General features: G+C 42.6%; 1 protein-coding gene across 1 annotated transcript; it reads left to right on the forward strand.

The window, feature by feature from the left end:
- Positions 1-31,968: 31,968 nt before the first annotated feature.
- On the forward strand, positions 31,969-115,586 carry LOC148013072 (ER lumen protein-retaining receptor-like). Its single transcript, XM_087668587.1, has 6 exons — positions 31,969-32,249; positions 60,206-60,471; positions 95,936-96,051; positions 114,750-114,823; positions 114,994-115,057; positions 115,142-115,586. Exons 1-6 carry the CDS (start codon positions 32,159-32,161, stop codon positions 115,176-115,178), a joined length of 648 nt encoding a protein of 215 aa, XP_087524713.1. The 5' UTR covers positions 31,969-32,158; the 3' UTR covers positions 115,179-115,586.
- The last annotated feature ends 28,593 nt before the right edge of the window (positions 115,587-144,179 follow it).

The raw sequence follows: 144,179 nt of genomic DNA on the forward strand, positions 1-144,179 counted from the left end.
AAACAAAGCCCCCTTGGAATCTAAGCGTCCTCCTACGATCAAACTAATCCACCCGAAAGACCTCTCGTGACGGGTTCGGTCCACATTCTTATCACAGTTATTTAAAACCCCTTGGTTAGGGTTGGCGGCCAAGTTGGGGGTGGCTTGGCGTGCCCCTCCAGGATTTCAACCTAATTCATTATACCAGATTCTTATGAGAGTTTTGGTCAATAAACAATCCTTTCATATACAATGCTCCTAAAATTACAAGCACATACAATAATGTGGGCAAGTGCTCAAAATACATGCTAAGGTGGAGTTCCCTTTTTGAACGCTTAGCATTCAACCTTTGCATTTTTCTTGCCTTAATGTCAATTGTAATGCCCCACTATGGGGGTAGGGAATACCCTTGTTTCATCCCTCATTCTTATCCAATAAGAACAAGAATTTACACAATTAGTCTTACATCCAATTAGCATTACCCATTAATTTTCGGATGGTAAATTTTTCCCAAGTTCTATAGCTCTTGGGTTGGGTTTTTGGTAAGATCTAGATAATCCAATCTCAAATCCACAAGGAACGTTTGAGGGTGGCTCCACTCTCTTGAGAATCCATTACGAATTCCAGTTCCCCTCCAGCTTCCACTATAACACTTTTTGATGTATCTTGTGGTTGAATTCTTAGTTTGTTACCATTGAAAGGATGGCCTAACGAATTTTCCTCTTACAAGCTAGCTTTAGTACAAATTACAATGAAGACCGCATCCTTTGCGCATTACAATCAAAATTATGTCTATGATATCAAGAGAATCAGGATGCAAGATTTAACACCCTTGAGAGAAAATGCTTTCCATGTAATGTGTGTTCCTTCATGCTTAATATGGAGATGCAAGCTATCTCTTCTAAACATGCCTTGAGATGCCATCCCTTACAATAAGTCAATTCTAGAATTTTTCTAAAGATGCATCTTACAACCAAAAGGTATTGGCACATACACCTAAGAGTGCAACTTTATGAGTCAAAGACAAAGATTTTTACCTCTTCCTATGAGTTACTTAACACATATATCTACTCTTTGTGTGCAAATTTATGCAAGCTTTGCTAGTTGTGTGATTTTATGAGTGTGAATGACCTATGAATTACATGTGGCAATTTTGTGGAAATATCATGCACTAATTTATTCAATTCCATACAATAAAACATGATAATTTCAATGTAAGATCATTTCAATGCAAGGAAGTATGATCTTTCGTAAATCGAATAATTCTTCTTTATCTACTATTTGCTATTCAAGGATGTATTATCTACACTCAAAGCTGAGTTGTTATTTGTCGTACTGCCTTGACCGGTAACTCCGTTGATGTTTGTGGGATTTCCATCGGCGCGAGGCAATCTTCGCTTGTTGGGGGCCATCCTAGGATACCTTTCCTTGCGCGTGCATCCTTGGTAGATGGCTTGTTGATTATATGCCTCATAAAATTAGTGCGTGGGAACCCCTCCCAAGGAGGGGGTTTGGAAACTTCCAAAATCTCTCTCTCTCTCTCTCAGTTTCTCTCTCTCTATGCCCAATTCGATTTGGGGGGGGGGGAAGGGGGAGAGGAAGGGTATCATCTTTTTCTATAAGGGGGTATTTATAGGGAGGAGGAGGAGTGGTATGGGTGGCCCTCTCTTCACCCTCCACCTAACGGTTGCATGGCGGCAACCAGTTTCGGGCTGCCCAGGTGGAGGAATTGGAGGAGGGATAGTGGGGGAGGGGAAGGGAGGTAGCACACGTGTGCCCCTCCTCCCTCATCATCTTCATTGTCTTTTTTTGCTTCCCCTCCCTCCCACAAATTGGCGGTGTTGATAGGGGGGAGTAAAAAAATTAAAATAAAGTTAGTGAAAAATTATATTGGGGGGGTTCATATGTGTAATATTCTCGCCATAAAACTTCAAACCAAAAAACAAATTCGGGCTTGAAATTTTTTAAAAATTACTCATTGAGTTATCACATAAATGACCGCATGTAATATCGAGTCTTGCATTAAATCAATTCTCTAATCCGACACGAGAAGACACCTCAATGTTCCCAGCCAACAAGAAGCAAAGACACCTCGTAAATAATATTACGATAGCTTGATCGTAATATTTTCTGTATTATATTTGATTTAGCATTTCCGATTCTATTTAATGCATAAACAATCGCATTGATTTTGTAACAGCAAGACATATCGCAAAAGCCTTAATCGGTAGACAAAGAACGCACAAGAACGAGCATGATATTGAGTAAGTTAAGTATCAAAGATTATGGCATGACTTTATAAACTAGATAAATCATGAGGTAACTTGGCAAAAAACAACCAGATGAAGTCGTTTTGAAGAAAAAAAGACGTTTTTTAAACAATAGGCTAAAAATCGTGACTTTTTGACTCCTGGACGGAGAGAAATCATTTTAAAATCATCTCCATGCCACCATCCAATAGGTAGGCAATCAAAAAGCATTTTTTATAAAGCTTACTTAGCTCTTGACAAGTAGCCAAAAGAATGAGTCGACTGCATGCTCCCCCTCATGGCTATAAATACACCCTCTCTCTTTCACAAAGAAAGCAAGAAGGAAGACCTCCTGATGATGGAAAATTTTCTCTACATCTCTTTTTCATTCTAGCTTGGGCCTTGAAGGAGGAAAATACCCCTCTTCTATCTCATTTCCATTTTCTCTACCCCCTATTACGCCTTTCTTCCATATAGCCATATCGTTAAGCAAAAATCATGGCAAAATTTTTCTGGATGACCACAAAATCTCCTCAACTACCACATTAATTTCGCCTGACATCCATGGCTCCACGAGGTCGCAAAAATTCAAGAAGCCCATTTGAAGCAAAAGAAGCAAGAAACGCGGCTAATGGAGAAAATGATGCGGTAGGAATTGGCAAAACCCCCGTTACTACAAACTTGATAGAGGTAACATCTCGTCGATTTGAAAAAAGTTAATGTTTTATAAGCTTATCGCTATATTTGACTTTAAATGATTATAACACATTTTAAAGAAAATGCATATGAACTTCCACTTAGAAAAATAGCTTAGGTAATATAATAATTAACTATTCAATGAAAAGAATCTTTCACTTGAAAAAGGAATATATGCTTATCATTAAAAAAATATCATAAATATGATTTACTTTGTGATATTTAATGTTATTTTGTTAATAACATATGTGATCATAATAACTCAAAAAAGGTAGACGGTGTTAGGGAAAAGAATATTTTATAATTTTCTCCTAAAAGTGACTATCTCTATTTCATTTTGCTAATGATAACAAATGCATATGTGATTTGTAATAATTTATGGAAAATCATTTAGATAATATCATGAAATAATCAATGCATTAAATCAATAGAAAATTGTATAGGAAAATATATACTAGACACGCATAAATTAGGTGCGTAGTAATATAATTTGATGTCTGAAAGATGAAAAAAAAATTGCACTTATGATTTTTACATTTCTTAGAATAAAGTTTTCAAAAAAACAATCAGCATTGCATTTAGGACATAGCTAAATGAAAATTGATATTTCTAGATAACGTTAAAAGTTGACAAATGGTAGAATAAAATAAAAATTATTTCTTACTGAATATGAGTAGAATAAAATAAAAATTATTTTCTTGCTGAACACAATGTTAATATTAATTGTTATATTAGCGAGAGCGTCAATATCATGAGTTGACCCACGTATGAGTCAGCAAAAAAACTCAATCTAAAATATCGAGAATGTTGAAGCAAAAACAACTATGAAATACTCTACTACCTTGAAACTATCAGTATATCAGGAAATTAAATAAATATTAGAAGTCTATAAAACTTATTGGACATTGATAAGAATTTGTCGATACAAATTCTAAAGTCTAAATAGACTTGGAAAAGCATTTGAAATCTTGCTAAGCGCGGGTTAGGGCAGGGCAGTGCATAAACTACCTACCATAGGTATAAATGCCTATATTATCTTTTAGTACAGAAATACCAAATTTTTCATAAGGATAAAATACACTTCAGATTCACGAAATAACTTATGGATCCCAAAAAAGAGTTGCAAATAGGAAGAAAAACCCTAAGATTAAGGTGAAACCTTAAAAGAGAAACCCTAGATTTGGGTGGGGCTGCTTCCCATGCTAAAAACACTTGCTGCTATTTTTTTTTTTAATTTGTGCATGCTTTGATGGTTGCACATGAAAGATTAATTGTGCTTGTAGTAGTTAGATCTAATTGTAAATATATAATTAGGATAATAAGAGGAAAGATCACTCTATGCCTCCCCCACGGCTAGATGCGGAACCCTATTCCAAGGGGGATTGTTTTGTACCGCCACGAGGAGCTTTCGACTGGGGCCTTGATGGCGAGAGGTCGCTTAGTGAGGAATCCATTAGACATGAGGAGGTAAGAGTGCTAGGGGGGCTCTGGCTGTAAACCTCTCGATCACTCCTAGGAATTGCCTGACCCTCATGCAAATCAAGATGGGATCATGGAGTCCTCGGTAGTGAAGGGACAGAAATGTTGGAGGGTTTGGTTTCTTTTGCACAAACAGAAGGGATTTTCTGATGAACGGAGGTTTATCTTCTACGTAGACAGAAGGAAAAATCATTGTAAATAACTTTGCGAACTAATAAATAAATACGTTTTGCCAAAAGATTGTTTTTCTCTGTCTTTGTGTTGTGTCGTAAAATTATGCGAAGGAACCTATGATAACATGTTAATTAACGAAGTTGCTTTCATATGTCATAACTTAATGTGATAGGTAATTAGAAAACTAAAGAAAACCATTTGTGGGAAGTGGGTGGGCGAGATCCCTGACGGATCCATCCTACGAATGGGTGGTCTCGGTAAGCTGGAAGCTTCTCTCAAAAGATTGAACGAAGCGTTAATTAGGAAAAATTAGGTAAAGCCAAGCGTTGAATTACATAGGGTCAAGTCTTAAAACCTTAATCAGTAATTATCTTAGGGGAAAGGTGTGGCGGATGTACCAGAACTCCGTTAAGGTTCCCTGAATCCTAACTAGTTGCTGGAAAAAAGAGTTGCACTCCATGCACCAAGGGTAACTACGATCGCTCCAGTCAGAAAAGAAGCCCTTGTGGACACCTCTGATGGAGCTAGCTGATGCATGAAGACCTCAGTTGTCAAATTAGGACCCCGAGCTTGTAGGTTGATCCTTGTGGGGACAACTGGTACCTTCCGTTATGGGGTGGACTCTGGGAAACCTAGACGATAGACCATGTGCATTCTTGCGAGTGCCGGGCGAAGCCGGCTAGGATGGACCACTAAAACATGTTGCCACAGAATTGTTAGGTAAGCATGTGACACGTAGTATTAGAGCATAATTGAAATTAAAAATATCTATGGTTTTTAAGACTAAATGTTCTAAGTAATAATCAATCTATTGATTGTTAATGGATAAACTTTGGCAGGATAATGAAGCCTGGAACCAGTTCCTCGTTTTTCGAGCAATGTACACATCTGCACTGAACTCCACAGATGATGAGTGGAGAAGAGAAATGATGAGGATACTTGATCACCTATATGATCCATCCCCCGTGAATCATGAAAGAAGATGGTTCTGGGATGAGCATTATTGTTACATCGAGGCTGATCGATTCTTCAACATGTAGACTAATCTAAAACACCTTGAATAGATGGAAAATTTAAAAGTAGTTAAGGCCTTTATCTTTTGTCCATCCAAAACAAATCCACTCATGATTACCAGTGGTTGACAGATACGTCTAGACCGTTATGTCTATGACAAGGTACTAAAGGTAATCCTAGCCAACCACATGTCGAACATGCATGGTAGCACTTGGGATTTCCATCTATAAACTCGACTCCTGCTATGGGTAAGTGTTAGAAAGATAAAAAAATGATATTTGCATGTATTATCCCACTTGACTTCACGTAGCATCATGTCCCCAATCGCTCATTTTCACTCACCAATGTCATTCATCAAGGAGTTAGCTCTACCTAGTTTATCTGTTAGCTCTATCCAATTTGTCTATACTCAATAGAATAGAATTAAAAGTGCTTCAGTCCCCTGGAGGACTCTCTTGCCAACATTTCTTCTATTTTTCTTCTTTTCAATGTCTTTGAATTTAGCTTTCATCCCACTATAGAGGAAAAGGTATTTAGTTCTAAACGTATCAAAATTCATTCTTCTGAGGATTGCCATAGTGTCATTGTCTTGATAATACCAACTTTGGAGGGTTTCAATAGCATAAGTTGTGAAGAACATTGTCTACTAGCTTCTAGTGAGTTGCCAATTGGACAAACAAGTGATTGTCAATGCACCAAGCATCCCACGTATCTTGTTGTTAAGCATCCATGAACAAATTCCAACTCTTTTTCTTCTTATTCTTGTGAACTTCTACTAACCAGGACTCCATAAGTGATTGTCAATGCATCAAGCATCCCACGTATCTTGTTGTTAAGCATCCATGAACAAATTCCAACTCTTTTCCTTCTTATTCTTGTGAACTTCTACTGACCAAGACTCCTGAAGCTTCTTCACAATCTCCCATTTGATAATGTCTAGAAATTCTTCAATGAAGGCCAAATCTCCCATGGATGGTTATTCTCTCTATTTCTACTTTGCTCTTCAGTTTTGTGGGAAATAATTGGCTATAGTGATGCCACTTTCTGTAGCTTCAGAAGACACTGGGATCGATCTGTCACATTAGAGTGCACATCAAATAATGACATGCTTCTGTCATTGAGAAATGCACTTCTTGTACAAAGTGGCTTTGGCAATGAAGATCTCCAATTCTTCAACAATAGCAGGAATTCAACAATCTTTCATTACTTGTCTTCCTCTTCAGCAGTGCCACTTCTTCCATTTTCAACCTCCATTGGTGCTTGTCAATGGCAATTTTCTCTGACTGTGCACCAAAAGTATGGATTCCCAAGAGGAATACCAAGAAAAATGAAAAATCTACTACAAGAAAATCTATGTTGTTACATCAACATTATATTCTTCATATTTTAATCAACCATAAGAAGAAAAACAACACCAATCTTCACAAATCTTCATGCAGTATCATATCGCAATTCTTCCACGGATTTATCACAACAAATCTTCAACACATTCTTTGTATTCTTCATAGAAACCATCAAATAAATGGAATTCATCTCATAGTATTCATCTTTCATCATCTTCATAGCCTTCATAGTATTTCTCATGTAGATACAATGTTTCTCATAGAATTTGGCTTTCTCTCATACTTTATCTCTCTCACATATGCTCTCGCTCAATAATACATTAGAATAACAATGAATCACTCTCGATAATCCTCTCTTGGTTATGGATACCCCTCCCAAGAGGTATGCTTGATATGAAAAGTCACCGGAGCCACTACAGTGTCCCTTGAGAGCTCACTACTGTCATTGTCACTGTAGTCTTCACTTCAAGTCTTCTTCTACTTCTTCAAGCTATTTCAAACTTGTATTCTTCCTCTTTCAAGATTTCAAAACATTCCCCAAGCTAAACATCCATCCGTAAAAATAGATACAAAAGCAAATAGAGGCTTATAGAGTAGAGATAGAACATCTACAGAAGAACACTTCAGAAGGTCTATAGAAGGCATATAAACCACATAGCTCAAAACCACTTCAAACCATCAAAAACCATTCAACACACTCTCAATCATTTCTCAAAAGACTTACTGACAATCCCAATGTCATAAACAGAAATAAATCAAATCAAAATAGAGGTAAAGCATTAGTGTTAATGAGTTGGCTCATTTAGAGGCATTAGTTATGTCCTACTTTTTTGGTAAGACCAATACCTAGGTAGCCACATGCGACCAATGTAGTTGCAAAGTCAACCATCAAACAAAATATAACGAGTAAATATGTCAAATTTTTTGTCCTAATAGAGTGTCTTTTAGTGATTTGTACTAAAGCCTCAAAGATTTCATCCTTGTTTCTATCCTCTTCTGGTTGTATAGCTTCTTCCATTTTGTTTTCATTATCTACATCTTGAACTTTATCATCGTCCTCTTTAGACTTTGGCTCTGTCTCTGTAAAGACTCCGTAGGAGAAAAATAGACTCTTTGTTGTGTCTTCTGTGTCTACCTCTATCTTTGCTTCTATCTTTGGCTCTGTTGTGGCCATGTAATAGGGAGAATGGTACATCCATGCCTCTATCTCACTGTCAGATGTAATTTCAGAATTCATTTATAGTTTAGGCATAGTGCTAGCAGATAGTTTGAAGCATTATCATAAGCAGACCTCTTGGTGTAGAGGACATGCTTGACATCTACCTTTGGAGGATGTTGCTTTGGAGCCTCGTCGTCTCGGGTCAGTAATTTTGAGTTTCCACTTCCTACAAGATCACTCAAACTGAAGTGGACTTGCCATTGCACTTGGTTCAAAGAGAATGGGAGACGAAGGGGAGTGCGGTACGTCAACTCTCCTGCCCATAAGGCAAAATCCCATTCTGGCCCCCTAAAACAATGCAAGTCAGTTCTACATAGCGACTAGTTGGTCAATTTATTGTCCTGCAGGAACCTTGCAAACTCATTTGAGAGGTACTCTCCCCCTCCATCTGACCTTAGGCATTTTATTTGTAGGCTTGTTTCTTTTTCAACCATAGCTTTAAGAGTTTTGAAATGCCCAAACACTTCACTTTTCTTTTTCATAAAATACACCCAAACTTTTCTGCTATAGTCATCAATAAAAGTGACAAAATAATTACAGCCTCCAATAGATGCAACTTTAGTAGTCCACACATCAGAGTGGATTAATTCCAATGGCTTCTTACTCTCTTGAACATGTCTAGGAAATGGTTTCCTTGCCTGTTTTCCAATCAAAACCAAACAGACACATTACATAACCTATCAAAACATCATATCTCAACCAAAAACCATCATGAGCTTCTCAAACATAATCAACCCATCCCATAACATTCCAAAACACTTCCAATACATCCAAAATCAACCAATCCATCACAAAATCAACCAATCATCTCACAAAAATAACAATTCAGATAATGAGAACAAGAATTACTATTCCTCAAATGAAAGTAGTGAAGAAGAGGTCAAGACAATAGAGTACGACATTGATAGTCGAGTCATTAGAAAAATAAAGAGAGACTCCAAGTAGTAGAGAGCCAACACATTCAAAATTGAAAGAAAAATCTTCAAAACTAAATGCAATCGTACTTGGCTGGATCACTTAGGTGTGATGGACTATGAGTAGTAAGGCTAGTCTAGCCAAGTATTGGGCCTCTCTTTAGAACACTATATTAGGGAATTTGGGAATTTCCATGCACTTTGGAAACCCCCAATACCTTTATTATTTGACCACATGGTCAAATCTTGTTGTCTTACTTAAAGCTAGAGTCTACCATAAATGCTATATAATCTACCTTTCCAAATCCCACTTTCAAATATGGATCAAGATTTATCCATGTGATCAAATATTTATCACTTATTTGAAATTGGGACTTGAAATTTTTCCAAATTCTCTAATATGGTGTTTTAGGACAGAGTCAACCTTAGAGCTTCGATCATCAGAGGAAACTCTATCCTCTAGTGAGGGTTGTGAGTTCAACTCCAAATCAAAGGTAAACTCTGAGAGAGATCTAGAGATACCCCGACCACCTAAAACCAGATGCACCAAAGGGGACTTTCTGATCCACCTAAGGTGCAGACAATCGAAGGAGGAGAAGAGAGGACAACTAAAAGGATTAGAAGTCAAACAACGAAAAAAACCCCAAGACCTACCAAAGCGCTTTACTAAATTCAAGAAATGGGATAGGGTAGTGATCTTATTGGGCACAAAGAGACAAGGCCAGACAAGTGAGCCGATAGAAGGACCTACCAAAGTCAAGGAAGTCGACTTAGTAGGGGAAGGGGAGAAGCCTCGATCTGTGTCTACAGCTGATGACTTGACTAAGCAAGAAGAGGCCAATCATATTGCTCTCTTGCCAAAGTGTATAGATGTGTTCGTCTAGTCCTTAAACAAACTCAAAGGAGTCAATCCAAGGGTCGTAACACATAACATCCCAATGACTCCTGATGCAATGCCAGTAAAGCAGCAACCTTACCTGATGAATCCAAAGCATGCTCATGCCATGAAGGAAGAGATTGGTAAGCTATTGAAGGTAAGATTCATCTACAAGATTGAGCACACTGACTAGGTGTCACCTATTGTGATCATCTTGAAGAAGAATGAAAAAATTCGAGTGTGCATGAACTACAAGAAAGTCAACACTGTGACTAAGAGAGATAATTATATGTTGTCTTACATGGAGCACATGCTTGAACGAGTAGCAAGAAAAGAGGCCTACAGTTTCTTGGATGGCTTCTCAGGTTACATCCAGACTCAAGTACACCCTAATGATGATATGCATAAGATAATGTTCGCCATGGAATGGGGTGTGTTTGCATACATAGTCATACCATTTGGGCTAATAAATGCGCTTGTTTTATTTCAGTGTTTAATGTGTGGAGCTAGATTTTAGGATCCGATTTGGACCCGCTCTTGGAGCGCTAGAGCCCTTTTTGGAGCCGGAAAGTGCCCGAGAGGTGTTAAAGAGCCAATTTTCATGAAAAATCAAATGGTGGCGGATGGTCGAGCTAGAGTTTTCCTAGATGCATTTTCAACATCAGGAACCCAACACAAGTCTCGGTTCATCAATTAGAAGTCGTTTGACCCCCCATTTAATCCCTATAAGGTTCGAGGTTATAAAGCACCTACTAGATCGGGACGCCATAAAGTGCATGGGAGAGACCAAGTTAATGGAGTTCGATGCCATGAAACCGCATGTCTAGTTGGATTGCAAATCGGAGTTCGTTTGGGCCTTCAAAATCGAAAAATCCATTTGTCGGGCAGTGTAAACAGGAAAGACTGAACTAGTTATTTTAATATTTAAACCTTAATGAAGGATTAAAAAGGGAAAAAATCATGAAACTATTGAGACAGAAAGGGGTGCATTTTTTCATGATGCTCCGATGATTGGTGCCTCTCCGTTGGTCGGGTGAGAGAGATGAAGATGGATTATTGATCCACGTAGAGCGCTCTCCATTTTGGCTGTAAGTACACGTCATATGATTGAGAAATGGGAAATCTAACTTTTTAGTCTTTCTCTCTCCTCCTTCTCTCTCTTGCAAGGGGCAATTGCTGCGTGTGAAGGGAGACGAAGCCCGGGTGGTGAATGCTTATCATCCGGTGTGGTATACTGGATCACTTCCGAGTCGACTTCGAGCTGGAGGTGGATGATTGGAGATGGGCTGAGCATTAATGGTGGAATGTTCTGCTATCCCAAATCTAGTTTTAGAAATTCGCAACCATAAAAAACCAGTAGTTCTATTTTATAAAGGAAAAAATGCTTCTTTTTTAGGTTTGGTTAGCCAAATGATGTTCATATTGAATGAAAATTGGTAGGAATGTTGTTTGCTGTATGTTTGATGATTCTATGTCGGAAAAATCAGAATACATAATGCCATAATATTGAAAATAAATTGTTAAAACTCGAAAACCGCAATTTACAAACGAAAAATGGGATTTTGCGTATTTCGGGTGGGAAAAAATGTGCACATGGACTGAAAATTTGTTTGAACCTTACTTGCATCATGTTTGAGGGCTGCACATGAAAAAATGTAGAACCCGTAATAATCTATGGTCATATCTAATTACTTAAAACCCGAAAACCACGCATTTTACAAAGAAAATGGGGTTTTTTGTAATTTTGGGTTAGATAAAAATGATGCATGAGGGATGAAATGTGAAAAATGAGTGATTCCTACTTGTCATAATCAAAAAAACTAGTAAATGCTCTATTTTCTTGATAAATAAATAGAAAAAATGGGAAAAAATAAGTTTTTATGCTTTGAAAACTAAGACAAAATATCATTAATGTTCGTGAATGTTTAGCAAAGGTAAGGCACTCACCCTTGTGTTGATGTTTTAGTGTGTTTTTATTACTTTATACATTGAAAATGGCAAAAAAATAAAACCCTACACTTATGCAACAATACAACATATAAGTGGTAGGGGAAAAAGAAGGGTTGTGGATATGTTTAAGTGTAGAAAATGAAGTAAAGTCTAATCTTTTGTTTGTGCACATCATATAGGATGATATTTTTTTAAAGTTAAAGGGTCTAGTAGCACGATTAAGTTTAGTGCTAGTCTCCAGCAATGCAACAACAATACATAGATTGGAAATCATCAAAGGGCTCATTTTTACACTCCACTTTGCTGATTTTTAATGATAAATATTTGTGCACAATAAGCATCCACTTTTGCATTTTGCATGCCACATGGTATAATCTCCTAGATACATAACACTTATGCCGAACATTGACCAATGCTGAGAGTGTGAGGAGGTCCTTTGCTATAGGTTAGACAAGCAGTTCCTTGGGATAAGTTCAGTGAGGAAACATCAACTCCTAGATCGTTCGATAAATCAAAGAGTGGATCTTGTACACTTTTTCTTTATCTTGAGCAGCACATCTTGGGGCCAATCCCCTTGATGTAGGAGAGCTATAGTGAGACCGCGATGTTTCAGGCGAGGGGTTGCCTCCTGTGTATGTGATACGCGGTGTTATAGCTATATGTTATGGGATCTCCCTCTGGGGAGGAAGGGAAGATAAATGTTGGACTATGTCCTACTACAAACACAAAATCAATATTAGAGTTTAGTGTAGTGTGAGCCTTAGACCCTCCTAGCCACGAGGCCGTGCAGGGTATCTTGTGTGTCTTAGAGGTCCAGCTAGTGCTAGAGAGCCAGTGTCCAGCCCATTTTAGGTCCTGACAATGTGCACCATCTTCAAGGAGATGCTTAAGCGAAAGTATTCATTGAAGATCTATGCATGCACTCTAACTAGAAAGAACTTTTAGATAAGCTTTATGCAGTCTTTGAATGATGTAGGCTCTATAGTCTCTCTTTGAACCCCCTAAAGTGCCAATTCTGGGTGAAACATAGATGTATCTTAGGGCATACAATGTCCAAGAATGGCATTGCCACCGACTTCTAGAAGATCAAGGTTAGCTACTCTAAAAGCAAACAACCTTGTAACCAATCCTTTGGACATTAATTTTAGCCTTTACACTTTTACATATCCAATACGTTTGTGCCATATTTCAATGTCTATATAACTACTTATTTACCTTTAGCATATATGACAGCATTCATAGTAGGAATTCCAGCATCTAAGATGAACATGCAGCTAACTCTACTTTCTTTTAGGACTAACTTACACTTATCATTAAAATCTTGTACAACCTTTTGCATTAAATCAAACTTATAATCCTTGCTCTAGCATTTGGCAAATGAATACTAAATTCTTTGTGATTGATGGCACATATAATACATCTAATAGACTCTTTGTTTGGCCATCACGCAAGGATAAAGGAACCTTTCTAATGTGTGAAATTGGGTGATATGAATCATCATGTGTCTACACATAACCTGGATTTTGTAAATCCTGCACTATTCCAAACCATTCAACATGATTGGTCATATAATTAGATACACTTAAATCCGTATACTATACATCATCATATGTCTTTTTTCCTATAATAGTATTCATCATATGTTGCATAACAAACTAACACTCACTTTTTTCTTCATTCTATATGAAGATGATACATAGTTTCCTTGTTGTGAGTTATCGCTGCAAGTATCATCCTTCTTAGCATAATAATGAGCTACAATATGATTTTTTTTCCCCACAATAATGATAAACAATACTAGAATTGCCAAAATCTCTATTCTACCATCCACCTCTTTCACTAGAGCTTCCCTTGCCTCTAAAGTTTCCACACCCTCCTGAAACTTGCATTTCATAGAATTGCTAATTTAACATGTTTTGTTGGTTATCATTAGTATGTTCCATACCATGGCCTCTTGAAGAGGATCCACCATGTCCCCTTCCTGAACTTGAGTAAAATGTCTAGACCTATTCACCACTTTTTTCAAATACGTCACCTTGCATATTGATCTCTTTAGTAATCATGAGAGAGACCAACTCATCAAAAACTAGAAATGGCTTTTGCACATATACAAAAGTGACAAATGATTTTCAGGCCTTCTCATTATCGAGGCCACCTAAAGTAGATGAAACCACATCATCATCATCAGGCATTGCATCAATCACTGACAAAGTATCTGTAATGCTCTTCACCTTCAAAACATACTTATTGACAAATATTTTTTGTTTCTTCAAAGCATTCAGCTCTTGCTTGAGTTGAATCTTTCATGCCTTTGTATTTACTAAAAACATATTCTCGAAAATATCCAAGCTGCATGTAAAGTTTATGCATTTCTGATATGTCCCAGCATAGTATTATCAATGACTGCAGTCACATGGTTACTCAGCTCTTGTTCTTTTTCTTTACCTAAAATGAACTCATGAAGGCCTTTTCCAATAAAGAAGTCCATCACATGAAACTTCAATGATGGGTAGTTGTTCTTGTCCATCTTCTCAATGATGGGGTTTCCATTGTTCTCTACCATTACAAAGTTGATACAAAATAGCAAGCAAGTCCTTTGCAACCTTTTACAACAAGTGCATAATAATACACCAATCAACCTTTTTTATTGACTGCTCAATAGTATATGCAATCTGCAATCTATTTGTAGATAAAACGTATGTTAACTTCCTGGCAAACACCTCAAGACTTACAAATTTGAAATATGTAACCTATGCACCCACTTTTATTCTACACAATCAAAATCGTAGTATATCCTAAAATTGCTATCAACAATCTTGCGGCTCTAAAATGAGACATGAAACAGCCTCAGATGACCAAGAAAGCTATGGATAATCCCAAAAGGATTGACTTGTAGAATATACAATGCTTTGCTCGCATACCAAATCTCATAGCAATCTAAGATTTTTGCTCTACCCTACCTCTAGTGCCTCCACAAGTACTATCCAAAAGAAAGAGTGGAAGAATAAATGGGAGAGTTAAGACTTAGTTGTGGACTATCAAAATAGGTAGATGTAGCTATTGTGCAAAAGATTGTTGATTCAAGAAATAGTGGCTTCCTTAGGAATCATGGATAGGTAGTTATAGTTATATGTTAATTGTGATGAATTCTAGCCAATTTCTCAATTGTCGGTAGCCTCTCTAGCATTTATTGGGAATGATAATGGGTAGCTAAACACTTTTGTGATTTCATGTCTCCATTGTGGGCAGCTTATCAGAATCATGGTGGCCAATAAGGTAGATTGTTGTTGGGGGTTAAAGGCCGCATGTGCTTAGCCGCCTACATTTACTTTGTACATAGTGACAATATACATGTACACTACAAGTGGTGGTCACCCATCACTATCACTTTATTCTATATTATTTCTATGACAATAGAATAAGGGAAGGTAGGACACACATTGTGACTATTGGGATTCCCACATACTATCTTGTTCTCTCTTTTGCTTGAACCTCCATAGCTCTTTCATCCTCTTGCTTCCACTTGTTCTCTCACTCTTGCGCCACTTTTTGAGGGTATCAAAGTGCACATTAGAGAAGCTTCACTAACATTCACTTTAGCCTAGTGTTGAGACACTGTGTGTCTAAAGTGCGAAACAAACATGTTACATGATTTCAGTATGTGCCTATGAGATGAGTTATTCAGTGACTTATGTAGCTCGTCAAGAGTAAGTCAATGATTAACATAGTGTAAAATACCAATTCATATGTCGGATACATAATGATCAAAATTAAATTATTAGGGACTAGTACCAATGTGCAAGGACTTATTTCAAGCGGTACAAGTCTTTCAAGCCAAAAAAAGTCAAAAAGTGATGTGTTTCCAAAAAACGACATTTCTAGCTATGGTATAGGGATTTTCAAAGTTCTACCCATGTTAGTTTGTCAACCAAGTTTGTTCGCTTCAATTTGATTACTGTCATGGTTCTATTCTGAGTTCATATGTGAAAGTTTTGGTTGAAACACGTTGCAACCAAACATAGAAAAAATGAATACATGAAAAGCAAACAACGAGAGTTGGAAGGCAAAAAGCATGAAATGTAATAATGAAAAGCATGCCTAAACTATTGTAAATAGTTATAAATAGATATCTAAGCCATTGTTACAAGCATGGGCAAATAAACAAGTAATCTATTATTGTAATTAACAAGGTTGAAGTAAAAGAAAAGTGATTTTACCGCTTTATGAGTGCCTTTAGCCTAGAAAATATTGCATGTAAGAGGTTATTTTTGGGACAAACTCGAAGATTTCTTCACCTATTACTATAGGTGAGGACTGAAAGTTTCCCTTAGTACTTGCTAGCGTAATTCCTTTCAGGCTAGAAGAGTGGTGTTGAGCTATTGTCTCAAACATAATTTGCTTAAGCTATCGTCGTAGATGCATTGTATTCATCTTGAAGGGATTTATTGTAATTGTGTATAAGAGTAATACAATTATTTGTTGGGTCTATTTGCTTCTTGTGTTCTACAAGGTGAATCCAAACACCAAACAAAGCACACCTATGATTCATTTCATATTCTAGTATTTCGTTTTTCCATTTGTCTTCTCTTTTCTTTAATCCCTAGCAGATTTAGGCATAGACCTTTCCAACCCTTGTGAACACATGAAAGGCCTACCTCAAAGTCTACAAGATAAGGGAACTAGTTGAATATGAATTTATTGTCAGGATAATAGATACTAGAGATTTCATGGAGGACTTATGAATTGATTAAACATGAAGAGGCCATTACCAAGGCTCCACAAGAAGTGATTACAAAGATGATTAAGCTTTACAACAAAAATATTTTCAACTTTCTTTGCTTCTATGCAAAGAAGCTAGAGCTAGCCAATGTACTAGTATGATATGCTCATGATATGCCAATATATTTTACAATGGTTATTTCTTATCAAATCTAGACCCACATAGAGTCCATCTAGATAGATTATGAAAGGATGCAAATAGATTAACCAAGCAGACTTTTTTAGAGTGGGTTCATAAACCTGCAAAGGGCCTCTCCACTCTAGAGCTTCAAAGAGAGTTTGACATGAAGTTTGATCAATTTGATAGTATAGAGAAATTATGTTTGCTTATAAATAAAGTTCTTTTGTTTTTACAAGATGCAGACCCTTCGCTCTACAATTAGAGCTAGAGAAGCTATTAGAGGATGATACTACAAAGCAAGGCATAAAGACCGAATGGAAATATGTGTAGGATGCTAAATCAAAACTAGTGAAGAGATAGAGAATAAGAGAGTTTTTGGCCATGTCTATGCCCAGTCAATCAACATGGGTGTTAGAGCCAGTGATTAGGTAGTTGCCTCCCATGCCTTCTATAGATTCTTCAAAAGATAGTGCCATGGATGAAGTTATAAAATTTATATTGGATTTACATATCAAGCTTGCTAAGCTTAAAGAATTAAGGAAAGATCCTACTTGGAAGACCTGAACTAGGAAAGATTTTATCTACCATTGTATATGGTGTGATAGTACATAGCATAAGCTGAGAAAGGCTGTGAGTCATGCATATATGATTTAAGAAAGAATTTGATTTTTGGAAGGATGAACAAGTTCATACAAATAAAATTGATATGCTCATTTCTACAAACTTCAAAAAGGAAGATATGCAGAAGATTCTTGAAGATCTTGTAGTGTGGAATGCATATGCTGCCATAAATGCTGCTATATCTATGGGATGCAAACTTCAAAAAGGAAGATATGCAGAAGATTCTTGAAGATCTTGTAGTGTGGAATGCATATGCAGCCATAAATGCTGCTATATCTATGGGATGCAAATAGAAATATCTCCAATTTCTAGTGCAAGTAAGAAAATAGAGTAATGGATCCATGCCATACAAACTGTAGGTAAGGGTGAAGTGCCAAAGACAACTAAATGATGTAGGCTGGAGTATTACAAAGAAGATTAGGTGGGACTCACCTGTGAATTCCTATTCTATCTATGCTTATTTTGTAAAGCAATAGATCACATATGTAATAGAAGATAAAATAAAAAGAGATGATGGAAACCCATGCACCTCAAAGAGGGTTAGTAGAGGGGGTGCCAAGATAGAGCCTCATCAATTTACGCTTCTTGTTAGACCAAGTCCCCAAGCAAAACATGGAAGATGTACACAAGAAGAAATAATAGAAATAAAAGAAATTGGAAAAGCCAAAGGAAAAGCAACCATGATATAAGCTAATATTTGACATAAAGATGGCTATAGATCTTAATAAGGTTTTGGAAGAGAGGATTCTAAATGGAAAATTCAAGTTTCATTGGGTGAAATACTTTTAATAGCAAAAAAGAATTCCATGAAGAAATTATAGATATTATAAGAAGAAAAAGATTGTTTCTAGGTGAATCAACTTAGGCTATGATACAAAGTGAAGAAAAAACAATTTTACAAGGCATACAGTTGGTTTCTAAAGATGGGTGCAAATGTAAAGCTACATGTTCTAGGTGAATCAACTTAGGCTATGATATAAAGTGAAGAAAAAACAATTTTACAAGGCATACGGTTGGTTTCTAAAGATGGTGCAAATGTAAAGCTACCTGGGAAGAAGTAAGAGAGCTTATTGTAAACAGTGCTAAAGTGAATAGTATTGTAGAGAAGATGGTGATATGCAATAAAAACACAAGAGATGTATGACCTATGCACTATACAAAGGATGAAGTGGCTTTAGGGGTGAAACCTAGGAGTCATTATTCTAGGAACCATTAGATTCGTGCTACCATAGAGACTATAGTGAAGATTGGAGAGCTAGAAAATCCTTGTATTGCATTCATTGGCCATGGCTCTGAGATAAACACCATAGTGAGGAGTATTTATGAGAATGGAAGATGTCCTATAGATGTTGACCACGAGTGGAGAATGTGGGCAGCCAAGAACTCCGTAGAAGACCCATATACTACCTATCCAAACATGAAGGTTGTCATAAGAGATATATAGGATGATCACCATTTCTTTGTGTAGGATTCCTCAACGTACCTAATGATCTTAGTGCATCCATTTATTACTATAGCACAGATGAGGACTAAAGTTGTGGATGATGGTTCTACCTATGCAAGAATCAAGAGCAAAGATAACAAAAAAGTGGTCCAATTTATGACAATTTGTGTCAATCATGTAAGAAACAAGGGTACATTGAGGGATTATCCAATGCCAAAAAGTTTTGGGAGTCGGGTTTTTAGTAAGTGATTCTCTAATGCAGGACTATGGTAGTACTGAGAGGATAAAGATCTTGCCTATTGCTACAGGTGAAGATGCTTTTATTTTGAGCTTCATAGGATTCTCAACAATAGGTTCCATGAAATTCTAGAGAATTGAAGAAGTGAACAAAGCTTCCAAATAATATATTTGTAGGGTAGAAAAGAATATGAAAGAGCAAGGTTTATTGCAAGATGATTAGAGAATTAAAGGATTATATGGCGGGGTATCTCTCGCAGACAGAGTTGTTGAGATTTCAGTTATGCTAAAAATTGAGTAGAGTATAAAGTTTACCATCATACATGTAAATTATTTGGATATATTTCAAGTCATTGCTAAAGTTATCGTGCATAAAGAGTCATATGGAAAAATAGGGTTGAAGCCAGAGTTGAGATAAAGTACAAAATAGTAGATAAAATGGTGAAGCAAGTTGCATATAAAATAATCAAGATATTCAAGAGAAGAGGTGTTAACCCGAAGTCAAGATGGCGAAGCCAAGATGGTGAAAAATGGAGAAAAATGGAGAAAAAGCAACGGAAGATGAAGAAAAAGAGTGAAGACACACAAGCGGCCCTAAAGATGGACCGGGGCAAAAAGAGCAACCATAAAAGAAAAGGCGCTTCAAAAAACTCGAAAAATCTTTGTAAAAGAGTGCCAGGCTCCCTCCTGTGCCCATTGTAAAATATTAGACGGGTGTAGGCTAGAGGCATGGGGCTAAAAGAGGAAAATGGAAAAAGGACCTTGCCACAATGGCCGGTCATGTAAAAAAGGGATGGGTGCCCATGGGATTTTAGGGTTTGTATATATAAAGTTCAAAAAGTGAATAAGAGATCATTCTTTGGTGTGTGGAAAAAGGAGTCTTCTTCTTCTTCTCTCCTTCTCACCTTCTTGCTTGTGTGTGCTCTTGAGAGAGGGAGTGTGAGAGTGTGAGAGAGTGAGTGTGCGTGAGAGTGAGGGATCAAGTGGGTGAAGCTCTTCACCATCTCCTCTTCTTCTTCTTCTTCTCTTCCCTTCTCTCTTCTTGCGCGTGCAGCTATGGAGGATGGAGCTTGGAGGTGGAGGAGGCTTGAGGATGCTTGAGCTAGCATCTAGGATCGTGGAGCTACTGGTGTGTAGAAGAGAGGAGGCAACTCGTATCGGCACTAAGGTAAGCTCACTACACTCATAGGATCGACGGTGTGTCGGCTAGGTGAGAGATAGCCATTAGAGCTCGCTTGGAACGCTTGAAACAATAAGCGGTCCGTGGGTCTTGGCAGTTGAGCGAGAGCTCCCACAAGAGGATTGAAGAAATATGAAGAATCAGAGCTTGAAGATGTAGAGGCAAAGTAGGATATTGAAAAAGAATAAGATTCAGAGCTTATGGAAGTTGATGAAGACCCTAAATCTATAGAAGAGTAAGTGGCACATACCAGAGGATGTGCAAGTCTAGAGGGGGTGGATGTTGAGATACCGCATGCGTAAAATGTGAAAACAAATAAGTTCTTCAATGTTATAGGATTTCAATGTGTGATTGGGATGGACATCCATGATTAAAGGTCGAATAGCTCTACCATTGGAGGGTTCTTTGTTGTTATACTCTATGGACAACAAGCTTACATATTGAAGGCTTAGGTATTGAATGCATGTAAGCACTTTGGGGATGCTACATAGGTGTCTTGATGCTTGGCATTGATTATTATACTTGGATATGCTTATGTTGAGCTTTAAGCTTTGAATTTAAGCTCCATTGGATACATTTGTAATGTCTACTTACTTTGGAGCTTTATCAATAATGTGCTTAGTCACTTATGTTACACTATATGCTCCTAGGTGTATTGATTCATGTCTTTGGGCACTTGGATGTTATGAGACACATGTATTGAGCTTTGCTTTGCTCTTTGAAATTCCAAATTTTCTTCCATGGGAGAACTTTGATATTTTTCAGTGTAGAGCTTGTTTTATTCAAGATAGTGGGAGTATCTTGCCCATGTATATATATTCAGTTGGTTTTGGTATGCACTATCCTAATTTACATTCATGATTGTGGGTTGATTTCCTCCTATTAAATCAGTTTGTCAGCTTTGGATACATTATTGGTTATGTACTTGAGCTTCACTATTCATATGTTGTGAGTTAGTTGTAGCTTGGTCAATCTTTATTGCTTTTGGAGATCTCTTATGTGTGCATAGTTGGCTTATGTACATGCTACTTTTTTGCTTTTATGTATTTGACTTCTTTGGGTCTATGATAGCATTTGGTACCTTGGTGGTTTATGCTCTATCTTGCACTGCTAGTTGCATTATATCTCGGTTGCTACCTAGATATCATTGGTAGTGGGAGCTTTGTATTTTGATCTTTTTGCCTACACTTATTTAATGTAGTTTTATGGATAGCCATGCTGAAATTCAATTTTAAGCAATTTCTTTGAGAGTACGCACATGTATTCATCATGTGCCATGCTTCCTACTTGTGGAAAATAGTGTACTGGCTCAGTCTTCCTCTAGTTGTATGCTTTTCAGCTTAGTTTTGGGGCTGATTTACTAATATTATAGTAGTCCATGCTCTCCTTGGTTGTTGATAGACATAATAGCAGACGTTTCAAATGCTAATAGTGCTATCTTTAACATAGAGAAGTTGGATGGCAATAACTTCCAATATTGGAAGACCCAAAATTAGCAAGTATTGGTGCAAAAGAAACAAGTTAAGCCACTAAAAACCAAGGGAATGAAGCTTGAAGACTGGAAAAGAGATTATTGGGATGAGCTTCATGAGCTATGCAAGTCCACTAGTATCTTGTCTTTGTCTAAGCATGTTTATTTGAATATTATTGTGATTGAAGGTGGTGCTTATGATTTATGAAAAAAGATATGCGATCTTTATGACAAACAAAGTCTTGATTCACAATTGCATGGTTGAAAATACTTGTGGACCTTTATATGAAGGAGAGCACTCCTATGTCCACTCATTTGAATCAGTTCCACTCCATTTTTAGCTAGCTTATCTCACAAGGCATTCAATCTAAGGATAACATTAAGTCTTTATTTTTGCTTGTTATACTACCCGAGTCTTGGGATACATTCTCTATTTCGATGAGTGCTAATCCCCTAAAGATGGGCTTAAATACTCCTATGTAGAGGGAGCCTTGCTTATAGAAGAAGTGAATAAGACAAATATTGATGCAGTCTCAATTCACTTACAGTTAGAGGCAAACATGATGGTAAAGGAAATAATGATTATTACCCTAATGATGGGCTTAAATGCTCTTATAGAGAGGGAGCCTTGCTTATAGAAGAAGTGAACAAGAAGAATATTGATGCAATTCGTACTTCACTTACAATTAGAGGCAAACATGATGGTAAAGGAAATAATGATTGTCATGGTAGAGACACACATCCAATAGGGGCAAGTCTAAGTCTCATGGATGGTCATGCAGTAAATCACATGGTCCTAAGTTCTCTCTTACTTCTCATTATTGCGAGCAATAGGGTCACATAATCCCACAATGCCATAAAATGCATAATGATTAGGCATGAAAAAGACAAAGGGAAAGTCCAAGTTCTTGAGGGGGTCACCTAAAAAAATGTTAGTATATTGCATGTGATCAAGAGAGGGGTTATTTTATTTAGTAAAACTTATAGGATTATATTTACAGAATGGGTTTTTAAATAATAATTTGGAAAAAAGTGTTAGATATGATCAATGCCCCACCCTCATTAGGTACTACCAATGATCCATGGTGCTCAAAGTTGTAAGGCCCCCATTATGAGGAGAAGCCAAATGTGAGCCCGGACATTGGTGGAGTCCTGACTTGTATATCAGATGAGGTCTATGTGACCGGATGGCAAAAAGGTGACCATTGTGGGTCTAATCTTTGGGTTAGACAGAGTGGTTAAGCTGGTAGCAACTCGAGGCACATTGCATTGAGTTGCGTAGTAAGGGAGTTAGCCCCTGGCTGGGGGGTCCCAGGGGGGCCAGCGGCCCCCCTGGCGGGGGTCCGGGGGCAGCGCCCCCGGCCCGATGGTAAAGGGAATATTCCCTGGAATATTCCCTGGCCGACTAGTGGAGGCTCATATGGTAGGTCGGTCAGCAGGCCGACCTAACGACCTTCGCGGGCTATAAAAGCTAAACCCCTTCGCAGCCATCTCACACTAATCTTTCACCCAGTCAGAGTTGTTGTTCCAGCTAGCCTTAAACTCTTCACCTATCTTCTGTCTAGATCGCCATCTAAGCTTCACTCAGTGGAAGCGCACGGGTGGACAGAGCCATCTTTGTATCACTTGTTTGAAGTTAAAGAATTTACTGATTCTCCTCTTATCTGTTGTGTACTCTCTATCTCTTTCTCAGATTCTGTTCGCTGCGCCGTGTAATATTTTACATGGTATCAGAGCCCAAGGGGCTCTAGAGATCGGAGAGCGTGCAAGAGGCAAAGGCTTCAACAGCAAAGAGAAACGATGTCGACTCCGGGAAGCAGTTCTGGCGCATCAGGAAGCGGTGCAGGAGGTGGTGCTGCTGTACCAGCTATTCAAACACTGAGGATTCGTCCACCAACCTTCAGCGAAGGCAAGTTAGATGGTACAAACTACACCTTGTGGAAGTTCAAAATTACAACTATCCTTGATTCTTATGAGCTTCTGGAGACTGTGCTGGGGACTGACGCAGAACCACAGCCTATCCCCGACCCATCAAATCCTAGTGTGATGATTCCTCCGAATGCAGATCTTCTATGAGCTTGGAAACGAAGGAATGCAGATGCATTGTGTGCCTTAGTTACAAGCTGTTCTGACAGTGTTTTGACTCTGATTCAGCATACAACCAAAGCGTCAGAGGCTTGGAATGTACTAAGGAGTCAGTATGAAACACGAAACCAAACAAGGATTCAAAACTTGGAGAATCAACTAGCAGCGGAGAAGTTTGCTGAAGGAGAGACGGTTGAAGCATTCATCACTCGGATTAAGAATCTGCGCGACCAGATGGCTGGCGCTGGGATACAAAAGACTAGCGAAGAGCTAGCTCGGAGGTGTCTTCGGATTTGTCCACAAAAGTTTGATGGACTAGTAACTGCCCTTAATACTCAGGTGAGACCTCAAGCTTTGACTTTTGAGGAGTTTTGTGCATTATTAATGGAGGAGGAGTTGAGGCTGAAAGCCCGAGAAGGAAGCAACAATGGAGATGCTGCATTCTCTGCCAATGCAAAAGGTAAAGGTGTTTCCTCCACCAAAAATGATGGTGACAAAAAGAAAAAGGGCGGCAAGAAGAAGTTTCAAGGAGAGTGCTTCTACTGTAAGAAGAAAGGACATGCAATTGCAGATTGTCGTGTCAAGAAGGCAGATGAAAAGAATGGTACCCTTAAAACTAAAGGGAAAGAGACAGCCAATACGGCTGAAGCAGAGTTGGAATTATTCATGGCGACCATTGAGGAAGTGTGCTCCTCGGCGCAAGAAGAATCTACCACTGACTCTTGGGTGTTGGATAGTGGGGCCTCCCGTCACATGACCAACAAGAAAGGTCTATACAGTTCTATGCAGCCTCTACAAGAATCCATCACTGTGACGGTTGGAAATGATGTTAAATGCCCTGCTGCGGGCACAGGTACTATTTCTTTTGTTGCAGCAAATGGTGAAGTCAAAAAGGTTTCAAATGTGTTGCATGTTCCCGAAATCAAGAGAAATCTCTTATCAGTTGCTGCCATAACTGATCTTGGTCATGAAGTGAGGTTCAAGAAGACAGGTGCAGAAATTATTGATAGTGCTGGCACAATTGTTGGCAAAGGAGAAAGAAGGAACAACCTGTATGAGCTAAGTGCTCTTACAGCCACCGCTGGAGTGGGCACAAGTAAGCTTTGGCATGAAAGGTTTGGACACATCGGATTTGCAGTATTGAAGGAGATGCAAAAGCAAGGTATGGTTGCTCACCTACCTACAATAACTGAATTGAAGGAACCATGTGAAGCTTGTATGATGGGCAAGCAACAGAGAAAGGCATTTCCACAAGAAAGCAAGAATAGAGCACATGCTCCTCTAGAGTTGGTGCATGCTGACTTGTGTGGTAAGATGCCTACACAGGCCTTGGGGGGATCTTCTTATTTTATGTTGATTGTCGACGACTACAGTAGGAAGATGTGGGTGTACTTCCTTCGTGATAAGGCTCAAGCTTTTGGTAAGTTTAAAGAATTGCTAATACTTGTTGAGAATGAAACAGGGAAAAGTGTGAAGAAATTTAGAACAGATGGTGGTGGTGAGTTCAACTCAAAGGAGTTTGAAGGCTTTTGCAAGAGCAAAGGGATCAAGCGTCAATTGACGACGCCTCACACACCTCAGCAGAATGGTGTTGTGGAACGCAGGAATCGTACCATTGTGGAGATGGCAAGATGCATGCTAAAGGGCAAGGGATTGCCTAACCATTTTTGGGCTGAAGCTGTTAATACTGCAGTCTACATTCTAAATCGGAGCTACACAAAGGCTCTCAAGGGAAAAACACCTCATGAGGCTTACACTGGTAAGAAACCATCTGTTTCACATTTCAGAATTTTTGGATGTGAATGTTATGCACATGTTCCAGATGAGAAGAGAAACAAGTTACAACCAAAAAGCAGAAAATGTATCTTCTTGGGTTATAGTGATGAGCAGAAGGCTTACAAGTTATATGACCAAGAGGCAAAGATGATCATCGCGAGCCGTGATGTGGTGTTCAAGGAGGAGCCGCATACAGTGGAGGAGGAGAAGGCAAGGTCTTCCACTTTATCATCAAGCGAAGAAGTAGTCCACTATGAACCTGTCCCGAGAGCTATCCCTATCCTTAAGGAGGAGGAAGCATCATCTTCAGATGATGAGGAAAAAGTTCACCAACTTGACATCACCCCACCGGAAAAGCCATTGCCGTGCTGGGTGAAGCAGCTCTATGACCACAATAATCCTATGCCTGCATCTGTTGAGGAGAAGGCAGACGGACCAAGGAGGTCTCAGAGAATAGAGGAGCAAAGGAGAGCTTCTGCTCACATAGTCAACATGGCCTTGATGGTTGAGATTTTGAGAGAAGTAAAGGAGCCAACTGACTTAGAAGAAGCACTTGCAAATCCATCATGGAAGGCTGCTATGCAGGCGAAGTATGACAGCATAATGAAGAATGACACTTGGGAGCTAGTGGATCGGCCAGCAAAGCGGAAGATTATTGGCACCAAGTGGATCTGGAAGGTAAAGTACAAGGCTGATGGTACCTTAGAAAAGTACAAAGCTAGACTGGTTGCCCAAGGATTTTCACAAGTTGAAGGGTTTGATTTTCAAGAGTCATTTGCCCCAACTGCCAGAATGACCACTATTCGCACGGTACTTGCAGTGGCTGCCCACAAGAAGTGGCCAGTGTACCAAATGGATGTTAAGTCAGCGTTCTTAAATGGTGACCTCAAGGAGGAGGTGTACGTGGCTCAGCCACCAGGGTTTGAGGCCCCCCATTCTGAGAACAAAGTGTGTAAACTGAAGAAGGCATTGTATGGGCTGAAACAAGCCCCCAGAGCATGGTACCAGCGGATAGATAGGTTCTTTTTAAACCTAAACTTCAAAAGATGTGCCTCAGATGCTAACTTGTATGTTTACAGGGATGGTAAAAAGTCTGTAGTGATTGTCCTATATGTGGACGACCTTCTTATTACAGGTGACTATGAAGATATGATCAACCAAACTCGAAAGGCTTTGAGTTCTGAGTTTGAAATGACAGACTTGGGCTTGCTGCACTATTGTTTGGGGATTGAAGTCTGGCAAGAGCCAGGAAAGATCTTCATCTCTCAGAAGAAGTATGCATGGGAGATCTTGAAGGCATTTGGCATGACCGAGTGCAAGGAGATAGCTACACCTATGGAGGTGAATGCAAAGTTATCCGTCGAGGATACATCAGCATTAGCAGACATTGGGAGGTATAGGAGGTTAGTCGGCAGTCTGATCTACTTGTGTAACACCAGACCAGATATCAGTTTTGCTGTTGGTGTTTTGAGCAGGTTCTCAAACAAACCTCATGAGAGTCATTGGAAGGCTGGGATGCGGGTGCTCAGATACTTGAAGAAAACTCTTGACTATGGTATTACATACAGTTTCGGAACTTCTCTTGTGGGGAACTGTGACTCAGATTGGGCAGGAGACATTGATTCCAGGAAGTCAGTTTCTGGTTATTATTTCTCTTTGGGTTCAGGAATTTTTTCTTGGATTAGTAAGAAGCAACCAACAGTGGCATTGTCTTCTACCGAAGCAGAGTACAAGGCAGCTTGTTTTGCTGCATGTGAGGCCGTATGGTTGAGAAGGATTCTATGGCATATGGGAGTGCAGGATGAAGAACCAACTGTGCTGAGATGTGACAATCAGAGTTGCATCACCATTGCCAAAAATCCAGTGTTTCATGCACGCACTAAACATATAGAGATCCAGTATCACTATGTGCGTGATTTGATGGAGGATGGGATAGTGGAATTGGTCTACTGTCCAACAGAGGAGAATGGAGCAGATATCTTCACCAAAGCACTTACGAAGGATCTGCTTCAAGTTCATCTTCAGAGACTCGGCATTGGGCCGAGGAGATAGTTCACCTATGGGTGGACATTGAGGGGGGGTGTTAGATATGATCAATGCCCCACCCTCATTAGGTACTACCAATGATCCATGGTGCTCAAAGTTGTAAGGCCCCCATTATGAGGAGAAGCCAAATGTGAGCCCGGACATTGGTGGAGTCCTGACTTGTATATCAGATGAGGTCTATGTGACCGGATGGCAAAAAGGTGACCATTGTGGGTCTAATCTTTGGGTTAGACAGAGTGGTTAAGCTGGTAGCAACTCGAGGCACATTGCATTGAGTTGCGTAGTAAGGGAGTTAAAAGGGGCCCCTATTGTGGGGTCCGAGGGCCGCGGAAGCGGCCCCTGGCTGGGGGGTCCCAGGGGGGCCAGCGGCCCCCCTGGCGAGGGTCCGGGGGCAGCGCCCCCGGCCCGATGGTAAAGGGAATATTCCCTGGAATATTCCCTGGCCGACTAGTGGAGGCTCATATGGTAGGTCGGTCAGCAGGCCGACCTAACGACCTTCGCGGGCTATAAAAGCTAAACCCCTTCGCAGCCATCTCACACTAATCTTTCACCCAGTCAGAGTTGTTGTTCCAGCTAGCCTTAAACTCTTCACCTATCTTCTAACTAGATCGCCATCTAAGCTTCACTCAGTGGAAGCGCACGGGTGGACAGAGCCATCTTTGTATCAGTTGTTTGAAGTTAAAGAATTTACTGATTCTCCTCTTATCTGTTGTGTACTCTCTATCTCTTTCTCAGATTCTGTTCGCTGCGCCGTGTAATATTTTACAAAAAGTAGTAAGTTAAAGGGGTAATTTTACTACCTTACATCATGTAAAGAAACTTTATTTTCTAATATCCTTTGAATGCACATGATGTAGAGGGTTTACACATAGTGACTACCCCAAGTCCAAGATAATGCTAATTCTTCTAATGATTGCATTGTTCCTAAGTCCATTGTTAAGATTGAGGAGATAAACTCCTTGGAGTACCATTCAGATGATTATATACTCACTCTACTTGATGCTACTCGAGTGACTGATGTTCAATCCACTTACTCTTAGTGTTGGCTTGTTGATTCGGGGGCTTCCTTTCATGTGACCCCACGTTGTCATTGGTTTTATACCTACCGTACTATTATAGGTTTCACTAGACTGGGTAATGATGATGTATGGGATACTGTTGCCATAGGTGATGTAAGGTTGCAATTTGGTATTGGTACTTTATTTGTGCTATATGATATACATCATGTCCTAACTTTGACTAAAAGCCTTGTCTCAACTGGATAGTTAGATGATGTTAGGTATCATGTATCTTTTGGTGATTGTACATGGAATATTACATATGGCAAACTTATTTTTGTTAAAGGTGCCAAGGTTCACAGCTTGTATCCCTTACTTGTATCTGGATCTGTTGATCATGTTTTGGCCATGACCAATCTTCCACACATATCTCTTTGGTATCGCCATCTTAGGCAAACATCCCTTAAAGGAATGAAACTCTTAACTTGTTCCTAGTATTTATCCCTCTTCACTGCTCATGTTTTGATTGATCATTGTTTATATGACAAATAGATTCGTAACTCCCATAAAAAGTTTTATTCTATATGTATGGGTGAGTCATTGGCTCTTGTGCATTTAGATGCTTGTGATTCCATGCCCTGTTAGTCATTAGGTGGTGCAAAGTACTTTGTTACATTCATTGATAATTATTTGTATAAGATTTGGGCCTATTCCATAAAGCAAAAGTGATAAGCTTTGCATACATTTTAACCCTTTCTTACTATGGTTGAGAACTAGTCTAGGCATATGCTGAAAATGCCTATGATCTCATAAGGGAGGGTGAATATGTCTTACACCCCATCCCCAAATGGTGTTGTAGAGTGTATGAATAGGACTATTCAAGAAAGTGTCCATAATATGCTTAGTCAGGTAGGCTTATCATAATATTTTAGGATAGAGGTAATTATTATGGCAATTCATTTGATTAACAAATCCCCATGCATTTCTCTTGGTTGTAGAATTGCAAAGGAGGTATGTTTTGGTAAACCACCCTCGTATGCACACTTGTGAGTCTTTAAATGTAAGGCTTTCTACCATATTCCCAAAGACAAATCCAACAAGTTGGATTCAAAGTCTTTCAAATGCATCTTTCTTAGATATGGTGATGCATGTGAGATGGGCTATTATCTTTGGGATCTACAAGCTCAAAAGGTTATTCACAACCATGGTGTTGTATTTCATGAGAATAAGATGTATACGAGACCAAAGCAAGTGGTCGAGGTATGTAGGGTGATCTTTCAAGAGGAGCCTAGCCAACCTTGGTTGGATAACATGTAGTTTTTGATGATGTTGTGGCCTAGGATTCATCTATTGTACATGATCATGATATTAGATAGAGAGGATATGTAGTACATGCCCCATAACTAGTTTTAAGATGCTATGTTAGAGCCTCACACCCTCTTGATTATTTTGAGACCTTTATGCATTATGTTTTGGTGACAAATTCTGATGATCCCTTAATTATGAGAAGGCTATGCACAGATGTAATAGCTAGTCTTGGGAGAGGGCCATGCAGTTTGAGCTTAATTCACATAGAAAAATCATATGTGGGACTTAGTTTCCCTACTAGATGGTAAATATACATTGTTATACAAGTGGATGTATAAGTTGAAGAGCACCCTTGGTTACCCTAAGCCAGCATACAAGGCTTGTTTGGTTGTGCAAATGGTTTTGAATAGGAAACGAGAGTTAGCTTTGATGAGATATTCTCCCTGTGCTCAAGATGACTACCTTGCGCTTGGTTTAACATTGGTTGCATGGTTAGATTTGGAGCTTTATTAGATGGATGTGAAAATGGCTTTCTTATATGGGGACATGTATGAGGAGATTTATATACAATCGCCTAAGGGCTTTGTGAAAAATGGTAGGGAACACCTAGTGTGCAAGTTGATAAAGAGTCTCTATGGACTCAAGTAGGCACCTAGGGAGAATGGTACCATAAATTTGATGCTTTTATGTATTCAAGATTATTCTCACAGTATTATGGATCCATGTCTTTACACGAAAAAGGCCTATGATGATAACCTTATCCTTTTGGCACTATATGTTGATGATATATTGATTGTTGTTGAGAGTGCTCATGTTGAGCTGGGAGCTTTAAAGATTTAACTCAAGAAGAGTTTTAAGATGAAGGACATAGGGCATGTCTTTCATATACTTGGTATGCTTATTATGCACAATCGTTTCTTTAAGGGACTTCACTCTACTTGTCCTAGAAGGAGTATATCTATAGAGTACTTGGAAAAATTCATGTGCAAGGTAGTAAGCTTATTGGTTGCTCATTACCTCTCATGTGAAGATTAGCCATGTAGATTGTCCCCAATCAGATGATGAGATAGTCAAGATTGTGTATGCATGTAGAGTGGGTAGCTTGATGTATGCCATGATAGCCACTAGACCTGATGTTGCATTTGCAGTGGGAGTTGTGGCTCGTTATATGGCGACACTTTGCAGCGATATTGGGATGTTATGGAGGGTACTGTGAGATACCTTAAGGGCACTACCAAAATGTGCATTTGTTATGGTGGCCATGATACTGGAGTTTTGGGCTACTCAGACTTAGGTTATGCAAGACATATAGGTAGTATGAAGTCCATCTTTGGGTATGTTGTTACTTTTGTTGGAGGTGTTATTTCTTGGATGTTTAGAGTGCAGAAATGCACGTTCTTGTCAACTAACAAGGCTAAGTATATTGTAGCCAACCACTGAGGTTTTCAAGGAGGCCCTATGGTTAGGCCATTTGGTTGCAGACCTTTGTATAATTATGACTTCTACATTGTATTCAAATTCTACGAGTGCCATCTAGTTGACACATAATTCAGTCTTTCAAGTGAAGAACAAACACATTGAAATTTGTTATCACTTCATCAAAGAGATGATTGAGGACAAGAAAATAAAGCTTGTCAAGAATTTGAATGACAAGAATCTTGTTGATTTTCTCACTAAAAGTCTCCGAGTTGAATGTTATGCCTTCCTTAGGAACATGATAGGTGTAGCACAAGATAACATCTATTCCTCATTTTGTTGTGGACTAATAACACCCTATTTAATACAATGAACAAAAAGTAGTGAGCCACCCTATGCCATTCCCTATCACTCGTCAACATCGCATTTACCTTGATGCCCCATTTGCTTCTTATTCGGCGAGTGTGTTTAAAGGGTGGTTAGGAGAATTATGAAAACAATAGTCTTGGTTAGAAAAATCACTTTGGTATGGATAAAGCGGCAACCAGCAACAAGGCTTTTGGAGGAAAAAAGTGAATTTTAAAATCCGACGATAAATATTAATACTTGTATATAATGCGTTGTTAACTGCGCGTTACACAAAGCTGGATCTGTCGTCCCATTACGATTTATACATAGATCAAAGAGAGAAACTGACAGAGAATTTCCTGCAGCGGCGAAGCCAGGAAAGGTCGAAGAGAGTAACAGAAAATCTGTGCAAATTCAACAGCTCAGCAGCGAAAATGAACGTCTTCAGGCTCGCAGGTGACATGACGCACTTGATGAGCGTGGTGGTCCTTCTTCTCAAAATTCACACAATCAAGTCATGTGCAGGTAAGGGAGGAGCTCTTTATGTATTTGATGCTTTCTTTTGTTAGCATTGCCTGTTAGGGTATATTTATTACAATGGTAAGGTGGCATGGTGGATCTTCATCCAAGAATTTTACCCCATTTAACTTGAGTTAAGAGACTTACTTTTAGATTTCCAGTTAACTTGAGTTCCTTGGCTTACTTTTAGCAAAATTGAATTCTCCGGTATTGGAAGCTTTGCTTTTAAGAAAGAATTCTAGTTTACTGTACATATTTATGTGTCTGTCTGCATTGTGTTTCCATTAGATAAGCATAACAAAATCCTTATGTCTCGATGAACGTTCCAGCCCCTGCATTGGAGCAATTTTGCTATAAGTTTATGTGTTCTTATTGAATAGACCTCTCTTTTGGGACAACGAGAATCTCTGAAATTTTTGTAATTAGCAATCTTGCCATTACAATTTTCCCCAATTCTTAGGGCACACCAGGTTGTAGGGCTGTCGTACATCTTAAAAGAACATGCATGGGTAGGTGGGAACTAAACAAGAGAGACACATAGAGAATAAATCCTAGACATTATCAAGCATTTCTATTTGCATACCAAGGACCATTCCAATGTGACTATATGCGGGATTTTGCATTCCTCCAGCCATTCTAGGATATATTTGCCCATGCCTTCTGTGCACTCTTGGCTGCATACCAAAAACATTTGTGCCATCCTTGACAAAGGAAGGGATATCATGACCAGCCATAGCATGAAACATAGATGCACCTCCAGAGTACCATGCATGTCCCACATTTGGATGCATGCCTTGCTGTCCAAAAGACAGTGTGCTTGCATTTCTAGGATTCCCATACATATGTTGTCCTTGCCCCAACGCAAACACTATGTCCGAAAGACATAGTGTTTGCATTTCTAGGATTCCCGTACATATGTTGTCCTTGCCCCAAAGTAAACATTTACATCTACTTGTTCAATGCATTAGAGACATCTTGAGGCTGTTCTTGTCAAAGTGGTGTAGCAATGCAAGCATAGACAGGTGCTGAAATAAACTACTGAACACAAGATAGGAGAGAAAGAAAATAGAACAGTGCAAAAGAAGAGAACTCAGAGATGTGCTCGAGAAATGGAATCCATATACCAAACATGAGACAGTCGCGTACAACAATGAGTCATTGTCTGCATGTGCATTGGCACCGGCTTCTCTCTCCAACTAGAAGTCCACTTGAAGAATGATAATGACTGATAGGGAGGAGGAGCCCCATAATAATTAGGCATGAAATAGGCCTAAAATGGCAGCTGATCTGCTAGTGTTGAATGCTGGCCAACTGGCATAAAATGCCACAAATGTCACACATAAATCACTAAATTAATGCCTAAATAAAAGGCAATGTGCCCAGCCCTGATAGGCATGCACAAACTCACATATGAGCTGACAATCTTGCTAACACCCTCTCTTAGATTATGGGTGATTTGATACAATACAATGATACAATGATAACGATTGATAGAAGGAAGAAGGGATATGGAGAGAGAAAATAGCCAACCAAACAGCACAAACTGCAAAAAATGGAGTTCATACGCAGTATTCACAAGTTGATAAGAAAAAAATTGATTGCCAAAAATTGGAAATAGCCAACAAACAAAGTTAGATGTCAACAGATGCTGTTGCCCAGCTTGAGAGGGCAGTAAATGCTGAAAATGCAGCAATAAAATATTCAAAACTGAAAAAGCAAGTTGGACAGATATTAAATGCTGACATAGGCTGCCGTACAGACATTAAATGTTAAAACACAGACATCAGCAAGTTGATTGGCAGCAAGGAGCAGCTGTGAGATCAGCAAGGGTGGAGATGGCTTGTAATTAGCAGAGAAGCATGCAACAGGAGTCTAAATCTTGCAATCTGATACCATGTTAGGTGTGGTGCAGTTATGGAAGAATAGACAAGTGCTGAAATAAACTGCTGGGTGGTCATTTCATGTGGTTTTTGGCATTTTATGCCAGTTGGTGCTGGCCGACCAATTGCTATTTTAGGCCTATTTCATGCCTACATTTAGTGGGGTTCCTTCTCCTCTTCAATCATCATCATTCTTTAGGTGAACTTCCCATTGAAGAGAGGAGCTAGTGCCAGTGTCCATGCAACCAATGACTCGTTGTTGTATGCAGTTGTCTCGTGTTTGGTATATGGATTCCATTTCCTGAGCACATCTTTGAGTTCTCTTTCTTTGCAGTGTTCTTCTGTTTTCTTTCTCTTTTGTCTTGTGTTTAGCAGTTTATTTCAGCATTTGTCTATGCTTCGATTGTTGCACTACTTCTAAGATGGTATTAGATTGCCGGATCTAGGTGTTAGAGCTAGACATTTCTTGGACAGGCAAGAGTAGCAGGAGCAACTGGTGCAGTAGGCTTCAGGTGCTGGATGCATGCCACGTCGCAGCTAGTCAGTTGGACAGTGCAGTCAGACAGCTATTGTCTAGTTGGCTACATTAATTGCAGTTGACTTGCATTATTTGTGGCATTTTTTCCAGCCTATTTATAGGCTTTGATTTCCGCAGCCTCTGTTAGTTGTTTTCATAGATTTCAGGTTGCAGACCGTGGAGATTGCCCTCGGGGTTGACGGAGACTGAGATCTTCGAGGTGGAGACATACACAAATATTCTTTCTACACCCGTGTATAATTCTACATTCTCATACAACACTCTTCATTGTAGATTTTCTATGTTTCACTCTCTTTCTCTCTCCCTTCTCTCTTTGTTCACTCTTTGTCTTGGTCATTCGCATCCACATTGCTTCACTCTGACATGTTATTAGAGTATTGAAGGGGTGGACCCATCTGAAGAGGAGATTTTGAGTGTGACACAAGGTTGCGTTTTTAGCGTTCAAGTGCGAGCAAGAGGGCTGTGCATTAGAACAAGGCTGAGGCAAGTGTGGGCGTGCGAGAAAGGAGAAGATTTGCTGAAGTTGCTGTTGGTTTTTGTTGTTAGAGAAGGAAGAAGGCTCTTTGTGTTTTGTGTAGACATTGTAGGTGAAGATGTCTTCTAAGGCCAAGATAGAGTTTCAGGCGATCATGGACCGGAAGGTGCCCGTCTTATTGGCTCTTCCATTAGATCAAAAGCGCGATGGCGAGAACTACTGCATTTGGCGGGTCATGATGCTTGCTATCCTGGAGTCCTATGATTTAGTGGAGCTTGTTATGAAGGCTATGCATCGTCCTTCTTTGTGAGATGTGCCCAAACTCTCTTCCAGTGAAAAGGTAGAGTTGGCAAAGGCTCAAGCACATTGGGATAAACTCAATGCTCGCATTCGCTCGTTTTTATTTCTCTCATGTACTACAGTTGTTCTCTCTCATATTGAGCATTTGACAGTGGCTCGGGAGATATGGTTGGAGCTTGATTAGATGTACAATCGGATATCTGTCACATGAAACGAGTTTCTTTGGAAGTGTAGATGCGGACAATGAGTGTCAACAAGTCATCTTCTATGCGGGAACATATCAACAAGCTGAGACAGATTTGGATATAGGGGTACCATCTTCTTTTGGTGCACAAGATTTGTGTCCTTGGCCTTTTGGTCAAATTTGATGTGGATGCTTTTCGGAATCTTGATCGAGAATTGAGACAGGTTCTTTTTTCAGGTTATGAGGAGAATGGAGTCTACAAGTTATAGTCTTCTTCTGCCTTGACTTCTCTTCTTCTTACCTCACAAACTCAGTCTGGGCTTTGGCATGCTCGGTTTGGCCACCTCAATTATGATTACGTTCTAAAGGCGTCAAAGGGACAGCTTGTTTGAGGTTTTGCCGGATACTGTGATGAGCTAGCAGCCTTGTGTATCTTGCATTTGTGAGAAGCAGACCCGTGATGTTGTTCCCAACAAGGTGTCAAAGCGGTCTTTAGCACCCTTGGAGCTTGTTTCTACTGATCTTTGTGGACTGATGAGGACGGAGTCCCTTAGAGGGAGCTTGCATTGCATACTCATTGTGGATGATTACAGTAGGATGACATGGGCTTATTTCTTTGTAAATGCCCCGAACAACATAGTATGCTTAACAATTATGATATTCGCTTGTTTTCGAGATTTAATTCAAAAGAGAATGAACACTAAAGCTGAAAATGAAAATTACTCACAAAATTACAGCTATGAAAATGTAAAAGTAATGGAGACAAGATTGAGGGTTGAAGATGGGCAACCCCCCCTCCCCCCGAAGGAATGTATTTCTGCTCAACCCAAGTCCCTTAGGGAAGAGCTCAGTTACAATCAACCTGAGAGTGAGGAGAAGTAATTCTCACTCTCACAAGATCATGCAAAGATGTACAAACACACATGCATTATCTATTATGCAATGATAAGAACTGATTTCTTTACAGTCTGAGAGGGGGTGTTAGCAGTCATGTTTGTCATGCCTTGTCATCTCTTGCCTGTGAGCCTCAGTCTGAGTCAGATGAGGACTTTAGGAGCTCTGACTCGTCTATCACTTGTTTTGACGGAGGAGGTAGCTCATTCTAGAGCACTCAGTTTATTGCATTTCAGTGCATTTTCTCCTCCAGTCGGGATTTTATGTGCATTTCCCGGGGCAGTTTCTGCATTCTTCAGCTTGCCTCACCTGCTGGACATTGTCCACCCTTACCGGGATTTTTCTGAGCATTCCTGGCATTTTTACTAGCATTAAATGCTGGTCGGACATATTTATGGCCTCAAATTTCAGGTCGGCCAGTTTTTGGGTTTTTTGGCTATTTATAGCCATTTTCCACTTGGCAGTCAGTTGTATTATCACCTTCCCTCCTTCTTTGGCAGGTGCACACTCCGACTCCGTCATCTTCCTCCGTCTTCGGTGCTGCCATCATCATCAGTCTGATCTAGTGCCCTCACTGACGCTTCGGGCTGCGTGCAGGGGCTGATCAGTCCATTTCAGTGTATTCAGCATTCATTTCAGTCAGTGCAGATTTTCTTCCTTCATTTTCTGCTCTCTCTCTCTCCTCCTCTGTGTTCGTGTTTCTTCTTCCGTTGCGCACTCTCACATGGTATCATCGCCTGATTGAGAGCACGGAGGACATACCCTCTGGAGAGAGATACCTCACTGCTGCTGTCATCTGATCAGCAACTGCCCAGGCGACATCTTCTGGAGGCTTTTTAGCCTGCGTTTTCTGTATACACTGTCTACAGAGGGTGCCACGTCATCCAGCGACCCAACAACCCTGCGTTTTCCACCAGGCTGTCCCTCCTTCTGCTGGGCGACTCCTCTACAGCCTGCGTTTTGCTGTTCTGTTGGTCGCTACCACTCCAGGCGGCACATTTCCTACTGGCGACTCATTTTCTGGCTCTTTCCTGGTGCTGGTGATCTCTTTTCTGGTGATCGTCATCAGTCATCTTTGCGTTTTGCAGATCCAGGTGTTTGTAGGTATTCTCAGCCTGCGTCTTGGTGGTTGGTGACCAAACTGCTGGTCATATTTCGACATCGGCACAGTTTTCTTTGGTGTTTGGTGTTTTGCAGATTGGAAGATGTCTTCTCATCAGTTTACAGGCTTTGATGACTCGGATGACGAGCTTTTGTCTCGACACTCATCTGAACGGAGGCGTGATTTCTATCACGAGGACCGTCGTCCGGAGTCTATTCCTCTCTCCCGTCCCCCTTCTATTCATGTATCTCGGCGATCCTCTTCCAGTGGGCCGACGATGCAGCCTTTGGTACCCCCTGTACAGGTACCCGTACTTCCTCAGCTGTCCAAAGAGGACCGGTTGGATGGCTCCAACTTTTCTCTATGGTCCTGCAAGGTGGAGTGTATCTTGGACTCCTTCAATCTTTGGGAGCTTGTTTCTGTTCCTATTCACCGGTCTCAGGTGGATCCCGCAGATGGGACATCTATGGATCGTGCAGCCTTATGGGATCGGCTTAATTCTAGAGCCAAATCTTTCCTCTTTCTGAGTTTGCAGGATTCTGTCCTTGTTCATGTTCACAGGTTGAAGATTGCAGCAGATGTGTGGAGAAAGCTCGCGTCTCTCTATCAACAGAAGACGTTTGCCCACCGGATATCTCTCGAAAAGAAGTTGCGGATGCTCGCTATTGATGATAGTCCTTCCATGAAGGACCACATCAACAGATTACAGGATATGAGGGATGAGCTTGCATCCCTCGGTCGGACGATATCTTCTGAAGACATGGCTATGATTCTTTCGACTCAGCTGCCATCGCCTCGGCTTGATGTCTTCTACACAAGCCTACTTACATCGAGGACCCGTGAGACGCTTCTATGGGAGGAGCTATCCCCGCTTGTCTTGGAGCATGACGAGCGACTCAGAGAGGTCACTGCTAATGGATCCGACTCCACTAGAGCCTTTGTTGCAGGTTCGGGAGGACAGAAGAAGAAGAAGACGAAGTCAAAGGCTAAGAAGAAGGACAGTGCTTTAGGCTCTGACTCAGATTCAGAGAGACCGAAGTGCCCACACTGTGGGAAAGGGACACATCCCGAGGAGAAATGCTGGAAGAAGTACCCTCACCTTCGTCCGGGAGCGAAGGGTGGATCTACATCGGAGCCTTCTTCTACCTCTACACCAGCTGTTACCCATGAGTCAGTGTTCCTTCATATCCATGCTTTGGAGGAGGATCCTTCTTCCGTGGTTGCAGTGTCTTCTGCGCAGCCTTGGTTAGTGGACAGTGGTGCTTCGAGTCATATGACTCCTCGAGGTGATTTATTACAGGATCTCCGTCCATCAGAGGGTTCAGTCACTGTTGGTGACATTTTATCGGTGCCTATTCGTGGTGTTGGCACATTGCCTTTGTTTACCGACCGACCTTCGAGCTCCTTTTCACAGGCCCTACATGTTCCGGATTTGGGCCTTCCCCTCCTCTCAGTTTATGGCCTTACGAGGCTTGGCACACGAGTGATCTTCACCGAGCATGCTGTTGTTATTGAGGATTCTCTTACAGGAGCTGTCTTATCTACAGGTTGGTAGGAGAGCGGGCTTTACAGGCTCCATTCCCCTTCTTTGATGCAGGGTCCTCCGAGGCAGTCTATTGCTACACCCGTTCCCGCTTGTGCACCTTCTATTCCACAGGTTCCTTCCCATCCCCCACCTTCTCCTCCGGTGGTTCCCTCGTACCCCCCATCCCTTTCAGAGGGGGACGATCTCGGTGATGCAGCTGTGGATTCCCTGGCCCCTAGCGTTTTAGAGGGGGGTTCCCAAGATCGTGAGGAGCTCCTTCAGCTGCAGTCTACATCGACGGACTTTATCGACCTTGGCATTCCTCTTGCCACCCCAGGATCTGTTTCTCCCTTGGCCTTCCGCCACATCCAGGATCTGAGAGGGGGTGTTAGCAGTCATGTTTGTCATGCCTTGTCATCTCCTGCCTGTGAGCCTCAGTCTGAGTTAGATGAGGACTTTAGGAGCTCTGACTCGTCTATCACTTGTTTTGACGGAGGAGGTAGCTCATTCTAGAGCACTCAGTTTATTGCATTTCAGTGCATTTTCTCCTCCAGTCGGGATTTTATGTGCATTTCCCGGGGCAGTTTCTGCATTCTTCAGCTTGCCTCACCTGTTGGACATTGTCCACCCTTACCGGGATTTTCTGAGCATTCATGGCATTTTTACCAGCATTAAATGCTGGTCGGACCAGCATTAAATGCTGGTCGGACATATTTATGGCCTCAAATTTCAGGTCGGCCAGTTTTTGGATTTTTTGGCTATTTATAGCCATTTTCCACTTGGCAGTCAGTTGTATTATCATCTTCCCTCCTTCTTTGGCAGGTGCACACTCCGACTCCGTCATCTTCCTCCGTCTTCGGTGCTGCCATCATCATCAGCCTGATCTGGTGCCCTCACTGACGCTTCGGGCTGCGTGCAGGGGCTGATCAGTCCATTTCAGTGTATTCAGCATTCATTTCAGTCAGTGCAGATTTTCTTCCTTCATTTTTTGCTCTCTCTCTCTCCTCCTCTGTGTTCGTGTTTCTTCTTCCGTTGCGCACTCTCACAGAAGAAAGAGGGGAAATCAGCCTTTTTCCATCGTTGATCAGAAGTACATGGATAGGGCTTGCTTCTTGTTGCTAAAATGGAAGAAAGAGCTCAAGAAGGAGGTGCTGTAATGAATTTACAGGCTTGCTGTCCTATAAAACAGCAGTGATAGAAGAGGGAATATGGAGGAATTTGATAATGGAGAAGTGGGGGAAGATGATGGGGATGGATGGGTCCAGTTTCTGGCTATCTGTGGGTGTTGTACATGAGTTTACAGCAAATAAAAATGATGCTGAATGAAGAAAAACGAGCTCTTATTTATAGGAGAGGGAAGAGCTAGTACAAAAGGGGAAAGTGGAGTAGCACAAGACAAGTGTCCAGCCACATGCCATGAGATGTGACAAGTGGTGGGACACTTGGAAACTTGTGTGACAAGTGTCTTGATACTTGTCTCTTCTCTATGGCCTTTCTTTTTGGGCTGAATACTGTCAAGAATAGAAACAACCAAATTTAGTAAGCACAGTCAGAGTACAGAATTCACTATTTTTAGAGTGACATCCCTATTTTTTGGGACTAGCATTTTTATGCTAATTCGAGGCTCCTAAAATTTAGGGACCTTCTAAAATTTAGGGGACCCCCCCAATATGGATGTCATATGAAAGCTTTTTCCGTGTACATCACAAAAATGGTATCAGAATCTTCATGTGACTTTCCTATGCAAAGAAATGTGCATTTCAAGCTTTCAGCCCACACATGCACATTGTACAAGTATTTCATGATCATGCCATCTTGTTGATTGTAACTGTCTGTTCTTGCGGATCTAGCCCACACTTCAAGGCATCAATCCTTTCTGTGTGCGAGTCTAACCCTGATATGTGTGAGTTCTGGTCACAGGCGCCCAATCGGGCCATATAGGTGGAATTGTGAACTATCTTTTCTCTAACCCACTGTGTGGGTTCACCATAACCTGTGACCACTCATCAGTGGCCAGCTCCAATGCACTTTTCTTTATATCTAATTAGTGCAAAGGAAACAAATTTAATAAATCATTATATAGACAAACTAATGAAAAAGGATACAAATTCTGTTTCTATAGAGTTGTGACATTCTTGAAGCTAAAGTCAGAGGTTTTCTCTAACTTTAAGGATTGGTTGCTCTTTGAGGAGAACCGATCGGCCCGGAAGCTAAAGACCTTATGATCGGATAAGGGTGGAGAATTTGTTTCTAAAGAGTTTACTCATTTTTGTATAGATCGTGGTATTCACGGAGTTTGCCAATACAAACACCCCTCATGAGAATGGCATCTTGGAGCGGAAGACTTGCAGTGTGATCAAGATGGCCCGTACCATGATGGAGCATCATTAGACATCTTAGTGTCTATAGGTTGAGGCTATGGCTATTGCAGTTCACATCCTTAATCGTTCCCCTACTTCTGCAGGTGTTGGTTTGACTCCAGTGGCATTTTTTCCAGCCTATTTATAGGCTCTAATTTCAGCAGTCTTTGTCAGTTGTTTTCACAAGTTTCAGGCTGTAGACCGGCAGACTGCCCTGGAGGCTGACGGAGACTGAGATCTCCGAGGTGGAGACATATGCAGATATTCTTTATGCACCTGTGTATAATTCTGCATCCTCAAACAGCATTCTTCACTGCAGATTTTCTGCGTTTCACTCACACACACACTCTCTCTCTTCTCCCTTTGTTCACTCTCTGTCTTGCTCATTCGCTTCTGCATTGCTTCACTCTAATAGTAGGTCCCTGCTGCGTGTTTCTTTGCTGATTACAAGCTGTCCACACCCCAGCTGATTCGGCGATTGCTTCCTGCTGCAAGTCGACTTGCTACTGCATGTATTTTAACATTTAATGCTTGTATGGCAGCCTGCATCGTCATTTAATGTCTGTCCAGCCTGTGTTTTCAGTTTTGGAATATTTTATTGCTGCATTTTCAGCATTTACTGACCTCTGAGGCTGGGCGATGGCATGTGTTGACATCTAACTGTGCTTGTTGGCTGTTTTCCATTTTCTGTAGTCGAATGTCTTGTGATGAGCTTGTGAATACTGTGTGAACTCTAATTTTTGTGCAGTTTGTGTTGTTTGTTTGGTTGTCTTCTTTCTCTATCTACCTTTTATCTTCTCTTCTTATCCTTTCTAGATGGCTCTTCCGTGCACTTTTACAGATGAAAAGTTACACGAATGATTATCTTACATGGAATGCTATGATGAAAGCTTGGTTTGTGTAGAAGTGGATTTGGTACATTGTATGTGGAGCTATTCCTCGGCTTCAACGTCCTTTTTCTATTCTTGAAGATTTTGATGAGGACAACCATGAGGAAGCTGTGCTTACATGGGATTTGGATGATACACGTGTATATTTGCCACTGCTTTGGTGTATTTCTAAAGATGTTCTTCAGATTTTGTAGGAGGCGCTTGTCACCATGCATGCAATGACTCTTTATGACCAGCTTCAGCAGATGTAGTTTGAGTCTAAGGACACCATTCTATCATTGTTGCTCTGTGTTACACAGGTATAGGACTAGCTTCGACACATGCAGTTTGCCCAGTTTGCCCTTCCAAAGACACATCTCGTAGGTTACGGTACTCTACAAGCTCCCCTCGAAGTTTGATGGAGTGGCGAATGTTGTGAGGGCGCAGTCATCATCTACACATGTGAGCTTCATACATATTTCCTCGATGTTGCTTGAGCAAGAGGCATTTTTGCATTTATAGGGGAGTCTTCCGTCTCATTATGGAGGTTCTAGTGGGGCCTTTACAGCTTGAGAGAGGGGTGACAAGAAGAATAAGTCAAAGGCTCAGTGTTATCACTGTGGTAAGAAGGGCCATTTGCAGAAGGATTGGAAGGAGTTAGTAGCCTCATGGAAGGAGGAGAAGCAAGATGCAGACTCCTCAGATGCGTCATCCTCTTTCTCAAACTCAGACTCCGATTTTTCAACCAAGAAGTCCAAGGCGCAAAAGGGATCTGCATCTTTAGATTGAGGGATGGGCTTGGTGGTCCCTTTTTTTGTTGCTTTCTAGTCCAAGTGATGCGGACATTTCTCAGGACTCGAGTACCAAATGGAGTGTGAGAGGGTAGTGAGATGGGGCAGCCAAGCCTCATCTATATAAGTATATAGGTGCATAGGTTCTAGAGAGGGATGTCCTAGATTCATTGGCTGAAGTTTGGCAAGTGTAAATCGTGGAGTTGGGATTGAAATCTAGGCTTATGATGTGCTTGTTATTTGGCAAAGAGCAGGATTGGCTCTTGAGCTCACATGAGGGGACACTTTGGCGGTTTTGACCAAAGGCAGGGAATCCATGGTCACATATGTTTAGAGGCATTTTTGATAGGATGGTCTTGTATGCCACTGTGAGATTTTAATGACAGACACAAAGACATGCTATGGTTCTTCTCTATTTTTAGGAGATGGTAGGGTTGACATTGACATCAGGTTCTCTCCAAGGCACCTTGGTGGTGGCTTGATCACCCATTGCTTGGGTATCCATGGTTCTACTTTAGTGGTTCTATCTTGTATGGACTGTGATGAGTCATTATCTTTGTATCATTGTATTGTATCAGATCACCCATGATCTAAGAGAGGGTGTTAGTAGGATTGTTAGCTCGTGTGAGTCTGTGTATGCCTGTTAGGGTTGGGTACATTGCCTTTTATTTAAGCATTACTTTAGCATTTCTATTATGGTCATTTATTGTGGTTTTTGGCATTTTATATGTTGGCTGACCAGCTGCTATTTTTGTCAGAGTGCAGCGATGCGGAAGTGTAGGACAAGACTGAGAGAGAGTGAATAGAGAGAGAGAGAGAGAGAAAAGGAGATAGTGTAAATGCAGAAAATCTGCAATGTAGTAAGCTATATAAGAGTGTAGAAATACACGGGGGCAAAGGAAATATCTGCGTGTGTCACCGACTTGATGATCTCGATCTCCGTCAGCCCGAGCACAGTCTGTCTCAGCCAACAGATCTCAAGATCAGAATCTGAATCACTGAATGTAGTGTGCACCAGGGGTTGGCTATTTATAGCCAGGAAAAGAACAATCACCAGCAGCAAGTCGGCTGAATAAAATAAGCAAAAACTGTCCGACTGTGCAGTAAACTGCTGTCCGACTGAACCACTGCTGATGTGGCATCCTGCCGTACTGCTGATGTGGCATCCTGCTCTGTCCGTATGCTGCTGATGTGTCCTCTGCACTCTGCCGTACTGCTGTACCAAACCCTGATTGTGCAGAAACCCTAACACAGCCTGTCCAGGGGATGGGACTCTACCTCTAACAATTTTAGGCCTATTTCATGCCTATAGTTAGTGGGGCTCCTTCTCCTCCGCTTTAGTCAATCATCATTCTTTAGGTGGACTCCCCGTTGGGGAGAGAGGAGCCGGTGCGAGTGCCCACACAGCCAGTGACTCACTATTGTATGCGATTGTCTCATGTTTGGTATATGTATTCCATTTCCCAAGCACATATCTGAGCGCTCTTTCTTTGCAACATTCTTTTGTTTTCTTTCTCTTCTGTTTTGTGTTCAATAGTTTATTGCAACACTTGTCTATGCTTACATTGCTGCACCACTTCTGACATGATAATGACTAATAAGGAGGAGGAGGAGCCCCAGAATAAATAGGCAATAGGCCTAAAATGACAGTTGGTTGGCTAGCATTAAATGCTGGCCAAGTGGCCACACATAAATCACTAAAATAATGCCTAAATAAAAGGCAATGTTCCCAGCCTTGACCGGCATACACAGACTCACACACAAGCTGACAATCCTGATAACTGTTCCACATCTCTATGTAGTCTCAAAGCTTTAGAAGGTGCCTTTTCCCTTTTATCCTTGTTGCCCTTCTTCAAGAACTGCATAAATTTAGTGAAATGTTGGTTAAATAAGCTTTGACAAAGTACTTATGTGAAGAAATACCCTAACACAGAAACACAAATAACACCGTATCACAAAGCACAAATTGATAGAAGAACACAATTAGGGTTAGGTAACTCAGGCACAATGAACACAGAGAATGAATGAAATGATATGACTACTGAATATACAATGCTTATGCAGCAAACACACTATGTAGTGAATGAATATTGAATCTCAAACTCTTGCATCTCAAGGATCAGAGCAGGGGTAATGAGCTGGAGAGTGTGTCGTACTCCGAACAGATCCTGAATTTCTGCAAGGCAGCCTCGGAGTGAACGATAGTAAACGCAGCTTGTGTGTGGCTGGAGCTAATGCAGATGGTAGTCTAGAGAGAGAGTGTGTTGTAAATGCAGGCTGAGGAGAAAGGATCTGCAAATGTAGGTTGAGGCGAGAGAAAATCTGTAAACGTAGGCTGAGATGCTGATGGTGATAGTTGGAGGAGAGAGAAAACTGGTAGGGCGGTAGTTGGAGCCTGCAAACGCAGCAACATGTTGACGTGGCAGGCTGTTCGACAGCTGGATGGATGGATAGCAGTAGTTGCCTGGCTGGAAACAATAGGAAAATGATGATGAAGGGCTGGAAAGAAGTCCTGGATGAGTGAAGAATGCAATGGACAGCTTGGACTATGATGCCCTTCGCAAACAGGGTGTGGGTAGCAAGCTAAAAACACCTGAAACCTGCAAAAATGAGATTAAGGCTAAATGGAGGGTAGCATACCTATTTATAGAAAGTTTGGGCCCTCCCAAGTGGGTTTGTGCTTATGGGATACAGACATTCTCTAGGAATGCATTTCTTTTAAATAAACAAGGTTTCTTTCTTAATTAAGCATGTTTTGGGACTGTTTAAGTGAAGCTAATGCATTTTTAGCTCAACACCCCTTCTCAAGCCCAACAATGGTACCACGAGAAGTAGGCCAGCCAACCCCTTTTTTTTCTCCCTTTATCTTTAACCCTAATGTGTCCTATCCCAAGGCAGCTAGAGCATCGGACAAAGGTGGCCTACTAAGACTACAGAGGCGATGATTATCTTACCAAGGGAGCCCAAGTGATAACCCCAAAGAGGTGAGGGCATTAGACAAAGGGTGCATGTCGGTTGCCCAATGGCCTACCAAGTCTTGCAAAGAATGGAATCAACTATGTTTTAAAAAAAAGAATTTTTTTTTTAGGGCTATGTAGTTTTGATAGATTTAACATTAAGTGAGGGTTTTAAATCAGTTTTTGTTCTATTGAGTATTCGTGCCCCAAACGAGAGACTGATAAGAGATGGTCAGATCCAAGAATGTCACAAAACAAGAATACCATCCCTACCATTACTAGGTGTCGGTGAAGAAGAAAAATGGATAAGGTATGGGTGACACAAAAAAGAGAGCCCTATACATAGCCTCAGTCGTGGAAGCCACCATCGTCTTGTGCTTAGGGCTAGACCAAGAAATGGGAGCTGTGCCCAAGGTGAAGAGGTAGCCCTATACATAGCCTCGGCGGTGGAAGCCACCACCATCTTGTGATTAGGGCTAAACCAAGAAATGGGAATGTCGGATATTAGGATCTCCTATCCAATTAGAATTAGTGTACCACTGCAAACATAAACCAGAACCAAAAGTAAGGCCATAAGAATAAGTATATCGTAAAATATAACGCAACACACGAAGACACGCAATCCAATGTGACATCCTAGGTGTTGTGAAATACTAAATGAGTAAGCTAAGTCTAGCCTATTATGAATTAACCAAAGAAGTTTCCCTACAACAGACCTATAGGTATGTGCATCAAAGGGTTGACCTAGGGTATCCTTTGACAAGTGGACAGTAGGATCGAGAGGCGTGGCCACTGGCCGTGTTTAATCCGTAGTGAATTGTTTCATAAGCTAAAGTGTGTACTTCTATTGTGACACAAAAATACAATCCCCAGATCGAACTACCTCTATCCCCAAGAAGTAAGACAACAAACCGAGGGCTGTCATCTCAAATGTAGCAATAAGCTTTGCCTTGATTTCTACTATGGTAGTAGAATCTGAGCGTGTGAGAAGTAATTCATCAACGTACAGCAGGATGTAGTTGACTCCCTTTGCAGTAGATCGAATATATGAGTTTGGGTCACAAGGGGTAGAATGGTATCTGTGAGTCTGTAAAAACTTGTCCATCCTATGGAACCAAGACCACGGTGCTTGCTTCAACCCATAAAGAGCTTTCTGCAAGTGGGATACCTTATCCCTCAAGCTTCTAGAAGAAAATCCTAGTGGCTGCTCCATATAGACTTGCTCCTCTAGATAACCATTTAGAAAGACACTCTTGACATCCATCTGATGTATTGGCCAACCGTGGTGAGTGGCTAGCACGATTAATAACCAAAAACATGTCAACCGCACAGTAGGTGTGAAGGTCTCTTCATAATTAATACCACGCTTCTATCAAAACCCTTGCACGACAAGGTGAGCCCTGTACTTGTCTAAAGTTCCATCAGCCTTTAGCTTGGTCCTAAAAATCCCCTTCGTCTTGATGACTTTCTTGTGGCTCGGACGATCCACGAATGTCCAACTTTCATTTCGGTCAATACTCTCTAGCTCCTTCTCCATGGCCTCTTGCCATTGAGGGTGTTGAAGAGCCTCTTGCCATGTATCTGGCTCAGAATGCGCTATGTAATCAGCTGTAAATAGCTACACAAATGATGCCTAAGGTGCAAGCCGAACATATCTTTTTGGTCTCTTCGGAGTGGAATCCGGTGGTAAGATCCCCGAATCCCGCATGGTCTGCTTGGTACCAGCGAGATAACGGGTCTTACGGAGGGGGCTTGGGAGTTGAAGAATCTGCGAGTAGGTCAGGAGCGGGTAGTAGACTAGGCTCAGTAGGCACGATCTCTAATGATGTGGAAGGAGAAAACAGATCGGAATCCAATGCAGAGGATTGCACGATATCCCTCTTGTCAAAGATGACGTCTCTCTTAACGATCACCTTGTACAAACGGTAGGCTTTTGCTTTGGAGGAATATCTAACAAAGATAAGGAAATTAGCTCGGGGTGTGAGCTTTCCTATTTTATCATCAGGAGTGTGTGTGTATACATCACACCTGAAGACTCTGAAGTGGGATATGATAGGCCGAGAGCCAAAGAATGCCTCCTATGGGGCCTTTTGAGGAAGAGCCGTAGTCGGACATCGATTGAGGATGTACACTGCAGTGTTAGTAGCCTCAACCCAAAGGCGCTCAGGGAGCTTTGTTGCAAACAACATAGATCATGCCATTTCCATGATTGTCCGGTTTCTACACTCTATGACTTCATTCTGAGAGGGAGAGTTGGTAGAGGTGAGTTGGCGAGAGATGCCATGCTGCTGTAGAAACTTGGAAAACTTGTGGGAGATGAACTTACCACCGCTATCACTCCTCATGCAACCAACACGACGACCCTTCTGGTTATGAATCAGTAATGCCCAAGCAGAGAAATATGTGAAAGCATCGGACTTATGCTTGAGGAAGTACACCCACATGTATCTCGAATGATCATCCACTATTAAAAAGAAGTATAGCTCACCTTTCAAGGCAAGAGTGGATGTGGCTCCACAAAGATCAACATGAATCAATCTAAGAGGTGTCTCAGCTCTATGTGTAGATTGTTGAGGAAATGGGATACGGTGCTCCTTTGTGAGTTCACATGCTCTATAGATATCTCGAGTTAGCTTCAGGCGAGGAAGGCCCTCAATCATCTCATGACGAGATAACTCATAAAGAGAGTTGTAGCCAAGATGTCCTAGGCAGAAATGACAAAGATGCTCATTATTCATAGGCTCTCAAGATGTGGCTAATGCTTAGAAGCTATGAAACACGGAGCCCTTGGCTATCGACTCGGTAAGAAAATGGGTCATGTGGTATAGGCCGTTAGGCTGTGCCTCACTGCAAGCAATCACCAAACTAGTCAGACAGTCAAGGACCTCGACTGTGGTTGCTGTAAAGAAAACTACTTGCCCCAACTGGCAAAGTTGTTGAATAGATAACAAGTTCACCCCAAGTTGAGGGACATAGTATACATTGTCTAGTAAAGCCAGATCCGGACCCTTGTCAGTGTCAAAACTGATGTAACCTTGGGCCTAGATCTTGATTGAGGAGTTGTTTTCTATGTGGACCTGCCTGGTTGCAGGGGCTTGGGTACGGAAGATGTCCTCTATAGAAGTCATGTGATGTATAGCTCCACTGTTCATAATCCAAATATGTGCTGATGTGCTCGGCTATGACTAGTGGGCCTCTGCAGTAACCTCTTCGGGAGGCAACTCATGACGTGGATAAGACTCGGATCAGATGTCTCTACGGAGACTATGTGGGCATCTGTAGACTAGTCAAACAAGCTCTCTGGAGTTGAGAACATTGTCGATTGAGATGGTTGACCAGTGGTAGTGTGAGTCTGACCTTTCCATTGCTGCTTGCTATCACCGTGCCTCCCCTGATGGGGGTTGCTCGATTGAGGGGCGGGGGTCTGTGACTTGGGTTTTGGTGCTGTGCCTCTTGTGTTTGATTGACACTCATTGTCAAAATGGCCAGCCTTTTGACAATGTTGACAATACCTAGGTATATTCTACCACCCAGGTTTGAGTTGAGATTGGGAGTTTTCTTGTGATTCTCTTGGTTGATTTTGATTTTGATTTTGATTTGAAGTTTGATTTTGTTTACCTTTCCCTTGCTGCCCCTTCTGAGAATGAGCAACAAGAGCCTCCTTTGAGGGATTATTCATATGGAATTGATCGAACAGCTGTGCATAATGCAATAGCTAATACTCAAATTCATAGAATGTGAGTAAATTGGGTAGAGAAACCACTTGTTGCACAAAATTGAAGTATTTATGCGGCAGCTTGTTAATGTGACGATTGTCAGAGGACTTAGGAGTTCATGTAGTGGAGAATTCGGCAAGGAGATATCGTTAATCAGCCAACTTGACTTTCAAGTCATCTCGGTCAGAGATTTTGAAGTTCTGAAGCTCATGGTCAACATTTATTCGACAGGTCCTATCCCAAGCCGCATAGCGGTCAGTCAAGTGTGCCATTCACTGTGACGCTAAGTTAAAATGCTGAAGCTGAGAATGAAACTCAGACAATAAGCTATGCATTAGCTCGACAATAGTAGAGGCATTTCTAACCTTTCATGAGTGGACGATCTCGTATGGATTAAGTGCGGGATCGGGTTGGGGTTCCAATCCCTGTACAAGATCCATAGGTTTTGTGAGTCAAGGACGTGTCTCATCAAGTTTGACCAAGTTGTAAAGTTTGACTTGTTAAAACGAGTCTTGTCATTGAATGCATGCTTGGCGAAAGATGAGGTAGAACCAGGAAGTGTCGAGAATGTAGGGTAAGATGGATGTGGAGGATAAAATGGTGGTAGCGGTGGTGGTGGAGGTATTTAATAAGGAGGAGGGGGAAGAGGTGGCTAGGTAGAAATAGGCTGTGAGTGTCCAATGAGTGTTGATTGATGCGGAGACATTGAAACATGAATGTTTCCATAAGGTGTCGGTGGAGGCATTGGGACACGTAAGTCTTGTTCAAATGTCAGCTGGGACATAACATAATGACGAGAGGATCCATTAGGTAATGCAATGGAGGCAAAATGTGGCACCAAGTGATCTATACATGGGAGAGATTGGGGGAAATACCTGGGCGACTGAGGAAGAGATGAGGTCCTAATGGCTGTGCCTAAGTTTGAAAACCCCCCCAGTGTGGTGAATGAAAACACATGTGAGCTTACAGGAGATGTAACATGTGGTGCACTTAATGGAGGTTGAAAGGATATGGCAGTGGAATAAGAGGGTGGGATGGGAGGGAGATTAAATAGATTTATGATAGGTGTAGATGTGGGAAATAATGTGGGTTCCTTTTGTCCATTGAATGCATTAAATTGAAATGATGATGATGAAGATGCACCTACTTCATTTTGACCCTTGAAAACAAAATTGTTTGAAGGAAAAGAAGGGGAAGGAACACTGATAGTTTCTTGTTTCAACTACTTACCTAGGCTTGAGTTCATAAAGAAATATCTATTTTTCTTAGTACTCATAAACTAGAAATTGTTTTGCATACGTCCTTCATCATGAAAATCTTCCATACCAAATAGTAGAAGTGGAATCATCATTAACAAAATCTGAAATGGTAGACATACCTGGCATCGGAGAGAATAAGTATTAAGGCAATGGAGTGTAGTTTGTGCTAGTTTTCGCTTGCAGATGGTGAGTCGTAAGTGGAGATTCTACCCTTCTTGCATGGTCAGTAGATCAGTGCACCGAATCTAAAGGGTAAAATTCAGACTTACCTTTTATATGTTGTTAGGCTCTATGCATCAAAATGAGATTGTACTCAGCTGCAATGACCTCGTAAGGTCGTGGAACTCCATGGTAGTCCAATGTTTGTCCTGCCATGTTGGGAGCTTGTGAAGCAAGTTGTGAGGTCTACTCCGACTCGTTCCTTGATGGATTTAGCTCGGATGTGAGAAGTGGTGTGGAAGTAGTGTTCGAAGTCATTTTCCCTTTTGTTGTTCTTGCTTCTTGTGTACAGCTTTCAGATCAAGGCCTAGGTTTCTCTCAGAGAACTTGGCTTTGATACTGTGTGAAGAAATACCCTAACACAAAAACACAAATAACACTGTACGACAAAGTACAGATTGATAGAAGAACACAGTTAGGGTTAGGGTAACTTAGAGACAATGAAATCAAAGAATGAATGAAGTGATATGACTACTAAATATACAATGCTCATGTAGCAAACACACTATGCAATGAATGAATATTGAACTTCGAACTCTTGTATCTCAAGGATCAGGGGAGGTGTAATGAGCTAGAGAGTGTGTTGTACTCCGAATGGATCCCGAATTGCAGCAAGGCAGCCTCCAAGTGTGGACAATAGTAAACGCAGTGTGTGGTTGGACTTGATGCAGATGGCAGTCTAGAGAGAGAGTGTGCTGTAAATGTAGGCTGAGGAGAGAGAAAATCTACAAATGCAGGCTGAGATGATGATGGCGACAGCTAGAGGAGAGAGAAAACTGGTAGGGCGGCAGCTGGGGCCTGCAAACGCAGTAGTATGCTGATGTGGCAGGCTGTATGACAGCTGGATGGGTGGATTGTTGTAGTTGCCTCCCTGGAAACAGCAGCAAAATGATAATGGAGGGCTGGAAATAGGCGCTGGATGAGTGAAGACTGCAATGGACAGCTTGGACTGTGATGTCTGTTAGAGTGCAATGATGTGGAAGCGTATGACATAGACTGAGAGAGAGTGGGCACAGAGAGAGAGAGAGAGAGAGAGAGAGAGAGAGAGAGAGAGAGAGAGAGAGAGAGAGAAGGAGACAGTGTAAACGCAGAAAATCTGCAGTGTAGTATGCTGTATAAGAGTGCAGAAATATACACGGGGGCAAATGAAATATCTGCGCGTTTCTCCGACTTAATGATCTCGATCGTCAGCCCGAGCACAGTCTATCTCAGCCAACAGATCTCAAGACCAGAATCTGAATGAATGTGCCAACAATGTGCTGGAGGACTGCTATATAAAGTAGAAAGAAAAGGAATAAAAATGACCAGGTTGGCTGCATTACTGCAATAAAATAATGCCAAATAACTATCCGATTGCACTGCCCGTGCAGTCTGCCACGTGGCACCTGCGCAGACTGTTGACGTGGCTGCTAACATGTCCTCTGCTGATGCGTCCTCTACCATACGACTTTCCAGGAAATGACTGTCTAACACCCCTTCTTAGATTCTAGACGAGTCAAAAGACTGAGGGATTTGGAATGTTGCCGAAGAAGAGCTTGGGGAAGTGCCTTCGTAAACAAATCTGCAAGATTATCCTCCGTCTTGTAGTACTACACATCAATGGTCCCATCCAGAAGCTTCTCCCGAATGAAGTGATATTGGATCTCAATGTGCTTCGTCCGGGCATGGAATATAGGATTCTGCACCAAAGCAATGCAACTCTCATTGTCGTACCGTAGAAGAGTAGGACGAGTCTGGGGGCAGCTAAGCTCCTCCAACAATCTCCAAAGCCACACAACCTCACATGTGGTGGAAGACCCAGCTTGATACTCCGCCTCAGTAGAAGAAAGGGCTATTGTGGGCTGCTTCTTGCTACTCCAAGAGATAACACCTGTACCCAAGGTAAAATAGTAACCTGTAGTAGACCGTCGGTGGTCCACATCGCCAGCCCAATTTGAGTCACTCCAACCTGCAAGAACCAAATCTGAAGCATCTGTACCTCCTGGATAAGAAATCCCTAAGTTAAAAGTCCCCCTCAAATACCGAAGAATCCTCAGGGCAGCCTGCCAATACACCTGTTTGGGTTCACTCATGAACCCCACCAAAAGACCCACATCAAAATAAAGGTCAACACGAGTGTTGAGAAGCCAAATCAAGGATCCAATCAACTGACAGTAGCGGGAAGCATCCGTCATGGGAGAATCTGAGTGTGGAGTGGCCTTCTAGTGTAGATCCATAGGAGTAGTAATGGGCCGACAATCTCAAAAGTCACAAAGAGCTCCTGAATATACCTCTGTTGAGAGATCAAAATCCCCCTCTGAGACTAATAAATCTCGTGATTTAAGAAGAAATGAAGAAGCCCCAAATCCGTCATCTCGAACGTCTGATGTAAAGTTGTCTTGGCCTCTCGGACCTTTTGTGCATAATCCCTTGTCAGAATCAAATCATCAATGTACAACACAAACAACACACAACCAACCTTAGAAGTATGCACATAAAGTTGCGGATCGGCCTTGGAGTGCCCATATCCCAACTTCGACTGAAGAAACGAGTTTATCTTCTCGTTCCATGCACGTGGAGCTTGCTTGAGGCCATACAAGGCCTTCTTCAACCTGTAAACTTTCCCATCCGAGGAACCAAAGATAGGAGGCGGCTCAACATAGATCTCCTTCTGCAAGTCACCATTGAGAAAGGCCGACTTCATATCCAACTGATAGACATGTCATCTTTTATGGCCAGCCAAAGCAAGAACAACTCGAATAGTTGCCATACGAGCAGTGCGGGCAAAAGTATCATTGAAGTCAATACTGGGGTGCTGAGCAAAACCTTTAGCAACAAGGCGAGCCTTGTGCTTGTCCAAAGAACCATCGCTAAGGTGCTTGGTCTTGAAGACCCACTTGACACCAATCACCTTCTGGTGAGAGGGGCGAGGCACAAGAGACAAAGTGCCATTCCTCTCAATAACCTCCAACTCAGCTTCCATAGCCTTCCGCCAATGATCAGATTGCAAAGTTTCCTTCATTGAAGTGGGCTTCACCATCCTGCATAACATGGGTCATCAAACAATAGTTAGAGCAAACAAGCTCCGTAGAATGTGCCTGGTTCCACTGTGACCTCCGCGGTCCATCCTGTGGTTCCCACTCCTCAGGGACCCTCTTGATCCCTGAATCTCAGAGGGTGTCACGAGCCCAACGAGGAGGAGGCCGTCGCTCTCCATCTGCTGAAGACTCGAGAGCATCCACCGGCAGAAGCTCCACTGGGGTGGCTGGTGGAAGAGAAGACTCTGAATCAGAAGAAGAATCTCCTTCAAGAGGCTGAGGCTCCAAAGGAATTGTCTCAGGAGCCCAACTCTCCCCTGGATCTCCAAGGAGGGGGTGCTCCTCACCCCCCTCTGTGGTCGGAACTTCCACGAACCGCACATTTCGGCTCGTGTAGACATCCCGCTTGACGGGATCAAACATATGATAACCTTGGGACTGGGAGCTGTAGCCAACAAAAACTTGTCATCGGGAAGCCGCCTCGAACTTGTCATGTTATGTCTTTTGGATGTGCATATAGGCGTCACACCCAAAGATTCTGAAATAAGAGACATTAAGCTTCGTCCCAAAGTAAGCTTGAAAAGGAGTCATCCTGGCAACGACCGAAGTGGGAGATCGATTGAGGATGTGAACTGCCTTAGCCACTACCTCGGCCCATAGAAACTGAGGTGTCTATTGGTCCTTCGGTATCTCGATCATGCTTCGGTTCTTCGTCTCCAAAATGCCATTCTCTTGGGGAGTGTTGGTGTTAGCAAACTCTTGGTGAATGCCCCTATTTGCACAAAAACGAGCAAACTCATTAGACACAAATTCACTGCCCTTGTTTGAACGCAAGGTCTTCAGTCGCCGGCCCGATCGGTTCTCCTAAAAGAGAAGCCAATCCTTGAAGTGAGAGAAAGCCTCCAACTTCAAAGCGAAGAAATAGGCCCATGTCATCCTGCTGTAGTCATCTACGATCAACATGAAGTACAAGCTCCCCTTCAGAGACTGGGTCCTCATCGGGCCACAAAGATCCGTAGATACAAGCTCCATGGGTGAAGTAGACCACCTAGAAGCTTTGTTGGGAATCGCATCTCAATGCAGATACATGAAGGCAGGAGATACATGGTTGATAGCTTACCACTATGTCCGGCAATCCTCGAACAAAGGACCCTCGCGACGCCTTCTGAAGGTACTCATAGTTCAAGTGGCCAAACCTAGCATGCCACAACTCAGATTGTGTTTGAGAGATAAGAAGAAGAGAAGTAAGAGCTGTAGAAGACTTTAATTTGTAGACGCCATTTTTCTCATACCCTGTAGAGAGAACCTTCCTCGATCCACGATCAAGGACGCGAACAATATCACTGTCAAACTCCACCAAGAGGCGAAGAGCACAAATCTTATGGACCGAAAGTAAATGATACCCCAAGCTTGGCACATGCAACACCTCGGAAGTGTGGGTACCACCACGTCCATTTGGAATAAGATGTATCTCACCCCGCGCAACACAGAAGAGCTCTCCAATGAGAATCTGCCCATGAGAAGGTCGCAAGTGGGCAACACCAATGGAAGAAGGAGTTAGGTGCTGTGAAGCACCATTGTCCACAATCCACTCTCGAGCCTAGGGAGCTGCTATCGTAGCATCAAAAGTTTTCGGTGTAGAGTCCTCAATGACTGCTAAATGTAGAAAAGCAGCCGATGAGGGTGCAGCCACCACTCTAGAATCCTTTGTGTCCTTCTTCTTGGTATCCTTCTTGTCTTTGTCGGGGCAATCCTTCTTTCAATGACCGGTCTTGCCACAAATATGGCAAGTCGATTCCTTCTCCTTGTCCTTCTTGGTTTTGTTGTCCTTCTTCTTCTTTTGGTCCTTTCCCTTCATCTGAGAGGCTTGACCGACCGATGCCTCCGATTTGGAAGCATTCTGTCCCTTCAATTGTTCCGCTTGGTCCAAGACCATAGGAACCAACTCTTCCCACTGAAGAGTAGACTCCTGCCCTGGTGCATTAGTCTTCGGAGGAAATAGGCTTCCTCGCATTTTGAACCTGCATCTGAAGCTGCCAAAGCTTGTTGATGTGTTCTCAAAGCGAAGAAGACTTATTCATGGACAAGGTCCGCATCTACACCTCCAAAGAAACCCTCTTTATCAGGGTCATCCGGTTGTACATCTGATCGAGCTCCAGCCATATCTCTCGAGCCACCGTCAAATGTTGGATGTGAGCTATCATGACAACTCCGCACGAGCATTGGAAGAGAGTTTGGACTCGTTCCCCACCGAGGGCAACAAAAGTCTACTTTATATAAACTTTCAAACGTAAAAAAGCAGCTTGGTTTTTTCGTTTATTTTTATTAGTTTAGTTCGGCGAAGATCCCTTGATATGGCTGTTCCTTTAGATCCCGAAAAATGACCTGTTAATCTCCTCCATCACCAGTTTCGCCAAATCATAAGACTCCAAAATGGCCAACATCATCACCCGCAGATGCGGTAATTGTCACCATCAAGCTTCTGATCTGATGGAAGAGCCGGTAAGACAAGCACCTTCTTGTCCATGATCGCCTGGAACTCCAAATCAGTCTCTGTAGACATGTTTACCTGCAATGCCTGCACAAACGCAAAGTCAGCCCCCTTTGACTGTGTAAACGCAGCCTTCTAGGGCTGATTCCTCCGTTGTCCAAACCTTCTTCACTCGCCGGAGGCGATGAAAAGGTAAAATCTGCAATGGAAGGCCTCAAGCGTAGCCTTCCTCCCCTTCAAACAACAATAACCTGCAGCAAATTCACCGGTTGGACTCCTTTCTCGCACGCCCACGCTCGCTTTAGCCTTGATCCGATGCGTAGCCCTCCCGCTCACCCTCGAATCCCGGAAACGCAGCCTTGTGTCGCGCTGAAATCTCCTCTTTAGGTAGGTTCAACCTCAATCAGCCCATCTTCACCGCTTTGATACCATGTCAGAGTGCAACGATACGACAACGTAGGACATAGACTGAGAGAGAGTGAAGACAGAGAGAGAGAGAGAGAGAGAGAGAGAGAGAGAGAGAGAGAGAGAGAGAGAGAGAGAGAGAGAGAGAGAGAGAGAGAGAGAGAGAGAGAGAGAGAGAAGGAGACAGTGTAAACACAGAAAATTTGCAGTGTAGTATGCTGTATAAGAGTGCAAAAATATACATGGGAGCAAAGGAAATATCTGTGCGTGTCTCCGACTTGATGACCTCGATCTCCGTCAGCCCGAGCACAGTTTGTCTCAACCAACAGATCTCAAGACCAAAATATGAATGAATGTGCCAACAATGTGCTAGAGGACAGCTATATAAAGCAGAAAGAAAAGGTATAAAAATGACCAGGTCGGCTGCATTAAATGGAGCCGACTGCAATAAAATAATGCCAAATAACTGTCCGACTACAGGCTGCCTTGTGGCACCTGTGCAGACTGTTGATGTGTCCTCTGCTATAGTACTGTCCAAGAAATGACACTCTAACAATGTCCTCTGCAAACAGGATGTGGGCAGCGAGCTGAAAACACTTGAAACTTGCAAAAACGAGATTAAGGCTGAATGGAGAGTAGCATACCTATTTATAGAAAGTTTGGGCCCTCCCAAGTAGGTTTGTGCTTATGGGATACAGACACTCTCTAGGAAAGCATTTCTTTTAAATAAACAAGGTTTTTTAATTAAGCATGTTTTGGGGCTTTTTAAGTGAAGCTAATGCATTTTAGCTCAACAACCTTTGCTACAATCAATTGTGCCTTAACTTGAGCATAAAATAGTTCCGTTGTTGATTTTCAGCACCATGTGGCCTTGACATGCCCGCTTTATAATCAAAACTGGCATTTTCTAGCATGTTGCCGTGTTGGGTATTCACTCCAACATCAACCATTGCATTGTTTCTATTGCCTTGACACCCTTTTGACATTGATGTATCTTGAAAGCGAGATTCTTCACTGCTAGATGAAGAGGTGCCTGCTGATTTTTACTGCAGCTGAGAACACTATCAGCAAATTCCTTGCTCTTGTGTCTTGAAAGTAGGTGCCTCAGGGACACCTACTCAAGAGGGCTGATGTATCCGGCAATGGAACCATGTAACCGGCCTTCCATTTTACAAAAGGGTGGTGGTGAAACCTTGATTTAACATTGATTATAGAAAGCAATAAATTTATAAAGTACTTGATCGCTTCAAAATCAATACTTTATCGCTTTGGACTACATGTGACTATGAAGATATGATTCGCTAGACTTGAAGGGCTTTTAGTATTGAGTTTGAAATGATAGACTTAGGATTTATGCTTTGTTGTTTGGGGATTTAAGTTTGGCAAGAGCTAGGAGATCTTCATCTCTTAGCAAATGTATGTAAGGGAGATCTTAAAAGCATTTGGCATGATCAATTGCAAGGAGATAGCTACACCTATGAAGGTCAATGTGAAGTTATCCATTGAGGATAGACTACCACTAGTAGGCATTGTTAGGTATAGGAAGTTCTTGCTAGTCTCATCTTTTTTGCAATACTAGGCCTAGTATTAGTTTTGCTATTGGTGTTTTGAATAGATTCTCAAAACAAGCCTTGTGAGAATCATTGGAAAGGTGGGATGCAAGTGCTCAAGTACTTGAAGGGAACTCTTGACTGTGGCATCACATACAGTTTTGGAACTTCTTTGGTTGGAAACTGACTCAAATTAGGAAGGAGACAATGATTCTAGATAATCAGTTTTTGGTTATTGTTTCTCTTTGGCTTTAGGAAATTTCCCTTTGATGAGCAAGAAGCCACTAACTATATTGAGGTTGAGTATAAGGCAATAATATTCATAAATAAATATCGAGAGGGGCACCAAGCATTGGGGCCTAGAGGTGTCACATGTGGTGTAGGAGCACTCTAGCTCCACTTGTGTGTGGATTCTAGTAGGTAAATTCACTTTTGGTGAATTAAGTGTTTGCATTATTGTGGTTTAGTGCCCTTTGGATGTCCAAAGGCTGGTTTAAAGCATAGTAGGAATCCCATTTAGTGACATACAAGTTATAGATAGTCTCATATTTGTTAGCATCAAGCTCTACAACCTTTAACCTCTCAAGCATTGTGTCTATGGCCTCATAGACATTGCCCATGCATGGTTGCATAGCATTTGCAAGCCTCAGTAAATGCAACATAGGCTGTACCATGGCATCCATGGATTCCACATCTTCCCAAAACACAACTCTTTGCATTGTTGACCTCTGGTAGTATCAGCCAGTGGTGAAGTAGTGAACTCATCACCAATAAATAACTGCCTCAATTCTCCATTGTGTGTGCTTAATTGACCCAATACAATAAAATGAAGGGGTAAACGTACATAAATTGATGAAAAAAATTTGAACAGAATTCACAGCTCACAGCTTTGGCCAAGCAGTAGTTCTTTGACATCTTAGAATCTAGGGAACAGTCTAGAAAAGAGTCCCATATGCCCAGAAACACATTGATGAGTTGTGCACCAGCAAGAAAGTGAGCATCGGTTCCAAAGGCTGGCTTTACATCACAGAAAAGATGGTGCTGTAAATCCTTCACTTTCATGATTCATGAACATATGGCAGGATAACACTGCTAACTAAAAAGAATGGTGCAAGATTTCTAGTTAAAAAAAAAAAGGACAGCAAATGCCTAGTATTTATTTTTTAGAGGCATGCTAGAAGTTTAAACTTTTCTAGTTTTTGAGGCCATTTATCCAGATGATATGGCTGTTTTGTGTCTGTTTATCCTTGTTGGGTAATGACAAATCGGTCTTATTATGCTTTTTCTTGTGGTTTTATAACTTTACTTTACAGTGCTTTTATTTGCTTGGAGTTTGTAGGTAAGAGTATGATACAAATATATTATTCTTCCATTTGTGACTGCTTTTTGCAAACGATCTACTGAAATTTTGCTCTCTTTTTGATTGGCAGGAATTTCATTGAAGACCCAGGAGCTTTATGCTATTGTCTTTGCATGTCGATATCTTGATATATTTACTGATTACATCTCACTGTACAACACAGTCATGAAAATCATTTTCCTTGCAAGTGCCTTTGCCATTGTGTGGTATATGAGATATCACAAAGTAGTCCGTCAGACTTATGATAAGGACCAAGACACATTCCGACATTACTTTCTAATTTTGGGCTGCTTTGTGCTTGCACTTTTTTTGCATCACAAATTTACATTCAAAGAGGTACACACAGTACATGCCTTGGACCTTAAAAGCTTCTTTTGATATTGAACATGGAACATCTGCTTTCCTTATTGTGTTTTGTTCATCACATCTCATTTTATTTAGGTTAGGAATAGGGATCACTGGTTGCAGATGCAGAAGACTAGTAGTAAAGAAAAATGGGGAGAGTTTACAATGTCCAAGGTTTCTGGACTCAAGCAATAAAAAAGGTGCAATTACCATGAAATCAAAGGCTCTAAACATAGGTTTCTAGACCGAAGCAGTATAAAGAGTTGCAATTACAATAAAATCAAAGGCGCTCATGCTTACTACTGCTTAAATTTGTGGCTGTAAGCTTTCATGGTTCAATACATTAAAATTCAGCCATATCAACAATCATGGGTATTTCTTCCACCAGCCATGTCTTCTGGGTTGTTTTGACCAAGCTGTTTGATGTGTTATTTGAAATGGGCAACTCGTGAACAGCCATGTCTTCTGGGTTGTTTTGACTGAGCTGTTTGATATAATCTTTGAAATGGGCAGCTCATGTTAAATGTCCTCTATGTGCCAGAAGTTTTGGCAGATAGGTGTGTGTGACCAACAAGGCCATGATTTCATGGATTGTGCCATGGACCTTGTGTGGTGTATTGTTGACTCATGGGCATGCCTAACTGTCGGGTGTCAGTTGCCACTTGTGGTTTGGCAAGGCATGATGAGCAGTTGAGGACCTTGGGTCAAGCAAAGAGCTGGTCATATGTGGCACATAGGGTTCCATTTGGCCTGGGTGGTCCCATTCTTGTAGGCGGCAATGGCAAATTGATTGTGCCTAGTCAGTCCAATATTTATTTGCAAGCCTGAAAGCACATTGATTTTGGGATTATTTTGTTCTCTGAGAGTGTGTGTGCATGTGGTGCTGTCGAATTTGCTTGCCATGAATGTGTTTGCATGTAGTGCATTGTTCTAGAGTGCTGGTGATCAGTTCCATATGCAGTATGTGTGTGAACTTCCGCATAACTTTTGTTCTTGTGAAGAGACATATGATCAGTTTGTTCTAGTGATCTGTGTGGGCTTGCTTGAATTTGTCCATGTGGGGGGGATGTTTCTTGTTTGGTAGGTTTACTTTTCTACGTTCTACTTATTAGAGAATTCACAGGTGCGTTTGGACTTTATCACTGTTGTTTTGGGTGTGCTAGTGTGGCTGGTTGTTAGGCTGGACAAAACTGTAGGGCTGGTTTGTAGGTGAAAAATAGATTGTGTTTTTGCATGTAGGGTATATTTCTTGGCTTTTGGCAGAACATTTCAGCTGGTCCTTCATTTTGTCCAGTCACTGTCACTTAGTTTCTTATGCTCTGATTGGTCATTTAGTTACACATCATTTTGGAGTTGATTAATACTAATTGCATGTGTTGTCAAATACAAGGTGGAGCGAGAAGAAACAATGATGAGAGAGAGAGAGAGAGAGAGAGAGAGAGAGAGAGAGAGAGAGAGAGAGAGAGAGAGAGAGAGAGAGAGAGAGCCCTTCTTCAGTTCACACACTTCATTTAGGGTTTCGCACTAACAGCCCCAAAAAGGGCTGGTGTCCACATTTTGGCCATTTTTTCAGTGGGTGACCACATAGTGGTGCACCACCCTAGACAACTTATGCCTATAAATAGGTTGTCACTTCATTCATTCTTCACTCCTACCACCCCTCTCTCTTCAGTCATTCTTGACCACCTTCTTCGGTCACCACCACCACTTCCCTTCTCTCACAGCCCCTTCCATTGCCCTTACACCCCTTTAGGAGGACATTGCAGTTCGTGGCTTGTGGTAGCCTTCACACTTCCTCTTCTGCTTCAGGTGCCTCCAACATCAGGCCTTGCATTTGGAGCATCTTCCACTCGCCGTCATCATCATCTACTTGGTGCTAGTACCCTTTTCCATCAAGCTCTACCTTCTCTTGCGTTTTTCAATGTGGAGATCTTTTCCTTGCTTGGCGTCATCATCTCTAGCTTGGTGTCAGCATCCTAACCTTTGGCGATAGTCTGCCTTATCAAGTGTTAGTGATTTCATCACTTGTTTATCACAGGGGTTGTTGGGATCTGCATTTTTGTAGCGTGGCTTCTCCTCCATCATGTGACATCACTCATCTGTCACAGAGGCTGTGGGACCTGTGTTTTTGCAGCCCAGCTCATCTTCCATCATTTGGCGTCATCATTATCCACTTGGTGTTAGCATTTGGGCTGCTTTCCTGCTTTTGACAACTCTGACAATTTGGGATTTGCATTTTGCTATCCAAGTCACTCCCCAGTATCAGAGGACTACGGCTCGCTCCCTCGATAGCTGGTGATCATCTTCCACTTCTTCGATGGTATCAAAGGACTTTGGTTCGCTCTCTCAATAGCTGTCCTTCACCTTCAATGATTACTTTGATAGCCCACTACTCGGAGGACCTCGTTTCGTTCCCTTTACTATGGGAAATTGATTACTTTGATAGCCCACTACTCGGAGGACCTCGTTTCGTTCCCTTTACTATGCAAATTTCCCACAGGTGTTACCACTTGATTCAGATAGGATAGTGCAATTATCTTTTGAGCTTTGGCTTTGTTATATCAGCTTTTTTCTCATAGCATGATTCAATGCATCATCATCGTGTTCTTCTTGTGTTTCTTAGTTTCTCTTCTCTCTTAGTGTTTGCCGTACACACTTCGCATTACACCCCGCAAACCCTGCTATCTCTCTCCGTCGTCGCTTATTTTGACATGGTATCAGATCATACTTGTTATTTTTGACATGGTACTAGAGTGCAAGAGCTCAAAGAGCTAAAGACCCTTTTCATCACAGAAGGCAAAGACAGGTTTTGGGTTCAGCATTATCTATTGATTTTCCCCTTCATTTCCCTTGCATTGCGAGGAGAGAGAGATATCTTTCTCTTTCTTTACCACCCACCCACCCTTTTACATGTTGATACATCAGTGTTAGGAATTCTCCACAGGTTGATAGATAGACCACTAGGTGCTCCTCTTCCAACATCACCGAAACCCTCGGGCCTCATCGATGCTTGCTGCCATGGACCTTTGCTCCCTTCCCCGCTAGAGTATGTGTGTCTACCCCTAGGCACTCGTTGTACCTCTCTCTTCTGGGCCATAGAGTTTACTTTGCATCGGCTTTCAGATTTTTATGCTCAAGGCAATAAGATGCATCTGATGCGCACTAAGCCCTTTCGAGCCACAAGAGGATCGATTGGTACCATGGTCTCCTCTCAACCACCGCAATGCACTACTGAGGTTGCTTCTTCTTCTCCTAAGGTTTAGGAATGCCACCTTGACAACCCGCAGTTTCACAGTCTGTTCCTTTGAGAGACAATGATTGTTGGATATTGTCCCCTTGGTAGTCCGCTCCTTCGAGAGACAGTGATTGTTCAACACCTTCCATTACTTCGGCTCCACAGTCCGTTGGATTGAGAGATAACGATTGTTGTCCAAGCTCAACGTGCACCTCATCTCTCCCCACCCTTGATTACTCAAGTTCAAGAGGCCACCTTTGGGAGTTTGATCCCCTAGATACCTTCTTTGGCACGACTGGTGGCACTTCCTTCGTCATTAGATGATTCAGAGTTTGTGATCCACGAGTTTTTAGATTCCCTCTCTCATAGAGGGGAATTCAAAGGGGGCTATACTCTCTTTGTCCTCAAAGGGGGCTTCTACTTCTTCGGCTTTAGAGGGGACCCTTGCATCTCCACCCTTAGGGGGGGCACCTACTCATCATGAAGTTCGTCACCTACCCTTTGGTCTTTTGGGATGGCTATTCTCGAGTAGTCATTTCTCCTCCTAATACCCAAAGACCATCTAGATCGGGGCCTTGGAGGTTCATCCATGACTTGGTAACAAGACCTTCAAATTCCTTCTAGCACGGAGTCATGGAGCTAGTGGCTTCTCTTTTGAGATGGAGTCAGGCTCTATAGTTCATCCTGTCTACTATTCCTTACTATAGGTTACCTTTCAGGTGGAAATCTTGGATCTCTGGGCTCCTCTTCGTCTTCATCATATCTCTCTTCGCTTCTCTTTCTTCATCCCTTTTGGGGTCTGAGAGGGAGTGTTAAGAAACCCCTTCTTGAGTTCACACATTTCATATAGGGTTTCGCACTGATAGTCCCAAAAAGGGATGATGTTCACATTTTGGCCATTTTTTCAATGAGCGACTACACAGTGGTGTGCCACCCTAGACAAATTTTGCCTATAAATAGGCAATCACTTCATTTATTCTTCACTCCTACCACCCCTCTCTCTTCAGTCATTCTTGACCACCTTTTTCGATCACTATCTCCAATTCTCTTTTCTCACCAACCCCTTCCACTACCCTCGCACCCCTCTAGGATGACATTGCGGTTTGTGGCTCCTGGCTGCCTTCACCCTTCTTCTTTTGCTTCAGGTGCCCTGTTCCAGCATCAGGCCTTGTGTTTGGAGCATCTTTCACCTGGCGTCACCATCATCTGCTTGGCATTAGCACCCTTTTTCATCAAGCTCCACCTTCACCTACTTTTTTAAGTGTGGAGACCTCCTCCTTGCCTGGCGTCATCATCTCTAGCTTGGCCGTAAGCATCCTAGCCTCTGGCGACGGTCTACATCATTGAGCATTAGTGATTTCATCACTCATCTATCCTAGGGGTTGGTGGGACCCGCTTTTTGCAACTTGGCTTCTCCTCCATCACCTGGTATCACTCGTTTGTCATGGAGGCTATTGGGACCTGCGTTTTTGCAACCCAACTCATCTTCCATTATATGGTGTCATCATTATTCATCTAGCATCAGCATTTGGGTTTCTCTCCTTGCGTTTGGCAGCTTTGACACTCTTGGATTTGTGTTTCGTTACCAGGTTACTCCTCGTTATCAGAGGACTGCAATTCGCTCCCTCGACAGCTGGTGATTGTCTCCCATATCTACGATGGCATCAGAGGATTGCGGTTCGCTTCCTTGATAACTGTCCTTCACCTTCGAGTGATTACTTCGGTAGCCCATTACTCGGAGGACTGCATTTCGCTCCCTTCACTATGTGGATTTCCCATAGGTGTTGCCACTTGATTGAGACATGACAATGTAGTTATCTTTTGAGCTTCAGCTCTGCCATATCAGCTTTTCTTCTCATAGCATGATCCAGTGTATCGTTACCATGTTCTTCTTGTGTTTCTGAGTTTCTCCTCTCTCTCAGTATTCGCCATACACACTTTGCATTACACCTTGCAAACCCTATTGTCTCTTTGCACCATTGCTTATTTTGACATGGTATCAGAACATACTTGCTATTTTTGGGGAGAGAGAGAGAGAGAGAGAGAGAGAGAGAGAGAGAGAGAGAGAGAGAGAGAGAGAGAGAGAGAGAGAGATTAACATCCACAAAAGTTCAATGTGGTCTATGAGATGAAATTGAAGTACATGTTTGTTTGTTTGATATCACCACATTATGAAAGTGGAAAAAAATACATGCATTGTATAAGGCTAGTATCTAAAAATCTAAAAATCTAATAATTGTATGTACAAGATATTTAGATGCTACAGTTGTCTCCTTGGATCTCAAGGTTAGCACATGATCTTGGCTATAATGTGGTCCATGTCCACTCTACTGATACACCTAAAAGTGAGTCTCCTATGCCTTGCAATGATGGCTCTTATTTGACTTGGGTTTGGGCCCCTTAGTCCTTGACCCATTGGTGGAGATCATTGTGCCCAATGAAGTGCAATGGCCCTTTCTAGTGTGACTCTACAGCGTAGGGTAGGTGTAGTTTGGTATGATTCTCTGTATGTTTGCAGAACTAGTAGTGCTTGTAGAATTTGGTGTGAGAAAAAATCTCATTGCTCTTTGCATAGGTCCCGCTAGGGGACCTAGTTTTGTGTCTCTTAGTAGTGCTTTGCGGTGCCTTTGGAGCTCTAGGAGGAAAAGCCATGGACATTTCTAGTCCTTGTGTTCTATGACATGGTGGAGAGGTCCAAAGCTCTCATGGAAGAGACAATGATACCTTCCATATATGGCATTGTAGTACATTGGAAGAGGCAATGATACCTTCCATGTATGGCATAGTAGTACATTGTACATTTGCATATGTGGAGTTCGTTTGTATTGGGCTCTTGGTTGTAGAGTTGACATATCTTGTTTTCCATTGGAATAGCTGTCCATCATGGGGCATGTATTTATAATGCTTTGCTAAATATTTGGCTTAGGCATTAATCAAATGTGTAGATGTGATGTGCAAGTCAGTTAAGTCACAATGATAGTCCAAGGACCTTGAGATGTCAATGGTTGGGTGTTAATGGTAAAATTTGTAATAAGTTACTTGTCAGGTATACTAGGTGGTGTCTAGTGTTATGAGTGAGACACATGGCACTTATAATAGCACATAATAAAGGGGCCATACAAAAAATCTTCAAACAATATCTTAGTTCTATATGCTCACATAGAATTCACAGATGAATCTTAGAATAATATCTAAGTTCCTTACGCTCATTGGCTATAAGTATGACACATGGCTGAAGAAACATGACGGTTATAATAGCACATAATACAGGGGTCATATGAAAAATCTTCAAACAATATCTTAGTTCTATATGCTCACATAGAATTCACTGACCACTTGATGAATCTTAGAATAATATCTAAGTTCCTTATGCTCATTGACCGTAAGTATGACACATGATTGAAGAAACACGACAATTATAATAGCACAGAATACAGGGTCCTAGTTCTATATGCTCACATAGAATTCATTGACCACTTTGTGAAGAAATTGGTAGGGTTTGCACCAAGGAAACATAAAGTGTACAACCACGACAGAAACATAAAGACATAGATAGTGGTGTGCAAAACTCAAACCCTAAACGCAAAACACAAAACACAAAACTCAAAAATGCAAAAACACAAACATAGATAGTGAGAAAAGGAGAACTCTGAAGTGAATGAATCGATGTAGTAAATGGATGTAAGAGTGTACAGAATACTCAAAGGCAAAGCGGTGGGTGTCGGAGTGTGACATCCATTGAAGACCGAGATATCAAGTGCTATAATCACCAATTGAAGTGTGTTGGAGGGTGTAGAAGACCAAAACATAGATCATCGGAAGCAGTAGGATACCTGAGGACAACAATGGAGATGCAGGAGGATGCCGACGATGGCTAAAAGTGCCAGACGCAGTAGAAGAGGTGTTGATTGGGGATGGTGATGGCTGTTTGGGGCCAAACGGAGCAGTGGAAGAAGGGCCATGTAGCATGCGATAGCTGGAAGGGTAGTCACCAAGGGCTAGAGAAACAACAGATGGAGTGGTGATAGTAGTCATAAAGGTTGGACAACCATGTTGAGGAAGGTTGATGGCGAAGATCTTCATGTGAATGCAAAAAACTTGCATAGAAGGGATGAAGAGGATATCTTGTTTATTTATAGATGTGGATGGACCCTCCCAAATTAGGGTTTCACAGAAACTCTCTAGAATTGTGTACTGATTTTATGTTTTTCATTCAATAAGCATATTTTGGGACTGTTTAAGAGGTTAATTAGTATGGAATTCATTTCTTAGCTCAACACCCCCCCTTAGGCCCAAAATAGGGCTAGAAAGGAAGGCTCATGGTGTTTCACCCTAAAGCAGCCAGCGCATCCAACAAAGGGTGCATAGTGTTTGCCCAATGGCCTACCAAGACTATAGAGACGAATAATATCTTTCCTAGGGAAGTACTCACCCCAAAGAAGACAGAGCATCGGACAAAGGTTGCCCAATGGCCTACCAAGTCTCACAAAGGTAGATAAAACCACAACGAACTACGTGGGTTTTTTTTTTTGGGAATAAATGAATATAAAGGTGTTTGGAGAGATGGTTGGCAGTCAATTAATAATTTGTATGATATAGGAGAATGCGACGGGATGGTTAGGTCCAACCCATTGCAAAATAAACAAGCTACCCATCTACTCAAGGGTATCGATGACGAGGGAAGGGGTGATGATGGAGTAGTGGTGTGGTGTAAGAACCTTTGATGGAGACAGTTTAGGATCCTCCTAGGGGTGCTTTGCACAATGAGATGCATAGTATGCTACATGTCGAGAATGCTAGCAGGTGCCACTTAGATAGTGTCCTTCTTAGGGAAATTGTTCAGTGGCCCAAGTGCCCTTTACAAAGATGATGAAATCATGCAATGCAAAGGAGAAGGTACAATAGGGGGGAAAAGGTTGATGTTGAAGACAAGTGCCGAAACCTAGAGAATATCAGGAAGGGTGGGGATGGGGTGGATGGGGGGGATAGGGTGGGGGAGTGGAGTACACTTGGAAAGTAATCCCAGAGTGCTCACCATACATACGAGTAGTGGATCTAAATGTGGGTATGGGCATGGTAACCCCATGAGAAGCCCATGGTGGCGGGATAGGGACACGTGGAGCAAAGGATGAGAATCCCTGTGTAGGAGTGACCCAAGAAATGTAAGATGACACACCATAAGCAGAGGATGGAAATCCTTGTGTCTGAGAGGTTAAAGGAAGTGGATGACGAGGATGCCCATCACAATTGTCCCAGTGGGAAATGATATGCTCATTGACGGAAAGGTGGAGGGAAATGTGATAAAGGGTAGAATGTCCTATAACAAGGCCCCATGGTGCAAAGTGGCTTGAGGGTAAGTGGAGGGAACAACATTAAAAGGGTGGGATTTTCCCCAATGATGTATTGTGATCTGAAGGGGTAGAAAAGTGTGAGTATGCAATAGAGAATGAGAATGTGCTATGAGCAGAAACAGAGGTTTCAACTCCTAGTGTAGAGGATGTAGATGTGGAGTGTAATCCAAGGGTTTGGAATGAAGAAGTGAGAAAATTGAGATGTGGGCTAGAAGAGGTTTGTGGGATGAGAGGGATTTGAGAAGAGTGGCTTACATGCTCAAATGAAATAGAAGATGTGGATATGCTCGATGAAGGATTCCTGCTTCAAGAGTCTCGTCTATCGACGTTTACATATAGAAAGTCATCCGGATCTTGTACAACAAAGGAGAAACAAGAGAGGGTTTTGATTCATATGACTTAAAGGTGTTGTACAAACCTAACATTGGGCTTGATTGAAATGAAGTAGAGGGGTAGCCATCCCAAATGTCGTATGTCCTCCATGATGAGAGATGGCCAGCCTCACCAACTAGTTGGAATGGTGTAGCAACACTGATAGGAGGGGTGTAAGATCAACTATATGTGATGCACAAGTACTCTTCAAACTCCTCCTTTATCATGAGACTAAAATCTGGATTAGGAGAAAACAAAGAAGATAAAGGTGGGTGTTTTCTTCCTTGTTGAGTCCATAATGGCTCCTCAGGGCCTCTAGTGATAATGGAGAAGGTTGATAAGACATTGTGGGGCCCCAAGAAGAAGGTGACTGAGACATTGTGATTCGGTTATGAGTCGTTTGTGTGTCTCGCACAAAACCTAGCAGTCCACAATATCCACAGGATACTCTTTACAAGAGCACCAGCTTTGATACCATGTGAAGAAAATATGAGGGTTTGCTTTGAGGAAACACAAAGTATACAATCATGATAGAAACACAAAGATGCAAAGAGCGAACCCTAAATGCAAAACACAAAATACAAAACTCAAAAACACAAACAATGATGCAAAGATGCAAAGAGCGAACCCTAAATACAAACCAGATTTACACGGGCGTAAAGCCAGATGGGCCGAACAGAGGGGGCACGACTCTGTGTAGGTGATTGTGGATAGGTTAACCAAAATGGCTAGGTTCATTCCAACTTCAACTGATGTTAAAACACCAGAATTGGCTAGATTGTTCGTAGAGAACATATACCGATTGTATGGCCTTCCGGCAAATATAGTTTCTGATCGGGATAGAAAATTTGATAGTCAATTTTGGCGTGCGGTATTTAGGAAGTTGGATACTAAACTTAGCATGAGTACGGCGGATCACCCGCAAACTGATGGGCAAACTGAAAGGGTTAACCAAATTCTTGAAGATATGCTTAGGGCATATGTAAGTAAAAGGCAAACTAATTGGGAAGAGTATTTACCGATAGCAGAGTTTGCATATAATAGTGCTAAGCACTCTTCCACTGGATATAGTCCATTTATGTTAATGTATGGGTTTCAGCCCAGAGCTCCTTTTGCAGTAGGACTGCATAAGGAAAAGGTTCAGGCAGCCAAAGACTTTTTGGAGGATATGAATAGTATGTTAAAATTTGCTCAAGAAAATATTAAAAAGGCTCAAAATTGAGCTAGAGCATATGCAGATCCTCACAGAAGAGACATCTCCTTTGAAGAAGGAGAATTGGTCTATCTTAAGGTGCCTGAATAAACTAAAACTATGAAAAAGGGACAATGTCCAAAGCTTTCACCGAGGTATTGTGGTCCTTTTATAATACTTAAAAAGATGGGAGAATTGGCTTACAAGCTCCAACTACCTGCTGGTAGTAAAATACATCCAGTTTTTCATGTAAGTAAATTAAGGAAGAAGCTGGGTGATTTGGACAATCTAATCTTAAATGATGATATTGAGGAGCTATTAAATGACCAATCTAATCCACATGAACCAGAAAGAATATTAAATGTTCATAATAGACGAACAAGGAATACTATTTATCAAGAATGTTTGGTTAAGTGGAAAGATTGTTCAGAAGAAAGCTCAACATGGGAGCGAGTAAGTACTTTAAAGAAAAGGTTTCCCAATTTACAATTAGACCTTCCAAGTATCGTTTTCGAGGACGAAACCGATTCTTAAGGGGAAGGAAATGTGACATTAAAGTGACATTTAATGTGACATTAAGGTAAATCAAGGGAAACATGTACGAGGATGACCGTCCGGGGTCTTGGGCGCCCGAACGGGGTTTAGGGGAGCCTAGAACCAAAGAGAGTCCAAGAATAGTAGGACTCACCAAGGTTTGACGGCTGGCAATCGGATCACGATGAGTCTGGCCAGCAATGAACTAGGCAAGGCTGGGAGGTGAAAGGATCGCTCGTGCTCATTTATTCCGACTGTTTTTTTTGGTCTTCTTCAGAGTCGTCTGACATAGGGTTAGGGTTAGGGTAACTCAGAGACAGTGAACACAATGAATAATAAAGTGAATGAATATTGAATATACAATGTTCATGCAACAAATACACTATGCAATGAATATCGAATTTGGAACTCTCATATCTTTGGGATCAAGGCAGAGGTTATGAGTTGGAGAGTGTGTCGTACTTTGAACGGATCTCGAATCGCAGCAAGGCAGCCTCCGTGTGCCAAACACTAGTAAACACAACCAAAAAAGGTTGGATCTGATGTAGACGACAGTGTAGGAGAGAGAAATACTAAAAATGTAGGTACGTGAGGAGAGAAAAACTGGGCGATAATTGTGTTGGGATATAAAGGCCTGGTAACCTCCATGTATAGTACACACACATTGTACATGTGAACACACCCTTTACGTGCCCTAAGTATAAATACATTTTATTCTTTGTGTACCAACACATTGTTGGTACACTCTTATCGTCTCATATTTTTCACTCTGCTCACACTCTCTCAAGCCGTCACACTCACTCGTTCACTTCTGCTCGAGCTGTGTCCCTATCGCTTCCAACAACTGGTATCAAAGCCCAAGGTGCTGCACGCTTCTTGAGACCAAGGTGCAGTTCACAGGTTGTGGAGGCAGCTCGAGGCAGAAGGCCAGTGGGGTCTAGCTGACTAGGCGCCAGAGAAACCAAGTAGCAGCGGCCAATAGGTAGTGGCAGCTCAACGGCTTGGAATCGATAGGCAGTCGTGTGCAGGGTAGCCGGGCGCAGGCGAGCAGTGAGCAGCGACCAGGCGGTAGGCGATTGGGCATTACAGTGGACCAGGTGTTAGTCACAGGCTGGAGACGGGCAAGCGACGACAGGCAAGCAGCGACTAGGCGGGCAGACGACCCAGTGATAGGTGCTACGTCAGTCCCGACGTGACGGGACCGCGGGTCAATGGATCCCCTCTCGTCGTTTTTAAAAAATCAAAAAATCGTTAAAAAAAACCCCTTTTATTCTCTTCCTCTGATGGTGTTCATGCGTGGAAGCACAGTTTCAAAATCTGTGCAAATCTGGCCAGAAAATTTGGGGCTTTTCCTAGATTTGATCTCATCTGGGCTTGACAGTGACATTCGTGTCAGAAATTGTTGACATTGTGAGCGGTGACCTCAATTAATTTGGGGATTTTGCAAAATTTGTAAGATTTTCGCTCTTTTGAGCAAAATTTCCTGACATTGGATCCCATTTGGGGCTTTTCATGTATGGGCAAAGTTTTGCTCAGTTGGGTCAGATTGACTGGTGTTTATGCAATTTTGGACTTGAAATTTTGGGGATTTGCACAGATTTTAGTAAATTTCTGCATCTTTTGCCTGTGTGGTGGCTGGTTCATGTACAAACAACAGAGATTTATTTCTGGTTGAGAAAGAACAACAATGCATTTTGCTGGTTCAGCTTGTGCTTTTGCAGATTAGTGCATTTACTATTATGTTCGTGATAAAATGGCTGCAACTTCTTCCAGTTCAGACATCAAGAGTTTGATGGAGATCAAATGGTTTGATGGTCATGGCTTTGACCTTTGGAAAGACTATATGCAAGGCATTTTGTTCGTAAAGGATTGTGAGGATGCTTTGCAGGAAGATAAACCTGCATTTATGCCTGATGTAGATTGGGCCAGAGTGAATAAAAAGGCTGTGGCTTACATAAAGATGGGTGTCACTGATGACATTCTGAGAGACATTAAGGGTTTAGACACAGGTTATGCAATATGGGAGAAGCTGAAAACTACTCATGAGATCATCACACATGTTAATCAGGTTCATTTAATACGCAAGTTGGTGAATATGCGACTGGATGAGTCAAAGCCTGCAGCTGAGCACTTGAGTGCATTTATAGGGATTCTAAATCAGCTCAAAGATGCAAACTTGGACTTTGATGATAAGTTGAGGGCGATCTTTTTAATCATGACACTGCCGGACTCGTGGGAAACCTTGGTGGTTTCACTCAGCAATAACCCCAATCTCTCATATGATGGGGTGAGGGGTTCTACATTGAATGAAGAAATTAGACGTATGTCTAGTGGAGAAGGCAGCAACTCAACTTATAATGTAAGAGGCAAGGTTGAAAAGAAAAATGCAAATGCAGGGTAGAAAAACAGGAGCAAGAGCAAAGGAAAGGATAAGAGTGACATTACTTGCTATCACTGTGGTCGGAAGGGCCACAAGAAACCTGATTGCAGGTATTATAAGAAGGAACAAGAGATAAAGAAGAATGTAGGAGATAAAAAGAAGAAGAAGAAAAGACAGATGCATCGGAGACAACCAAAGGCAAAGAGAAGGCCAATGTGGCCTCTAGCGTGGTCATAGAAGGGCTTTTAGATACAGAGGCTGATTTAGTATGTGCAGTTGATTATGATGCCCTTGTATGTCACAATGCAAGATATGCAGATTACCAAGGCTGATGTGATTGATGCACTCTTGTCAGTTGATGATGGTGTCACTTAGACTTGGATTGTAGACTCTGGTGCCTCTTTCCATGTAACTCCTTGCTTGGAGTGTTTTGCTATGTTCAATGCAGGCAGTTATGGAAAGGTGTACCTTGGAAATAACCACTCTTGCAGCATTGATGGGATTGGCACCGTACACTTGTCTTTAGACAATGGTCAAGAGCTTGTGTTGAAAGATGTCAGATATGTGCCTGGCATTAAAAAGAGTTTACTATCTGTTGGTGGTCAGCTTGACTTGCATGTCTACACCACACTGTTTGGTGGTGGTTTGTGGAAAGTAAAAAAGAGTTCCATGTTGATTGCAAAAGGAACCAAGAAGGGCACATTGTATTGTTTGCACTATAAATTCTTAAATGGCAAGTTTCTTGCAGTTGCTGAAATTTGCAGCCACTTGGAGTTATGGCATAAGAGATTAGGCCATACGAGCCAAAAAGGACTTGATGTCCTTACCTCTTTGAAGAGGGTTGATGGAAAAGGCTCTAAACTTGATTTTTGTAATGAGTGTGAGTTTGGAAAGCAAATAAAAAATTCCTTTTCCTCTGGTGTCTCTCATAAGTCCAATGTCTTGGACTCAATGCATTTTGATGTATGTAGTATGTCCGTGAAATCATTGGGTGGTGCTGTTGTGCTAAGAATTGCTCTTAGCCACTTAAACAGCCCCAAAACATGCTTATTTTAGGCTTATTTGAGCCAAAACCCTAAATTGGAGAGTGGATCGAGAGAGTTAAGTGGAGAGGATCTAGAACCCTAATTTTCTACAAATTGGCAGCTAGCTCTCCACTCTTCTTTGAATCTCGTTTTTGGTGCTGTTTCTGCTTGGCGACTGATTGCTGATTATCTGCATTGCTGTCGTACAGTCTGCCACGTGAGCAAACTGCTGTGTTTGCAAGCTCCAGTTGCTGCCGTGACAGTTTTCTCTCCTGCTGCAGTCGCTACAGTCTTTCTCTCTCCTGCAAGCTGTCCTGCCTGCGTTTTTAGTCTTTCTCTCTCCTGCACGCTGTCCTGCCTGCGTTTTTAGTCTTTTTCTCACATGTTGCCTACGTTTTTAGTTTTTCTCTCTCCTCACTGTTGTCTGCATTAGATCCAGCTTCTCACTACTGCGTTTGCTGGTGTTCGACATCCGGAGACTGTCTTGTTGCTATTCGGAATCCGTTTTAAGTACGACACACTCTCTAGCTCATTACCCCTGCCCTGATCCTTGAGATACAGGAGTTCGAGGTACAGTATTCATTCACTACATAGTGTGTTTGTTGCATGAGTATCATATTATTGGTAGTCATATCATTTCATTTATTAACTGTATTCATTGTCTCTGAGTTACCCTAACCCTAACTCTAATTGTGTTCTTTTATCAGTCTGTGCTTTGTCGTACGGTTTCTGTTTATGCTTCTGTGTTAGGGTATTTTCTTTACATGGTATTAGAGCCTAGTACTCTCTGAGAAACCTAGGCCTTAGATCTGAGAGCTCTTTGCAAGAAGTAATAATAATACTAGGTTCAAATGACTTCGAACATATCAATACCAATTTAGTTTCCAGAATAGCCTATGCCGAGAACCGAGCGAGAGTGGGCCGATCAGCTTGCTCCACAAAGTTCCGACATGGTGGAAGATACATCTGAGTACATGGAAGAAAAGATAGGCAAGCTGACCTCTGAAGAATATAAACTGATCATAGCCTATCGACGAAAGAAGATTGAGGAGCTCGATTGAAGGATTGTCCTTCAAGAAATGCTTCTGCATGAAGGTATGCATGATTTTCACTCTTCAGATGTTACGCGTAAGTCTGATGATGTTGCAGGGCCGTCGAGATCTCCATTAGGGATGGGTCCTTCTCTTGGAGAGTAAGATCCGAAGTATTTTCCATTTTTTCAGACTCTTCTGTTCTCTCCGGTGTAAGGTATTTCTGATTCTTCTTTTGTGCCTTCTTCTTTTACCTCTTCTGTTTTGCAATATACTGGTAGAGATCATGTGGAAGAAAGAGTCTAGTCTGTTGACTACAAAAAAGGTCCTCTTGAGGACCAATTCTTGTATGTGAATACACGTCGAGGGGATTATAAGAAAGCGAGGTAACTCTTCTTCTGCTCTTCCTTCTTTTCCGTCTACTTTACATAATCAGAATGAAGTTGGTGTTCCTTTCACTTCATTACATGATGCATCATCATCTTCATAGTTTCATTTTCAGTCTTTAATGATACAAATAAACAAATAGAATCTGCATCTCATATACCTCACTTTCAAAACCCACCCATCCCACCACATTCTTCCGCTGCTTCACCACTTCCCTTTACATTTCCATTGCAGACACCTCATGTCGCACCGCACATCAAACCGAGGGGTTATGGAAACATAGGCACATCCTTTAGGACCTCATCCTTCCCTCAGCTGGGTGGTGTTCCAGCTACCTCATACACACTTTCGAGATCATTGCAGCCTGGGTATCCCACTCAGTCTCTCCCGAGTGTGGATCAATTGCCTCCACAGTTTGCCTCCATGGCATTGCCTAGTGGACCTTCTAGTCATCCTGCTGTGTCCTAGCCTCACTTTGGACAAGGCTACTGTGTCCCAGTGTCTCCACCTACACCGGCACCTTATGGAAACATTCATATTCTAGTGCCTCCATATCAATCGGCACTCATTGGACACTCACAACCTACTTCTGCCTACCCACCTCTTCCCCCTTCCTCTTTCTCTTATCAGACACACCCACCTCCATCATCTTTCCCACCATCATCTTACACTACCTATCCGACACCTCATGGTTCTAGCTCATCTTCTGCCAAGAATGCATTTAATGACAAGACTTGTTTTAACGGGTCAAACTTTACAACTTGGTCGAATTTGATGAGACATATCCTTGACTCATAGAACCTATGGAATCTTGTGCAGGGATTGGAACCCCAACCCGATCTTGTATTTGTTCCATATAAGGTCGTCCGCTCATGGAAGGCTAGGAATGCGTTCGCTATTGTTGAGTTGATACAGGGCTTATTGCTTGAGTTTCATTCTGAGCTTCAACATTTTGACTTAGTGTCAGAGTGATGGGTACACTTGACTGACCACTATGCGGCTCGAGTTAGGACCCGTCGTATTAATCTTGACCATGAGCTTCAGCTTTTCACAATCATTGACCGGGATGACTTGAAAGTCAAGTTGGTTGAGTATTGGCGTCTCCTCGCTGAATTCTCCACTACGAGGACTCCCAAGTCCTTTGACGATCAGGTCACATTGTTTCTAAATAAACTCCCCAAGAAATACTTCAATTTTGTGGAAGGAATAGTTTCAAAGGCTACTATGTCTACATTCAATGAATTTAAGTGTCAGCTGTTGCGTTACGCATGGTTGTTCGATCAGTTTCACATGAATTTCTCTTCAGAGGGGGCTCTTCTTGCTCATTCTTAGAAAGGGCAACAAGGGAAGGGCAAACCAAACCAAATCTCCACTCAAAATCAAAATCAAACTCAAAAGCTAAATTAATCTTGGGATTCTTAAGGAAACTCCCAGTCACAACTTAAACCAGGGTGACAGAATGTATCTAAAAAGAATAGGTATTTTCAACATTGTCAAAAGGCTGGCCATTTTGACGACGAGTGTTGATCAAAGGCACGAGGCACAACATCAAAACCTAAGTGTCAAACCCCCGCCCGTCAGTCGAGGGCAACCCTTGGCAGGGGAGGCAAGGTGATGGCAAGGTGCAGTTTAAAGGTCAGACTCACACTGCCACCGCACAGCCATCTCAGTCGACAACGTTTTCAACTCTAGAGGGCTTGTTTGACTGGTATGCAGAGGCCCACATCGTCTCCGTAGAGACATCCGATGCGAGTCTCATTCACATCTGTGAGTTGCCTTTCCTGACGAGGTTACTGCAGAGGCTCACTCGTCACAGTCGAGCACTTCAGCTCCAGTTTGGATTGTGGACAGTGGAGCTACACATCACATGACTCCTATAGAGGACATTTTTCGTACCCGAGCCCCTGCAGCCGGGCGGGTCCGTGTAGGAAACAACTCCTCGATCAAGATTCAGGCTCAAGGTTGCGTCAGTTTTGCCACTGACAAGGGTCCGGATTTGGCTTTGTTGGACAATGTATATCATGTCCCTCAGCTTGGGGTGAACTTGTTATCTATTCAGCAGCTTTGTCGGTTGGGGTGAGCAGTTTTCTTTACAGTGATCGCAGTCGAGGTCCTTGACTCTCAGACTGGTTTAATGATTGCTTGTGGTGAGGCACAGCCTAATGGCCTATACCACATGACTCACTTTCTTACCGAGCCGACTGCCGAGGGCTCCGTGTTCCACAGCTTACAGGCCTTAGCCACATCTCGGGAGCCTACGCACAATGAGCGTCTTTGGCATTTTCGCTTAGGGCATCTTGGTTATGACTTCCTTATGAGTTGTCATGCCATGAGCTGGTTCAGGGCCTTCCACGCCTGAAGCTAGCTCGAGATGTCTGTAAATCCTATAAGCTCGGAAGCCCATTTCCTCAGCAGTCTACACATAGAGCTGAGGAGCCTCTTAGATCGATTCACGTTGATCTTTGTGAGCCGACATCCACTGCCGCTTTGAACGGCTCGCTGTACTTCTTTTTGATAGTGGATGATCCTTCTCGATACATGTGGGTGTACTTCCTCAAGCATAAGTCAGATGCTTTCACATATTTTTTGCTTGGGTGTGTCTGGTTCATAACTAGACTGGTCGTCGTGTCGGGTGCAAGAGGAGTGATAGTGGTGGTGAGTTTAACTCCCACGAGTTTTCCAAGTTTCTACAGAAGCATGGCATTTCTCGCTAGCTCACCTCTACCAACTTCCCCTCTCAGAATGGAGTCGTAGAGCATAGGAACCGCACAGTCATGGAAATGGCACGCTCTATGCTGTTCGCAGCAGAGCTTCTTGAGCGCCTTTGGGTCGAGGCTGTTAATACTTCGGTGTACATCCTCAACTAGTGCCCGACTGCGGCTCTTCCTCAGAAGATCTGTATGAGGCATTTTTGGCTCTCGGTCTGTTATTTTCCATTTCAGAGTCTTTTGGTGTCGTGCGTACACACACACACACACACGCCTGATGAGAAGATAGGTAAGCTTACTCCCCAAGCTGATCTCCTTATTTTTGTGGGATATTTCTCTGAAGCGAAAGCCTATCGTTTGTTCGATCCTCGGACAAACAAGGTGATCGTTAGGCGGGATGTTGTTTTTGACGAGAGGGATACCCTAGGACAGCCCTTCGATGTACACACCTATCGTTCTGTTGTAGGAAAACTTCTTTGGTTAATTCACACTAGGCCAAATTTAGCTTACTCAGTTAGCATACTCAGTCAGTATTTCACAGCACCTAGGATGTCACATTGGGTTGCATGTCTTCGTGTGTTGCGTTATTTGCAGTGTACTTTTTCTTATGGCTTGACATATGGATTTTGTTTATGTTTGCAGGGGTACACTGATTCTGATTAGGCAGGAGATCCTGACACCTGGTATTCCCATGGCGGCTACCTCTTTACCTTAGGCACGACTCCCATTGCTTGGTCCAGTCGTAAGCAAGAGATGGTGGCGGCTTCCACGGTCGAGGTCGAGTACCGGGCTCTCTTCGATGGCACCACCAAGGCCATCTATTTAAGGAGTTTATTGGCGGTGCTTCATTTTTCATGTGACTCTCCCACAGTTGTCTACTGCGACAACTAGAGTGTCATTGTCCTTTCGGGCAATCCGATCATCATACCACGGACACGGCATGTGGAAGTCCACTTTCATTTTTCCAGAGAGCAGGTTGAGCTAGGCACTATTCGCCTAGAGTTTGTGCCTTCATCAGATAATTTTGCAGATATCTTGACCAAAGTGGTCAACCGGTCGGTTCTTCAGTACGTGCTACCCAGGATCGGCTTGGGTACACCCTCCCCTACTTCTTCAACTTGACGGGGAGAGGGTGCTTCCCTCTTGCTTTCCCTTCCAGTTTGAGAGGGGGCGGCTTCTACTTTTGATTGTGACAGTGATGATGCTTACAGTTTTTAGACATTACATTCACTTATTGTATTATGGGCATTTGTAACTTCATCCGTACCGTCAAGATGACCTGATTGTAAAAGGGCACTTGGACAAGTGAACAATTTCCCTGCGAGGGCACTGTCCTAGTGGCACCGTTGCATAGCATATTACATGAGCATGACCTCTTGCATCTCCCTTTGCATTACCCCATGCATTGGCATTTTGTTCATGTAGACATGCATCTGTGCGCATTTATCCCTTTTCGGTCTTTTGGAGTAGTCGACTCTAGGATCCACCATATTCGTAGAATAACACATGGCAGTTCTCCTAATGGCAGTTTCCCTACCCTTGCTTGCTTGCTTGTTTTACTTGTCTTGCTAAGCCCACCATTTTTTTTTACGTTTCCACATATTCACCACATGATTGGCATATATGCACACTTGTTCTCATCCTTAGGCACTTATCCTAGTTAGTGGGAGGGATTGGTCTGCTAGTTTTGTGCTGTTTAAAACTCTCTTTATCTTTTCCTATCTGTCACTTAATCGGCCGCTGCTCCTATATTACTTATGCATTTTCCTATCTGTCACTTAATCGGCCGTTGCTCCTATATTACTTATGTATTTTGAAAACATTTCAAAAAAAAAAAAGTACATAGATTCCATCCGCCTTTGTAGGACTTGGTAGGCCCTTGAGTAGCTGCCGAGCACTCTTGGTCTGATGCCCTGGCCTCTTTGGGTGATCACTTGGGCTCCCTTTGTAAGATAACTATAGCCTATGTAGTCTTGGTAGGCCACTAGGTAGCCGACGTGCACCCTTTGTCCGATGGCCTAGCTGCTTTGGGGTGTCCGCCTTGGGGTAAATCAAAATTTAGGCTGGCCTATTTTTCTCGCCATATTTTGGGACGGAGAGGGGGTGTTGTGCTAATACTTGCTCTTAGCCCCTTAAGCAGCCCCAAAACATGCTTATTTTAGCCAAAACCCTAAAACAGGGAGCGGATCGAGAGAGTTAAGTGGGAGAGGATCTAGAACCCTAATCTTCTATAAATTGGCAACCAACCCTCCACTCTTCTCTGAATCTCGTTTTTGCAGGTTTTAGGTGTTACAAGCTTGCTGCCCACATCCCGGTCATAGAGGACATCTTAGCCCTTGCTGTCCATCATTGTTCTCTACAGTTTGGCGCCTGTTTCCAACCCTCCACATGCTAATTGCTGCTGTTTCTACTTAGCGACTGATTGTTGCTGATCATCTGCACTGCTGTTGTACAACTTGCCACGTTAGCAAACTGTTGCGTTTGTAGACTCCAGTTGCCGCCATGACAATTTTCTCTCTCTTGCTGTAGTCGCTATAGTCTTTCTCTCTCTTGTAGGCTGTCCTGCCTGCGTTTTTAGTCTTTCTCTCATGCTGCCTACGTCTTTAGTTTTTCTCTCTTCTCATTGTTGTCTGCATCAGATCCAGCTTCTCACTGCTGCGTTTGTTGGTGTTCGACATCCGGAGACTACCTTGCTGGGATTCGGGATCCCTTCAAATTACGACACACTCTCCAGCTCATTACCCGTGCCTTGATCCTTGAGATACAGGAGTTCCAAGTATAGTATTCATTCACTGCATAGTGTGTTTGCTGCATGAGCATCGTATTATTAGTAGTCATACCATTTCATTTATTAACTGTGTTCATTGTCTCTGAGTTACCCTAACCCTAACTGTGTTCTTTTATCAGTCTGTGCTTTGTCGTACGGTTTCTGTTTATGCTTTTGTGTTAGGGTATTTTCTTTACAATTGCATATTTTGTCTCCTTTATTGATGATTGTTCCAAGAAGATTTGGGTGTACTTTCTGAAAAAGAAAAGTGAAGTGTTCTGTTTTTAAAACTTTTCATGCATTTGTGACCACTCAGACAAGTAGAAAGCTGAAATGCTTGAGAACTGATAATGGGGGTAAGTTCACATTAATTGAATTCAAGTCATTTTGTGACTTACATGGTATTAAGAGGGAGCTTACATCCCCTTACAGCCCTTCTTCAAATGGGATGGCTGAAAGATATAACAGGACTTTATGTGAAAGAGTGCGGTGCATGCTGTCCACTACTAATCTCCCTCATGCATTTTTGGGAGAGGTACTCAAAACCGCGGTTCACATTTGCAACCGCTCTCCCAACAGGTCCTTAAATAATGGCATCCTTGAGGAGGTTTGGTCTGGCAAATCAGCCTCATATGACCATTTACACATATTTGGCTGTGATGCTTTCGTGCATATTATGAATGAGCCGAGGAATAAACTTGACCCAAAATCCACCAAAGGCATCTTCATGGGCTATGGTGACGAGGGTGAATTTGGCTACAGAGTGTGGTTACCTCAGTCCAAGGAAATTATTCGCAGCCGTAATGTTGTGTTCAATGAGGCAAAATTGCTGAAAGCCACTTTAGCCTCTAATGAAGATCTGAAAAAGGTGAAGTTTCAGAGTTTGCAGCCACCTATTACTTCAGAAAATGAGCCTCATGGTGTTGTACCACAGGCTGAAACTGATGATCAGCCGGTTATTTTTAAGCCAGATGATGATGGACAGCAAATAGAAGCACAAGGAGGTCATGGACAGCAAGATAGGCTTGCTGATTATGAAATTGTAAGTGCTGGAAATGAAAATGAAGGTTCTGTATAGCATGAATAGCATTCTGAAAATGGTTTATAGCAGCAAATGAATGTTGAAAATAATATACCTCCAGATGTAGATCCAATTCCTGAAAATGTTGATCATTGGGTACGCAGGTCTACACGCGTAAGAAGGCAACCGTGTAGATTTGACCTCTCCTTGCATTATGTGATGCTTACAGATGAGGGTGAGTCTCTTACATACAAAGAGGCCAAGTCATGTGAGTTCAGCAGTAAGTGGGAACTAGCTATGCATGAAAACATTAAATCTCTATATGCAAATGATACTTGGGATCTTGTGTCATTGCCAAAGGGAAGGAAGCCACTTCCAAACAAATGGATATACAAAGTCAAGACAGTTGGTACAAGGCAAGGCTAGTTGCCAAAGGTTATGCACAAAAGGAAGGGATTGACTTCCAAGAGGTCTTCTCACCTCTTGTGAAGATGGCCACTTTACGTGTGCTTTTTGCTCTTACTGTTGTTTTGGATTTAGAGCTGTATCAAATGGATGTAAAAACAACTTTCTTGCATGATGACATTGATGAGGAAATCTACATGAAATAGCTCGAGGGCTTTGTAGTTCCTGGAAAAGAGCATATGGTGTGTAAGCTAAAACGCAGCGTATATGGGCTGAAGCAAGCACCACGGCAATGGTGCAAAAAGTTTGATACTTTTATGCTATCTCATGAGTTTACACGTAGCCATGCAGATCATTGCTTGTACATGAAAAAGGATACAGATAGTAGCCCCATCATACTTGTTTTGTATGTGGATGATATGCTACTAGCTGGGAAAAGAAAGACTAGCTTGGATGCTCTCAAAAATCAGCTGAAATCAGCTTTCTCCATGAAAGATTTGGGGAATGCAGAGTATATTTTGAGGATGAGGATTCGTTGAGATAGAATTCAGAAATTGTTGTTTTTATCTCAAGAGAAGTACATTGGAAAGGTATTGGACAGATTTAACATGGCTGAAGCTAAGCCTTTTGGGGTACCCTTACCTCCTTATTTCAAGCTTAGCAAATCCAACAGCCCCGAAAGATGACGTGGAAGCAAATGCTATGAAGGGAGTTCCTTATGCATCAGCTTGTGGCTCTCTTATGTATGCTATGGTTGCTACTCGTCCAGATATTGCTCATTCAGTGGGAGTTTTTAGCAGGTTTATGTCAAATCCTGGCAAGGCACATTGGGAGGCTGTCAAGTGTATTCTTCGATACTTTAAGGGTACACAAAGAAAAAGTATTTGTTATGGGCAGGGTGCACTTAGTTTGCAGGGTTATTGTGATGTAGACATGGCAGGTGACTTGGACACTTGTAGGTCCACCAGTGGGTATGTCTTTACAGTTGCTGGTGGGGCTGTTTCTTGAAAAGCAAAACTCCAAGGATGATGAAACCATGAAGGAACTGGGCACATCCCAAGTCTCCAGCCCAGGTAGGACTGGGCAAACTTGCATGTTAGCCCTACAGTGAAAACAAAACCTGCAAAGGAGATCAAAGTTTGCAATCACAGAGGTCAGTAGTGAGATGCTCCAAAAACAAAACAAAACAAAAATGAAAAGCTAACTAAAGGAACAAGTGCAAAGATGCAAATGGGTATGTGTGTGAGTAAATGCAGCGGAAGACTTAAAATGTAGAGACAAAAATCCTATGCGCCCGACTCTAAGAGTGCGAAAAATGAATGCTAGACTGATCTAGGGTATCCGAAAGGACCTAGAGACATGCTAGTCTAAGAAGGTGGCTACGATTGCGTACGTCCAGCAGGGCTCTGCTAAGGAAACGCCTTACGAGGTGGAGAGGAAGATGAGATAGATGCATGAAGTGCAACGGGATTGGAACTTGTAGACCAATCAACCAGCCGCTCAGGGGTAGTGAAAGAGATGGGCTGCTGAGGCTATACTCGAGCCACATGTCCAGAACAACGGGTGTTGAAGAAGTAGATGAAGCAGGAGCGGAAGGCGTAGCCCCACTGGACTATGGAGTTGCAGCGGTCTGCTGAGGCTTTTTAGGTGGAAGACCTTGGGCCTTGGAGTGACACTCCTCTGCTCTGAATAAGGATGTGATGAGGATTTCTTGTGGACTTGATCATGCAGCCTTGCGTAACGCAAGAACTGACACTCAAACTCGTAGAAGGTTAGCAATCGAGGTTGGGAGATAATGTGTTGAATGAAATCAAAGTATTTTGCGGGCGACTTATTCAAGAAGAATGTAACCTGATCATCATCTGACTTTGGAGAGCCGGTAGTAGCGAACTCAGCAAGTAACCGTCTATAGTCAGCCAGCTTGACTTTCAGATCATCCCCTTTCTTAAGAGAGAACTCTTGAAGCTCAAAGTTGAGATTGATGCGCTGAGTACGATCACGAGCCGTATAGCGGTTGAGAAGGTGACTCCAACGCTCTGACGCGAGCGGGAAAGTGTTGCAATTGAGAGTGAAACTCAGGAAGCAATCCCTCCATTAGCTCAACATTGGCTGTAGCATTGCGGACTCTCCATTGATGGATGTAGTCAGGGTGAGCTAGTCGAGGGTCCGGCATAGGCTCTAGATCAATGACGAGGTCCCAAAGACCTTGAGACTCAAGCACTTGTTGCATGAAATTCGACCAAGTAGTGAAATTTGACCCGTGAAAATGTGTCTTGTTCGTGAAAGCATTCTTGGCTGTTGCAACAGGAGTGGTAGTGCTTGGAGATGGATAGTGTGAAAAAGTGTAGTGGAGGTAGGATGGGGGAGTGGAGTACACTTGGGAATGGGTCCCAGAGTGTCCACCAGGCATGCGGGGAGTGTGTAAGGTGGATCCATAGGTAGGGATGGGCTGACTAGGCATGGGCATGGTAGCCACATGAGGAACTCAAGGAGATGGGATGGGAATACGGGGAGGAGAAGATGGGAATCCTTGCATAAGTGTAACCCAAGGAGAGTGTGAAGATGCACCACAAGATGAGGATGGAAACCCCTGCGTATGAGTGGTCATGGGAGATGTGAAGCTGGGGATGGTGAGGGGGATGCCCATCACAGTTGACCCAGGAGTTATGGGTGTGCTCATTTGCTGAAAGGTGAGAGGCACTGTGTTAAAGGGTGGCATTTCCCCTAACGAAGTACCATGGTGCAAAGAGATAGAGAATGGGGTGGAGAAGGAAAAGGTGCTAGGAGCGGAGATGGAAGATCCAACCCCTAGGGTGTGTGAAGCAGATGTGGAGTGTAATCCAAGATTTTAGAAAGATGATGAGAGATGATCAAGGTGTGATATAGAAGAGGGTGGGATGGGAGGGAAGTGAGAAGTGTGTGTGATATGCTCAAATGAAACGGAAGCTGTAGATGTACCTGAATTCCGTCTGCTTCGTGAGCCCCCTCTATTGAAGTTCACATACGCAAAGCCATCCGGATCCTATACCTCAAAAGAAGAAATATGCGAGGTTTTTGATTCATGCAACACAAAAGAATTGTACAAACCTGACATTGGACCTGGCTAAGATGATGAAGATGGATCGCTAGACGTTCCGAATGCCATATGTCCTCCATGATCGGAGAGGTGGCCAGCCTCACCAACCGGTTCGGATGTGGTAGCAAAACTGGTAGGAGGGGTGTAAACATCACCATACTTGTTGCGATAGTACTCCTCAAAGTCCTCCTTTGTCATATTAGTGAAATCTAGTGAAGGTGGAGTGTCGTCCTCCTCAGTGAGTCCATAATGCTGTCTCAGGGCCTCCAATGATGGAGAAGCCTGATGAGACATCATAGGAACTGGAGAAGAAGGTGTTTAGGACATTGTGATTCGGTTACGAGTCGTATTGTGTGCCTTGCACAAAGACTAGCTCTCAACAATATCCATAGGATTCTCTTTACAAGAGCATTAGCTCTGATACCATGTTAAGAAGACTGCTAGGGTTTGCACTGAGGACACACAGAGTGTATGACCATGACAGAAATACAAAGACACAGACACAGAGGGCAAAACTCAAACCCTAAACACAAAACTCAAAACTCAAACCCTAAACGCAAAACTCAAAACTCAAACACAAAAACTCAAACACAAACAGAAGAAGGGAGAGAGAGAATACAACTCTGAAGTGAATAATGCTGTAAATGAATGTAAGAGTGTACAGTGTGCTCAAGGGCAGAGCAATGTTGGAGTGTGACATCCACCGAACGGATCCCAAGTTTGTGACCACCAGTCGGAGTGTAGGAGTGCTGAATAGTGAATGGCAGCAGGCTGGTCACCAAAACGCAGCAGTCTGGAGGCTGGAAATTGGTAAACGCAGCATTGTACCACCGATTGGGGGCAGGAAACTGTGCACAGTTTGCTGTAAATAGCAGGTTGAAACAGTGTCTGAGAGTGTCAAGGCCTGCAATGCTGAAAACGCAGACTGGCTGACCCTGGAGATGATGGATAGCAGGCTGAACAGTAGTCTGGGACAGTTTGGAGCAGTCGCTAGCAGTTGAGAGCTGTCGCCTACAGCAATGGATAGGGTGAAGATGATGTGGCTGCAGTCGATGATGGCTGGACAGTAGATGGAGGCGGGTTGTAGGCTGGAAACTGGGCGCCAACAGCAGTAGAGGGTGTGTGGGCTGGTGTAACCTGCAAACAAGGATGATGGTTGAATGGGGGCAGCCTGTCTATTTATAGATGTGGAAGGGTGCCCCAAAAATTAGGGTTTCCACTAAACTTTCTCCTACCGGTTCCCGTTTTAGGGTTTCCACTGAACTCTCTCGAACTGCTCCCTGTTTCAGGGTTTTACTCTAAAAGAGCATTTTTAGTGTGTTTTGGGGCTATTTAAGAGGCTAATCAGCAAGTAATGCATATTTTAGCTCAACAGAGTTCGTTAGCTAGAGGTTCATATCGGACCTTTAAGTGGAAGGTTGTTGGGATATAAAGGCCTGGTAACCTTCGTGTATAGTACATGCACATTGTACATGTGAATGCACCCTTTACGTGCCCCAAGTATAAATACATTTTATTCTTTGTGTACCAACACATTGTCGGTACACTCTTATCGTCTCATATTTTTCACTCTTCTCATACGCTCTCAAGCTGTCACACTCACTCGTTCACTCTTGCTCGAGTTGCATATCTATCGCTTTCAACAAATTGTTAGATGCAAACACAATAGATAGAGGAGAGGGAAAGTCAAGGCAACATAGTCAAAAACAATAAACATAGCTTGGGAAGGAGAGAGAATGTTAGGGTAACAGCTCCAGACTGATGGTGATAACAAATGATGACGTTACTATCAAATGCAACAATCTAACTCTAGATGATAGCTCCAGGGTACTAGGCAACAGCTGTAGAATAAAGGCAAAGGCCGGAATCAGGTGCCAGATGGTAGTAGATGGCTAGGGGAAGCTCTAACCGTGATGTCCTTCACGAACAGGGTATGGACAGTAGAGATACGGCTCCTGAAACTTGCAAAACCGAGATTGAGGGAGAGTGGTGGGTTGTATGTCTATTTATTGAAATTTAGGGCATCCAAATTAGGGACATAATAACTCTCTAGGATTGCGTTTCTTTTCAAAATAAGATGGTTTCTTCATTAATTGAGCGTGTTTTGGGGGTGCTTAAGTGAGGCTAATGCATTTTTAGCTCAACACCCCCTTTCAAGCCCAAAACTGAGCCATGAGAAATAAGCCATTGATGGTTATTGTCTTTTCGCGGTCAGAGCTTCCTCCAGAGTCCAGACGTTTGCTACCATCTGGCACCTATTTCCAGCCTCCATCACCCACATCCGGCTATTGCCTATTGCTCCATCACTATCAGATTTGTGTTTGTTGCTAGGCATTCATTCCTACCTATTGACATCATCATCTAGGCTATGTTTACAGTCATCAGGGGTCTCTGGAGTTGTCGCCATCATACAGGTATTGTCGCCTTGCATTGACTATCTACGCTTGATCTTCTCTCTCACCTTAGGATCATCTACACTATTGCCCACCTCGAGACTGTTGCATTTGCCATCCCCAGATGTCACCTAGTTTTAGTCTCTCTCTCTTGGATTGTTGTTTGTATTAGATCCAACTTTTCTTGGGTGTGTTTATTGGTGTTTAACACATAGAGGCCACTTTGTTGTGATTCGAGATCCGTTCGCAGTACGACATACTCTACAATTCATAATCTTTACCTTGATCTGAGAGATACGAGAGTTTGAGGTTCAATATTCATTGCATATTATGTTTACTACATGCACATTGTATATTCAATATTCATTCACTTTATTATTCATTGTGTTCATTTGTCTCTGAGTTACCCTAACCCTAACTAAATTCTATGTTTATTAGTCTTTGTTTTATCATACGATTGGTTTTGTGTTTTTTGTGTTTAGAGCATTTTTTCACAATTGGAAGCAATAGGACGCTTGGCGACAACAGTGGAGATGCAGGAGGATGTTGAGACAGAGAACGCGAGGATCGAGACATACAATGCTTTCTCACAGCAGAGAGATAGAGGGAGAGAGTGCAGAGTAGAGAGGAGAGTGAACATGATGTTTTTGGGTACAATGACGAGTGTACCTCTTTAGGTTTTTAGATAGATATATATATGAAAGTACAAATGTGCTAAGGGTGTGTTCACACCTGTGCACATGTAAAAGGCACGATGGCTCTTTAGTCCCAACAATCTTTCATCTAAAGTCAATGTGCCTTAAGGGGAGAAAAGAATTAGCTAAGACTAAGTATGTACAAAGCTGAAATACATATATCTATCTAACTCCCATGATCTGTCAGCAAAGAGCAAACCGTGATGAGAAGGCTAAAATGGCTAAGATACCATATGCTTCAACTGTTGGCAGTTTGATGTATGCTATGGTTGCTACACGTCCTGACATTGCCTTTGCAGTGGGAGTGGTTAGCAAATACATAGCAAACCCTGGTTAAAAGCATTGGAAAGTAGTGAAAGGTATTATGAGATACCTCAAAGGCACAAAGGATTTGTGCATTTGGAAAGCAGAAGGTATCTGTTGTTGGCTTTACGGATGCAAACTATGCTGGTCATGCGGATTGCAGAAAGTCCACTTCTGGGTATGTGTTTACCTTCACAGGAGGAGTAGTCTCTTGGATCTCCAGGCTACAAAATGTATTGCATTGTCTACTACAAAGGCAGAGTATGTGGATGCCACTGAGGCATGCAAGGAGGCTTTATGACTTTCATGTTTGGTGGGAGAGCTTGGCATTACAGAGTTACCTGTTCTCCATTGTGATAGTCAAGAGTACAATCATGCTAGCACGGAATCCTATCTTTCATGCAAAGACGAAGCACATACAGGTGAAGTATCACTTCATTAGAGATGTACATGACAGCAAGAGCATTGAGCTTGTCAAAGTGCATACAGATGATAATCCTGCAAATCTTCTCACGAATGGTCTTCCAGCATGGAGGCAATGGAACCCCAATTATTTTCCCCCCCTCCATATTGCAACGCTGCAAAACCTTGGAGATATACTCATGCTGAGATAGATAGAGTAATCCTTTTGACCTATCTTTAAGTATTCGCATGCCAAGAATGTGATTTGCATCACCAAGATCCTTCATGTCAAAGTTGCCATGCAGACTTTGCTTCAGTGAGTCTAAGGCATAAGTATCCCTGCCAGCAATCAGCATGTCATCAACATACAGAACCAAGATAATCAGGCTGCCATCTACTGCCTTCTTGGTGTACAAGCAGTGATCCACTTGACTTCTATGGAAACCTTGAGACCGCATAAATGTATCAACTTATGATACCATTCTCTTGGTGCTTGTTCCATCCCATACAAACTCCTTTTGAGTTTATATACCATCTTCTCTTTTCCTTTTGCTACAAACCCTTCAGGCTGTTGCATATATATGTCTTCATGCAGATCACTATGTAAGAATGCAGTCTTTACATCCATCTGTACGAGCTCCATATCTTTAGTTGCAACTAAGCCCAAAATGGTTTTTAATGTAGTCATCTTGACTATAGGAGAGAAGATCTCATCAAAGTTAATTCCATGTTTTTGCTTGTACCCTTTCATAACCAATCTTGCTTTGTACTTTGTCGAGGAACCAGAAGTGACCTTCATCTTGTAAACCCATTTGCATGGAAGGGTTTTTTGCCCTTTAGGCAACTGCACCAAGTCCCAAGTGTCATTTTTCTCAAGAGATTCCATTTTTGATAACATGGCTTTATACCATTTCTTGGTGTCCTGTTTGTCCATTGCTTCCTTGAAGTAAGACGGTTCACCACAGTCTGTCAACATGATTTAATCAGCCACATTGTTTGCACCAGGAACAAATCTAGCAGGTTGTCTAGTAGCCCTAGACGATCTCCTAACCCAATGATCATTATTTGCTGGTTGTTCCTACAAATTTCCATTTTCAGCTTGCTGTCTTGGCATTTTAGCTTGCAAATCAGCATTAACAGCTTGCTGTCCTAGCTGTTCCTACACATCTAGTGGCTCATCATTATGGGCAATAGCTGGCTGATCATTTTCAACATTATTTTCTGCATTTGCAGGTTCATTTACAGTAGGTATTTGCTGTTGTATAGCGGGCACATTTTGCTGTCCAAAAGGTATTTCTTCCAGGAATACAACCCTACGGACCTCCTCAGTCTTTTCGGGCTGTTTATGCATGCGATCTTTCTGGAAGATAACATCATTGCTGCGTACTACTTTCCATTTCTCGGGATCCCATAGTCTATATCCCATTTCACCTTCATCACCATATCCTAGGAAAATGCATTTATAGGACTTTGGCTCAAGTTTGCTGCGTTTTTCTTTACGAATGTGCACAAAAGCCTCGTAGCCAAACACTTTCAGATGAGCATACGAAGGTGGTTTGCTCGACCACGCTTCTTGGGGAACTCCCCCCCCCCCCAAAGACCTGTTTGGTGTCCGATTAATCAAGTGAACGGCTGTCATAGCAGCCTCTGCCCAAAAACCATGGGGTAATGCAGCATGAGACAGCATCGTACAGAACTTATCCTGTATGGTCTGATTCATATGCTTTGCAACTCCATTTTGGGGTGGATTATGAGGGGCACCGAGCTCCCTCTTTATCCCTTTGCTGTCACAAAATGCTTGAAAGGCCTTGGGCACATATTCCCCACCATTGTCAGAGCGAAGACACTTAAGTGTCTTATCAGTCTAATTCTCAACCAATGCCAATAATTTTTTAAACTTGTTAAGCACTTCATCCTTGCTACGAATAGGATAAACCCATACCTTCTGTGTAGCATCATCGACAAAGGTGACAAAGCATTTCTTTTCCCTTAAAGATAACCCTAGCATCTAACATACATCAGAATGTACTAACCCTAGAGGAGAAGATTTTAGCGAAAAAGACTTCTTATGAGACATTTGTGCATGTTTAGCATAAACATAATGATCACAATGCTCAAAATTAGCATAATGAAGATAAGGCAAGTAACTTTAATGAGAAAGCACTTTCATTCCAATTTGACTTACGTGTCCCAACCGGCCATGCCACAAAGAAATACTTGGTTGCTCGATCACGGAAACAACATGATCACTCACACTAGATTCAGGGAGAGGATACAAGGTATCACTTTTACAACCTCTGGAAATCACTCTAGATCCCTTACAGATCTTCCATTTTCCATCACCAAAGGTGGTATGAAATCCATCGTCATCTAGTTGCCCTGTGCTAATCAAGCTCTTTTTGAACTAAGGTACATGCCGTACATGCTAAAGTGTGAAGACAAAACCATACTGAAACTGCAACTGCACACTCCCAATACCTACAATGTCACATGCATAGTTGTTCCCAAGATGGACAACACCATGTCGACCCCCTGTATAGTTAGAAAACCACTCACGATGAGGGGTGACATGAAAGAAAGCACTTGAATCGAGAATCGAAGTATGCATGTCATCATCCGTATTTGTAAGTAAAGCATGTGTACTAAAGTGTAAAGAGACAAAGAGTACGTCATTGCCACTGTCACTGTCATGAGTGACTACATTCATCTCTTCAATTTTGACACTGCTCTTCTTAGGCTGACTCTCTTTCTTCTCTTCCTTGCTATCACCTGTCTTCTTGCTCTTTCCATTCTCTTTCTTCCATTTGTAGCATTCACGTTTAAAGTGACCCTTTTTGCCACAATGATGGCATTCAACATCCTTACCACGTGATTTATTGCATCTCTTGCTATCGGATTTGCCTTTTGGTTGTGATCTGCCCCTAGTATGCAAAGCACTGGAAGACTTATTGGATGCATTGTTTTGCCAATTCATTTCTTTCATGAGTAGAGCACTCTCTACATCAGCATACAAAAGGATCGCATTAGAATGCTCATAGCAGTCCTGAATGTATCCGAACTCTCTGGCAGAGTGCAAAGCAAGAAAGTAGCCTTAAATTCCTCATCAATCATGAACTTCAAGGCAACCAACTGGCTAGAAATGGAGTTAAACTCACTCAAGTGAGTAGACATTGCTGTACCCTCTTTCATACGCAAATCCATAAGCTTTTTGAGCTAGTAAACTTTGCTTGCAACACTCTTTTGTGCATACAATTCTTCCAGTCGAGTAGTCCAAATAGCATAGGTGCCATAGACAGAATCCAAACCTTCAATGTTAAACAACAAGGTATAAAAAATCGATAGCTTGATGGTTGAGCGTGCAAGCTCATTTAACTAATCCTAGTCTTTCTGTTCCATGTCTGTGGGCTTTGCCCCTTTGGTCTTAATCGGCTTTGCCTGCTTCTTCTGCAACAAGATATTGTAGCATTGTTTTTGCCAGACTGCAAAGTTATGTGCTCCTTCAAGCTTCTTAATGTGCATGAGATTACTGCTGTCACTGCTGCCAGCCATGATTTTCAGCCCAAATGTGACAAAAAATTTCAGTAAATGCAGGTTCAAACTACACACAAGTGGCCAAGGTACAAGCAAGTACCAACCAGCAATAAATGACCACATAAAAGCAGAAATTTCAGATCTGCAGATAAATTTTCAGAAGCACTAAACCTCGTGCTACAGCACTCCACAATTGATTACAGCTGTTTCAAGGGCAAATACATCACATTACATGAGAAGTCCCAAATTTTAGTTGCAATTTCTGTTGTACATGCACCCATAGGCACAAAATTTGACATGCACGGTCAAAAGCCCCAAAATTTTTGTGCTCAAAGCATCAACTATACATATGCACTGTCTCTGACATGCATAGAACAAGCCAATTTTGCCAAAATAGAGAAATTTCAGCAAAAACCCTAAATTTTTCCAAGTGCTCGATGCCCAAATTGCATGGAATTAAACCCGCATGTACATAAAATGACCAAATGGTGTACAAATTTCACCCAAACAGTAAAAGCCCCAAATTGCACGGGGTCCAATGTGCATCAATGTCGAAAAATTGGGTAAATTTCAGCCCAATTCTTGCATGTACATGAAAAACCCCACATGTCGGAGGCAAAATGTCACAAATTCCTGCAATTTTTGAGACCAATGGTCTTGTTCTGCATCACAATCCCCAAATCCGGGAAAAGCCCCAAGTTTTCGGGCCAAGATTGGACAAATCTGAAGTCTGTGCTTATGCGTGCGAACCCTTGTCAAGAAAGAGGGGTAAAAACTGTTTTTTTTTTTTTTTTGGAGAAAAAAAGGGGAAAAAAAAAAACGTGATAGAGGGGGTTTGTTGACCTGCCGTGTAGGTCGCCACGTTCTCGTCGCCGTCCAGTCACTTGCACGTCGTCGCCTCCGCCTGCCCGGGTCATGCGACTACTGCCCCGCTGGTTTATGTTGCCAGCCGTCACGCCTGGTAGCGCATCAACTACTTGACTCGTTCGTCAAACTTGCTGGTCACGCTTGCCTGCCTCGTCTCCCTATGCCATGACGCTGCCCCGTCGTGTCCAACTGCTGCTGTCGCCTACTTGTCAAGCTTGCTTGGGACTCCTGTAGCACCCGCTCGCCTTTGACACCTGCTACTTCCTCCTCGCCTGCGACACTACCTGCTCTGATACCAGTTTGTTGAGACAGATAGTGCAAGGATTGAGACAAGCAATGCTTTCTCACAGCAAAGAGACGGAGGGAGAGAGTGCAGAGTAGAGAGGAGAGTGAGCACGACGCTTTTGGGTACAATGACGAGTGTACCTCTTTAGGTTTTTAGATAGATATATATATATGAAAGTACAAATGTGCTAAGGGTGTGTTCACACCCGTGCACATGTAAAAGGCACGATGGCGCTTTATTCCCAATAGATGATTCCGGCGATGGCTGAAACTACTAAATGCAGTAGAGGAGGTGTTGCGATTGGGCCTAGCAATGGCTATTTGGGGTCAAAGACAGCAGTGGAAGAAGCATCATGTAGTAGGTGTAGCTAGAAGGGCAGTTGCAAAGGGTTCGAGTAGGAGACAGAGTGGTGGCAGCAGTCACAAAGGCTGGACAGCCATGTGAAGGAAGGTTGGCGGCAAATATCTTCACGTAAATGCGAAAATCTTGCATAGAAGGGATGAAGACTGAATGGGGGCAACCTATCTATTTACTAGATGTGGACGGACCCTCCCAAATTAGGGTTTCACAAAAACTCTCTCGAACTGCACACTGATTTTGCATTTTTCATTAGATAAGCATGTTTTGGGGCTGTTTAAGAGGCTAATCAGCATGGAATGTATTTCTTAGCTCAACAGACTTGACAACTCTTAGAATAATATTTAAGTTCCTTATGCTCATTGGCTTTCTAGGTTGAACAATTTGTAGGAACCAGGAAGAAACATAGGAAAAACATTAGAGTTTTCCAGTCCTTTAGATAAGGCACTCAAATGAAAATGAACGAGTGTGCTTTGATGTTTATGGCACCACCTAGCAAAGTGGCTTTTACACACATGCTTATCTTATTTCTCCCACTGTGGAAGCTTTTGTAGAGGAGGAATATTGCAGCATTCAAATGGTATTAGTTGCCTAGACAAAGTTCATTGAAACATGCATTTGGTGTGTCAGTCATAACTCAGCTTTTACAAAATATACCTTACTGGCTGGCAACTCTATCCTGGTCCTATTTTCGTTAAGAACTCTCAATGTTTTGGAAAGCATGCTTGGAGACTTGTGGTTGTAGTCTTCATAGGTGGATAATTTTTTTAAATTCTATGGGATCTAGACTTTCCAGGTTCATGTGATGGATTCATAACAAAATTTGAAGCTGGTAGGCTTTGATTAGATTTATTTAAAGATTTTGAGAGGTACCTATTGTTGTCAGTGAAGTAGAACATGGATATGGCGTTTTTGTAGCTTTCTTGGACATGTACGATCTCACTATGACCAAAACAAGCCTGAAAATCTCTGTATACTTTGTAAGATTGGATGCTTTGAAGTTTTTGATAGCTCGTTTAGGCAAGAACATTTCTTTCTCAAGCATCTCTTCATCAAAAATCAGAAAGATGTAATTGGAAAAGGTCATAAAACAATACAGAATGACGTGCTGTTAATGGGTTTTATGTCAATAAACAGGTTCTCTGGACTTTCTCTTTGTATTTGGAGGCGGTTGCAATTTTGCCTCAACTTGTCCTTCTTCAAAGGACTCGCAATATTGATAACCTCACTGGAAATTACGTTTTCTTCTTGGGGTAAGGCAGATCATTACTCTCTTGCTCTTGTAAATTGGTATGTGATAATTTTTATATTGACTTTAGTCATGTATTCAGATGCTCAAAATATTAAGGCTTTTCGTGTTTGGTACTTTTCACACATGCTTCCAAAAGAAAGCCCTGAAATGCAGGTCAGGCTTGCTGGTCAAGACACAATAAGGGGCAGCCTTTTATCAGTGTTCAGGGGACAATAAAAAAACAGCAGGAAGCCGGGATCAGTTTTTGAGTAAATGCAGGCTAATTCACAGCAGGCAAGTGAGACAACCAGTCCATCAGCAAGGCACTATGCAAAATGTGGTGATCTATTGCTGGAAGCTGTAGATCATCTCATCGACGCGATCTTGATGCCCTTTATTCCATGTTTCGGGTTCATTAGTGTGCTTAAACTGTCACTTAAGACAATTGTTACCTCTAGTTACCTGGGGTTCTAGTGTCATTAGGGTTAGGGTTTTTTATGATGGTTAAGCTGTTTTAGGGTTAGGTTTGTCAATAAAAGGACACTCGTGCAACCCTACTCTTAATCTCATCTATTGCGCACAATTATTTATAATTTCATTCTTGGCCAATAGTGGTAGCAAACAAGTGTATCTTGTACCATCATCTCCTGCCTATGAGCCTCAATTTGAGTTACACAAGGACATTAGAAGCTTGACATCGTCTTTGTTTGTCATATTATGTGCTTTAGGCACTTTAGAGGGAGGTTACATCAATGCATTTCTTTTTGGGCACTATAGGCTGTCGTAGTAGAGGCCCACTTTATGGGCCTAGCCACTTTATTACTAGTTGTATCCATTTTGCCTATTTATAGGCGGCGTGCCCTCTCACTCATTCATTGCATCATTGTGATCATTCAGCTAGCCCTCATCATTCTCTCTTATCCTCCTGCTACTGCTTGGTGCCCACACTATTGCTCAGTGCTACGCATTCTGGCTGACCATTGCAGCCTTGTATATTTCAGCCGTTACAATTAGTTTGTTCTTTTCCTCTTCTGTTCATTCAGTCTCCTTCTCTTAGTGTTCACCATTGCACACTCTCACACGGTATTAGAGCTTCATGTGGGAGTTGGAGTTTTTATGAAGAGGAGTGGTGTGTCGGAGTTTCTAGCCACAACATGAGAAAAGAGAAAACACATGCAAACTAAATAACTTTGCAAAGAGAGAACTCAGAGATGTGCTTGAACATATACCAAACGTGCGATAGTTACATACAACAATGAGTCATTAGTTGTGTGTGTCAGAGTGCAATGGTGCGGAAGTGTGGGATCAAGATTGAGAGAGTAGGGTGAACACGGAGAGGAGAGAGAGAGAAAGAGATAGAAGAACATGAAGATCTGCTGTATAAAGTATGCTGAATACAAAGGAATGCAAATATGTACACGGGTGCAGTCTGTATGTGTCTGCGTATCTCGACCTCGACAATGTCTCCTTGCTGGACACCTCAAAGTCTGCTGCAATTTTCCCGATCTCTGCCTTGAAATCTGCAACTGCAAGAATGAGAGTGTGCTGGTGGTAGGCTATTTATAGCCTGAAGAAAAAGCAAAAAACTGTCAGGTCTGCAGCCGACTGTATTGCCATGTGGCAGTCTGACTGCAACATGCGTGTCTGGCTGCTGATGTGGCACTGACAGATGGAAACACTACTTTGCACAGCGAACCACTGTCGAATGACTGCCTGGCTGGAAAACTGCATATGTACACAGCCTAACTGAGAAAAATGCCTGTCGAGGGGATGACAATCTCTAGCACCCCCTCTCAAATCGTGGACAAGGCATAAGGCTGAGGGATTTGGAATGTTGGCAAAGAGCTTGGGGAAGCGCCTTCGTAGACAAATCTGCAAGATTGTCCTCGGTCTTACAATACTCCACGTTGATGGTCTCATCCAAAAGCTTCTCCTTGATGAAGTGGTACTAGATCTCTATGTGTTTCGTCCGGGCATGGAATACGGGATTCCATCCCAAGGCAATGTAACTCCCATTGTCGCACCACAAAATAGTAGGACGAGTCTGGGAGCAGCCAAGCTCCTCCAACAATCTCCGAAGCCACACAGTCTCACATGTGGTAGAAGATGCGATTCAATACTTTGCCTTAGTTGAAGATATGGCTACTGTGGGCTGCTTCTTGCTACTCTAAGAGATAACACGTGCACCCAAGGTAAAACAATAGCCTGTAGTAGATTGTCTATGGTCCACATCGCTAGCCCAATCTGAATCACTCCAACTTGCAAGGACAAGAACAGAAGTACCTATACTTGCTGGATAGTAAATCCCTAGGTCGGAGGTCCCCCTCAGAAACCGTAGTTCTAGGCAGCCAATCAATGCACCTACTGAGGTGCATTTATGAACCCAGCCAAGAGACCTACAACAAAACATAGATCAACCCATGTGTTGAGGAGCCAAATCAACGATCCAATCAGTTGATGGTAGCAGGTAGCATCCGCCAAAGGAGAATCTGAGTGTGAAGTGGCCTTCCAGTTTGGATCCATAGGAGTAGAAATGGATTGACAATTCTCCATCTCAAAAGTCACAAAGAGCTCTTGTACATATCTCTGCTAAGAGATGAAGATTTCCCTTGGAGTCTGATAAATCTCTCGTGGCCCAAAAAGAAATGGAGAAGTCCTAAATCTGTCATCTCGAACTTCTAATGTAAGGCTACCTTCTTCTTTGCGACCTTTTGGGTATGGTCACTTGTAACAATCAAGTCATCAACATACAAAGCAAACAACACACGACCACCCTTGGAAGTGTGCACATAAAGTTGTGGATTAGCCCTAGACCATCAATATCCCAACTTTGCCTAGTGAAACGAGCCAATTTTCTCGTTCCAAGGACACGGAGTTTGCTTTAGGCCATACAAGGTCTTCTTCAACCTATAAATCTTTCCATCTGAGGAACCAAAGCCAAGAGGCTACTCTACATAGATCTCCTCCTTCAAATAACCGTTCACAAGGCCGACTTCATATCCAATTGAAAGACGGGCCATCTCCTATGACTAGCCATGGCAATAACAACACGGATTGTCGCCATACGAATAGTAGGGGCAAAGGTGTCATGGAAATCAATACCTGGGTGCTGAGCAAAACCTCAAGCAACAAGGTGGGCCTTGTGCTTGTTCAAAGATCCATCACTATGAAACTTGGTCTTGAAGACCCATTTGATACCAATCACCTTCTTATGAGAAGGACAAGGCACAAGGTACCAAGTGCCATTCCACTCAATTGCCTCCAACTTGGTCTCCATCATTTTCTGCCAATGGTCAGACTATAAGTCCTCCTTCAGAGAGGTAGGCTCTCTATCCTGCATAACACGGGACATTAAACACTCTACGGTCCGTCTTGTGGTTGCCACTCCTTAGGAACCCCCTCAATCTGTGCATAACACGGGGCATCAAACACTCCGCAGTCCGTCTTGTGGTTGCTACTCCTTGGGAACCCCCTCAATCCGTGAATCTTGGAGCGTGTCACAGGTCCAATGAGAAAGAGGCTGGATCTTGCTGCGGCGCTCCCCATCTGTTGAAGTTTCTGGAAGATCGACTGATAGTGGAGGGGCAATCGGTGAATCTAGTGGCTGGGAACTAGGCTCCTCATCCGAAGAAGAGTCCTCAAGAACAGGGGATCTCCAAGAACAGGGTGGTCCTCACCCCCCTCTGGGACTAGAACCTCCACAAACCGAATGTCACGGGTTCTTGATCAAGGATCAAGACAAGTTCTTTCTTCAGGTTATGAGGAGAATGGAGTCTATAAGTTGTGGCCTTCTTCTGCCTTGACTTCTCTTCTTCTTACCTCTCAATCTCAGTCCGAGCTTTGGCATGCTCGGTTTGGCCACCTCAGTGATGATTACCTTCAAAATGCGTCTAAGGATCAGTTTGTTCGAGGTTTGCCGGATATTGTGGTGAGCCAGCAACCTTGTGTATCTTGCATCCGTAGGAAGAAAAACTCGTGATATTGTTCCCAGCAAGGCTTCGAGGCGATCTTTAGCACCCTTGGAGCTTGTTTCTACCGATCTTTGTGGACCGATGAAGACAGAGTCCCTTAGAAGGAGCTTGTATTTCATGCTAATTGTGGATGATTACAGCAGGATGACATGAGCCTCCGACTTCAGCTTCAAGAACTAGGCTCATGTCATCCTGCTGTAATCATCCACAATTAGCATGTAATCAAGATTGAGAGAGTAGGGTGAACACGGAGAGGAGAGAGAGAGAAAGAGACAGAAGAACATGAAGATCTGCTGTATAAAGTATGCTGAATACAAAGGAATGCAAATATGTACACGGGTGCAGTCTGTATGTGTGCGTATCTCAACCTCGACAATGTCTCCTTGCTGGACACCTCAAAGTTTGCTGCAATTTTCCCGATCTCTGCCTTGAAATCTGCAACTGCAAGAATGAGAGTGTGCTGGTGGTAGGCTATTTATAGCCTGAAGAAAAAGCAAAAAACTGTCAGGTTGGCTGCATCAAATACAGCTGACTGTGCTGAAATCTGGCTGATTGGACTGCACAGTCCGACTGGATTGCCACGTGGCAGTCCAACTGCAACCTGGGTGTCTGACTGCTGACGTGGCACTGACAGATGGAAACAGTGCTTCACACATCGAACCACTCTTGAATGACTGCCTGGCTGGAAAACTGCATATGTACACAGCCTAACTGAGAAAAATGCATGTCCAGGGGATGAAAATTTCTAACAGTGTGGGCATTAGCATTGATTCCCTTTCTCCAACAGGATTTGCAATGCTATAGACTTTGCCAATTCTATGGGTAGTGCCCAATGTTTTAGTCGGTCAGTTTGTAGTGTGAACGCAACTAAGTTCATAAGTTGTCACCACATTTAGAGTTAGTTCTAGGGTTAGCTAAGTTCAGTTGAGTTAGGGATTTGGTCGACCTTAGACCTAAGGTTGTACTTTCATTCCATCTCTTTCAGTTTAGCAAGTACACTATCGTTTCAGACCACACTATCTACTCCACTGTCTACTTTCACTCTCTTGTTTCTCTCTCTTCCGTAGCTGATTTAATTTTCAAAATTTGGTATTACAGCCGTACGCATGCAGGTTTTACTTAGCCACTGTCAGTTGGTGCTGTTCCGCCTGAGGCTTGGAATAGTAAGAAACCAAAGATTGATTATTTTCGAGTGTTTGGATGCATAGCTTATGCACATGTATCGAAGGAGCTTCATGACAAGATCGATCAAAAAGCCATAAAATGTATTTTTATTGGCTATAGTTTGGAAAGCAAAGGCTATTCATTGTATGATCTATGCTCAAAGAATGTGTTTAGTAGAGATATAATCTTTGCTGAAAATGCAGCCTTTTCGCATGATTAGTTTGAAATGCCAGCCACCTATGATTTGGGTGATGTATTTAAAGATCTCTTACCACTTTCTTTGGAATTTGAGCATGTTGAAAATGACCGGATAGATTTTTTATAGCAAGTTGCTACACCACATGCTCCTGAACAATAGGTTCTTGATGATGCTTTACCTCTAGTAGTGGAACCTGTAGTAAAACAAGATAGGATTGTTGTAAATGTAGCAAAAACAATCCCAAGATGCCTATTGCAGACTCTCCAAGAGAGTAAAATGGATGCTTCCTTACCTTAGTGCAGTAGAAGGATTGTTAGACATGCGATACATCATGTGGGGGGGGAGGGGAACTCAGTTGGCTGATTTTTCAGAAGTAGATGATTCTTGTAATAAATATGCATTTATGAGCTCACTGTTAGATGATGATGAGCCTACTTTCTTGGAAGAAGCCTAGTAGAATGTACATTGGATGCATGCCATGCAAGAAGAATTGGATTCTATTGCCACCAATCATACATGGAATCTTGTTGAGTTGCTCCATTGCAAGAAAGCCATTGGAATTAAATGGGTCTGTAAACTAAAGCGCAAGGCTGATGGTACTGTAAATAGGTACAAGGCACATTTGGTGGCCAAAGGGTATGCACAAACGAAGGGCATTGATTATGAAACATTTGCTCCTACATCCCATATGAGTACAGTTAGGTGTGTTATTTGTGATGGCTGCAAATTATGGTTGGAAGATACATCAGTTGAATATTAAGATGGCATTCTTAAATGGTAACCTTCATCAGGATGTTTATGTGTCACAACCTCCAAGGTTTGTGGTGACAGCAAACAACACATGGTTTGCAAATTGCATAAAGCTCTTTATGGCTTAAAACAAGATCCTTGTGCATGGCATGCTAGGATTGATACTTATTTAGCCAACATTGGGTTCACAAATAGTCCAACTGCACTAACTCTCTGTCTCACGAGGACATGAAATTTTGAGATGCTTTAATCTTGCTAATAACATTTGATTAAGTTATTAATTCCCTCTGCCCTGTTGGCCCTTCAAAGCCTCCAGGTTGTTGAGGTCTCCTCCAACAATCCAGGAGTCCACCGTTGGGAGTCCTTCCGCAATCTCCACCCAGAACCTGCTACGTGCCCTAACCTCCGTAGGGGCATAGATATTAAGGAGTCGAAGGCACGAGTCCCCAATATCCAATCCGATCCATAGCACCCTCCCTGCCACTATCGTCCCATGGTCAAGCGGTAAGACTCGGATCAATAGAGGTGCATACGCCTCCACTCCTACCGTGGGCATCTATGGCGTGCTCCCAGTAAGTGTGCGAGCTGCCTAGGAGTACCTTCCCTACCCGCTAGGCCTGGGTGGGGGTGACATTGTGCTCCTGTAGAAGTAAGATGTCGATCCGTCCGGCAAGGGCAGACTGCAACTCTTGCCGAATTATCAATTTTTTGGAACCACGCGCCCCATTGTAGTGGAGGCTATTTACATTTCAGGATGCAAGGTGTAAGCTCATGGGGAAACCTGTGACTGCCCGAACAGGTATCTATTCGGTGTGGAGGTTGCTGATGACGAGGAGGAGCTATGAGGCATGCAGGTACGCTTTGCTGCCGGTCTGGACGACGAGCTCCATTCCCCCATTGTGGCCCTCGGCCGAACCATAGGGGTGATAGAAGTTCCAGGTGGTACTATCAATGCATCTATCAGCCATGCTGAGAGTCGAAACTCTATGTACTGGTAGAAACGGGCCGCTTGTGCCAGGGGCCACTTGATCACATTCCTCGGAGCTCTCCATTGTGGAGGGGCTCAAAAGATAATGCTCAGGTGAGGGACCTTGGTGCCAGCCCACCAGTTAATGTCCATCATGCAACCAGGCCACTCCTGTGTAAACAATGCTAGTCCTTATTCTCCCATCCACTGGGAGGTGTGGTCCGCCACCTGACTCTTCAACTCTTCCTCTATCAGTGTCATCGTCCACTCCCCCGAGTGAGAGGACTGAAGAAAAAAAGCGTAGTTTGGTTTATCCGATGGTGCTAGTAGATGGACCTTGCTCTTCCTTGACTTACGAACCACGAAGATCCCCACCTCTAGAGATAGTGGAAACTCTCCGCACTCTGCAACTCTCAAGTAGGACCATGGGCCACTGTGGAAGAACTCTTGTGGCAACAAGTGTGCCTGTCTCAGAAAAGTGTGACGGGCGGCAAGGATGGATGAGCTAGTGGCTGTATGGGAGGGGGAGGACTGTTGGTGCGAAGAGAATGTAGGTGTGTGTGGCTCATCACCTCTTGTGGGAGGAGGGGGGGTGGGTCTTGGGAGGATCGCTTGAACTAGGTGCGGATCATGGGGTGGTGGGGGGGAGGATGATCGAGGGATGGTGGGATGGACGGAAGTACATGGCGGGTGTGGGGGGGCTAGTGGTTCTGGAAGTGGGGAGCTGTGGGCTAGGGTAAGTGGGGGGGGGGGGGGGACATGGGATGTGAAGGGAGGTGGGTGTGGGGGCTGTGGGGACTCAAGAGAGTTAGTCTGTGACGGGTGGTGGATGTGGAGGGCTATAGTCTTGCCGGGTGGAGCAGGCGGCGGGGGGGGGGGGGGGGGGGAGTGCTCTGCCGAGGGGGCATTGCACGCCCACCTGCTCCCTGCTGCCGAGGCTGGGTCTGAGACGTTGGCTGCGCTCCCCCTTGCCGTCTCCCTCTCTGTCGTCTCTAGACCCGTGTGAAGCCATCAGCGTCCACCTGTGGGCTTGTCGGCGGAGCCACCTTGGCTCCGAAATGCGTGCAACCTGCTGCCTGATGCCCAAAGTCGTGGGAGCGTAGGCACTGCCTTGGCTATCCGGTCACAATGACCTGCTGCCTAAAGAAGTGCCCGCCCGTCTCAATCTCTAGAAACTGTGGGATATTCTTAACCTCTTTCACTGCCACTCGTACCTTTGGGACTCCTACAACTGTCAATGCATCTGTGAAGGGCGCGGGAAGGATAGTGTCGAAAATCCGTCCAAAGTCTTCCACCAACTGGCGATACTCAATCGCTAGGCCGGGGAAAAGAAGGGTGATCGGGTGCCCAAGAAACCTATTGTGGAGTGCAAATGCCTCCACAGTAAAGCCCCTGTACCAGGGGACCATGTGTATGACCCCCTTCGTGGACGCATATGGTGAATTGGCGAGTAACTCGCGAGCTGTGTCTGTCGAGCTAAGCCGGACCATGAAGATCCCTTGGCCCAATAGGATCGCCTTCTCGATCTACGCTGTGCCGATGCGCAGCATGGAGTGTAGCGAGTCTCGAAGCTGGGCCCTGGCTGGGGAATGTTCTACGACCTGACCATAAATCGTTGTTTCCATTAGCTCCAGCTCCTTAGCTCAGACAGCTAAAAGTTGTTCCTCAGAGAGGACTACACGCAAGGTGTTTGACTGGGGTGTCTCGCTGAGTGCGTCGGCGTTTGACTAGAGGTTTCCATTGCGCGTTCCTTCTGAGAGAACTACCAATCACGTCGCGGTGCTATCTGAGGGGGGGAGTTGCTGTAGATGGAGGGAGCAAGTGGAGGGTGGGGGGATCAATGGCGAGGGGGGGGGGAAACACTGCTATGTTTGCTACGGATGGGTTCGAGGTTGCGGACGGGGGAAGCGTGCCGGGGGGGGGGGGGATCTGGAGCAGAGGATAGCCTGGGGGGGGGGGATCTGGAACAGAGGGTAGCCTGGGGGGGAGCGCAGAATGTCAGGGCGGGATGGGCAATCACGCCTGGGTGAAAGCGGCCAGGCGGAATGGGAGACCAGGTGGGTGGGAGGGGGGCGCAGAATGTCAGGGCGGGATGGGCAATCACGCCTGGGTGAAAGCGGCCAGGCGGAATGGGAGACCAGGCGGGTGGGGGGGGGCACAGAATGTCAGGGCGGGATGGGCAATCACGCCTGGGTGAAAGCGGCCAGGCGGAATGGGAGACCAGGCGGGTGGGGGGGGGATAGTCATGTGGGCAGTCGGGTGGGGGTGAGCACTGCCGGGGGATGATGTCTAAGGGAGAGGGGCACAGGTGGGTTCGGATTAGGGGGAGGGAGCGGGGGTGGGGGTGGAAACCACAAGCAGGGGAGCAGGCGGGATGATGGCCAGGGGACAGGGCGACGGGCAGGGTGGGCAACGGATAGGGAGGGGACGCGGCGACAAGGTGGAGCGAGGCGACGAATAGGGCGGGGACGGGGTGACAGGCTACAAGTGGGGCCCCGCAAGCGGAGAACGGGGGATACCAGCGAAGGCGACGGGCAGGACGAGCGCGGGCATGAGGGAGCAGTCGAGGGGCGGGGGTAGCAGGTGACACGACGTTTGGCTAGCCTTACAACATGAAGTTGTACTTATTCCATTAGCAATCAAGTTAAAGAAATACCGAAAGGGGCACCAGTTTTGGGGCCAACAGGGTGTCCAATGTCCGAGGTTATTAAGGTAATTTGTGTTGGGAATAAAGGGTCACCGTGCCTTTTATTGTGTTCAGGTGTGAACGCACCCTTATACTTCGTACTTTATATATATTCAAAACCTAAAATGTGGTACATGAGTCATTGTTTCGAATACCCATTGTGTCGTGCTCACTCTCTCTCACACTACTGCTCTCAACTCGTTGCACTCTCATCTTAGCTCGCACATAGACACGTCTTCCACAAATTGGTATCAGAGCTCATAGATTGTGCATGCTTTCCGAAGCAAGTGAGACAGTCGTCAGGTCATGTGACAGGCGGGTAGGAGCTTTAGGCACCAGTCATCAGTGTCTAGTAGGTGCAGAAGAGGCAATTGGACCAGCGGGCAGTGTTGTAGGTGTCGCACGAGTTACACACTGGCTCGATGGGTAGCAGGCTGTAGGCGACACGTTGCAGGCGACCAGCTCTGAAAACCACCCATTAAACTCCAAGGGAGTTATCCTCAAGTATGAAATTATTGCTTAAATTCAATCTAAACTAATCCCCAAGGTCAAGAGACTCCAGGAAGACTATTGGCAAGTATTGCCACTTATGTTGATTTATCTCAAAGTTATTTTGCCCCTTAGGCTGATTTGTCTCGAAGTTATTTGGCCACTTATAGTTATTTTGTTACTTATGCTAATTTACCTCGATGCTATTATTTTTGGAAAGAAAAGATTTGCCTTGGAAATAAAATTGTTAAAAGTTTATGTATAATGCATTCGAAATAAGAATCTCGTGGAAAGAATGTGAAAAGCCATCATTGTGGCAAAAGGGGGCACTACAAAAGGGATTGCTTTCAGTTGAAGAAAGAGAAGGGTAAAAACAAAAACAATGAAGCCAACAAGGCTGAAAACAAGGACAACCAGCATGCCAAAAAGATCAATGTGAAAATAGAAGAGGTTAATGTAGTCACTCATGATAATGACAATGATGGTGATGTACTTCTAGCTTCTTCTTTGGATGCACATGCATTGATTGCAGATTCTGAGGATGACATTCACACTTGGATACTTGATTTAGGTGCGTCCTTTCATGTCACACCACATCATGAGTGGTTCTGTGAATACAATGGTGCAGTACGTGGTGTTGTCCACTTGGGGGATAACCATGCATGTAAAATTGCAAGCATTGGCAATGTGAAACTGGAATTTCAGCATGGCTTTGTCTTTGTTTTGCATAATGTGAGACATGTACCTCAGCTCAAGAAGAGCTTGATAAGCATAAGGCAACTAGATGATGAAGGCTATCACACCACCTTTGGGGATAGCAAATGGAAAATATGTAAGGGCTCCCGCATTGTTGCCAAGGGATCCAAAAGTGATACTATGTATCCTTTGCATGTATCCAGTGTGCGTGATCATGTTGTCTCCATAATTGAGCAGCCAAGTGTTTCTTTGTGGCATAGCCGGTTGGGACACATGAGTCAATCTGGAATGAAAGTGCTCTCTCGTTTGGGTTATTTACCGTCTTTGAGATATGCTGATTTGAACAGTGTGATTATTGCATTTATGGTAAATATGCTCAAATGTCACACAAAAAATCTCTTTCTCTAAAGTCTTCACCCTTGGAGTTAGTACGTTCAGACGTATGTCAAATGCCAGGGTTATCTTTAGGGGGGAAGAAGTATTTTACTACCTTTGTTGATGATGCCACACGCAAAGTTTGGGTTTATCTAATTTGTCGCAAAGATGAGGCCTTGGATAAATTTAACAAATTCATGGCACTTGTTGAAAATTAGACCAACAAGACATTAAAATGCCTTCGCTTTGACAATGGTGGGGAATGTGTCCAAAGCCTTTTAAGACTTTTGTAACAACAAAGGGATTAAGAGGGAGCTTACTGCTCCTCATAATCTGCCCCAAAATGGTGTTGCACAGCGTATGAATCGGACCATTCAAGACAAGGGCCGTACAATGCTGTCACATGCTCCTTTACCCCATGGTTTTTGGGCAGAGGTTGTTATGACAGCCATACATTTGATTAATCGGTCACTAAACAAGTCTTTGGGGGGGAGGGGGGAGTTCCCTAAGAAGCGTGGTCGGGTGAGCCACCTTCGTGTGCACACTTGAAAGTGTTTGGCTGTGAGGCATTTGTGCACATACGCAAGGAATAACGCAACAAACTTGAGCCAAAGTCCTGTAAATATATTTTCCTAGGATATAGTGATAAAGGTGAAATGGGTTATAGATTACGGGATCTCGAGAAAAGAAAAGTAGTATGCAGCAATGATGTCATCTTCTAAGAAGACCACATGCATAAACAACCCGAAAGAATAGAGGAAGTCAGAAGGGTTGTATTCCGGGAGGATGTACCAATTGGACAACAAAGAATGCCCATTAGACAGTAGCAAATACCTGTTGAAAATGTCCCTAAAAATGTAGGGAATGATGCTGTAAATGATCAGCAAGATCTTGCCCATGATGTTCCACAAATTCAGCAAGAATATGTGCACTTGGAACAACCTGAACTAGTTATACAGTAAGTTGTACCTGCAGAACAACAAGCTGTTAATGCAGATTTACAGGCTGAATAGCTAGCAAATATTGACCACTGGGTCGTAGGTCGACCAGAGTGCAAAAACAGCTAAATAGATTTGTTCCTCTAGTCAACTATGTGTCTAATTATGTCATGTTAACAAATTGTGGTGAACTGTCATACTTCCAAGAAGCAATGGACAGACAAGATAGTAAGAAATAGCAAAAAGCAATGCTATCAGAGATGGAATCTCTCATGAAGAATGGCACTTGGGGTTTGGTACTTTTGCCAAAAGGACAAAAAGTGCTATCTTGCAAATGGGTTTACAAAATGAAAGTCACTTCTGGTTCTTTACCCAAGTACAAGGCACGCTTGGTTGCTAAAGGGTACAAGCAAGAACATGGAATTGATTTTGATGAAATCTTTTCTCCTGTAGTCAAAATGACTACTTTCCGAACCATCTTGGGCTTGGTTGCATCTGAGGACATGGAGCTCATATAGATGGATGTTAAAACCGCCTTCTTACATGGTGATTTGCATAAGGAAATCTATATGTAGCAGCATGATGGTTTTGTTGCCAAGGGAAAAGAACACATGGTATGTAAACTCAACAAAAGTTTGTATGGGATGAAGTAGGCACCATGCGAATGGTATCACAAATTTGATACATTCATGTAATCTCAGGGATTTCGTCGTTCTCAAGTTGATCACTGCTTGATACCAAGAAGGCAGTAGATGACAGCCTTATTTTCCTGGTATTGTATATGGATGACATGCTAATTGTAGACAAGGATGCTCATGCCTTGTACTCCTTGAAGCAGAGTCTATACAGTAGCTTTGATATGAAAGATCTCGGTGAGGAAAATCACATACTTGGCATGCATATACTAAGAGAAATTAAAGGGTCTTCTTTATCTGTCACAGCAGGAGTATATTACGAAAGTTCTGCAACGCTTCAATATGGAGGGGGGGAAAGCTATTGGTGTACCATTGCTTCCATATGTGAAACTTAGTGCAGATGACATCCCTACATCAAATGATGGTAAGGATGAAATGGCCAAGATACCTTATGCTTCAGCTGTTGGTAGCTTGATGTATGCTATGGTTGCTACAGGTACTGACATTGCATTTGCGGTGGGTGTAGTTAGTAGATACATGGCATATTTTGGCAAAAAGCATCGGAAAGTAGTGAAGGGTATCATGAGATACCTTAAGGGCACAAAGGATTTGTGTATCGGTTTTGGTAAGCAGAAGTCATGTGCTCTTGGTTTCACGGATGCAGGCTATGCTGGCTATGCTGGCTGCAGGAAATCTACTTCAGGATATGTGTTTATATTCACAGGAGGAGCAATCTCTTGGATATCTAGGCTGCAAAAGTGTGTTGCACTGTCTACTATAGAGGCAGAATATGTGGTTGCCACAGAGGCATGCAAAGAGGCTTTATGGCTTTCACGTCTGGTGAGCGAACTTGGGATTACAGAGGTTCCTATCCTCCACTATGATAGTCAGAGTGCTATCATGCTAGCACGGAATCTCGTCTTTCATGGAAAGACAAAGCACATACAGGTGAAGTATCACTTCCTTAAGGATGTACTTGATAGCAAAGACATTGAGCTTGTCAAGGTACATACAGATGATAATCCTACAGACCTCACAAAAGGTCTTCCAGCCGAGCGGTTTGCTCATTGCCACCAGATGGTGGGGGTTGGATAGTATATGTGTCTTTCAGCTTTGTACATACATAGACTTAGTTGATTCTTTCCTCTACCTTCGGGCACATTGCCTTTAGGTGGGAGGTTGTTGGGAATAAAGGGTTATCATGCCTTTTATTGTGTTCAGGTGTGAACACACCCTTACACTTTGTACTTTATATATATTCAAAACCTAAAATGTAGTACACGAGTCATTGTATTGAATACCCACCATGTCGTACTCACACACTCTCTCACACTATTGCTTTCAACTCCTTGCCCTCTCATCTCAGCTCGCACAGACTCGTCTTCTACAATTTGTGCATTTTTAAGTTATATTCATTTGTTGATTGTTGTAATTAAGTGCTTAATTAGGAAATTACTACCTTTTCCAAGAACAAAGGTTGGTTTCAAGGTTTCATCTTCGGGATACCATCAATTTTCTCAAATTGGAGGGCTCGAGGTACTTGATTAAAGGTCAGCTCTAGTGCTGAAATTGTATTTAGTTGAGCATTACAACAAGAATGCCTTTAGATCGTGAGATGGGATCAAGCAAGGATGATGCCTCTTGACGTGAAATTCACATAGCGTTGGGGAAAATGCAATGCTTGATCTTGGACAAAAGGCACGTAAATGTGGGTCCTTCTAGGCCTCAAAAGTTGATGACCAGCAAACGCAAGAGGAATTTGATGATTAATTTAAAGATCACCTAAGGAGAGCAGCTGAAATGTTTATGCAATTGGCAAATGAACCTCAATTCATGTGCTTTTTGTACTCGTTAAAAGAGGGCAACAAAGGCAAGAAGAGGATATCATCTTCAAGCGCTTCAGGACAAGAAGATGCACCAAAGGAAGAGCCAATACAACAACATGATGTTCTAAATGTGGGTAGTGAGCATAAGCAAATGATGCTAGTGGGGCAATTGATGCATGTGCAAGGTTGACTTGAAAGTGCCAATCCAATGTTTTTTGGATAGTAGGTCATGCATGCAATTATGGGGTAGTGAGATTAACACATGATGTAGGGGGGCCACATTTGGTTGATATTACGGAAGTAGATGATTATGATGAATATGTATTCATGAGCTCATTGTTGGATGATGACGAGTCTACTTCCTTGAACGAAGCTTAGCAAGATATACATTGGATGCGGCCATGCAAGAGGAGTTAGACTCCATTGCCACTAACTCTACATGGGGTCTTGTGGATTTATCACCTAGCAAGAAGGCCATTAGCACAAAATGGGTTTTTAAACTCAAGTGTAAGGCTGATGGTACAATTTGTTGGTACAAAGCATGGTTGGTAGCAAAAGTCTATGCTCAAAAGAAGGGCATAGATTATGAGGAAACTTTTGCTCCTACATCCTGCATGATTATGGTGAGATGTGTGATTGCCATGGCTGCAAATTATGGTTGGAAAGTACTTCTGTTGGACATTAAGACATCATTCTTAAATGGGGATTTGCATGAGGATGTTTATGTGTCACAACTTCCAAGGTTTGCGATTAAAGGGAAAGAGCACATGGTATGCAAGCTACGAAAAGCTCTTTATGGTCTTAAACAAGCTCCTTGTGCAAGGTACTTAAAAATTGATGCATATATGGCTAGCAAAGGGTTCAAAATAGTAAGATTGTTCCTACTCTATACATTAAGAATGAAAGGGGGGACTTGCTGATTATCATTCTTTATGTGGATGACATGCTACTCACTGGACCTACAAAGGGAAAAATTGCAAATTTTAAGGCTAAATTAAAACATGCATTTGCTATGTCAGATATGGGTTGCCCGTACTATTATTTGGGGATTGAGTTCACCCAAAATCAGCATAATATCATCATGTCATAGTCATGGTATGTGGATAAGCTATTACATGGGTTTAATATGCAAGATTGAAAACCTAAGTGCACTTCAAGGGAGCTAGGCTTAAAGCTGTCTATGCATGATGGTGAAGAAATGCATGATATTGTAATTTACAGCTAGGCTGATGTCTGCCTTATTTACCTTTGCAACAAACGTTCTGGCATTCAGTATGTAGTATCTCAAGTGAGTAGATATATGCATAGCCCACAGACCGTACATTGGTAAGGTGTTAAGCGGATCTTTAGAGATTTGCAAGGTACTTAGTCACATGCATTATTATTTCCTAGGGGGGAGACTTGCACTTATAGGCCTACAGTGATTCAAATTGGGTTGGTGATGTAGATATTAGGCAATCTACTAGTAGACACTCTTTCTTTTTGGGCCGTTCATGCATTTCGTGGTTAAGCAAGAAATAGCCTACCATGGCTATCTCGTCTTGTGAGGCTGATTATAGGGTAGCCTTCACAGCAACAATGGAATGTGTATGGTTGCATAGATTGTTGACTGATCTACATTTACCATTGGAGGGTCCTACACCCGTTCTTTTTGACAGCCAGAGTGCTATTGCAATGGTGTGAAATCTTGTGTTTCATGCTCACACGAAACACATTGAGGTACATTACCATTATGTCAGAGAGAGATGCTATGTACGAGAGATCAGCTTGATATATGTACCCACAAAGGAAAATGTTGTAGAGATTTTGACCAAAGCAATACCACATGAGAAGTTTGCGGCTTTTTGAAAGTCCTTGAACTTCTTACCCTTTGGTGATTGATCATCTTTGTACTTCATGACATTGGCATTGTAGGAGGGTATTAGAATTAGTAATTCTGAGCAGTGCCCAATGTATTTCGTGTGGTGTGGACACTTATTAAAGTGTCAATGTAGTGTGTGTACTAAGTGTCTTTAGATATTAAATTAGTGACAGTAGGAACTAGAGTAATTTAGCCTAACTCTAGTTAGTTGGTGGAAGGTTGGTTAGGTCAACCCATGACCTAAACTAGTGTTGTACTTTCACTCTATCTTTTAGTTCAGCAAGTATACTCTACTCTCTTGCTTTAGTTCACTCACTGTCATTGTCTCATATCTCTCTCCTCCATTGCTAATCCTATTTTCTCACTGGAGATTGGTGGCATTGGAAGATGTAGAAGGGAGAGAATGATAAGATGGTGGTCGAGAAGGAAAGTAACAATTTGTTCGAGGATCCTCATGGTGGGCTCTATGAATACCGGTCTTCATGGTCTCAATTGTTGCTTTGACAGTCCTCATGATCATGATCTAGATAATCTCCCTAGTCATACGCATGGGGCATATGTATCTTTAAAGAAAGGATTGCTGCTCTGGATGTTCTTTGCTTGTTTGGGGCCCATAGATCTGCTATGCAAGAGTGTAGATGGGGAGTATCTAGGGCAAGAGGAATCTGATGATTCCAGGAAGTCCGGCTGCATTGCAAATGCAAGGTACACTGGGATTGGAGCCTGAAAATGCTGCCATGATACTCATGTCTCTCATAGGGACAACTTCTATTGCTTGGTTTCATCTCTTGTTTCTAAGAAAGAGACTACAGTTGCTACTTCTAGTTGTGAGGCTTAGTATAGAGCAACATTTTCATCCAATGTAGTGTGTTTGTCTCCCTAAGCTACTGGTAGATCTCCATGTGCTCCAAATGTTTGCGACCTCTCTCTACACTGACAGCCAGAGTGCTTTGGCTATTACTTGGAACCTAACATTCCATGCCCACGCAAAGCATATTGAAGTTCATTATCTTTATGTTCGTGAGTGGATGTCAGCTAGGTATACAATTGTCTTACATACCCACAGAAGACAACTTGACAGATCTCTTAATGAAGGTTCTTCCTCGATGAAAGTTATAGGCCTTTTAGCAACCCCTGAACTTGATACCGTTTGCTCCATGATCTATCAAAATCTATACTATCGTAGGTTGTTATATCCACTTGGATTATTTGTGCAACTATGACTTTGTATATTTTTATTTATTTTGGGTTTTGGGATTTTGTCATCTTTCCTACATTAGTTCACCCATACCATGGAGAGGAGGTTTGTAGGCCATCTCATTGGCTCCATGTCGGTGTTTTTTATTCCATGTTTTGGGCTCATTAAGTGTCACTTAGGAAAGCTATTACCCCTAGGACTCTAATGTCGCAAGGGTTAGGGTTTCTTATTATGGTTCAGCCATTTTAGGGTTAGGTTTGTCTTACAAGGACACTTTGTGCAACCCTAGCGCATTTAAGTGTGGCATCATTCATTATGGTCTTCTGAGCATTGCACTTTCATTCATTCATTGGCACATTGGCTTTCATTTGTGATTGAGTATTGTTGTTGATTCCTGCACACACCACACAACTGCACCCCCTGTAATGTGCAACTTTATGGGCATTGTGGTGCATGGGCTTTCATTATGGGCCTTGTGGTACATGGTGACCACATTGCTGCACAAACGCAATCGTGCCTCTACTCGTGCCTGAACTAGCACTATAATGCAGGACTTTGCCACGAACATCTGTACAAATTGTTTGAACATCCCTCCTACTTAGGTTGCATGGTAAATGACTAGTCCATCCTCCTCTCACTGACCTGAAAGGACCTGTTAAAGGCACAAACTGTGTATTCTTCTTTTTGCCAACCCAATAATCAGGTAACACCAAAACTCATGGCTCCCAAATTCATAAAATCTGACGGGAAATGAAAAATGAAGTGGTGTACATGAGCACAAATCTTTGCGTGTGTCTTTTAGATTGTGTGCTTTGTCTCTTCTGGATGCTACTTAGGTCCATCTACTAAGAATCCTAATGGGGATTTCACTTATATTTTTGTTACTGCAATCATTGAAGTGAGTGCATGAGTCATTTTCGAAAAGCTGTTACAAAATTAAGATATTCTCAATTACCTATGTGCAGGACATACCGTCTTTTGTATATTCTGAATTGGCTTTATCGCTATTTGACTGAGACACACTACCACCGATGGATAAGTAATTATGCTCTCCCCTCTATATCCTTTCAGTGTTGTACCTTTCCAGATTTTGCAGATCACTGCAGTCTTCTATACTTGTTAGAATCCCACAATTCCAGGCTGTTGTTTCTTTGTCTTGTTTATGCCTCAAATATTTGATGATGTGGTTTTGTTGCATAAAATGAACAGCGTGGACATCTGGGCTGGTGCAAACAGCACTTTATGCTGATTTCTTCTACTATTATATAAAGAGGTAACTGGAGAAAGTGCTCTGGTACCTATCCCCTCCTGTATGTCTAATTCTCATCACTATTGATCATTGGCATGATTTTTGCAGTTGGAAAAACAATGAGAAGCTTCAACTCCCTGCCTGATTACAACCATTTTCCTCAAATGTACAAGCTTATGGTCTAGTGTTCCTGTTAGACATGGCTCTAATGAGATGGAGTTAAGGGTGATGTCTTGAAAGTTGAGAAGTTTGAACCACTTGGGCATAGCCCTGAAAAGATAAGCTCACGATCAAAGAGCTCTCTCTCTCTCTCTCTCTCTGTGCACATCCATCCCCCCCCCCCCCCCCCCCCCCCCCCCAAACCACCACCACCAAAATGAAGTTGGTAAACTTTCAGCTGGGAATTCTACAGGCCCTAAATTATTTACCAGGCTGCTGAAAGTAGAAAAAGCTCTACTTTCATGTGGCAATCAATTGGAAAGTTTATTATTAGACCTCTGAATTTTATATGTTGAAAGGACCTTTAATACATACAAGTCTTAAAGTCACTCAACATTATAAGTTTGTATTAGAAGCAATGAGGAAGTAGCAATGAGTTTGAGACAAGTAGTTTGGAAGTAGCTTGCTGCATGTTCATCCATTAACTATATGGGAATGCATTGCTAGGGAAAGTCTACAAGTTAAAGAACACTGATTTTCTTTGGACAATTTCAAAGATTTGCAAGAAGTTTAATGCGAGTTCATGTTTTTAAGTTGAGAATTTTAAGACTGATATCTTATTTTTTATGAAAAGAGATTTTGAGATAATTTGAGGTTTTAAAATTGATGGCTATGATTTTATATTTATTGATAGCATGTAAGAAGGGTTAATACAATGTTTATCTTAACCAAATTTTATCTGACACGTTAGCGTTGAATCTAGCCTTTCTATGCCATGGCTTTTGGGTTGTGGCTCACTATTGGTATAGTACTCCAAAAACCAACTAGGGTAAATGGAGATTGGCGTAATTGTTTCGTGTGCTCTAATAATACATTTCATGATGGTGTTTTACACTTCGAATGAAGTTATTAAAGCTGTTTTTTAAAATTATATGACTACAATGTAAATGCTCCATTGAAAAGTAATCAAAAGAGGACGGTATAGTGATTTTTAAAATTATATGACTACAATGTAAATGCTCCATTGAAAAGTAATCAAAAGAGGACAGTATAGTGATTTTTAAAATTTCGTATCTTCGAATCCTAGAGAATGGATTTCTAGAAACCTTAGTTACTCACATTGAAAAGTAGTCAAAAGCAAATGATAGTCATTCTTTTACGCCATACCTTCCTAACCCTAGTGAACGGGTTTCTAAAAAAGCTAGTTGCTATGAATAGGGTTCTAGCAGCATAGTGGGTTGAGTTATATGGGTGTATGAGCTCAAGCCTTATGCCTTGCATCTCCAGAGGCAATAATATTACATCTAAAAAACCCAATTGCTTGATGTAGGCAATTTTAAAGGTATTTGACATGAGAATCTCTCCATAATAGACATGGATTCTTGGGTTTTGTGAGAATGCACTCGTAGTAGATATGTATCCTTGGGTTGTGTATTTGCACCTCTCTCTCTCTCTCTCTCTCTCCCCCCCCTCTTCTCTCATGCTAAAATAACATAAGTCCAAATGTTGTACGTGCATGATAGTTTGTATTGCCTTCCTCTCTACCACATTTGTGTTCCATGTTACTACTGTGTTTATGCTCTTGTTGTAGATATACCAACCTTCATCCCTCTTTTTTTTTGCCTCTTTCCTTCCACTATCCCATCTTCTTTTTGCCACCATTTTTAGTTCTATAAGTGTGTCTAGCACCCTTGACATTTTTGCCGAAGACGCTATTACATGGGTACATGGTATCATGTGTTCACCTTCATATGGCTAATAGTAGATGCGATTAATATTTGCATGCAACCGCTTTTTAAATCAAGGCTTCACTTTAGTATGGATGACAACTCATATGATTCATTAGGTTTGAGGAAAGAACCCCTCATTGAGGATAAATTTAGTTGTTGGTTGACCAACATTTTATATCTTTAACCGTTTAATATATCCTTTTAAGGCACATGATACCCAAGATAATACTCCCTTGCATCTAGTAGAGGCTAACTCAGCCTATAAGAAACAAGATACAACAATCCATGCCTAAAATATAATGTAAAAACTAAAACAAAAGTTTGGTGTAGTGCAATATATATCTAGTCCTCTTTGGTTAGGGAGCAAGGAGGGCTCTTATATCTACTCCACCTTGTCTAGTTTTTGCGATCTCTCCACCCTCCTTTTATATCATGTTTGGATGTGAGGAATTTGTGCTTGATAGGGCCATTATGGTCTAAATCCAAGTAGTCTAGGTCTTTAGCTTCTGTAGTATCCAATGCTCTTTATGATATGAGCCCTTGCTATGAAGTGGATGATATATGAGAAAGGGGGGTATGGTGTGCTAATCAACTTAATGAAGCTACTATATGTGGTTGGGATCTCTATCAATGTTTTGTACGAACCCCTCTTAATGTCTCTTTTATTCGATACAGTCCAAGCAATTTCTAGTCAAGGTAATTTGTCACTTGACTAAGTTGGGCAAAATCCTAAAAAAAAAAGTAATGTTATCTCCTTCCAATCTACATATGTAGCACTCCCCCTTTGACTTTAACTCCACATTGCATAGCTTGCATATCCTATCCTTTGTGGTCACTCATGTTGCTCTACCTACCTCAATCTTGAGGGTGGTGGGCAATGATACTTTGGTCAATAGCAATCCTCATAGCATGGGAAATATACACATCCATCTAGCTTGATCATGTGATAATCCCATCATATATGAGCATAAGGAAATGATCATTGTAGTATTGTCTCTTTTGTCATACTAAAAGACAAGTAACCTATCTAATCCATGCTCTGATAAATGCCAACGGAATATTGTAGCATACCATGACAAGTAGTGGTCGTGTGGTAGCACTCAAATGTGTCTAGAGCTCCCATGAACATATAGGGTGTTACAAGTTTTGCTTTTGATAATCTCATATGGTACTAAGGAGTTACTATAAATCATCCTAGAGATCATAAGGATTTGAGGTCTCTCAACCATCATCACTCATTACTGGGCAGGTTGGGTGCCCATAATGTGTTGCATACATAATAACTAGTTCAATTAGTTCTCTTTTGAAGTTTGTTGTGCTTTTGTGCCTTTTGTGTTGATGAATCTTGGGACAAGTACATCATTATGAGCCATGTACAACCATGGAATTTGGATAGGCTAGAGCTTGATAGAAACTTGAGTGAAGTAGCAAGTGGAGCAAGAGAATGTTGTCTACTTAGAGTAGCACGAACAATTGGATGATATTTTGGAGGTTGGAGATCATCTGGCAGTTGTAAAGTCTCCTATGAAAATAGACACTGTGTTGTTTTATGCAAAGAAGCCAAGGCAGTCCTCTCAAAGCAAGTGAAGAATACCTAGCATAATGTTTTTAAACTTGGAGCCATAGTGGTGCAAGGTATTTACTATTCTAAATTGCCGCAATGCAAAAATAGCTACACCTTGCTAAGGGATGCACCTACAACTATGTTCCATGCTAGTGCAATAGTTGTAATAAAGTTCCCAATGACATAAGCAATGCATAATGTAAAAGGGTAAATAAGAATTTATCGTGTCCTTCAAGGGGTGCATCCTCACAATGTCTCAATTCCTAGCCTACCACATCAAGTTTGAAGGGTTGCTCAAATTTTCATTTGAAGAAAGGATGTAGACAACTTTGTGTTTCTTTGTAAACGGATTGGAAGTATATATAAATGGTTTCTAAGTTTGCTACAACATATTTGAAGGATAATATACTTTAACCTTTATGCTAGAATTTGAGTCCCAATTTTTTAATTTTAATTTACTTTTTAAAATGATATGGCCATGTATTCATTGATAAATAATGGAATATTTCTAGCATCTTAAAGAAGCTTACACCACTAATAACAATTTTCCACTATCTCTTTTTAGAACACACACAATGTAGTTTTAGACCGTACATATTTTTCAGCAATATTAATACATATAACTTTCGCATTGAAAAAACAATATAGCTAGTTTTAAAACACATGTAAGGGGTTCAAAAACCCCGAATCTACTTTGGCTCTTGTGTTGGTCCTCCCCTTGCATGATGCTACAATAGTAGGTTCCCAATTATACTCCCTTCACTTTGGTTCATGGTTACTTGTCCTCTGCTTAACCATGCCTCTAACAAGGTTGTCAATGCAGAAGCTTTGCAGACAAGCCATGCCTCCATCCTCTCCAACCTAGCATATCAACATCTTATCCTTGAACTTTTGTGGTCTCATAGAAACAATGAAGCACCTAAAGATGGTAGAAGACTGCATCTTGTCATTTTGACCTCTACCTATGGGCTAGTTTGGCACATTGACACATGCTAGCATGCTCTCGAGTGGAAACCTTCAAGGAACTACCCGCATGGATGTTGCATGAATTGGCCACAGTATTGGTAAAGGAAACGATGGTCTCTTAGGTGGTGCGACAAAGGAAGGAGAAGGATGCATGCCAAGTGGTGGAACAAACCAACTAGGACATTCAAGCGATAAATCTTCTTTATATGTCTACAATGTAATGATAGTTTATAAATAGGTTTAAAAAAAATAAAAATTATCACTATACTAAGAGAGATTTTCTTTGGCAAGTAGAAGCAAAAGAAGAGGGCATCATCAACCAATCAGTGAAGCATATGTAGAAGAAGCAACACTTGAAGTGCATGAATGTCCAAGCTCATGCTACCTTGGACTCAATTGTGGAGGAGCAGAGCTTTGGAAAACCATCATGGCCATCAAGGATATTGCAAGAAAATACTAAACATGGTCCCTATGGGGACTCCTATTGGGTTTCCATTTTTCACCATCACCATTGTAATTGGTCTCTACACATTGTATATTTTTACTTTGACGATGCTCCCCATAGATATAACTATCAAGCTATCCAATTTTTGTATCTGATACATGATTCACATTATTAAGAAAAAGTCATGCTTTACTCGATGGCTTAGTATTATAGGGACCCGAATTGGAACTCCTGGTGGTGACATTGAAGTATTTCGTGATTAGTACTAATTACTACGTGAAGTTGATAGAACTCCGCAACATAACTGGCAATGGGAAGCTCCTTATTCCATTCAGTCTAGTGCCTAACATGTGTCTACTAACCTTCCACTTGTATTGTACTCCTCAATTGTTGTGCAAGAGGTGTAACATTGATGTGACCACCTCTTTTCCACCTCCCCATGTTCAATCGAAATGAATTATATAAATTTTGAAAGTATTCAAAATGTAAAAATGACGGTTCAAATGCCAAAATTTTAGCTTTAAAAATGGGAGAAACCTAATTAGTCAATCTTTCATCATAGGACAACCAAAACAAACATGATTTGTATGTTCAAATCAATCCTATCAGTGATTGTGCAAATGATGAGGTTGTCTTTTGTTGAGTTGGGAGAATAATTGAAAAGGCTAAATAGTACTAATAAGATCCATTATTGCACCCCCCTCAAAGTAGTGCTAAACAAAAAAAAAGAGAGGAAAAATTGCATATAAGCTTCTACAATGTCTCATGCAAATCAACAGAAGATGAGATACATGTTAATTTCACACAATTTGCTTTACATTGTAATAGCATCAATGTCCAAACTCCACATCTATATGTAGGTGGGATTCAATGGAGGAAGACAGTGGCATCTTGACATGCTTGGGCTTGCCTCAGAAAGGCCTCTATACCTTATCAGCAAAAGCCATGAAATAGGAGATCAATACAACAAGAACATTGGTGGTGCTAATCCTTAGGAAACTATAGGCCAACCCATTGTAATGAATGGCCATCTTCCTCTTTTGGGAAGAGATCAAGGTGGAAACAAAGAAAATTGAAGACAAAGCAATGTTCATTGACAACTGAGAAGCTCCCATTGAAGAATAAGGAATCTCGGTCATTGTTCCAAGTAGTGGTCTTAATGCACGTAACACTTTTTTCTACTTTAGAGCTATGGTAAGGAGGCCAATATAGAGGTAGCTAATTGGCCATATTTTCAAAATTCAATGCAACTCAAATTGGGAAAAATCCTTGTGTGCAAGTTTGATAGATCAAGATAAGGTGGAAAAAAAAGAGATGGCATGTGCTACTCCACTCAATGAGATAGAAGCTCCTTTTTGTGTATTTTGTGTATAAAAAAAGACCACTGAGTAGTTGTGGACCTTCCCCAATAAAGAGACAAGCTTCATTGCATAGGTGAAGTAGCGAAGCCTTTCTTCTAGTATCCAATAAAGTTTTCAAATTTTGACCTTTCATTGGCTCTCCAACTCACTAAAAAAGGGGAGGGGGGTGTAATGGCATTGTTCAAGGGGCCCTCACATAACTTGCCCCCTCACCCTATAATAGCAGTTTGACATAGACCAAGGTCTCCAATAGAATTTCTTAAAACCTAGGTAAAAAATGATTGGTAGCCGATTGGATGTAAGGCACAATCCATGAAATTTTTACCAAAAAATTATATGTTTTTCTTATTTGAAACAGAAGAGATGGCCCTTGCCCTTTTAGGACATGGATAATGGATATTAAAGAATGCCTCCATCTCTATGTTGAAATGGAACCCCTGGGACATGAACCTTCAAAGGTACAAGTTTAGGTAGAGGTACCCAATCACCCCTTACTTTGCAACACTTCTTAGGAATACTAGTTGCCCCCCTAGGTAAATTTTTAGGACAAAGACAGACCAATGTATAAAATCCTAGATGGCACCACAAGTGCTATTTGAAATTGACCTAAATTAGAAGTTACATTAATACATGTCCATTTTAGACCCACCATCCAACTATACTCAACTAGAAAGAAGTTTTGCTTGCAATTTGGAATTGGGTAAGTGGGCACACCTATGGAATATTTGGATAAGAAGAATTAAATTGTATTTGAAAATAGCTCAAATGATCCAATAATTGGACTCAAATTAGATTTATGTTGGCAAGTCAAAATAAAGGAAGATAGCCTAATTTAGGAGCATGAGAAATGACTAGAAGAAAGGAAGAGAAAAGGGGAGACAAGTTGGAGGATTCATTAAAGCTTGAGCTCTAGACTAGATGTCAAAGGACAAGCTGGAGGATTCATTGAAGTTGGACCTAAACTAGATGTCAAACAATTTCTTGAAGAATTGCAAAGGAAGCTTGTCCAAGGAATGGGGGATGAAGCAGAAGTCCTGAACATCATGAGGAAAACATGGCCCCTTAAAACTTGTAAAAAGAGGCTAGTATCCTTCTCGAACTTGCCCACGTATAGGCAGGTAGATCACTAGTATCCTAGCAAAGTATTAGGTATCTATTTCATAATAGACAACTTTTGAGATTGCTAATAAGAGATTGATCTTCTTTTTGTGGCTCTTGCCTATATATGCATTAATCAAGTTTGCGTTCATTGATTATTTTGGGTGTGATTATATTGATTAAGTATTGAATTAGTACCTAGCTCTAAGCACGATGAAGATAGACGCATTGACACGGGCACCGACACAAGCCCCTACAACTTCAGTACCAGTTGCAACCTCCGATGCTTCTCTAGGTTGTTTAAGTTGCTAGATCATCTAGAGTTGTGAGTCTCGAGCTATACATTCTTGTGACTGAATGTTTTTGGTTTTATATGTGAGAATATTGTTAAGTTCATTCTCCATCGATTCTTCACCTCTTTGAGTTCGCCCTCTTGCTCTCATCCTCATTTAAGCAACATTGTGAGTCCGCCCACTTAGAGCAACTATGTAATATTGTTAAGCTCGTTATATATTATTCATAGACAATAGATAATAGCTTGTTTTGCCTGGAGCTGGGTATTGTGGAGTTGGATCCAATTATCGCCAGAGTTGTCATCATCGTCACGGCCACGACAGAGTTATGATCGTTGTTATCGTTATCGCTGTGAACCACCACCGGGCATTGAGGCACCGCCACGACCACGATAAGGCTTAAGGTCCTGACTATCGTGGACCAACGGGAACCACCACCCTCGGCCTGGGTGCCTGGGTCGGGAGCCTGTGAAGCGGAAAGCTCCTGTGCCCGGCGAAGCACCACACTCGGCTTGCGAAACACCGAGCCACCTAGACACCACCACGGGCACCGAGCACTGAGCCACCGCTAGCTGACCCATGACATGTCTGGAAGGTGGACCACATCCACCACCAGGAGCTGAGAGACCATCCTACCTACCGCCAGTGCCTGCAGCTCCGGTGACTGCGCGGGTGAGAAGGGAGGAGAGGGAGGGCATGTAGCCCACGAAGGTGTGCAGTGCCGCCTGGTACTCCTGAGGCACCAGCTGCCAGGACGCACTGGCCCCGCCCTTGGTATTATTAGCGCTGCTCCCGCCGCTCCTCGTCACAGGAGCAGGTGTAGCAGCTATACCGATCGCCGGAGACGGAGGTGTTGCTACTATCGTCGTCACAGGGATGCCTCGGTGCCAGTGGCTATGTTTACCAGTGTCAGGTTTCCATCCATAGAAAATGCAAGGACTATCTATGCAACGACACTATTAATTGTAAAGCTTTGCTTGAGCACTATTAACACTCACATCATGCATGAAATATGCCCCAGGTAAAACCTTGCAATGATGCATAGCACTTGTTTTCATTTGAATGAGTGGTGTGAAGACATCCCAGCCGCTGCATGATAATAGTGGGACTCTAGTTGGGGACTATATCAAGGAGGCATGGAGTGTATATGTTAGTGGCGTTACATTTGTAGGACGGGGGGTGGCGGAAGCCAACCCTGACCATTATGGTGCTCAGATTAAGAGGCTATGACATTCAGCCAAGGGGAGCCTTATGAGTTTGTGAGATGAAGTGACATAGTCACCGGTTTGTGTGGGAAATCCCTCATGGATCTTGGGGTAGGGTACTCACTTGAAGGGTTTGTGTTAATCTCTGCCAACCTTGTTGAAATTTTAGGGCTTGAATGAGTCCTTGTAAGTGGACACAAAAGAAGGCAGCACCTCTACGAGATCATGGCTTACACTCCAAGAGAGTTCAATGTGCACTAAGTGAGGAGGCTAGTTCTAGGGCTCCACCAGGTATTGATGTACCCCTAATTATGCTTGCTCTTATCACAGCCCATAGTGGATGCACAACCAATTGATCAAGATCCACCAGCGCCTCCTCCATTGAGGACTTTTGGCACATTTGTCTACCGGGAGGAGGAAGCAAGTCCGTCTCATGCTATAGGGGTAGAGGGTGTTACTTAGATTTAGGCATATGCGACAAGCATAGTTGGTACAACCACCGAAACATCAAGTCATGATAGATTAATTGTTGGAAAAGACCTGGAGCTAGACATACTACATGATGTGGTCAATACATTTGTGATTAGGCGAGATTTGAATCTCCATTGGTGTCGATGTGCAGATTGGTGCCGAATGAGACCATTAGGGTGGTGGGTTCACAGGTTGACAAGTTTAAAGACGTCTTTGATAGATACACCTACAAGACTATCAACACCCCCTTCCTCATATCTATCATGCAGCTTGGTTTTAATGCGATGATGGAGGTGACAGATTGGCTTGTAAGAGTGGGGGCTAGTGTGGGCAATGAATAATGAGGTGTTTGAGCATGCCCTTGATGGCATGGAGTAGGAAGATTTGAAGTGCAAGAAGTTCATCATCTGGGATGGAAACCACAAGTTCAGGCATGGTATAGTTGCATCTACCAAGGTACGTTCTTTATACTATAATTTTCAACTATTAGAGATGCATGATGCAGCTTATGTGGAAGGTTAGTGGGTCCATTCTTTCCACTTTATGTTGAGATGACAAGCTCAATACCTACAAATATTGATGATGGACCACCTAGCTAGATGGGTCCGCATATCTACACTCACCACGCTGTTGGTCATTATGATCTTCACATGGCCCACTAACTTATCACTTATTATATTTAGTTTGTTGCACCTACCTACAACTGGCACAAGTATAGTGCTGCTTGATTAATATAGTCAGTTATGCACCGTTTAACTTAGTAAACCACTTTTCTTTATATTGTATATTATCTATACTTTGTGTACATTATATTGTGTAAGAAGGAAGAAGAAGAAGAAGAAACCAATAAGAAAATGTATTGGCCTCCATCTCTCTTCTTGTGTTCTTGAGTGAGCTTCCTCTTGTGTGTATGGTGTGTGTTTGGTGCAGCAATTGAAGCAAGTCCCCCTACCACACAATTCATGACATGGTATCAAAGTAGTGCCATTAACAAGGGTTGGTGTTGAAGACTAAAGTGAAGAAGAAAAAGTTAGGATTCGACAAGCAAGCAACATGTAAAACTATAATTAACTTGGTCATCACTTGTTGCACACAACCTTATTACTCATCATCTACTCCAAAGTAGCATATCTACCAAGTCTAATAGCCACACTCAAAAGCATGATAACATTTATTGTGTGTGTGTGTGTGTGTGGGTGGGGGGGAGGAAATGGACTATGAACTACAACATAAGATAAAGTGGTGAAATCTTAACTTGTAGTAAAAATTTTGAATCTTTCAAACTAGAACCAATTGCATGTCAATCTTAGGTTTCATCAAGTAAATGCGAGATGACACAAATGACAAGCAATGAAAAATTAAACCTTAAGAAGAGATCAATGAAGTAGACACATTCCTTGAAGAGCTTAAATTGCAAAAGCATTGAAAACCCTTGAATGCTTGGGAGCCTCAACTATCCTCAAAGACAAACAGAGACCATCAACATTGAAACTCTAACTTCTTCAAGCATGGAACACCTTGACTTCTACTCCAACTTCAATCTTAATCATAGTTGATTTCCTTAAAGTGTGCAACTTGATCTAGCAATACCACCAAAGCAAGTATTTACCCCAAAAATCATAGTTCTTGATCAACAATATCTTCTTTAATGTCAAGGATTGTACTTCATAGTTATAGCCTACATTCATTTTATGAATCTATTTTCAAGGGCTAGAATTATGACTAATCAAACTGCCAATCTCTAATATATCCCTTTATCCTATGTAAGGCTAGAAGCTTCACTATACGACACTTGTATATTTATGTGATAAATAAATAAATAAATAAATAAATATAGAAGCCTCACTATATGGCACTAGAGTTTTCTTCAAAAGTAGAAAAATAAATGAATATACACTCACAGTATTGCACCACACCTAGGTTTCTCAAGTTAGGTATGTCCAATGGCCTTGATCAATTGGATTTGTTTGGGCTTTGTCCCTAACCCCCTAGCCTTTCTTCTAATTTTTCCCACATTCACTTAGGGCACATCAAGGGCAAGGTGCACATGGAAAGTCTTCATTTGCCTATTGCTAGAATTGTTTCATTGAGTTATTTGCACTTGTCCTCTCAACATTTGCTTCACAGTGACAACAAACCAATCACAAAAGTAAGGAGGAAAAGCAACTTAAGGAAGAGACTAACCACTTCAATTACAATCTATACTTGACTTATTGGACACCATGTCCTTTAGAAATCACTTAGCTTGAATTCAACACTTTGTCAAATCTCCTACTAGTGTTTTACTATGATATTCTTCAAGAAAATCTTTTCCTCAACAACAATAAAATTTTCCATATTCATCGACCAAGTTTTCTTACTTCATTGATGAAGTCAATAAGGAGAACCCTAGAGCTATCTTCTAGCTAAGTAATAATCTATGTAAGCACATGTGCTCATATATTAAATACAATAACCTATACATGGTTTGGGTCCTCAAGTGTGGGACAACTCTAGAGATCCACTTGCTAAACTAACAATATAAGTCATGAAAATCCTGAACAATTACCTATCCTTCAAGACCAACTCTCTCATCATTGACAATCTACAATCCAACTTCCATTCCCCTTTAGATTTTCTATCAATAGGACCATCAATCAAGTGTACCAACATTAACAATGCCATAAGCTATGTTAGTAACAACAATTTCAATCACCAACTACTAAGTACCAAGAAGCATTCTTCATCTTCTTCATCAATGAATATCCTAACTTCTCCAAGGATTCATGGCATCATGTAGCTATGTTTATGTGTTAATTACTTTTGTTAGAGGCCAAATTGGATATAGATGATTTTACTAAGTTGCAAGGGGCTGTTCACTACATTGGGAGGACCCCCCTTCAAAATATTACTATGGTTTATGCTAAGTGCACTGTAGCTACTCATTCCAAACTCATGATTTTGAAAGCACTCTCCAAGTGCCATGTGTCTCCAGTAGCACCTCTAATGCCAACAAGGTCATTGACAAGGAACTGATGATACATGTGTTTAGCATACCCTTACATGGGAGAGTCATGAGATTGGTGGCTTTGGAGAGTGCTTTTGAGGCTCTAAAGGTAGAGGTAGTGGCAAATGTGGTGGAAGATTGATTGCCAGTAGCCAAAGATGCCATAAACAAGCAAATAGAGTCATTAAAAATTGCCTCATGAAAGTGAATTACTACTTTTGAACTACCTTTTAAGCCTACATTGATTGACAACTAGGCTAGTTTATATAAAAGCATTTGAAATACAACATATTATATCATCTGTATTGGACTCATATGTGCAAAAATCATATCTCAATCTTGTTTTTATTGGATTTGTACAGTGCAACAATTGTATGTCAATCTTATTTTCATTGGATTCATATATGGACAACAATTATATCTCAAGTTTTGAAGTCTTAAAGTTGTGATACTTTTAATTAAATGGTGATAAAATTCTTAAAGTTAGTAATATTTAAACTCTAATGGTGTTAAAGCTTTGAGCAATGTAGCACTGACCATCCATCAATTTATATTCATGGTATTTTAAGTTAGGGTAAGAGACACATTGATACATTTACAATATGTGATAAGATGAACTTAAATACTCATAGTGGCATTAATATTATTGAGCATGATATTCCTAATGATACACTTGAGTGTAAATTACCCCTTCCTTAATGTTAATATTGATATTGATGATCCTATAGGAGAGGTACAAAGTTACCTGATGGGAGCTCATGCTCAACTGCCAAGACCCACGGACGGCTTATTCTTTCAAGCATTTCAAGCCGAGCACTAATGGCTACCTCTCACATAGTTGACGCGCTATCCCTCTCTATGAGTGTAATGAGCTTACCTTGATGCCCGATTGAGTACCCTCCTCCCTTATGCACACCAATAGCTCCACGGTTCGTGATGCGAGCTCAAGCATCCTTAAGCCTCCACCTCCAAGCCCCATCCTCCATAGTTGTGCCTGAGATGAGAAGAGGAGAAGAGAAGAAGAAGAGAGGAGATGTTGGAGAGCTTCTTCTCCAAGATCCCTTGTGAAAGATCAGAGTTGCAGTAAGAAAAGTTGTGCATAAGAGGGAGATAGAAGCTCAAAGTATAAGAACAAAATCTTGTTTACTAAGTTGCTCAAGGTACAACTTGGGTACACTCTATCTCACACTTGATAGTGACCCATAGGCTGTTTATATATCCTCTGCCTAGCTAGGGTTAGGGTTTTCCCTACCCCTTAAGTCCATTTACATCCATCAGCCCTCATATACCCTTGCTTAAGGCGAATTCCACCCCCCCTCAATGCCAGGGTGGCATTGCATCACAATATATGTTAAAGTCCCCCCCCCTCCCCATATCATCAAGGCTACAAGTATATTCATAGATAGAGGATGTTCACAAGACTCAAAAAATTCAATTATCTGTGGATTGGGAGGCAAAGTTATCCTCCAATTCCTTAGATATTAATAGAACACTAGGACACTTATTGGTGATATGCCCGGTCTTTTTGCATTTGTTGCACTTCATTTTGTCATGGTATTTTTTCCAGCAGTTGCTTACAATATGCCCTTTTTTGTGACAAAGGGAGCACTTAGTAGAAGTGGTATGAACTAACACTTGCTCACAGGAAGTGACTGCTGATGTTCCTTCAGTATAATTTCTCTTCTCTTCATCCAGACAAGACTGGATGGTACTTGCCAAAGTTGGGTTCGGGATATTAGTTAGGGTAGTCACAAGGGTTGGAGAAACCTTCTTCACAGCTTTTAGGAGAATAGCAATAGCATTTTCTTCATGGATTGGAGCTTGTACTAAGGCAAATTGTGCCATGAGACCCTTCATGTGAGAAATGAATTTTCCCAAGTCTTCTCCTGATTTATATTCCAAGCTAAAGAATTCAATTTTAAGGAAGATTTTAGTACTTTTACCGGTGGCTCCATAGAGCTTTTCAAGCTCATCCCATTTTTCTTTAGCAGTATTTAGTTGATCAACATGATGAATCAAGGACTCATCTAACTGTAACATGATGATTGCTTGGGCACGTTGGTCATCCTCTACATCAACCAAATTTGCAGAATTTACAGCTCTAGTACTTTGAATGAGAGGCCAATACCCTCTCTCCATCATCTTATACTTGATAAGTACCTGCCATGGGTGGAAATCTTTGCATCAAAATTATGAATTTGAGGCCGGACATTAGCATATGTTGTGGCCATCGGGAAGGTCTTACCACTTGCTAAGACAAGGGCAGTCTCTAGTCCCTTACAAACTTGCCAATGAATACGGAAGAAAATCAAGGACACTCTTACAAACAAGCGATATTCAAAATTGCAATGAAGAGAAAGGCTGAAAATCATATATATGTAGTACTTAAAAATATGACTTTGGTGGTCCTCTCTTATGTGCAATCTTCTTCCGAGGTTTAATGGTCTTGTTAGGCTTCAACAACGTAAACCTAGACTGGACTTCTGGCTCCTCCTTGTGGTATGGTTTAGTAGATGAACCTTGTGTTGGACAAGGATGGTATATGATTTCAACACTTATTGCTGATGACTCGGAGGAGAGTACAATGACACTCATCTCTCTAATTTCATTGACCAAGATATTTGAAAGAAACCACACATGATATGCAGCAAGCAACATAAGTTTAGGATAGGATGGTCTATGTGTTTAGAGTTCTAGACCTAGCCTTACAAAATGAAGTAGAGCACATAATGGTTTTAATTTTTTGATGAAAAACTCAGATTGAGTAAATACCAATAGCAAAATGATTGAGCAATGTGCTTTAGTGCTTACAAGCACTCATCTCAAGTTTTATGCCACTTGAGATGTAAGATGTGAAGTGTTTGCTGGATTGAAAGGACCCACTGAGTGTAAGAGCATTGAAATGAAGCTTTCAAACTTTCAACTAACTTTGGAGAGGATTATTCAATGATTAGAATCACTGTTAGTGCTCAAACGATGAAAAAGCTTGAAGCTTCTTGGCTATGACTGCCAGGAAACTGACATTTAGGGTTTGGTTGATTGCAGCCAATACAAGAAGAATTTCAGCAAACCCTCTTAGAGGGAGATACCCCACTAGGGAAGCTTTGTAAGCCCTATGATTGTTGGAGGGATTGCTGCGTCTTCAGGCTGCGCTGATCTCTAAAAGTCGACATCTATAGATCTGCGTCATTTTGACGATTTTTTCAATGTCATCTTCCATGTTGCTTGACGTTGCCCTTTGATGTGCCAGGACTAGCCGTCTTGTGTCAAGGAAGAAGTTCTTAGTTGAAGCCAAGAGCTGAAATGCTCTCCTTTGGCTTCCCCAGGTCCTCCAAGGTCAGGGGGTCAAGCTGGCTATGGAGTTTGAAGGTCCAAGATGAGAGAAATGAAGATTTTCTTGTGCACTTAGTGAGGCTGAGGTTCAAGGAAGCTGAAAGGATCAGAGGAGGCTCTGATACCATGTGAAAGATCAGAGTTGCAGCAAGAAAAAGTGTGCACAAGAGGGAGATAGGAGCTCAAAGTACAAGCACAAAATCTTGGTTACTAAGTTTCTCAAGGTACAACTTGGATACACTCTATCTCACACTTGATAGTGACCCATAGGCTGTTTATATAGCCTCTGCCTAACTAGGGTTAGGGTTTCCCCTGCCCCTTAAGTCCATTTACATCCATCAGCCCTCATATACACTTGCTTAAGGTGAATTCCCATGCCTATATTGTAACATCCCTCACCCTCACATACTCACTCCCTCACACTCTCACACTCCCTCTCTCAAGCACACACAAGCAAGCAAGAAGGAGAGAAGAAGAGAAGAACAAGAGTCCACTTTAGCCACACACCAAAGAATGAGCTTCTCATTCAATTTTTGAGTTTATATACAAAACCCTTATCCCTTTTGGGCGGTCATCCCCTTTTTTACATGGCTGGCCGTGGCCTAAGCCCTCTTTTCTATCATCCTCCTATCTTCCTAACTTTCTTTCTACTGCCCGTCTACCCTTACAATTTGCATAGGAGGGAGCCTAGTGTTATTTTGCAAGGTTTTTGGTTGCGACTTTATATTCAAAGGTGCACCTTCTCTTTTTTAGCACTTTTTGGGCTCCGATGGCTATATCTTGGACTTCTTGTGGCCATGCCTGTGCTTTTGGGCTATTCCAAATCCAATTTCCTTTTGGGATGCCTCTTTCAGCTCCCAACTTGCACTTTTTCACATTTTTCACTTTTTCTTGTGCTGAGGCTAACATTAACCCCCTCCTAGTCGAGTGCAAGTCCCATTGGCTTGATGGGTAGTAGTTGGAAGTGAGCTTGTACACAAGCCCTTGCTGAGGATGGTGTTGGATGGATCTGTCCTTTGAAATTGAAGATGGTGTTGGACCGATCCCTCCTTGACTGATGGTGGGTGGATCTGTCCTTTGAAATTGAAGATGGTTTTGGATGGATCCCTCCCTAACACATTGACGATGGGAGGATCTATCCTCTGAAATTGAAGATGGTATTGGACGGGGTATTGGACGGCGGATCCTTCTTGGTTGGAGAATGGTGGATGGACGGATTTGTCCTTGAAATTGACAATGGTGTTGGACAGATCTCTCCTCGTGCCCTCTGAGTTTGATACTACATGATCTTAACCTACAAGACAAAGTTGTGCACTTCCTAAGGGGTGTATCTACCTCTCCGTGTAGTGCATGGTGCAGGTGCCAATGGAATTGGGAGTTGGGTTCCTCACGCAATCCTGCGGTGTTGTCCCACACTTGAGAACCTAATTCGTGCATCATTGTAGATGCAGTGTGTGGCTTAGGGAGACAAGTTTGGAAGTCGTGCCCTTAAGGTGCTCTAAGTGTGAAGTGGGGGATGGGGCTAGGTAAAAAATCCTAGGTGCAGTGATTGTGGCACTCGAATGATTTCAGGGACTTAGTCTTTTCCTTCTTCTTTTTTGGATAGATAAACACAATTGACATCATAGATAGAGGGGTGCTCTTAGGCTATACCGGGGTCCTCTTTTCTGAGGATGCATTATGGGGTGGCCTAAGGTATTTGCTAGAAAAGGCATGGCTTTGCATGTAGCTCTTGAGATTAGCCCTGACATTTAGAGGTGTGGTTGACAAAAAGGGGTGTCCACACCTCGTAAATTGGCTATCGTTCATATCTTCAAGTACCTTCATACAAAAAGAGGGTAACAACATAGTCCTCATCATTTGCCAACAAGCCATGGTATAACTATCTATTCCTAGGTTGAGATAAAAAAAGAGTGGATGGAGGTGGGTCTCTTCGGCGGAAGCTGGCTTTTGCTTTAGTAGAAACCTAATAGTTCTAAGATAATTACTAGTTGTGATGAAAGCGGGGTTTGGACAAGATGAGAAATCATCGAGGAAGCGTGTGATTAACAAACAGATGTCTCTTGCCTTGAAGGTTACGCACTCCTTTGGATTCTCTGCATTAGCATTGTAGATCTTGGGAAAGTCATACCTACCATGCTCCTCCATATTGTAATCCTCTTCGTGCTTGCAAGGGTAGGGCATGTAGATAGGATGATTCCTTTCTTCAAGGAGTGTGCCGCAGAATCCATGCATCAAGGTTTGTATCCCAGATCCTTCTCCGCCACTTCGGATGTGCTTCGTAGCCTTGGACCACTGTCTAGGGAATCTGGTACACCTTGTCCTACCAGTCGTCTAGGACCTCTTGCCTCCATTGAGTGATAACTATGCTCCGCTCCTCAACCCATCGATTTGCCAAGTTGTTGGCCATTTCAATTATGTTGTCCACTACTTCCACTGGTAGGACTCGGGCCAAGGCCTATGGGTAGAGGAATGATAGCTCAAAGGACTGGGTTTGGAGTACTCCTTACTCCCAAATACTCAGTTCCTAGGGCCAATTGACGGGATAGCAATCCTCATGTTGTGGCACGGGCTCTCCAAGAAACTATTGGGGGTTGTGCTCTAGCTCTCTACTACGCTTGTTCCACCGATTCTTGTCTTCTTCTCTTAGCTGCAATGATGTGCTCTAGTACTTAGCTACCTTCTGGATCTTCCTAAGGCACATCTGGCGATAGTGGTGGGCTAATCTCTCATGCATATTGCTCTTTTTCTAGGTCATGCTCGAAGTCTAGCCCTTCCTCTAGTGGTTGCTCTTGCGGGGTCAGAGCTAGGGGTGGATGCAATTGCTCATCTTGTTAGGCCAGTGCCGGTTGGAAGAGCACACTCTTGCATGCCGTACTTCAGGGCTCTGGTGGTCATCTCTAACTTCCTTCTCATCCTCTCCACAGAGTCCTCATTGTCCACTTGCATTACATGGAGCACTGTGCTTAAGAAGGCTTGTCATTGCGTATCTGCACTTACTTCTTTGGCTTCGGTTCTGGCGTCTGCCAACACCCACTCACATTCTACTATGGCCAAGTGCTCGACAAGTCCTCGCATCCATTTGAAGTTGTGCTCTTCCCACTGTTTGGCTCTCTCTTCCAATTCCTCCATGCCCTTCTCCATGCTTTGAGCTCGCTTTGAGACAGCATCATTACCACTACTGTTGTTCATTCCATACTTCCATCATGTGTGTTTTTGCCTTGTTCCGACGGTTCAGCTGCTCCTCAGCTATCTTCTGGGCTTGTTGTGCGGCATGGAAGTTTTTGACAGCCTTTTAGATAGACCTTTGTTCCTCTGCGCATGGGCTTCTTACCTTCCTTCATGCTGTTGTCTTTTAGACTCAGTCCCATGACTTTTATCTCTTCTGCCTCCTACTCTAGGTTCTCTACCTCTTCGTGCAACCCTTGGGTTGCTTCTTTGATGGCTTCTTCTTTTTCGTTCTCCAAGTATTCAATTTTCATTTCCAATCTCTCCTATTCCTCCAACTCTAGGGCAGTCCTCTTCTTCAAGTTTTCTATTTCCTCTTGAAGTCTTCATGCCCTCTCTTCCCTTGCTGCCTCTAGCTCCTCCATGGCATTCAGGATGTTTTTCATATCTCCTTGCAGCTCTTCATATAGCTTAGCTAGCTCCTCCATGTGTTGTTGCATCCTCACTCGGTCTTATGTCCCTTCACCTATTTTTGCTTCCCGACTTGCTTTTGCCTCTTCCTTAGCTTTGAGCTGCTCTTTTAGCTCTCGGATTTCTCGTTGATGATTTGCTGCCTCTTGGCGGGTTGCTTCCAACTTAAGTGCTACTAAGGCTTCTCTTTCAATCTCCAACTTGGCTGCTGCCACTCTCTTCTCTTCCTTGGCCTTTTCTAGTTGTGCTAGAAGCTCTTTGACGTACTCATCATATGTTGTGGCTGTGGGTGTTGTGGAAGGTGCTATAGTTGTAGAGGCATATAGCCTCTGCCTCTTGGGATCCTGCCTTGACTCGGCGTCAGCTGCGCTAGTCTTTTAGCTCCTGGAAGTGGGGACCCTTGCTCTGGAGCTATCTTTTGCATCTTCATTACCAAAAACTACATCATGGACATTAACCTGCTAGTGTCCATGGCAGCTGCAGTGTCTTAGGTAGTCGAGGTGGTCATGGTGTGGGATGTGAAGATTGATGGGAGGGGGTGCATTGGGTCCTTGCCCTTGCCTAATACTATCATGACTACCTCTAAGGCCTTGGTGCTGCTACTTTTCTCTCCTTTCCTTCGATGGCTCATAGTGGTGGCTAGGTCTTTTGCGCCAAAAGTTTCCTCCACTAACCTGTGCATGGCCTTGGCCATGTCTTCATCTTCCTTTCTCCTCAACTCTTTTACCTCTTCCTCTGCTTTTCTTTTTCTTTATTCTTCAGCCCTTCTCAACTCATCTTCCACTCTCTTCATCTCAGCTGCTTCCTACTCCCTTCTCTCCTCTTCGGCCCTCTTGGACTCTCTTTGGGCCCTCTTTAGCTCGGCCCGTTTCTCCTTGGTCATTCTTTCTTTTATTTCCTTTTGTGGCTTTGATGCGGTTTTCTTCTTTGGTGCCTTGGGCTCTCTCTAGCTAGACTGTGTCTCTTGCTCTTCCCTATTGCTTATAGTCCTCTCACTAGACTGCTCCTACTCTAGATGTGGCAATCAGTCAGGGGTCTCTCCTACCCTCTTCACCTCCTTCTACGTCCTTCAAGGCCTTTTGGATTATGGCCATCAAAACTCCACCAAATCTGATGGTGGATGCCAAGGACTTTTTCCTAGCTGACCTTGTTGTGGAGGCCAGGGACTCCCCACCTTGCTCCTGCTGCTGCGCTTGTGGCCATGGATTTTTCTGAGTTTTCAATGGTCTTGCACATGAAGGCGTTCTAGTCCACCTCATCTGGGGATCCAACTACAATGCTTTCTAGCAATGGTACCCCAATTCTGTTCATAAGAGTGTTGTATCTTTGACTCGAGAATAGGAAATAAACCATCTTTGCTTGCATTTCAATTTCAGGGTTTGGCATATCCGCCAAGATTATCCCATCAACTGTGTGCACGGTAGTCTTGCTCACCTCAACAACATGTTATACACATCCCTCCTTGGGTGTTTCTCAGTCCTATTGACTAAACCCAGGGCCTTCTCCACCATCGTTGGGCTCAACTCCACCTCTATTTGGGGAGCTTCTTCTCCTCTTCTTACCATCACTGTGCCATAGTTTCTTTCGACATCAAAGCTCCTCAAAAATTTTCACACTTGCTGTAATCGACAGCCTATTGCCCGATCTTCTTTACATACTTCTATAGACTACACTGGTCCACGAGTTGTTTTACGGTTGGCTCCTCCATGATGGCGTCTTTTAGATTTAGGGTATGCTTGAATGTGAACTGGCTGAAATCGCTTGTTTATACCGTCAAGCCATACTTTGCTTGCTCTTCCTCTGTGAATGGGAGCTTGCCACCTTTATCTTGTCTTGCCATTTTAGGTTCATGTCATATATCATAGCTCATTAGTTTCCTTGAATCAACTTCCACAATGAGGTAGATAAACATACATGAAAGCTCTTAAGAATGTGAAATGCTTTAGTATAGAATAAAATTTCCGCTTCAAGCAATCCACACGATTCAAAAATATCCATGATAATTTTTTACACATTTTGAGTCTTGCATTTAAACATTGATTGACGTTTAAGGCATGTTTGTTTTCTTCTTTTCCAGTTTTCTTTTTATGCTTGTTTCCTTCCCACCTTACCCCCTCCCTCCCCTAGGAATAATTTGAATTGCTATAGGAGGTGATTATCCATTGTTTAAGGGCTTGGTCTCGAGATATCTTGGCATTGGCGATCCATTCCTTCACGACCATGGGGGTTTTAACCGTCACAAATTCGTATTCCTCCCAGGTGCATTGCAAGGAGAGGACATCTGACTCTAAGGATGTATCAAGTAGACCTAGGTCTAAGCGCTCATAGCTCTTAGCAAGTAGGGTGAAAGTGGCATCTAAGCTCTTGATGCAGGTGACAGGTCGTCTACTATGTTTTCAGCTAGGTCTTTAGCCAACGTGAGGATCAATCATCATTCGTAGGATGGCTTAAGACCTCTAACGGGTAGGGTCGATTTGAGCTAGACAAGGGAGCTTCTAGTGACGAATCCTCAAGTGGGTCCTTAAGAGTAATGGCATCCTTAGGGACCATGGGTTGGGCTTGCAGCTCAGAGGATGTGCTACACTCAGCTTGCGAAGTAGCTGGGTCACTATGCTCCTTGGGGGTGGTCGAGTCAATGGGAGTCGATAGAAGTCTTGGTCGATGGACTTATTGTAGTGCGAGTGGCTTAGTGATCTTGGGCTTTATGGGTTTAGTAGCTCTGGGTTCTACAAATCTTGGGTATGAGGGTCTCTTGGGGCCTTGCTTCCTTAACTGTTGTTCGATCTTGCATAGATGGGTTTGTACTTGAGTAGTGCCCTTGACAGTTTTGGCTTTAGGCACCCATATCCAAGCATTGCCTTCATAATAACCCTGCGCTTGCAACAAGGTTTTGCGAACCCATTATGGCTTGACCGTTCGATATCACATATTCTGCAGCCCCTTAGCTCTTGCGTGTGAGTTTCTAGCATTGTGAGGTTGTTAACCCTCAAACGAACGAAGGTGGAAAATCTGAAAAAGCTAAAGCAGAAGACAAAGACAAAGGCCAAGGTAAAGAGAAACGGAAGACAAAGACGCACAAGGAGAAGAGTCCTAAATAAGGGAGAAAGGCGCACAAGGAAAAGTGCAAGTCAAAACTTTTGTAAAAGAGCGCAAGCGCATCATGGTTTAATTCAAGGAGCACCGGGATCTCACCCGTGCAATTTGTAAATGTAGACGGGCGGTGGAAAGGAAGCTAGGAAGATAGAAGGACAATGGGAAAAAGGGGCCTAGGCTACGGCCGGCCATGTAAAGAAAGGGGAAAAGGGGATGACCGCCCAAAAGGAATTTAGGGTTTGTATATAAAGTTGAAAAGTGAATGAAAAGCTCATTCTTGTGTGTGGCCAAAAGTAGCTCTCCTCTTCTTCTCTTTCTTCTTCTTCTTGCTTGCTTGAGCTTGTGCTTGAGAGAGGGAGTGTGAGAGTGTGAGGGAGTGAGTGTGTGAGGGTGAGGGACCGGGGAGGAGAAGCTCTCTATCTTCTCCTCTCTTCTTCTCTTCTCTTCTCTTCTCTTGTCTTGCTCGCGGAAATGGAGCTTGGAGCGTGGAGCTTGGGGATGGAGCTTGCTTGAAGCTTGCACTTGGATCGTGGAGCTACCGGAGTGCGCGAGAGAGGAGGTAACTCAATCGGCATGGAGGTAAGCTCACTACACCCGTAGATATGGATGGTGTGTCGGCTATGTGAGAGGTAGCCATTAGTGCTCGGCTTGGAACGCTTGAACAATAAGCAGTCCATGGGTCTTGGCGGGTTGAGCGAAAGCTCCCACATTTTGGTCCCGTTGCTGGGACCAACGGATTCAAGCCTTGAGCGCTTGCGCGCTTCGAATCGAGCATTGGAGTAGGGTTTTCTCCAAACCGGTGCTTGAGGTAGATAGGTAGGAAGCGAGGGAGTTTGAAGAGGTATTTGATCTCCTTAGCAAGTAGGTTTTTGGTTTTTTGGATTTGGAAAAGCATGTTGAAGTAGTGTAGGTGATTGCTTTGTGATTTGTATGCATTTAGGATAGGAAAAAACAAAGAAAAAGAAGCAAACAGTAGGGTTTTTTGTTGCTGTATAACAGGCTAAAACAGGGAAATAGGGGCACAGATCCTTGGAGTGCCGTTTGATTCAAGCACCACAGTGATTCTAGGCATGTCTGGCATTCCCTTGTAGTGCTTTGCACCTATCTGGAAGGCGCTGGATGATTCGGTGTAGTAGACGTCAGCCTAGAGGCATCACATGCAACTCACGGGCCGTCGGCCTTGTAGTTCGACCAGCTTGTCAGAGTCCCAGAATCGGACCAGTCCAGAATTGAACCAGTCCACCCAGAATCGGACCAGTCCATAATGGATGCTCGGACAACCGTCTGATCAGACCATCCTATCCGATCGGACCACTCAGACCAACCTATCCGATTTTGGAAATCGGACCACTCGGACACTCGAACTCGGACCACTCGGACCATCCTGTCCGATCGGATGCTCATCCGATCGAGGCAATCGGACCCACCTTGTCCAATCCGATTCCCAGAATCGGAACACTTTGAAAATCGGACCACTTTTTCGATCTGACTCCTAGAATCGGACGCGACCAAAATTGGACCACTGGGTCGATCGGACCAACCCAAAATCGGACTCCTGAATATCGAACATCTGAGAATAGGACAAAAAACTATCAAAATCGGACAGGTATCTAGAACACAAATTTTGACGCATCTAAACCCCGAAATCGACCCCAAAGGCTACGTAGAGCTAAAGGCACATCACAGATCCGTCACTGGACTGAAACTTAGAGCAAGTAGTTCAAAATTTGGCTATAAACAGTCCTCCAAATTGCACATGTTGTTTACTGTAATGGCCCTACAGGCCAGGGGGGATTGCCCCCCCCCCCCTCCCAAGACCCCCGCAGAGGGGGCTCTGCCCCCTCCGCACCTCCCCCAAGTAGGTTGGAGAGAAAACGCGCATCATGACAGGTCCTTCAAATTAGACCCTAGTATAGTAATGTCTCTACACGAGCATGGATCCTCACTTGTAAAAGAGCAACCAAAAGCCCATACTCGAACACAGAGAAATAGAGACCCTAGAACCTCAACAAGCCAATCTAGCCATCCAGGGCAAAAAGGCCACACCACAAGAACACATGTACATTGTGTTCAAACTGCATCTAGTCGAAGCAAAATCCAACATCATCAAGCTATCAATGCGAGGATGACTAGACATGACAGTCCTGACGATAGATGTACCTTGAGCAGCGCTGCACAAACGACCCAAGACCTCAGTAGAGAATCCACGTTTGATTGTGCAGTTAGGGACTCAAAGGCATATGTCAGTTAGGGACTCAAAGGCATATGTCAGAAGGCTTAAATTTACAAGCCAAGACCCGGAAGATGAAGACATAGTACCACCTGCTTATCTTAGGGTCAAACTCACCGCGAAAAGAGAGCATACTATCGATGCTCTGATTGATGAAGGAGCAGATTTTAACATCTTGACCTATGAATCATGGACTCTACTAGGCCAACCAGAGCTCACACCGACTAGTGCAACTCTTAGCCCTTATGGGGGACACCCACAAGCACTCGTAGGGAAGTGCAAAATCCTTGTGACAATTGAAACGAAAAGCTTGCCTATCCTATTTCATGTTCCTCCAAATAATGCTAGCTGCGGGAAAGAAACCCTCCTAGGAAGACCCTTCAAAATGGCGACCAAGTGTGAGGCCGACTATGTAGCAAAGAGGATACACCTGATACTACCGGTGTGAGGATAGTCACAACCTTTAGCAAGGGTGACCTCAGCGAGCCTCGAGGGAAAGGCAAGGAAGGTGCTGACATAACAGTCAAGCCCATTAATGAGGGCAAGCACTTGTTGGAAGAGTTGATACAAGCACAGGTCGAGCAACGAGAACCAGTGAGTGAGGCCATGCTTGAAACAAAAAGGTCTGGAGACAAGGCCAAGGATGGGGTTTGGACTTACAAATATCGTAGAAGACCACAAAAGAACCCAAGCCTTATAGACGAAGGCATCGACAGAGAGCTAGCACAACGCCACGATGGATATCCAAGGCGTTGCTTTGTGCTCAAGGGTATTATGCAGGCAATCAATGGATTTGGGTACCAAAACTCCTTGCTAAGCCACCTCTGTCAGAAGCCCAAGTTATGTCCAAAGCAAAGAGGCGTAGGAGGAAACCTAAACGAAAATCCAAGTCTCGAACCAAAAATATTGGAGTGATTGAGCCCCTCACTATTGAAATCAAGAAACTAAACATGGCCTATCAAAAAGTAGATCCCCAGCCTGGTGTACTTAGCAAGCAGATAGCAGAGGTAACTGTTGAGCGTGCACAAGGTCCACTAGTGCCCAGGGAGCCTTTGATTTCCCAAGAGGATAATGAGCACCACAGGCACAACATTGCTCAAGATAAGGCTGATTGCTCAACAAAGCTAATGACAGAATCATCTAACAATCACGAGAAAATTTTTCGGTCAGTGCCAAGCCTACATAGGAGTCCCAAATCTCCTACATCCTCTTCACCTAAATGGACATAGGAAGCACGGCAGCAGCAGCCTCGTGCTGTTGCTCAACCTACACAAGTGAATGTGCAAAGGGCAACAAAAGGCACGACCACTTCTGATCTGCCTAAGGACTTGACACCGCAATCCACCAATAGTAGCAAGTCCACTGAACTAGCTGCTACTACTGCAAATCAAGGATCACATCAGTCACAGCCCTTGGCCGTGACAAGGCCTCTTGCGGAACGTGTCCTTAGTGGTTTACCTGTGAAGAAGGTGTCGCGACCTACCTCATTAACAACTCCAGCACTTCCAAAGCGCCTAAAACTTGGGCTGGAGGAGTTAAGCACAGGGGAACGGGCGGAAGAGCTAGACTCCCCCAAAAGGGAGACAGTTGTACCCATGCAACCTGGCAAGGCTACTCCGCAGGCCACAACTAGGTCCCATGAGGACCCTCTAGAGAAGGGAAATGATGAGGCCCGACCAAGCACATCAACGATCAATATAGCCTAGGGTCCTGAGACATTAGATGCACCTGCGTTGACCAAGAAAAAGAGGAGGAAACAATGAAAACAACAACAGTTGCAGGTGGTTGCGGACCCTAAGGACATTAGGACGAAGAGTGCTGGAGAGTTGATGAATAAAGCATCGAGTCCATCCACCAATGAGCCCACTGATGCCTCTCCTAATAGCGGTGAAACCTCAGACACATCCGTGTGCTCCGACAAATCAAAGCAATCGTTACCATCAGTGGCTGCTTGCAACACTCTATCCACTGACAATAGAACTCGCATTGACAAATCAAGAGTGGATACAACACCGTCACGACGGGGTGACGAATTCGCACCAGTCACACCCAAGGAGAATCATGACACAATAACGAAGCCTCAAGAGAAACATGGAAACCCCAAGAGCATGAGCAATCCTAGCGTTAATCAATCTTGCTCATATAGGCTTGAACCCCCAACTATGCTAGAGCCTAGGCAAACTCCTAGAACCTTGCATGAGATAGCAACCGAGCAAGCCCTCATCGAACATAGAAGTGTCACAGAATGCTTAACTGAGTTGGATGCTAATCTCAAGGTGTTCGCTCGTGTCTATGTCCTGGCAGACATGCGCGTATTCCCTAAAGAGCAACTTGGAGATTACTTGCCCTTCCCTTTATCCTGGGAAGAGCAGGAACATCTTGATGAGCACTATAACAAGCTCTTACATGAACGCATGCGACTCATCTCTGATGAGGAGGCTGACGAACTACGCTTAACCGTGACATTTAATGAAATGCTCTGCCAACTGAATCTCGTAAACATTGAGCAACTAAAGCTATTGTCAGTAGGCCGGAGTCAATTTGAACAACATTGGTGTGAAAACCGCGTTGCAATGGCCGAACTAGGAGCTCAGATCATGACAGTATTTGAGAAGCGATTGGCCAAATGGCGGTCTCAAAGAGACCCAACCTATGTGGCACCAACTTCCCTTCGAGTGCTGACTGCCATTCAAGGTACGGACTTGGCTAAACCTAGCCAAGAAAACTCTCTGTTTGATAAGGTTCTCACTGAAGAGGAGTTACATGTTGCCAATAGACTCGGATAAGGGTCCATGCTGCTCGATGTGGCAAAATATCTATCGGTACTAAGTAAGCTGTCACGAGTGCTGGATGTGTGTGCCATGCTCCAGTATAACCCCGAGTTCTACAATTGGTTCTTATCCTCGTAAAGTGACACAAATTCATAAATATGTATATAAATAAACACTGATTTTTGTGTCACCGTGTATAAACAATATCAACACACAAAAGCAATGATAGTCAAGTGCAGGGAGAAGAGTTGGGTCTGACAGGCTAAGTTCCTCAAGTCCTCCTCTCATCACGCATTTAAAAGCCGTGTGACCATCCCCACCTCCAAGTGAAGGGCATGCAACCCACATTACTGCCATAGGAAGCCTTAACCAACTCTGATGGTGTAGACAGGGTGCAGCCCCTTTTCTATATACCTTCTTCCCTTTCCGATCTATCCTTCCAAGGTTGAGCCCTGCCTAAATTCATGACCACCAGCCGACGTAACTCGGCATGAGCCAAGATCTGCTAATGGCAGGAGGCTAAATATACATCACGGGGGCCATCCCTCTACAACAAGCACTGCATGCCCCACCCCTCCCCTTCTCGTCCTATGCACTTGATAACCTGCACTATAATCCCTTACATATGAATGGTCTTATCATGTAATAAATCCTAATCCTTGATTCACATCTTACAGGCCCCCCGCGAGGAAAACACGGAGAACCAAGGGCAGCTAGCTTGCAAGGACGCTCTCCGCAGCCGACGGGAACATGCAGCACATGCCCCTCCGCCGGTGCGCTACATGTCCACTCTTAAAAGGTACGCCAGGAAATGTGGCCCCAAGCGACACCGACCCGAATGAAGGTCGAAGAATCCGCAGGCCAAGGGAGCAGACGCTCAAGGAGGCGCACACAATGTGGCAACTGTAAAATATTACACAACGCAGCGAATAGAATCTGAGAAAGAGATAAAGAGTACACAACAGATAAGAGAAGAATCAGTAAATTCTTTAACTCCAAACAACTGATACAAAGATGGCTCTGTCCACCCGTGCGCTTCCACTGTGTGAAGCTTAGATGGCGATCTAGACAGAAGATAGGTGAAGAGCTTAAGGCTAGCTGGAACAACAACTCTGACTGGGTGAAAAATGAGTGATCGACGGCTATGAAGGGGTTTAGCTTTTATAGCCCGCGAAGGCTGTTAGGTCGGCCTGACCGACCTATCATATGAGCCTCCACTAGTCGGCCAGGGAATATTCCATGGAATATTCTAGGGCCCCTTTTAACTCCCTTACACCGCAACTCGATGCAATGCGCCTCAAGTTGCTACCAGCTTAACCACTCTGTCTAACCCAAAGATTAGACCCACAATGGTCACCTTTTTGCCATCCGGTCACATAGACCTCATCTGACATACAAGTCAAGACTCAACCAATGTCCGGGCTCACATTTGGCTTCTCCTCATAATGGGGGCCTTACAACTTTGAGCACCATGGATCATTGGTAGCACCTAATGAGGGTGGGGCATTGATCATATCTAACACCCCCCCTCAATGTCCACCCATAGGTGAAGTATCTCCTCGGCCCAATGCCGAGTCTCTGAAGATGAACTTGAAGCAGATCCTTCGTAAGTGCTTTGGTAAAGATATTTGCTCCATTCTTCTCTGTTGGACAGTAGACCAGTTCCACTATCCCATCCTCTATCAAATCACGCACATAGTGATACTAGATCTCTATATGCTTGGTGCGTGCATGAAACACTAGATTTTTGGCAATGGCGATGCAACTCTGATTGTCACATCTCAGCACAGTTGGTTCTTCAT

Source organism: Lygodium microphyllum, chromosome 26 (assembly GCF_053477565.2).
Source record: "Lygodium microphyllum isolate KBCC chromosome 26, Lygodium_microphyllum_v1.1.10, whole genome shotgun sequence".
Taxonomy (NCBI): Eukaryota; Viridiplantae; Streptophyta; class Polypodiopsida; order Schizaeales; family Lygodiaceae; genus Lygodium; species Lygodium microphyllum.

Bases quoted from the DNA above. Each gene is read 5' to 3' on its own strand.
- LOC148013072 (XM_087668587.1), top strand. From the start codon at position 32,159: ATGAACGTCTTCAGGCTCGCAGGTGACATGACGCACTTGATGAGCGTG. The intron at 96,052-114,749 runs GTAAGGCAGATC...ACCTATGTGCAG, and splicing joins AATTACGTTTTCTTCTTGGG to GACATACCGTCTTTTGTATA. The intron at 114,824-114,993 runs GTAATTATGCTC...TAAAATGAACAG, and splicing joins ACACTACCACCGATGGATAA to CGTGGACATCTGGGCTGGTG.